A 115243-nucleotide genomic window follows, 5' to 3' on the forward strand; every position below is an offset into this window, starting at 1 on the left:
GATTCCACATATAAGTGAGATCATCTGGTATTTGTGTTTCTCTGTCAGACTAATTTCCCTTAGCATAATGTCCTCAAGGTCCGTCTATGTTACACAAATGGTAAGATTTCCTCCTTTTTTATGGCTGAACAATATTCCTGTGGGGTGTGGGTGTGTATATACATCAGTTTCTTCATCCATTCATCCATCAGTGAACACTTAGGCTGCTTCCTTGTCTTGGCAGTTATAAATAATGCTGCAATGAACATGGGGTACAGATATCTCTTCAAGATACTGATTTCATTTCCTTTGGATAGATACCCACAAGTAAGACTGATGGATCATATAGTAGTAGATCCTATAGTAGTTCTATCATATAGTAGTTCTTTTTTTAGGAACCCCCATACTATTCTCCATAATTGCTGTGCCAATTTACATTCCCACCAACAGTGCACAAGGGGCCCTTTTTTTCCCATGTGCTTGCCAACACTCACTTGTTATTTCTTGTCTTTTTGATTTCAGCCATCCTGACAGGGGTGAAGTGATATCTCATTGTAGTTTGGATTTGCATTTCCCTGATGATTAACGATGTTGAGCAACTTTTCACATATCTGTGGGCCATCTGTAGGTCTTCTTCATGTCTATGCAGATCCTCTGCCCATTTTTAAATTAGATTGATTTTTTTTTTTTTGCTTTTGAGTTGTATGGATATTAACACCTTATCAGATAGATGATTTACAAATATTTTCTCCCTTTCTTAGGTTGCCTTTTCCTTTTGTTGATGGTGTCCTTTGCTCTGCACAAGCTCTTTAGTCTGATGTAGTCCCACTTGTTTATTTTTGCTTTTTGTGTCAAATCCAAAAACTGATTACCAAGACCAATGTCAAAATACTTGCCACCTATGTTTTCTTCTAGGAGTTTTATAGTTTCAGACCTTATGTTCAAATCATTAATTCAGTTTCAATTAATTTTTGTGTGTGCTATAAGATAGTGGTCCAGCTTCATTCTTTTGCATGTGACTGTCCAGTTTTCCCAGCACCATTTATTGAAGAGGCTGTACTTTCCCTATTGTATATTCTTGTCTCCTCTGTCATAAACTAATTGACCATATGTGTATGGATTTCTGGTTTCTCTGTTCTGTTCCATTGATCTGTGTGTTTTTTTTTTATGTTCACACCATACTGTTTGATTGTTACAGCTTCATAATATAGTTGGAACATAGAGAGGATGATGTTTCCAGCTTTGTTTTTCTTTCTTGTTTCTTCTTTGTCTAAGCAGTCTTTTTTTTTTAATTTTTTTTTAACGTTTATTTATTTTTGAGACAGAGAGAGACAGAGCATGAACAGGGGAGGGGCAGAGAGAGAGGGAGACACAGAATCTGAAACAGGCTCCAGGCTCTGAGCTGTCAGCACAGAGCCCGATGCGGGGCTCGAACTCACGGACTGTGAGATCATGACCTGAGCCGAAGTCGGACGCTTAACCGACCAAGCCACCCAGGTGCCCCTAAGCAGTCTTAAGAAAGAAGAAAACAAAGCTACAAGCATCACAATCCCAGATTTCAAGATATGCTTCAAAGCCATAGTAATCAAGTAGACATTTGATTACACATTTTTCCAAAGAAGACCTAAAGAGGGCCAACAGACACATGAAAGGATGCTCAAAATCACTAATTATCAGGGAACTACAAATCAAAACCACAATGAGCTATCACCTCACACCTGTCAGAATAACTAGTATGAAAAAGAAAAGAAATAACAAGTTTTGGTAAAGTTGTGAGAAAAAGGAACACTTATGTAATGTTGGTGGGAACGTAAATTGTTACAGCCATCATGGAAATCAATATGAAGGTTCCTCAAAAAATTAAAAATAAAAATCTTACCCAGGGTTATGTGGCTGGCTCAGCTGATAGAGTAGCTCCTAAGATTGTGAGTTCAAGCCCCAAACTGGGTGTAAAAATCACTTAAAAATCTTTCAGAAATACCTTATCCAAGAATTCCACTATTGGGTACTTACCCAAAGAAATGGAAACACTAATTCAAAAAGATATATGCACTCCTATATTTGTTGCAGTATTATTTACAATATCCAAGATATAAAAGCAACCCAAGTGTCCATCAATATATGAATGGATAAAGAAGATGTGGTGCATACACACACACACACACACACACACACACACTGGAATATTATACAGCTATAAAAAAGAATGAAATTTCTGCCATTTGAAACATCGTGATTGGACCTAGAGTATATTATGTTAAGCAAAATAAGTCAGAGAAAGACAAATGCCATATGATTTCACTCATATGTGGAACCTAAAAAACAAAGAAAAAGCAGAAGCAGACCTATAAATACAGAGAACAAACTGATGTTCACCAGAGGGAAGCGGGGGGGAGGGATGAACAAAATGGGTGAAAGAGAGTGAGAGATAGAGTCTTCCAGTTATGGAATGAGTAAGTCACAGGAATAAAAGGCTCAGCATATGGCGTATATTCAATTATACTTTAATAGCATTGTATAATGACAGATGGTAGCTACTTGTGAGCATAGGGTAACATATAAAGAAGCTGAATCACTATGTTGTGTACCTGAAACTAATACAACATTGTGTGTCAACTATACACAAATAAAAGAAAAAAATTTTTAAAGATTGTTTTGGCTATTCAGGGTCTCTGTGGCTGCAAATTTTAGGATTGTTTGTTGGATTTCTGTGAAAAATGCCGGTGGGATTTGGTAAAGATTACATTGAATCTGTAGATCGCTTTGGGTTTTAACATTTAAGAATGTTAAATTTTTTTTAATGTCTACTTATTTTTGAGAAAGCGTGAGCATGTGCCCGACTGAGGGAGGTTCAAAGAGAGAGAGAGGATCTGAAGCAGACTCTGTGGTAACAGTGCAGAGGCAGGGCTCAAACCCATGAACCTTGAGATCATGACCTGAGCTGAAGTCAGAGGCTTAACCGACTGAGCCATCCAGGGCCCCTACCAATGTTAATTCTTGTCTTAACAATGCTAATTCTCCCAATCCGTGAGCGCAGAATATCTTTCCATATATTCCTGTCATCCTCAATTTCTTTTATCGTGTCTTCTAGTTTTCAATATACAGGACTTTGATCTCCTTGGTTAAGTTTATTCCTAGATATTTCATTCTTCTGATGCAATCGTAAATGGAATTGTTTCCTTAATTTCTCTTTCTGATAGTTCATTATTAGTGCATAAAAACACAACTGATCGGGCACCTGGGTAGCTCAGTCGGTTGAGCTTGAGCGTCTGACTCTTGACTTTAGCTCAAGTCATGATCTAACAGTTTGTGGAATCGAGCCCCATGTCGGGCTCTGGGCTGACAGCAGTGCAGAGCCAGCTTCATATTCCCTGTACCTCCTCTCTCTCTGCCCGTCTCCTGCTTGTGCTTCCTCTCAAAAATAAATAAAACTTGAAAAATAAAAATAAAATAAATAAAATAAAATAAAACACAATTGATCTTTGCCTATTGATTTTGTATCCTGCAACTTTACTGAATTCATTTATTAGTTCTAATAGTTTGTTGGTGGAGGCTTTAGAGTTTTTTATGTATGATATCAATGTCATCTGCAAATAGCAACAGTTTTACTTCTTTCTTACTGATTTGGATGTCTTTTATTTATTTTTCATGTATAATTGCTGTGGCCAGGACTTGTAGCACTCTGTTGAATGAGTGTTGAGAGAGGACATTTTTGTCTTGTTCCTGATGTTAGAGGAAAAGTTCTCTGCTTTTCACCATTGAGTATGGTGTAAACTGTGGGTTTGTAACATATGGCCTTTATTATGTTGAGGTATATTCCCTTAATACCTGCTTCGATGGGAGTTTTTACCATGGATGAATGTTGAATTTTGTCCAATGCTTTTTCTGCATTTATTGAGAAGATTATATGAATTTTATCATGCATTCTGTTAATGTGGATGTATCATGTTGATTGATTTATGGATATTGAGTCATCCTTGTATTTTGGGACTAAATCCTACTTGATTATGGTAAATGATCCTTCTGATGTATTGCTGAATTCAGTTTGCTAATGTGTTGTTGAGGATTTTTTTTTGTTTATATTCATCAGGGATATTGGTCTGTAATTTTATTGTAGTGTCTTTGGTTTTTAACACCTCATAGAATGAATTTGGAAGCATTTCTTCCACTGCTATTTTTTTGGAATAGTTTAAGAAGGATCAGTATTAACTCTTGCTTAAATATTTGGTAGAATTCAGCTGTGAAGCCAACTGGTCCTAGACTTTTGTTGATGAGATTTTTGAATTATTATTACTGAATTCAATTTCATTACTAGTAATCTGTTCAAATTGTCTGTTTTCTTCCTGATTCAGTCTTAGAAGATTGTATGTTTCTAGGAATTTATTTACTTCTAGGCTGTCCAATTGGTTGGCCTATAATTTTCATAGTATTCTCTTATAATTCTTTATATTACTATGGTGTTAGTCGTGTCTTTGTTTTTATTTTATTCTGGTTTTATTTGAGCCCTCTCTCTTTGGTACTTGATTCATCTGGCCAAGGTTTTATCAATTATGTTTATATTTTCAAAGAACCAGCTCATAATTTCATCTTTTTCACTGATTATTTTAGTCTTTATTTTAGTTATTTCTACTCTGATCTTTCTTTCTTTCTTTCTTTCTTTCTTTCTTTCTACTAACTTTGGGCTTTGTTGTTGTTCTAGTTCCTTTAAATGTAAAATTAGATTCTTTGAGATGTTTTATTTGTTGAGGTAGAACTGTATTGCTATAAAGTTCCCTTTTAGAACTACTTTCACAGTGTCCCAAAGATTTTTGAAGTGTTCTGTTTCCATTTTCATTTGCTTCAAGGTATTATTTTTTTTTCTTTCTTCATTGACCCTCTGGTGTTTTAGTAAAATGTTATTTAGCTTTCATGTGTGTGTTTGTGTTTTGTTTTTTTTCAGTTTTTAAAAAATGTTTTCTTTTGAGAGAAAGAGAGTGCACACACATGAGCGGGGGGGGGGGGCGGGGTTGGGCAGAGAGAGAGAGAGGGAGGGAGAATCCCAAGCAGGCTCTGTGCTGTTAGCACAGAGCCCAATGTGGGTCTCCATCTCATGAATTGCAAGATCATGACCTGGACCAAAATCAAGAGTCGGATGCTTAACCTACTGAACCTCCCAGGCACCCCTTTTCAGTTTTTTCTTGTAATTTGATTTCTAGTTTCATAGTCTTGTGGTTGGGAAAGATGCTTAATGTGATTTCAGTCTTCTTAAATGTATTGAGACTTGTTTTATTTCTTAACATATGATTTGTCCTGTAAAGTGTTGCATGTGCATTTGAAGAGAATGCGTATTCTTCTATTGTGGATGAAGTATTCTGTATGTATCTGTTAAGCCCCATCAGCTAATGCACTGTTGCAACACAGTTTCCTTATTGATTTTTCTATTTGGATGATCCACTGGTGTAAGTGGGATGTTAAATTCCACAACTGTTGTATTATTGTTAATTTCTGCCTTTATCTCTTAACGTTTGCTGCATAAAAATTGTTTTTTGCTTTATATATTTACATGGCTCCTATGTTGGGTGTGTACATATTTATAATTGTTATATCCTCTTGTTGGACTGATCCCTTTATCATTATGAAATGCCCTTCTTTGTCTCTTGTCACAGTCTTTGTTTTACTGTCTATTTTGAAAAAATACCTATTTTGTCTGATTTAAGTATTGCTATCTCAGTTTTTTTTTTCTTCCATTTGCATGGAATATTCTTTTCCATCCCTTCTCTTTCAGTCTGTGTGTGTCTTTAGGTCTGAAGTCTTTTGTAGGCAGTATATAGATAAGTCTTGAGTTGTTGTTGCTTTTATCCATTCAACCACCCCATTTAGTCATTTTACACAAGTAATTATTGACAGGTATGGACTTATTGCCATTTTGTTCATTGTTTTCTCATTGTCTTTGTATTTCCACTTTGTTCTTGTTGTTCTCTTCCTTTGTGAATTGAAGAGTTTCTTTAGTGCTATGTTTGGATTCTTTTTACTTTTTGTGTATCTATTATAGGTTTTTGATTTGTGGTTACTGTGAGGCTCATATCAAACATCCTATGTATAGAACAGTCTTTTTTAAGTTGATGGCCGTTTTAAGTTCAAACATTCTAAAAGCACTACATTTTTACTGCCCATCCTCAAATCAACATTTTATATACAAGACATTATATTTTACATCCTTTTATTTTGTGTATTCCTTAAATTATTGTATATATAATTGATTTTACTACTTTTGTCTTTTAACTTTCATACTAGCTTTTTAAGTGATTATTTTACCTTTAGTATCTGTTTTTACCAGTAAATTTTTTTTCCTCTCAAAACTTTCTTCTATTTATAGCCTTTTCTTTTCCACTTAAAAAAAGTCCTTTTAGTATTTCTTGTAAGGCTGTTTAGTTGTGATGAGCTTTAACTTTTGTGTCTGGGAAACTCTATTTTTCCTTCAATTCCAAATAATAACCTTGTTGGGTAAAGTATTCTTGATTGTAGGCTTTTTTTTTCCCTTTTAGCACATTGAATATATCCTGTCCCTCCTTTCTGGACTGCTAAGTTTCTGTTGAAAAATTAGCTGATAGCTTTGTGGGGGTTTTCTTGTATACAACTCATTGCTTTTATCTTGCTGCTTTTTTTTCTTTTAATTTTTTTTTCAACGTTTATTATTTTTTTTGGGACAGAGAGAGACAGAGCATGAACGGGGGAGGGGCAGAGAGAGAGAGGGAGACACAGAATCAGAAACAGGCTCCAGGCTCCGAGCCATCAGCCCAGAGCCTGACGCGGGGCTCGAACTCACGGACCGCGAGATCGTGACCTGAGCTGAAGTCGGACGCTTAACCGACTGCGCCACCCAGGCGCCCCTATCTTGCTGCTTTTAAGACTCCCTTTTTCTTTAATTTTTGAAGAAATTCTTTGATTTTTAATTTTTAATATTTTAATTACTATGTATCTTGTTTTGGACCTCCATAGGTTTATCTTGTTTGGAGCTTTCTAGGCCTCCTGGACCTGAATGTCCATTTCCTTTCCCAGGTTAGGCCATTTTCAGCTATTCTTTCTTTCTTTTTCTTTTTTTAAGTCATGTCATATATATTTATTTATTTTTTATTCTAGTGTTATATTTAAGATGTACAATATAGTGATTCAACCATTCCATACATCACCCTGTGCTTGTCATGACAAGTGCACTCCTGAATCCCCATCACCTATTTCACCCATCCTCCCACCCCTGCTCCCCTCAGGTGACCATCAGATTATTCTCTATAGTTAAGAGTCTGTTTCTTGGTTTGTCTCTTTCTCCCTCACTCTCCTTTGCCTGTTTGTTTTGTTTCTTAAATTCCACATATGAGTAAAACCATACAGTATCTGTATTTCTCTGACTTATTTAATTTACCATTTATACTTTCTAGCTCTATCCATGTTGTTGCAAATGGCAAGGTGTTATTTATTATGGCTGAATACTGTTCTGTTGTGTATATATACCATATTTTCTTTATCCATTCATCTACTGATGAACTGGTTCCATAATTTGGCGATGGTAAATAATGCTGCCATAAACGTAGGGGTGCGTGTATCCCTTTGAATTAGTGTTTTTTGTATTCTGGGGGTAAATACCCAGTAGTACAATTACTGGATTACAAGATTTTTTTCTTAATGTTCATTTATTTTTGAGAGAGACAGACAGAGCAAGCAGGGGAGGTACAGAAAGAGGGAAGACACAGAATCTGAAGCAGGCTCCAGGCTCAGAGCTTTCAGCACAGAGCCCAACGCGGGGCTCCAACTCATGAACTACAAGATCATCATCTGAGTCAGAGACAGATGACTCTGACTGAGCCACCCAGCCACCCCAAGGATAGTTCTATTCCAGCCTTGCTTTGCTTTTCAAAATTGCTTTGGCTCTTTGGGGTCTTTTGTGGTTCCATATAAATTCTAGGAATGCTTGTTCTAGTTCTGTAAAAAATGCTGTTGGTGTTTTGATAGGGATTGCATTAAATATATAGATTGCTTTGAGTAGCATAGACATTTTAACAATATTTGTTCTTCCAATCCGTGAACATGGAATGAATTTACATTTCCTTTTTTTTTAAAGTTTATTTTATTTATTTTGAGAGAGAGCAAGCAAGCGTGAGTGGGGAAAGAGCAGAGAGAGAAGGAGAGAGAGAATCCAAGCAAGCTCCATGCTGTTAGCACAGAGGTTGATGCAGGGCTTGATCTCACAAACCATGAGATCATGATCTGAGCTGAAATCAAGAGTCAGCTGCTTCACTGACTGAGCCACCCCTGTCTTTCCATTTCTCTGTGTTGTCTTCAGTTTCTTTCATCAATGTTTTATAGTTTTCAGAATACAGATCTTTCACCTCTTTGATTAGGTTTATCCTAGGTATCTTATTATTTTTGGTGTATTTGTAAATGGGATTGTTAATTTCTCTTTCTGGTGCGACATTGTTAGTGTATAGAAATGCAACAGATTTCTGCTCATTGATTTTGTATCCTGCAACTGTACTAAATTCATTCAGGAGTTTTAGTAGGTTTTTTATGAAGTCTTTAGGGTTTTCTAGATAAACTATCATGTCATCTGCAAATAGTGAAAGTTTCACTTCTTCCTTACCACTTTGGATGCTTTTTCTTTGTTTTTTGTTGTCTGATTACTGTGGGTAGGACTTTCAGTACTATGTTGAATAAAAGTGGTGAGAGTGGACATCCTAGTCTTGTTCCTGACCTTAGGGGAAAAGCTCTCAGTTTTTCCCCATTAAATGTAATGTTTGCTGTGGATTTTTCATATAAAGCCTTCATTATCTTGAAGATTTTTTATCATGAATGGATGATGTACTTTGTCAAATGGTTTTTTCTGTGTCTATTGAAATGATCATATGGTTTTCATCCTTTCTCCTATTAAGGTGTTGTATCATGTTGATTGATTTGCAAATATTGAACCACACTTGCATCCCAGGAATAAATCCCACTTGGATGATTTTTTAAACGTATTGTTGGATTTGGTTTGCTATTATTTTGTTGAAGATTTTTACATCTGTGTTCATCAGAGATATTGGCCTGTAGTTCTCTTTTTTAGTGGTGTCTTTTTCTGGTTTTGGTATCAGGGTAATGATGGCATCATATTATGAATTCAGATGGTTTCCTTCCTTTTTTTTTTTTTTTTTTTTTTTATTTATTTATTTTTTTATTTATTTTTTTTTTTATTTTTGGGACAGAGAGAGACAGAGCATGAACGGGGGAGGGGCAGAGAGAGAGGGAGACACAGAATCGGAAACAGGCTCCAGGCTCTGAGCCATCAGCCCAGAGCCTGATGCGGGGCTCGAACTCACGGACCGCGAGATCGTGACCTGGCTGAAGTCGGACGCTTAACCGACTGCGCCACCCAGGCGCCCCGGTTTCCTTCCTTTTTATTGTTTGGAATGGTTTGAGAAGAATAGGTATTATCTCTTTAAAATGTTTGGTAGAATTCACCTGTAAAGTCATCTGATCCTAGACTTTATTTGGGAATTTTTTGATTACTGATTGAATCCTCTTGCTGGTAATTGGTTTGTTCAAATTTTCTATTTCTTCCTGTTTCAGTTTTGGTAGGTTAAATTTTTTAGGAATTTATCTATTTCTTCTAGATTGTCAAATGTTTTGGCATATAGTTTTTCATAATCTCTTAAAATTGTACTTCTGTGGTATTGGTTGTTTCACCTCTTTCATTTGTGATTTTTTTTTTTTTTTTTAGTCCTTTGTCTCTGTCTGTCTGCCTGTCTCTCTTTTTTTCTTTGAGAGAGAGAGAGTGCAAGCTGAGGCAGGGGGCAGGGGGAGCAGAGAGAGAATGAATGAATCTTAAGCAGGTTCCATGCTCAGTGCAGAGCCCGATGTGGGGCTCAATCCCATGACCCAGGCATCATGGCCTGAGCTGAAATCAAGAGTCAGACGTTCAACTGACTAAGCCACCCAGGCACCCCTCTCTCTTTTTCACAGATCCGGTTAAAAAGGTTTATCAATTTTGTTGATCTTTTCAGAGAACCAGCTCCTGGCTTCATTGATCTGTTCTATTGTTTTCATAGTTTCTATATCCTTTCTTTCTGTTCTAATCTTTATTATTTCCTTCCTTCCACTGGTTTTGTTTGTTCTTTTTCTGGCTTTAGGTGTAATGTTAGGTGGTTTATTTGAGATTTTTCTTGTTTCTTGAGGTAAGTCTGTATTGCTATAAACTTCCCTCTTAGAACAGCTTTTGCTGCATCTCAAAGGTTTTGGACTGTTTTCATTTTCATTTGTTTCCATGTAGTTTTCTATTTTTTCTTTGATTTCTTGTTTGACTCATTCATTGCTTAGTAACATGTTTTTTAACCTCCATGTATTTGTGGTCTTTCCAGACTTTTTTCTTGTGGTTGATTTCTAGCTTCGTGGCATTGTGGTCACAAAAGATACATGGTACAACTTTGATTGTTTTGAATTTGTGGATGCTTGTTTTGTGGCCTGATATGTGATCTATTTTGGAGAATGTTCCATGTTCACTTGAAAAGAAGATGTATTCTACTGTTTTGGATGGAATGTTCTGAATATATCTGTTGAATCCATCTGGTCCAGTGTGTCATTCAAAGCCACTGTTTCCTTAGTGATACTCTGTTAGGATGATCTGTCCATTAATGTAAGTGGTGTGTTAAGGTCCCCTACTATTATTGTTTTACTATCAGTTTCTTTGTTTTACTATCAATTAGTTCCTTTATGTTTGTTATTAACTGTATTATGTATTTGGGCACTTCCATGTTGACATAAACATTTACAATGGCTATATCTTCTTGTTGGAGTATCCCCTTCATTATTACTTTATTTATATCTTTCTTTCTTCCCTTCCCTTCTCCCTTTCTTTCCTTTCTTTCCTTTCTTCCTTTTCTTTCCTTTCTTTTCTTTCCTTCCTCTCCTTCCTTCCTTTCTCTTTCTTTCTATTTTATTTTTAAGTAATCACTACATCCAACATAGGGTTTAAACACATAATAACCCTGAGACTGAAAGTTGCATGCTCCACTGACTGAGTCAGCCAGGTGCTCCACTACTTAGTTTTCTTTTGACGCCCATTTGCATGATAAATATTTCTGCATACCCTCACTTTCAATCCGCAGGTGCCTTTAGGTCTGAAATGAGTCTCTTCTAGGCAGCATATAGACGGATCTTGGTTTTTTCATCCACTCTGTCACTCTGTGTCTTTGGCTTGGAGCATTTGGTCCATTTACATTCAAACTAATAATTTTTTGTTTTTCGTTTTTTTTTTAATGTTTGTTCATTTTGAGAGAGGGCGTGTGTGCATGTGAGAAGGGGGAAGGACAGAGAGGGAGAGAGAGAATCCCAAGCAGGCTTTATGCTGCCAGTGCAGTGCCCGATGCAGGGATTGATCTCATGAACTGTGAGATCATGACCTGAGCTGAAATCAAAAGATGGACACTTAACCAAATGAGCCATCCAGGTGCCCCAAAACTAATTATTGGTAGATATGTATTTGTTCTCATTTTGTTACTTTTGTGGGTTTTGTAGCTTTTCTCTGATCCTTTCTTCTTTTTTTCTCTTTCATGATTTGCTGGTTTTCTTTAGTGATATACTTGGATTCTTTGTTCTTTATTTTTTGCATATCTATTACTGTTTTTTGATTTGTGGTTACCATTTGGTTTATATATAATATCTGCATATAGCAGTACATTACACTGATGGTCACTTCATTTTGAACTCATTCTATACTCTCCTCCATGTTTCAATATTTGGTATCATATTTTACATTGTGTTCCTCTCAACTGATTTTTATAGATATACTTAATTTTTTGCTTTTGTGCTTCCTATTCTTACTCTTATGATTTTTGCTTTCCACTCAGAGTTCCCCTTAACATTTCTTATAGGGTTCATTTAGTGATTATGAATTACTTCAGTTTTTGCTTATCTGGGAAACGATCCTTCCTTCTATTGAATGATAGCCATGAATGATGGCCTTAAATGATAGCCTTACTGGATAGAGTATTTTTGGCTGCAGATTTTTCTCCTTCAGCACTTAGAATACATCATGACACTCCCTTCTGTCCTGCAAAATTTCTGCTGAAGTATTAGCTGATATCTTTATAGGGTTTCCTTAGTACATAACTGTCTTCTTTTCTCTTGCAACCTTTAAAATTTTTTCATTGTCACCATTTTTTACCGTTTTAATTGCTATGTGTCTTGGTATGGACCTCCTTGGGTTGCATTTGTTGGGGGAAGCTCTAGGCTTCCTGAAAGGGGATCTGTGTTTCCCTCCCGAGATTTGGGAAGTTTTTATATGTTATTTCTTCAAATACATTTTCTTCCCCCCTTTCTCTTTTCTACTTCTGGGACCCCTGTAATAGAATGTTAGTATATTTTATGTTGTCACAGAGGTCCCTTAACCTATCTTCATTTATTTATTTTTTTCTTTAAAAAAATTATTAACATTGATTCATTTCTGAGAGACAGAGGGTGAGCAGGGGAGGGGAAGAGTGAGAGGGAGACACAATCCGAAGCAGACTCCAGGCTCTGAGCTGTCAGCACAAAGCTCGATGCAGGGCTCAAACTCACGGACAGCGAGATCATGACCTAAGCTGAAGTCAGAAGCTTAACCGACTGAGCCACCCAGGCACCCCATCCTCATTTTTTAAAAATCTTATTTGTATGCTTTTTAAGTAGACTCCATGCCCAGCATGGAGTACAACATAGGGCTTGAACTCATGATCCTGAGACTGAGACCTGAGCTGAGATCAAAAGTCAGACACAGAACCAAGTGGGCCACTCAAGTGCCCCATAACCTATACTTACTTTTATTGTTTTGTTTTAATGTGTATTTTTATTTTTGAGAAAGACAGAGACAGAGCGTGAGCAGGGGAGGGGAAGAGAGAGAGGGAGACACAGAATCTGAACTGGGTTCCAGGTTCTGAGCCGTCAGCACAGAAGAGCCTGACGCGGGGCTCGAACTCACAAACCGCGAGATCGTGACCTGAGCCGAAGTCAGACGCTTACCTATCCTCATTTTTAAAACATTTTTCTTTTTGCTGTTTAATTTGATTGCTTTCTACTACCCTGTCTTCCAGATCACTGATTCATGATGCTGCATCCTTTAATCTATTGTTGACTCCCTCTAGTGTATTTTTCATTTTACTTACTGTTTTCAGCTCTGATTGGTTCTTTTTACATTTTTTTATTTCTTTGTTGAAGTTCTGAGTTCATCTACTCTTACTCTTCTCGCAAGTCTGATAAGCAAGCATTTTATGACCATTACTTTTGAAAAATCTTTACCAGTGGATTGGTTATCGTGGTTTTGTTTTCTTCCCTTTTGAGGTTTTGTCTTTTAATTTGGAACATGGAACGTTCCTCTGTCTCTTCACTTTGATGCTTTGTGTTTGTTTCTGTGTATTAGGTAGGCCAGTTACAGTCCTGGGTTTGAAGGTAATGCCCTTACATAGAACCAGGCTAGAACCAGGCCCTCCAGGTCTTCCCACGTGTGGATTGTGTGTATCCTCCTGTTGTGACTTGACTGCAACTGGTGCAGACGTGCTGGTGGGTAGGGCTGGCCTCCAGCACAGTTGGCTGAGAGGCCCTGCTGCAGCTGCCGTCCTGTTGGGTGAGGTTAGTCCCCAGAACAGCTCACTGAGAGTCCTTGCCGCAATTCTTGCTGACGTGCCGGTGGGCAAGGCTGCCTCCCCATCCCTGCTGGTTCCGGCAAGGGCTGTCCAACATGTCAGGGCAGTAGTCACTTGGGGAGGATGCTGGTCCCATCCAAGGCTGTCAGTTGGGTGTGGCTGGGCAGGACCTCCTTTGGAGGAGCACCTGCTGGGGTGGGTGGTGTGGGTCTGAAGGGAAATGCTGGGGTGGGGTGAGTGATGCTAACCATTACGTGGAGAGTGTCCATACTGGCTCTCATCAGCATTGGGGCAGTTAGGTTGAAGGAGGGCAAGAAAAATGATGTGTGCCAGCACTTCTATCCTGGAGAAAGTTCTTACAGATTCTTGCCCCTCTGACACATGCCCTACAGACCATCAATTTCTTACACATGAAACCCAGGTGCTTTTGAGACTGCTGCCTCTGTGATGGGTCTTGGAGTGAGTGATAGTGTGTTTGCCCTTTAAGAGTGGAGTCTCTGTTTTCTGTATCCCTCTGGGTCTCCCAGAATTAATCCCTGCTGATTTTAAAAGCCAGAAATTATGGGGGCTTGTCTTCCCAGGGCAGGGTGTGTTGGATGTGGGGCTTGATCCCCTCATTCCTCAGGGAGGATCTTTGTACTGTGATAACCCTTGTGTGTGTGGTTCCCTACCTGTGGTTCACCACACTGGGAGTTTAGTTCCTAACCACATCTCTGGCCTTCTTCCTTCTCAATATGGCTTTCTCTTTATGACTTCAGCTGTGGAAGAGCTGTTCTGCCAATCTTCATGTCATTTACAGAGTGAGCTGCACTATATTTAGCTGCAGGCTTGATGTGTCTGTGGGAGGAAATGAGTTCAGGATCCTCTTACTCTGCCATCTTTTTAAGCTCCCCCTTGTTGTCTCTAACTTTTGACACTTTAATTATAACATGTCTTGGTGGGGGTCTCTTTGGATTCCTTTTTATTTGGAACTCTATGGGCTTCCTTGGTCTAGATGCCTATTTCCTCCCCCAGATTAGAGAAGTTTTTGGCCATTGTTTCTTCATACATTTTCTGCCCTCCTCTCCTCTCCTTCTGAGAGCCCTGTAATGCATATAGTGATTTTCTTGATGATGTCCTGTAAGTCCCTTAAGCTATATTCACTTGTTTTCATCTTTTTTCTTTTTGCTGTTCTGATTGATTTCCACAGCCCTGTCTTTGAGTTCACTGATCCTTTCTTTTGCTTCATCTAGCCTCCTTTTGTTTTCGTGTGTGTGTGTGTGTTTTTAATGCTTATTTTTGAGAGAGAGAAACAGAAAAAGAGAGCAAGAAAAAGAGAGAGAGAGAAAGCATGAGTGGGTGAGGGGCCAAGAGAAAGAGGAAGGCACAGAATCTGAAGCAGGCTCCAGGCTCTGAGCTGAGCTCGACGCAGGGCTCAAACTCACGAATGGTGAGATCATGACCTGAGCCGAAGTCAGACGCTTCAGTCCAACTGAACCACCCAGGTGCCCCTATCTAGCTTCCTTTAGTTCAGCTATTGTATTCTTCAGCTCTGTGACTTCTGTTTGGTACTTTGTTATATTTCCTCTCTGTTGAAATTTTCACTTTGTTCATTCATTATTTTGAGCTTGGTGAGCATCTTTCTGACCATTATCTTGAAGTCTTTATAAGGTAAATCACTTACCTCCATTTCACTATGGTCTTATTTTGAGGTGTTTATTTTTTTAAGTTTTTATTTTTTTATTTTGAGAGAGAGAGGGAAGTGGGAGGGGCAGTGAGAGAGAGTCCCAAGCAGGCTCCACACTCACTGCGGAGCTGGATGTAGGGCTCGAACTCCCGAACCGCGAGATCACAACCTGAGCCGAAGTCAAGAGTCATATGCTTAATGGACCGAGCCACCCAGGTGCCCCTTATTCTGAGGTTTTTATTCTTTCTTTTCCTCTATGTTGGTTTCTGTGTATTAGAGGACAGAGCCACCCCTTTCAATTTTGAAGGAGTGGGCTAGTGTAGGAGACCATCCTTACTGTTCAACCCTGCCCTAGCTCTTGAGTGTCTCATCAACCTTTGTGATTGTACAAGCAGCTTACTTTACTGTTACTGATTCCTGGTAGTTGAAAGTATGCCAAGACCTGCCCATGTCCCAAAGGGGAGGATCTCAGTCAGTACCCAGATTCAGGCTGGTTGGAAGCCAGACCCTCACACAGAAGCTTTTAAAGTATGCAAATACACCTTTTTCAGGGAAGAGTGGGAAATGAGCATTTCTGTCTGCCCCCTCTGCACTGAGCCCTGGGGTGATTGCCAGTTAAGAAATGTTTCTTTATTTGCTACTGTCCCATTGAACCTTGAACAGAAGCCCCACCAGCCACCAGAGCCAGGCTATCAAGGAACCTTTTGGGTGGTATAAATGCTGGGGTACCAGATGGTGTTGGGGCACCACATTCCTTTCCCAAAGGCACCAGTGACCTGGGTGGGACAGAGGGAGAATGAGAATATGGTGCCCACTGGACCCCCTTCCTGGCCTCCAGATGTGTATTCAATTAGAAGCCAGCCTCTCAGACCACAGCTATGAGGCTAATCAGCCTCTCACACACCTCCAGGCTCTCTGTTTCAGTCTGCTGGACCCTGGCGGTGGTAGCCACTTATGAACTGTTTCTTGGACTATCAAGGCCCCGTGGGACCCATGAACATAAGACCTGCTGGCCACCAGACCCAGGTGGTCAAGGGGTGTCTCCTAGGCAGTAGTTGCAAAAAGTGGGGCACCAAATGTGTGCACAAGCTCCTTTTTAGGAGATACTGGTGACCTGGAGCAAGGCAGAGGGAATTTGAAGATAGCATCGCTCGCAGGTCTCTGGAGAGGATTGTACTGGCCCTTAGATACATGTTTTAATTAGAAGCCAGCCCCTCAGGCCACAGCCATAAAGCTAAGCTGACAGAGCTCTCACAGAAAGACTGCCGGGTGTTTCAGTGGCTGTCCCCAGGCTGTGCCCCAGGAGGCAGCCAGTGAAGCACTCTTTCTGCATTTGTTAAAATACGGGACCTGTGAACTTAGGCCCTGCTGGCCACCAGAGCCAGGTGACCAGGGGTGTTCTCTAGACAGAAGCCACCCAAACCTGGGCACCAGATATGTGCACCAGCTCCTCCCTGGGAAATGCCAGTGACCCGGAGTGAGGCCAGAGGAGGGGGCAGAAACCGTGCCCTCAGGCCTCTAGATGTGTGACATCAGAAGCCTGCCCTTCAGGCTGAAGGTTAAGATAAGCAACATGGCCTCCTTCGCACAAAGTCTGGGGCTACGTTTAGGTGGCTGGCTCCGCACTGTGCCCTGGGAGGCGGTAGCCAGTTAAGAACTGTTGCTGCATTTGTTAATAGTCCCATGGAACCCCCAAATGGAAGCTGCTTGTGCCGGGTGATCAAGAGGTGTCCCCTGGGTGGCAGCTGCTGCAAAAAACTGGGGCACCAGACATAAAAGCAGAGCACCACATGGGTGCATGAGCTCCTTTCCCAGTGTGTGTGGGGGTGGGGGTTGGGGGGGAGGACAGTGGGGGGGGTGCAGAGGGAGAGGGCAAGATGGCGCCTGCCAGGTATCAGACTTTGGAGAGTATTTCAGTAGGGCCTATGCGTTTTAAATTGGGTGACTGTCCCTCAGGCTGGAGCTTTAAGATAAGCAACTAGGCCTCTTGTACAAAACGGGCACTTTCTGGTCAGCTGCCTCTGCTCTGGGCCCTGGAGTCTGCACCAGCCCTTTAAGAGCTGTTTCTCAGATTGCTGCAGCCTTGTGGGTCTCCTGGATACAAGTCCCTTTGGCTTTCAAAGCTAGTCGTTCTGGGGTCTCGTCTCTCAGATGTGGCTCTTAAAAGTTGGGAGTGCCAGATGTGGGATTCAAGCCCTTCAGTCGGGGAGTTTGCTAGGGGTCGTGAGGTCCCTCCTGACTGGGTTGCGAACCAGAAGCGAGGTTTATGCTGAGATTGCAGAAAAACAAAGAGCTGCGTGCTTTGCTTTGTTGACAGATCTAGATTAAAAGTATTTTTAGGATTATAGAGTGGGAGTCAGTGTTCTGTGGCCCACTGCCTATTTTTGTGTAGCTGTGATTTTTTATGGTTTTAAAAGGTTGGGGAGAAAATGTCACAAAGATCCAGCCCACAAAGCTTAAAATGTTTACTATCTGGACTTCTATAGAAAAGTTTGGCAACCCCTGATATAGAGCAATGTGTATTAAAGCACCTCTGGGTGAGAGGTGTACCTGTGAAACAGGTTTAGATTAATTACAACAGTGGTTTGTCTATTTGGAGTGGGAAATTATAGATATGAGTTCTAAAACTAGGAGCTCTGCCCTAAAAGTGTACATATACCAAATTGTTCCTGTGTCCATTCCAGCCATTATGGCCCCCAGGTTAAGAATCTTTGCACTCTAGGGGCGCCTGGGTGGCTCAGTCGGTTGAGTGACTTCGACTCAGGTCATGATCTCACAGTTCATCATGAGTTCGAGCCCCACGTTGGGCTTTGCATTGACAGTGCACAGCCCGCTTCAGATCCTCTGTCTCCCATCTCTCTGCCCCTCCCCTGCTCATGCTCTCTCAAAAATAAACATTAAGATCTTGTCTAACCTAATTACCTCCTTAAAAGCCCTATCTCCAAGCAGTCACTTTGGGGGGTTAGGCTTCAACTTCTGAATTTGAATTGTTTCACACAGTCTGTAATACAGATCCTGCCTCTTTAATCTCTGTGAGCAGGCATGCTTTCTAGGTGGTTTGCTCCTGAATCCCACGTACTACTTACAGTCTAAGGAATATTTGCTGGATTAATGAATGCTGGACACCAGGCAGATGTACAAGAGAATGCATGGAGGAATACGAAATGCTAATTTAAGTGTCACATTAAAATGCGATTGCAATTCTTTGGAGAAACTAAGAATAAGGAAAGCTTTTGTTTTTCTTCTTAAATGAGAGAGTTTCCTATTTGGCATTATTTGCATGTAAGAAGGCCTATGGAGCAAAGCCAAAGCCAAACTTGTTGATCTACAGATTCTGGAGAATCGGGAGGCGTTAACATCTGGACTCTTTATAAACTATGTGTTTTCAGAACTGACTGGAGAAACTGTTCATAATCTTGGCAGAAAAGAATATGGTACATTATATAATTTTATGTGGGATAGAGAGAAATAGGATCTTTTGCTGCCAGTGAAAACTCAGATCACACAAAATGGCTGATAAAAAACAGGCCAGTGTGGTTTCTATGTGGGGAGGGTGAAGTTTACATGCGAAGGCTATTTGTGTAGGAATTTTTGTCCTAAGCCGTGAATTAGCTCAAAGCTGAAAACTTTGAAGGGCCAATTGTGAGGGCTGCGATAACCCATTATTTCCCTCCATTCAGAGGAAGATCTGATAAAAACTTGAGAGGTTTTGTTCCAGGTTAAGAACTTGGACCCATCACCATTTGAGTTTGCCTTTCAGAAAATCATTAGGAATGGCACCATTTACATAAAAACCATGGTTCTAATTCTGGTTTGTCCCTTCAACAAAATGAGGTAGCTTTACCTGTAGAGGACTGTGGTAACACATGTAGTACTTGGGGTTCAGATTAGATTAATAAAGGCTAATGCAATTTTATAGTTCCAACAAAAGGGTTTTTTTTAACCCAGTTAATACAGTATTCTAAATAAATGAGAAATAGAGCAATTTGCTTAAGCTAATTTTTACACATCATTTATTGTTTCAACAAGAGAAATGCTTTGCATTTAAAAACTTAATTGAATGGGGGGCACCTGGCCAGCACAGTAGGTAGGTAGAGTGTGTGATGTGATCTTAGGGTCATGAGTCTGAGTCCCATGTTGGGTGTAGAGATTACTTAAACTCAAACTAGTTGCCCAGATAAGTTTTCTTTGGTTTTCTTTTTTATTCTTTATTTTCCAAGTTTTAGCACCCAAACTTGGCAAATATCATGGAGATTTGTACAAACATGCATGTACACATATATACACTCACACATTTTAGTTTAAAGCCTTGGTTCCTCATTAAACCTTGTGCTCAGGCTCCTGTTAAAAAGCAGGAAAGTAGTGAGGAGAATCAGGGGAAACGTGAATAAATCCCAATTGATAACTTCCTTGTTATGAATTAATGCAGGCATTTTAAGGTAAAATCCATCACCTTGCTAAAACTTCCACTAAACTACAGCCTCAGCTATTTACAAGAAAATAAATAAAAAGTCCCTTACACACTTCAATGTGGTTTAATGACAAGCTAGAGGAGGATTTGTATTTTGTTGTTATTTCAAGTAAGACAGTTAATGTTGCAGTGATTAAAATTTCAGGTGTTAAAAACTAATTTCAAGCAAGGTCATTATTATACGCTGAACCTGAATTCTTCAGACACTTGTCTTTAAATCACCATGCAAATCCATGACCGTAGCATTCAGGTTTTGTAATTTAAAAAGATCAGGTTTGGTCACTAAAGAGTAAACACGATTAGTTTACTCTAGGTCGTTTGAGTTTGTTTTTCTCTGTAGGAGCTTTCCTCTTCTGTGATGATCCAGGCCCAGGTTCCTTATTCTGAAGAAATGAAATAGTTTCTGATAGACAGTAGTTTTCTACTTGAGGAGGGGATTCCTATAAAAGCGGGGAAAAAAAACATTGTTCATTTTTTTTTCAGATTTCAAAGTGTTATTAGGTAATTCTTTAACCAAAATAATTTTGTCTTTTAAGGTGCTACCTGGCCCTTGTCACATTTAGGGAACAGACTGTGTGTGACAAAAATCTCACCTTTTATCAGAAAAATTCATAGTTTGGATCTTGATAACGGTTTCATTTGTAAAGTAGGGTTAAGAAGTGACACCTTATACTTAGTGTCAGTTTTTGAAAATCTTTTTTACTTATTTTACAGATAAGATAAAGGTTAAATAATATTATAGAACTAGCAGGTGGCAAAGCCAAAATTCATATACTCTACTCTACCTGCCTCAACAACCTTTGCAATTCTCTTATAACCATATCCTGACTGAAAAGGACCTTTCCTCCCCATTACAAGTGTGATAAAACTTGGTTTTCTAGCAAGATGGCAGACTGGATAACATGAAAATGAATCTTTTGATTGGACTCTTCCCCTGGATGACAACTTGTGACCCAAATATATTAAAAGCACCTAACACAAGACACAGGAGAGGAAACGAGATCAGGCAAATACTAGGGTGAGTTTCTCTTTTTGTCATTTGTTTGTTTTTGGTCTGAGGAGAAGCCCCAGTCTGTGTCATGTGGTCTGGCTAAACCTCAACAGAAAACATGCAGCATTAACGGTCTGAAACCACAGCCACTGGAAAATGAGGTGGGAAATCTCAGGAAGGAGCAGGGGAAGTCCCAAAGTCTGTTGTGAACTCTGCCCAAATCTTTCACTTCTCCCCATGGATGTACAGAGGTGGCTCAACGTAAGGCTAAAGATTTAAGCCCCCATGTATTGCAGAAGGTGCCTGCGAAGCAAACAGAATGGCATTCTCCTGAGGAACACAACAGAATCTAGAGTTTCTACAACTTATAATGTCCAGATATATCCAAAATTACTCCACATCTGAAGAACATGACCCATTCTCAAGAAAAAACTAGAATCCAAAAGCCCAAAAAAGAAATAGATATAAAACCTAAAACATATACTGAAACTTACAAAATGCTGATGAAAGAAATCAAAGACGACCTAAGTAGACATGCTGTGTTCATGGACCAAAAGGCTTAATATAGTAAAGATGTCAATTCACTCATAGTCTTAATGTGATTCCTATCAAAATGGTAGCAAAATGGGGCGCCTGGGTGGCGCAGTCAGTTGAGCGTCCGACTTCAGCCAGGAGTTCGAGCCCCGCATCGGGCTCTGGGCTGATGGCTCAGAGCCTGGAGCCTGTTTCCGATTCTGTGTCTCCCTCTCTCTCTGCCCCTCCCCCGTTCATGCTCTCTCTCTGTCCCAAAAATAAATAAACGTTGAAAAAAAAAAAATTAAAAAAAACAAACAAACAACAAAATGGTAGCAAAATGTTTTCGTAGGCATGTAAATAAGCTTATTTAAAAACTTACACAGAAAGGTGCAGGCCCTAGAACAGCTGAGACTGTCTTGAATAAGAAGAGTAAAGAGGACTGCTTCACATCAGAGCTTACTACATGTATAATAGGACGCTATTGCAGAGGTAAAGACACCTAGACGAGTAGGATGGAAAACCCAGAAATAGCCCCCACGACATGCCCAAGTGAATTCTGGCAAAGGTTCAAAGCAACTAAATGGAGGATGGTTTTGATGGTGGAGCAACTGGACATTCTAAGACCATTTTTTACCTAAATTTCATACCTACATGAACCTCACACCTCATAGGACCTTTATGAAGAGGACAAAAGCATATCACAGTCACTCAGATGAGCCATTATATAAATGCACATTAAAGCCACAGTGAGAGATTACCTACACATCAACTGAATGGCTAAAATAAGAGACAGATGCTGATAAGGATACAGAAAAACAACACTGGTAGGAATTTAAAATATGATCACTCTGAAAACACACTCTCAATAATTTATCCCAGTGTAATGAAATCTTTTCTCACAAATGTTCATGGCAGTTTTTTTTTTTTTTTTTAAATGTTTTGAGAGTACACGTGGGAGGTGGGGAGGGGTAGAGAGGGGGTGGAGAGAGAGAATCCCAAGCAAGCTCCACACTCAGTGCAGAGCCCAAAGCAGGGCTCAATCCCATGACTGGGAGATCATGACCTGAGCTGAAATCAAGAGTTGGTTGCTCAAGTGTCTGAGCCACCAGGTGCCCCAGAGCAGCTTTATTCATAACAGCCCCAAACTAGAAATAACCCAGATGTCCTTCAATAGGTTAATGGTTAAACCTGTAGTACATCTGAACTATTCAGCAATAAAGATAAAATTGATACAAGTAACAACCTGATTAAAAAAAAAGCCAAAGATTAGATACTATACTGATTCCATTTAAGATTTTAAATGACACAATTACAGAAACTGACAATGGATTAGTGGTTGCCAGAAGTAAGACAGCTCAGAGAAGAGAATGAAGGGAAGGAGGTGGGTGTGAGTAAGAAAAGCCAAAATGAAGGATGGCTCTAGTGACAGAGTGTTCTGTATCTTGACTGTGGTGGCAGACACATAAGGAGAAGTGGGGGGTATTGGAATACACATAGACTGCATCATGTCAATGCCCTAGCCGTAAAATTTTACTACATTTTTGCAAGACCTTATCTACTGGGGGACACTGCATTATTTCTTATAACTGCATTTTTAAATCTACAATTAACTCAAAATAAATTGAACATCTTGTCATGACCCAGATGTTGGATAAACAGTGATACCAAAGCAGCTATTATACTTGAGTGAAATGAAAAAGCAGAACTAGAAGCCACAGAGATTCCAGATACAAAAAAAATTAGTATCACGGTGCCTGAGTGGCCCAGTTGGTTATGTGTTCCATCTCTTGATCTCAGGGTTGTGAGTTCAAGCCCTGCCTTAGGCTCTGTGCTGGGGGTGAAGCCTATTTAAATAAAACAAAATTTAGTATTGAAAAAAAAAAATCTCCTGGAATAGGCTTAAGAGCAGAATGAAAATAACAGAAAAAAATCAGTAAAGTTGTAGGCAGATAAAGAGGTATTATTAGTCAATCAGAAAAACACAGAAAAATGACTGCAAATAAACTAAACACAGCTTTAGGGACCTGTGGAACTATATCAAAAGGTATGAGTGACTAAATTCCTAATGGAGCAGAAATAATGGCCAAAATTTCTCAAATCTGGTGAAAGTTCCAGACTGACACAGCTCCACAGAAACCAAGCACGATTAATATAAAGAAACACCATCTGGAAATATCATAGATGGTGAAAACCAAAGATGAAAATTGTGAACAGTCAGGAAAAAAAAAATGACATACTGCATTGCATACAGAAGAATTCAAATTACCACTGACTTCTTATCAGAAACCATGGAGGCCGCAAGAAAGTGGAATCTTTAAAGTAGCAGAAGAAGGGGCGCCTGGGTGGCGCAGTCGGTTAAGCGTCCGACATCAGCCAGGTCACGATCTCGCGGTCCGTGAGTTCGAGCGCCGCGTCAGGCTCTGGGCTGATGGCTCAGAGCCTGGAGCCTGTTTCTGATTCTGTGTCTCCCTCTCTCTCTGCCCCTCCCTCGTTCATGCTCTCTCTCTGTCCCAAAAATAAAATAAAAAAACGTTGAAAAAAAAATAAAGTAGCAGAAGAAGAAGAAAAAAAATATCAACCCCAAATCCTATATCCTACAAAAAGATCCTTCAAGAATAAAGGTAAAATAGACACTTTCAAAAACAGAAAAAAAAAAAAAAAAACCACTAGAATTGGTCCCATCAGACTTATACTACAAACCAAAATTTTTCAGGCTGAAGGAAAACTGATACCAGAAAGTTTGCTGGCCCCTGCTTTACATTAAAGAACTAGACATTAAATATTTTAGGCTGTGTAGGACAGATGGTCTGTTGCAACTACTCAAGCCGGCTGTTGGAGTGCAAAAGAAGAACAGAGAATATGCAAATGTGTGAATGCAGCTGTGTTCCAGTAGAACTTTATAAAAAAGGCAGGGGATAGGATCTGGCCTGTGAGCTACAGTTTACTGTACCCGAATTTAAAGGACAGGGGAAGCAAAGGAACCCGTATGATTCCAAGTTTTCTGCCTTCTGTGTGAAGTGGCACATGATTCTACCTAGACTATGAAAGGTTAAGGAAGTATATTGTAATCTGTCGAGCAGAACACACCCTGCCGCCAAGCAAAAAAAAAAAAGGCAAGAAAGGAAGAACACAAGAACAAAGGAGAGAAAATGAAAACAAATTGCAAAAAACCATAAACCCAGTCATATCAATAACTACACTAAAGAATTAACAAGCAAGACCCAAAGATACCCTGTTTAAAAGATGACAAATGAGGGGCGCCTGGGTGGCGCAGTCGGTTAAGCGTCCGACTTCAGCCAGGTCACGATCTCGCGGTCCGTGAGTTCGAGCCCCGCGTCGGGCTCTGGGCTGATGGCTCAGAGCCTGGAGCCTGTTTCCGATTCTGTGTCTCCCTCTCTCTCTGCCCCGTTCATGCTCTGTCTCTCTCTGTCCCAAAAATAAATAAACGTTGAAAAAAAAAAAAAAATTAAAAAAAAAAAAAAAAAGATGACAAATGAATAGATATCTGTGCTCAAGAACTGGAAGAATTAACATTGTTAAAATGTCCACACTACCCAAAGAAATCTACATATTCAATGCAATCCCTATCAAAATTCCAATGGCATATTTTTACCAGAGATCGGACAAACCTAAAATCTGTATGGCTCACAAAGACTCCAAATAGCCAAAACAATCTTGAGAAAGAACAAAGCTGGAGGCATCATGCTCCCTGATTTTAAACTATATTACAATGCTATGGCAATCAAAACAGTATGGTACTGGCATCCAAAGAGATCAATAGAACAGAATAGAAAACTCAGAATTAAACCCAGGGATTTGTGGTCAATTACAAAAGAGCCAAGAATATCTAATGGGAAGAGGATAGTTTCTTCAATAAATGGTGTTGGAAAAACTAGACAGCCACATGTAAAAGAATGAAATGGGACCGTGATCTTACATCATACTCAAAAATAAACTCAAGATGGATTAAAGATTTGGATGAAAGACCCAAAACATAAAACCATAAAACTAAAAGAAATCTGTAAGGAGCTCCTTAAAAAAAATTATTTTTTAATGTTTATTTTTGAGAGAGAAAGAGAGGTCATGAGCAGGAGAGGGGCAAAGACAGGGAGACAAAGAATCCAAAGCAGGCTTCAGGATCTGAGCTGTCAGCACAGAGCCAAACGTGGAGCTCAAACCCACGAACTACGAGATCATGACCTGAGAGGAAGCTGGACGCTTCACTGACTGAGCCACTCAGGTGCCCCTGTAATGAGTGAGTTCCTTTGACATTTCTCTTGGTAAAAATTTTTTGGACTTCACACCAAAAGCAAAAGCAACACAAGCAAAAATTAATAAGTGGGATGACATCAGACTAAAAAGCTTCTGCACAGCAAAGGAAACCATCAACAAAAAGAAAGGCAACTTAACAAAGGGAGAAAATTATTTGCAAATCATGTATCTGATAGGGGTTAATATCCAAAACAATCTGATTAAAAATGTGAAGATCTGAACATTTTCCCAAAGACATATAGAAGGTCAACAGGTACGTGAAAACGTGTTCAACGTCACTTATCATCAAAGAAATGCAAATCAAAACCATAACAAAATATTACCAAACACATTAGAATTAAAAAGTGTTGGTGAGGATATGGAGAAGAGAGAACTCTTTGTACTCTTAGTGGGGTATAAATTGGTGCAGCCATTATTTTTTTCCTCAAAAAATTAAAACTTGAACTACCTTAAGAGTATACTTCTCTTGATAAGCACTGAACCATGTACAGAATTATTGAATCATTATATTGTACACCTGAAACTAATACAACACTGTATATTTCAATTTAAAAAAATGAAAAATAGAACTACCTAGGACTCAGCAATTTGACTTGTACGTATTTATCCAAAATGAAAACAATTTGAAAAGATTTCTGCACCCCTATGTTCATTACAGTATTATTTTCTGTAAAAAAATTTTTTTAACGTTTATTTTTGAGAGAAAGAGACAGAGTGTGAGGGGGAGAGGAAAGGAGACACAGAATTGGAAGCAGGCTCCACGCTCTGAGCTGTCAGCACAGAGCCCGATGCGGGGCTCGAACTCACGAACCGTGAGATCATGACCTGAGCTGAAGTCGTACGCTCAACTGACTGAGCCACCCAGGCGCCCCTACAGCATTATTTTCAATAGCCAAGATATGAAAACAACCTGAGTACCTGCAGACAGATGAATAAAAACCTAATATACACACAATAATGGATTAATCAGCCATAAAAAATATTTCAGCCCAGGAACCCTGCCAACTGCAGCAAAATGGATGGACCTTGATGGCCTTAATGCTAAGTGAAATAAGTCAGATAAAAGAATACCAGATGATCTCACTTGTAAGTGGAATCTAAAACAAAAAACAAAACCCACAAATCCCCCAAATGTGATAGACACACAGAACCAAAGAGAGGCTGCCAGATGCAGGGCTGGAGGGCTTAGGGAAATGGGTAAGGGTGACCAAGACATACAAACTTCCAGTTATAAAATAAGTAAGTCCTGAGGATATAATGTACAATATGGTGACCACAGTTAATATTGTATGGTATATTTGAAAGTTGCTAAGAGACTCAATCTTGGGAGTTCTCACAAGAAAGAAAACTTGTCAATGTGTGGTGATGGATATTAACTAGACTTATGGTGATCATTTTGTATATATATATTAACACACGCAATTGTTACGTTGGACATCTGAAATTAATGTTATGTCAATTGCATCTCAGGTAAAACAAAAGGTGGCTAGACTCCTCCTTGAGGCAGATAGCAAGACTCCTCGTTGTTTTTCTTCATGTCAATTGTTTATTTAAATTCTACTTAACACGTACGGTAAACTGGTTTCATGTGTATAATTTACATATAACACCCAGTGCTCATCATAACAAGTGCCCTCCTTAGTATGCATCACCCATCTAGCCCATCCCCCCACCCCCTTCCCTCCATCAACCCTGTTTGTTTTCTGTATTTAAGAATCTTTTATGGTTTGTCTACCTGTTTTTATCTTATTTTTGCTTCCCTTCCCTTATGTTCATCTGGTTTGTATCTTAAATTCCACATATGAGTGAAATCACAGGCTATTTGACTGACTTATTTCACTTAGCATAATACACTCTATCCACAGGAAGACTCCTTTTTGAATCAACTGAAACAATTCAAGAAGTACATGAAAGTATGAACCTAGAAGAGAGTCCCCAATAACTAGACCACCCAGACTACTGCATTCAGATCAAAGCTGCCAAGACTTGTGCACTCGGTACTTCCAATCAGCTTTTAATCCTCTACTCTTAACCATGAACAGAAAGCCAAGAATTACCAAATGTCTGATAAATTCCTCTAACATGGAAGATAAAGACCCAAAGAGGTGAATGCAGCTTAGTGGATGCGGAGAATATGCAGAAATAAGAGAAGTTTGAAAAATAAACCAGTAAATCCTGACATCTAGTAGAAGGTATCACATCTATGAAGCAAAAAAAAGATGTTATTAAAATACTAAAATGTAAATTCAAAAAAACTAAAAAAAGGTCTTGCTTATTAAAAACATGATATCCAAGTGAAGAGCTAACAAAAGGAGAAGAATGAACTGAGGGAACCTCTCAAAAAGTGAAGATTAAAAATACTTGCGAAATAAGAAAATCCAATATGTAAGTAGCAGAAGTACCAGAAGGAATGAACAGAAAATGGAGAGGGAAAATGAAAATCATCACTGAAATAATTCAAGATTTCCCAGAACTGAAAGATACAAGTTACCAGACCAGAAGAGGCTTATCATGTATGGCATTATATAAACAGACCCATATGATAACCTATCATTTTGAAATTTTAGAAAACTAGGGATAAAAAGAGCTTCCTCCTAGATTAGTTACATAGATTATGAATCAGGAAGGCTTTAACTACCCAACAGCAATACTAGGAGCAAGGAGACAAGCAATCAAAAGTCCAAGGAGAAAACAGTTTGGATGGGCGTCAAAGGCTGGGTTGGAACTTATCTATCAGTCAAGTGGAGCACAGAAGAAAGAACTTTCACACATAGAAAATCTCTGTTTATCTCTCTTGTGCTTTCTCAAGTAATTACTATAAGATGACCCTCAACAAAAGGAGAGATCAGGATGACATGGGATTCAGAAACAGGAGATCTGACAAAGAGAAAGGATAGTGAATGGAGGTCCTGGGAGGACAGCAGCGCACAGAAGTAGAGGGTGACCGTCCAGATTGGAGCGACGTGGCTAAAGACAAGCTAAAAGCTATCATCACCAAGATCCCTGTGGCTACTGCACCCACCTTTATTTTTTTAATTCATTCATTCCCCCCAATGCACCTAGCTTTTAACCTGAGGTCAGAACACTGCGGTGAGCCTATCTGAGTTGTACTTGTACCTAGCTTATCTCGACCATGAGCTTGAACATGAAGTCAACACTCTCCCCTCCCTATTCTGCTGCTTTGCTCCACGCAAGTGTTCTGTTTTGAGCTACTTCTGAGAGCTAGGTAGGCAGTGGTGAGCTGAGACACAGAAATACAGAGCACCCTACTACTCCCCCACTGCATTCTTCCAGACATCTAGTACCCAACTCCCAACACAGCCCCAAGAGAGGCAGGGAAAGCAAAAGCTCGAGATTTTTAAAAAGTTATTTAGGTGTTTCTAGGAGTTAGTATTGCCTTACTAATTCCTCTTCAGTATACCTCACTGCTTTATGATAAAGGCTTTTTAAAAAAAAATGTAAGAAAAAAAACGTAAAAAAACATAAACGTGTTTTAGCCATTCTTTCTATAAATCCTGAGCCAACTCCCAAACACAAACAGCAAAACCTACACAGCAGGCTGAGTTTTGGCTTACCTTAATTGAAAAGCAGTTTTAAAGCTTTTAGAGGTACCTAGATTTTTATACCTGCCTCATTTAACTCCAAGTTCAGTGTTTACATATGTGTTATTATAAAAAACAGAATGAAACAGGAACTGCATAGAGGAGAACAACAGGAGATGAATATTCTATTAATACATAAGCTAACAAGGGTTTTGTTGTGCAGTCACCTCCCTATGCATATAAGCCTGTCTCTGGGTATGAGGAGGGCAAGGACAAACTCGTACAAACCTGCGTCAGATAATCAGCAATGTAATCTGTTTTCAGGCAGTACACATTCTGGGCAGCAGCCTCTGCTATGTTAACTCCTGAGTCATCTTGTTTCAGTTTACTGAAGTCAGAGAAGAGATGTGTGGCCTCTTTAAATAAAGGTACAGAATGACCAGGTAGCACCTAAAGAAGAAATAAGCATTATAATCTATCATTGTCCCAAAGTAGTTCAACTGTATAATTTGTGCTTGAGGATTACCATCTCATAAAGTACAGAAAATCACCTGATCACAGCAATCATGGTTAGAAAATAACTTGTGTAAAAAATTTAGTAAGTTGACTCAATACAAACCTTCGCTCCTCCTGACTGAAGAAGGCGTTTGAATCCTGCTTCTCGGGACTGGTCAAGATGTAAGATGACCTTCCACCCACTAAATGCCCCCTACAAATGAAAAAATACCAGTGTTGAAATTATTTGCGAAATAAAATACAAATACATTATTTTATCTGTAAATTTAGTTTTATGTCAACAAATAACCTTTACTTCTGCCACAAGTGGTAATTGTCTTTGGTCAGAACACTTTGAAACACACAGCCAGGGTGTTGGGCACACAGTAGGCCATCAATAAATACTTGAGGATGAAGGAAAATGCTTTACTGATTAGCTAACATGAAAACAAAGCAAACTGACTTTTGTTTAGTCTTTTTTCTTATAATTAATCCAGGGTAGAATTTCATGCACAGCTTCTTTAAAGAAGCTTCCATTATATTTCTCTTGAAAATGTTTGCAAATTGGAAATACAAAATATTTAGCTAGGGAATAACAATCAACAGAAGCCAAAGGAATTACCCTAAAGAAGGGAAATTACGGCTAACATAGGGCTTGGATAAAGGAGAGAACTCAGAATACAACACAAAAGATTATCTAACTTGGGTTCCTAACCTTTTTGTAAGCCAGGACCTCTTTGACAGTTGGGTAAAACCTATGGACCTGTTCTTTAAATGATTTTAAAGTAACATCTTTATTGAAATGTAACTTCCATGCCACATGAACAATGTTTCAAAATATTGTTTTGTTTTGTTTTGTTTTTTTAAAGATTTTTAAAAAATGTTTTGAGAGAGAGGGAGGGAATATATCCCAAGCAGGTTCTGTGCTGTAAGTGCAGAACCTGACATAGGACTCTATCTCAAAAACTGAGATCATGACCTGAACAGAAATCAAGAGTCGGATGATTCACCGAGTGAGACACACAGGCGCCCCTAAAATATTTTTAATATAAAGGATTACAAAAAAACCCCACATCTTTTAAAAAATTATCCAAATATTTACAAATTTATAACATAACAGATGTGCTTCTGCACAAAAGACCTAGTGATGGCTGAATAACTACTAAAATTTTAGAGCAGTAAAGACAGATGGTAGCTATACTTGGTGAGCATAGCATAATGTATAGTTGTCAAATCACTATGTTGCATACCTGAAACTAATGTAACACTGTGCATCAACTACATTTCAATTAAAAAAAATGATGATGGGGCACCTGGGTAGTTTAGTCAGTTAAGCATCCAACTTTGGCTCAGGTCACAATCTCACAGTTTGTGGGTTCGAGCCCCATGTCGGGCTCTGTGCTGACAGCTCAGAGCCTGGAGTCTGCTTTGGATTCTGTGTCTCCCTCTGCCCCTCCCCCACTTACATGCTGTCTCTCTCTCCCCCTGTCAAAAATAAACATTAACTTAAAAAACAATGATGAACACAAACAGTACTTTAAGATACTTGCAATATAATGCAAAGCAAAAATATCTTGATTTTTGTTGGGGTAAAATCACTGGTACTGTTAATAGCGTTGGGATTTGTTACCCAGACTTCTATAATGAAAGGAAATGCTTTCAATTAGATGTTAGTAGAAATAAAGATGTATTCTTCCGCCCCACCCAGAGTGTGTATACAGGCTTCCTGAATTCAATCTACAATTCCTGAATGCCATTCAAATAACCTACATAACTATATATATGTTAATACCTCAACAATGCCCGATTCTTGTCTTTGCTGGATTTTTTTTCTCCATCTCATTGCTGCAAGTGCTAGTCTTCGTTGCTGTACAGTGATTCCAGTCAAAACGTCAAGTATGGAACTACTTCCCCATTCGTAGTCTTCTTCCTAGACAATCAGTACAACACACTTTGGAGTTGTCCTATAGTATGTCCTTAAGGGGTCCATGATCTAGTAAGAGTTAAAAGCTATACACTCAATTGTTATAGAGCACAAAATAAGCATCAGTTTTTGAACAGAGAGAAGGAAATGTACATGAATTTCGATTCATATACCGGGATTTTAATTAGAAATCAGAAAAATACTGCATACGTTTCTAAGAAACACAGATAACTATACCTTAGTAATTGATAAACATAGATTATTTGGTTTCATCTAGTGTAAGATGAACCTCACAGAAGGACATGTTCTCAGTGGACACATGTATTAACAGCTTGATTACCTGTCTACAGAAATCAGATCCCTAAGGGAGGTTGATTGAAAACTTCAAAAAACTACATGGTAGGTATTACTGTGATGGTTAGTTAGGAACCAAAATATCTCACACAACTTAGTATTTAATGGACTGGCAGTAAAGATAAAAGCTTATAACGAGATAATCTTGAAATTTTCTAATGTTGTTCCAATAAGAAAAAAAAAAGGCCCACTTCCAAATTAAAATTGATATCACTAAGAGTCTGGGTTTGTGATCTCTATACATTTTTTTGTTTTGTTACTGTGGGCCTTATAAAATTGGTATAATCTAATTTGTCACATTTAGTTATTTCAATTATATGAATGGTCAGTGGAAGTACTGGAATCAATTGTTAAGAAATTTACTTTTAAAGAAAAATGATTCTTCATGTTAATTTGAATACACACCGGCACGAAGTGCCCAGCAGCCCGGGATGCTTCCAGGTAGGAGCGATGAAGCACCCACTTCCCAGCTGCCAATGAAGCTAAATACTTCTCGTTTCGAAGTGGATGTCCCACAACAATGTGTGTACAACTGGGATCAAAGCACTGCTTCTCTATTACTAGTCCACCTAAAGTAGAGAAAAATGGATACTTTATTGGAATTCTTAACTTTTCCTAGGAAAAAAACATGTCAACTCTGCACAGAATTTACAAAATACACCAAATAAAAAAAAACCTTGACTGAAAATTATTTCATTTCACATACATTTTTATAAAGTAATATTTTTTATGAAACTTTAAAATATGAAAGCCAAACAGTAAAATGAACACTCACACACTGGCCACCTGGCTTCTAAAATTATCAAAATCCTGCTATGCCACTTCAGTCTACCTCCTTTCCGGCTTAACTATTTTAAAGTAAATTCCAGACACTGTGTTACTCTATCCCTGTCCAGTCAGTATGCATTTCTAAAGTACATGGCAATTTTCAGGGGTGCCTGGGTGGCTCAGTAAGCGTCAGACCTTGGCTCAGGTCATCATCTCACGGTTCGTGGGTTCGAGCCCCACATTGGACTCTGTGCAGACAGCTTAGAGCCTGGAGTCTGCTTTGGATTCTGTGTCTCCCCCTCTGCCCCTCCCCTACACCCACTCACGTGCTCGCTTGCTCTCAAAAATAAACATTAAAAAAAATTTAAAGTACGTGGTAATTTTCTTATACAGCCACAATGCCATTATCAGATATAATATAATTAACAAAAGTTCTTTGCTATCTCAATACATTTCCTTGTTCAAACTTTCCAGTTTGTCCACACTTGGTTACAATTAAGATATAAAAAGAAACAATATAAACAGAGGCCATATACTACTGCTGGTATCTCAAGTCTCAACCACTTTTGCAGTTTTCAAGCACTGAATATGCATAACCAGGGAGACAGAAGTCAAAAAGGGGCTTCTACAGACTAAAAGCAGAAGAAAATTTTCTGTGAGTGGAAATAAGGTCAGTAGCCCAACAACATAGAAGCTTGGGAGGAAAACACACACAATAGGTAAACAGAGATGAAGCAGCAGGTGGGGGCTGACCCTCTTTCTCATACAAATGTATGAAGCCTGACTTAGAGGAAAGAAGGTGGCGTAAGCATATGTAAAGCATGGCTTTTGATTTATACTTCAGAAGTGAGATTACTGGTTAGGCAGAGTTGTTTTAAGGACTTCGTGAGAATTCAACAAAACATTCAAATTCTACTCATGCTTTACAGAGGAGTCTAATAATGGCAGCAATACTGTTTGAGCACTTATTATATGCCAGGGACTATTCAGAGTGCTCCAGATTATGAACTCCTTTAATTCCCACAACTCTATGAAGGTAGGTGACTATTGTTATCTGCAATCTACCCATGATGACACAGATACACAGTAACTCACCCACTATCAGAGTGACAAAAGAACAGTAAGGTGAAAATTCCACATTGTAACAGGATCTAATCCTATATAACAAATTCATGCTGTAACCCAGACAACACAATATACTGACTCATGTGTATCAGCTGGCCACGCTTCATTTATAATATGGTCTCTCTGCATTCTAGTATCAAAAACTTTCTATTCAGACTCAATTCCAGCACAGTCTGTCCTCATCTGCCTCTTTTCTCTGTCCTCTTCTAGAAAATGCTCTGCTAGTTGATACTACTCTTGTCCACAGTTTACAGAGATGGAACAAAATACAGGAGATGGACACCTGAAACAGTTTCTTTCATTTTGGGACCTCTACGTAAAGCTTAACAATTGTGACTTACAACTCTGATTTAGCAAGTAACCGAGAAACTGTTCCGCACGAGTCCAGTTTCCAAGAAATACAGCTTTGCAACTGTATGACTGTATTTGACAGAAATTTTTAAAAAAATTTTTAATGTTTATTTTTCAAAGTGGGGGGGAGGGGCAGAGAGATGGGGACAGACGATCCGAAGTGGGCTCTTAGCTGACAGCTGCAAGCCTGATGTGGAGCTTAAATTCACAAATGGTGAGATCCTGACCTGAGCCAAAGTCAGACACTCAACTGACTGAGCCACCCAAGTGCCCCAGTATTTGACAGAAACCTTAAAAAAATCATGGTTTTCCACATTCTCAAAAGGACAGCACTAAATAACATTTAATACTTTCTTGAGGGGCGCCTGGGTGGCGCAGTCGGTTAAGCGTCCGACTTCAGCCAGGTCACGATCTCGCGGTCCGTGAGTTCGAGCCCCGCGTCAGGCTCTGGGCTGATGGCTCAGAGCCTGGAGCCTGTTTCTGATTCTGTGTCTCCCTCTCTCTCTGCCCCTCCCCCGTTCATGCTCTGTCTCTCTCTGTCCCAAAAAATAAATAAAAAACGTTAATACTTTCTTGATAACTCAGGGCCATTACTAAAACAACCATTTCTTCTTTTAAAAGTTTTTTTTTAATGTTTATTTTTGAGAGAAGAGAGAAAGAGCAGGAGTGGGGGAGGGGTGGAGAGAGAGGGAGACACAGAATCTGAAGCAGGCTCCAGGCTCTGAGCTGTCAGCAGAGCCCGACACAGGGCTCAAACTCCCTAACCACGGTATCATGACCTGAGCTAAGGGTGGATGCCTAACCAACTGAGCCACCCAGGTGCCCCTAAAACAACCATTATATCTTAATGTTTTCTCAATACCAAGCTGTCAGATTAAGTTCTCTTCCTATACTTTCCCTAACCCTGTACAGCTGCTTTGTCCAACAGAGTAGGCACCAGCCACATGTGGTTATCAAACACTTGAAGCACAGCCGGTCCAAATTGAGAGGTGCTAGAAGTGTAAAATATACCTCAGATTTCAAGAACTTAGTAAGGAAAATATCATTGGTATTTTATATTGATTATGTGTTGAATATAGGATTTTGAGTTCACTAGGTTAAATAAAATATATGTTTAAAATTAATTTCACTTGTTTTTTACTTTTTAAAATGTGGCTACTGGAAAGTTTAAAATTACATATGTGGCTTATGTTCTCTTTAGGTTGGACAGTACTGCTAAAGAGCACCAGGTTACCTTCCTAGTATGCTGCTTCCAGAATGACATCAGGTGGACAGCCTGACATATATAGTGGAATGTTACAGAAGAGGTTGTTCCTCTCTGGGTATTACTCTACCTTCAACCTCAATTAAATGCAGTGTTATTTTAAACCTACAATTGCAATGATTTCACCAATAAACAAAAAGCTCAAAGCAGCACAAGACATTCTTAAATCATTTTGATGGTTGGTTTCAATCTAAATAAACTTTAAATATTTACATGCTATAACCCAGTGACTTCAGATTTATTTAGACCTTTATAAAATCAAAGTTCTATGCTGACTCAATACATACAGCCTTAGACAAGTTACCCATCTTTTTAAATTTTATTTTGCAAGTAGGATCCACACCCAATATGGGGCTTGAACTCACAACCCCGAGATCAAGACTTGCATGCTCTACTGACTGAGCCATCCAGGCACCCCCGCTCCAATGTTTTTAATCTCAATTTCTACACCTTACAAATGATATCAACTATACTAGTTTCCAAGTAAGGTTGCATTTTTGACTTAAGTAAAATACTTGTACCTAGTTTTTCAATCAGATGACAATAATCAATACGTTCTTGAGGATTCAGAGATGACAACTGAAATATGTACTGTTTTTTTAGGTCTTCATGAGTTTCCTCTATTGTTATAGTCTGAAATGGAAGAGTTTTATTTTAGAAAAAAATTAACACTAAAAAGGTTATCATCAGCTATATGATTCTTTTTCAGTGACACTTTACTTAGTCTTCCAGTTTATCAAATACAGAAATAATAATACAATGCAAAGAAATGCAGTTTTCAACATCTGTGAACTCCTGATACTGTTATCAATAAATTTTAAATGCAACACAATAGCAATATCAAAAGGGCATATCATCATACTTAGGATAAACTAACCTTTTCTCTAGGGTGTGGAGCCACCGGTGGGTTGGCTAGGGGGAAGGCAATACTGGGGGCTTGAGGTGTAGGGATCAGGTGGCTGTCTTTAATTGGTGTTTCCAGTTCTTCAGAGATTGGGTGTTTTGGGGCTTCAGTTACACACATGTTTCCGGAATCACAGACAGCTGAGGGCAATAAAATGCTGCAGTGTGATGTTACCCAAATATGACTAAGAACAAATTCAGGCAAATAGTCTCATCTGTCTTAACCAAGATGAAATTAAACACAAACTCTGGAATATACACGTAAAAGTAGCCTACCTTTAGAGCTTATAAATAAGTGCAATTAATTAGCTTTTTAAAAAGGCAAATAGGTTATCTGCGGGATTCTCCCAACCCTTTCTTTAAATACCAAGCTTTCATCAGTAAAATGGAACCCAAATTTGTAAAATGACAGCAAAAGCTACAATTGGAGAAAATCTATTTAGTGTAGAGATAGAATCATGCGGATATGAGAAAAAGGGGGAGAAAAAATGACCAAAAATGAAAGATAGGAATCATTTTGTTTTCAAGGTGGAGCCCAAGGGAAAAAATAGGAGAATTCAGAAAGAAACACATACAAATTCAAAGAACAGATATAGGTACCTGCTGGCTCAATTTAGAAGATTTAAATGAAAATAAAGTAACTGGGCAAAGTCCAAACTTTAATGACACAAATGTACAAAGGATGAGAAGGAGAGAAAGAACAATACTGAAAAACTATGTCTGGAAAACACTGCCCAATCTTCAATTTCCAAATTTAAGAACCAAAACATGTTATTCAATTTACTGATAAATTATCTCAATTTATAATTATTTTTTGTCTCTTACTAAAATCAAAAATATCTAGTAAGTTTTTTGTTTGCATGTGTCATTCAGAGAACCACAATGTGCTTATCTATTTTTAAGAAGTCAATGTGTACTTCATGCAAACAAATGAATAGATTTCCTCTCGTTACCCTGTTCAGCAGTTTCTGCGTCATGTGAAGGCTCCTGGAAAGGAGTATCCTCCAATTTTTTAATGTCAACCTGAAGCTCAGAATACTGTGTGGGACAACTAGGCCACTGCAGATTGCTGGCAAGCCGTGCTCTCTCCTCCCTGGCTGTTGGGTCATCCCAAATGATCTGTTCATTCTGGGAGGGCTCCGTGTTGACATCAGGTGCTGTTTGACGAGACTGCCTAAGGAGTAAAAGTGACAATTTTAATAAACAGATAGGCACAACAAATCTACACTCATAAATTCCATAAGACTGCAAATTTGAGGCTCACCTTTGTATGCCCACCATCTAGCACACAGTAAGCACCTGAAAATATGGAATAAATGAACTTTGGGAAATTTTTTCTTTTAAAAATATTTCTTTCTAAAACTTACTGTTTTAGTTAGAAAAGAAAATATCTATTTCGACTGAATGTCCATATATTTAAAACTTTAAAAGGGAAAGTTTACTGTCAAGAAATTGTTTTCAAAATTCTAAAATGATTGCTACATTTGAAAATGGAATTTTTCTTAATTATACAGGCTTAGGGAAACACGGTAATGTTTAGAAAACCAGTTACTTTGCTTACCAGCAGTTGTATTTTTATCACTTGAAATAATAAGAACTATAATTACACAGGAAAGACCCTATAAAAGCTGCCTTAAAAGAAGGTGCTTTTGGCTCTTGGTAACCGAACCTCCCAGAGTCTTAGATCAGTCATATACTGAACTAGAGGGAAGCATATTTTATGTCATAATTATAATAATTCCACTAGACGGTAAATATAATTCCAACTGTTTTCCTTCTAAATATTAAATCTTCCAATGTATGTAAATGGAATCTTAACAAAAATAATTTAGCCCAGAGAGTTCATTTGCCTCAAATACAAGGCAGATAGCCTTATTCTGAGTATACTTATTTACTCTGACTTGGCACAAGATTTAGGCTCTCTGTAATGACAAAACATCATCTGAAGTATATTAGACAAAAAGTCACGTTTACTCAGTATGCAGATATAGAATTGGCCTCATGAAATATACAGGTAGCTTAAGACAGATGCATAGTTCAATCAATCAATTCAAGATAGAAGTCCCCTAACAGTCATCATACAATTAGAGATCCTTCTATCAGGAAAAAGATGAAGTTATGCGACTGAACTTGTCATATCACACTGAGATCTGTAATCACCTTTTCTAGAAGGTAAATTTGTAAAGAGAATACAAAATGAATGTGGTTCTAAAAGAATTTAAATTTCTCTCTCTATATTACAATGTTTAGAACGATTATTATTTAATACCAACATGACAGAACTATCCACTGAATCCATTTCAAATGAGGCTTTTTGAGAGAGAGAGAAAGAGAGAGAGAGAGAGAGACAGAGAGAGCGAGCCACAGAGTGCAAGCAGGGGAGGGGCAGAGAGAGGGAGACACAGAATCCAAAGAAGGCTCCAGGCTCTGAGCTGTCAGCACAGAGCCTGATGCAGGGCTTGAACTCATGAGCCGTGAGATCATGACCTGAGCCAAAGTTGGATGCTTAACTGACTGAGCCACCAGGAGCCCTGGTAATAAAAAATATTAATCATGCCTCAATGTGAAGCAGTTGCTTGGTATGGAACAAACCTTTGTCTGCCTCTTACCCCAAAGTAAGAATTCTACAACTGCTTGGAACAAGAAAGGGAAGGAGGAAAAGCTAGGAAGTAATGGAAGAGAGAAAAGTCTACAACCAGTATAGTATCTGCATATAATATATGTATATAGATTGGACTAAGTAAGGCCCAGTACTATAACCCTTTTTCCTGTTCTGTTCTTGTTATTCTAAACTTCTGCTTTGCTGGAAAAAAAAAAAAAAATGCAGAATGAGGCTTAACTTATGGAACTGAGCGAGTAGAAACCCAAATAAGGAGCTACCTTTCTGTTGAGTCACCTAGTTGCTCCTGTCTGCCACCAGTGACAGGTACATACCTCAGTGCCTCCAGGACTCTACTTCGCCCACTGCGGGCAGAGCGACTGCTATCAGGGGTTGAAGAAGTGCTGTTACAACCACTTCTTGAAAGGGAAGCCCTCTGCCCTTGGGGTTTCACTATTGACGTCGCAGACATGATCTCCTGCAGCTGCTTCTGAAAGTTCTCTCTCATCTCCAATGTCTGTGTCAGAGCTTGAAACACATGCAAATATACCAATTAAGGTAAGTTTCTCTTTTTTATCACATCTCATTCACATTAACTATTTTGTCTGTATTTGAACACAGATTTATTAACTTGACATTTATTGCTTACTACAGGCGACAGTAATGAACAAGACTATGAATACTGCAGAACCTTAGGCCGTCCTTACCAGAAGGACCGTATATGAAAAAATCAAAAAAGCCCTTCCAAGACATCCTGCTAAGACCTGCAGTGATTCTCCCTTTTGTAGAACTCCCTGTCTGCTTCTGACCCTCTTGTGTTATGTACTATGCTCTGAGGTGCATCCATAATTAATGTATGTGATTTCTACCCCTTGGTCCTTAAAAACAGACCACAATATATATATATCTTTGGTTTCCTTGTAAACACAGAAATAGATCCTAAATAAACATTTTTGGAATGAACTGAGTGGGACTAACTAAATAACTAAATAGGTAAGTCATGAGGAAAGCTCCAGTAGGGTAAGATGAGTAAGGAAAATAGAAAATATTAATCCATTAAAAAGAGGACATCTACAGATAGTTATTTGCTGCTGTACTCTTTGTAATAGCAAGAAATTAGAAATAGCCTGCATGCCCATAAAAGGGACTGGCTAAATGGTCATTCATAGAAATGTGAAAGAAGATTCAAAATGGAAGCATTGCTAAGAGAGTCACTCAAAACAGAGTCAAAGGACAAAGGATGTAAGGCTATGCAAAGTCTCCTGTTTCAATTCTCAGGAACACTATGAGCTTTTAACTTCTGTCAATTGCAGCTTGTCAACCACAAACTCCACCACCTCTTAGAACATATCCTTCTATTTTGGACTCAAATAAAGGTTATCATCTGTTAGCTAAATAACAATCTTGTATTAGATAGTCAATTTAAACTCTGACAGCCCCAATCATATTTCTTCCAAAGCAAGTTATATAACCTTGCTGTTTCTGCCTTTATAAGCCTGTACTCCCTGCTTGCAATGACGAGTTTCAATGGACTCTATCTCCTGGACTGCAATCCTGAAAATCCCAAATAATTGCTTTTGGTTGCTTTGTAGCCTCTTCTTGGTCAACACAATCAATACTATACAGTTACAAAAAAAAGAAAAAGAGAGACCAAAGAAGCTCCTTATGTACTAATATGAAACACTCCAAAAGTTGAACTATTAAGCAAAAAGATAAAGATGAATGTACAAAATAGCATATATAGTTATGTCCACCATTTATACACTTTTTTAAAAAGTGCAGAAGGAGTGGGGCACCTGAGTGGCTTATAGTCAGTTGAGTGTCCGACTTTGGCTCAGGTCATGATCTTGCGGTTTGTGAGTTGGAGCCCCACATCGGGATTGCTGCTGTCAGCTTATTAGCACAGAGCCCACTTTGGATCCTCTGTCCCCCTCTCTCTGCCCCTCCTCCACTTACGCTCTCCCAAAAAATTAATATTAAGAAAAAAGTGCAGGAGAGAACATATGTATTTATGATTGTATATGCATAACACAGCTCTAGGATACATAAGAAACTAAAAACACTGGAAGGCAGGGAGAAACTTCATGCCTCCTTCCATACCTTTAAACCATGTGAATATATTAAAATATACCACATATACAATAAAGCTTTTTGGAAGTTACTGAAAACTGAAGAATAAATTTTTACAAAACCACCAATTCCACCTACCTTTAACAGAATAGGGCTGTATCACACTAACTCTAAAATAACTTGTTCCACAGATTTCACAAGTTTGGACACTTATAAATCACTTAAAGCTTTGCAAATTATTAATGATTGGCATATAACCTCAAATCAATCCTCAAATATATGCTTTACTTGTATTTAGCAACACAGAAAACAAAGGAAGCATTCTGTATGAAAGATAGAGATTTGTAAAAAAATGTTTTTTGTAACTTCAAATATTTTACCTCCTTTAGAGTCATTCCTTCCATCTCCATTTGATGTTACTAATTCTTTATTACTGGTGGTCATATCGTCTATGTCATTTTCTTCTACAGGCAAATGATCCGGCTATTCAAGGAGAAGAATTATAATTTCTCAAAACAAGTCATTACATTTGGTTTCACAGCACTGTAAGATTATGCATTCAGCTTAAGGAGGGGGTAAATGCGTCATCCATATCATCTACCTCATCATCCTTTGTTGCTGAATCAGCTGAGAGTAGTCGACTATTACAGAGTCTGCCATCTTGCACTGTACTGATATCCAAGCTCATTTTGGGATTATAAGTATGTGGATAAAGAGATTCAGGAAGATGCTTATACTCTTGGGCACACTGCAATACAATGGCAGGCTTTAAAACAGGGCTGAAAAACATCTTAATGAATAAATGATGTTAAGCAGAATAAGGACAACCAATCCATTATGTTCTAAGATGGCAAAAGTTTACAGAATTAAAGTTTTGAAAAGTAGGTGACACTGAAACATTCCACCATACAAACGAAAATTATTCTCACTGTTTAATGTCATATACACTAAAGAACAAAACATATTTCATTCCTGTGCTTTTGCCAAGGTATCAATCCTATTCCTGGGAATACCCAGAAACAGAGAAAAATTCTAGAAAACACAGTTCTAAACTGCACTGATGTGCCAAATTAATTCGCCTTAAATTTTTAGAACATTTTATTTCACATCATTTTTATTAGCGACAAGAATCAGAGAAGTCAGAAAGAGTATCCATTAAAGACTTGTTAAGTATGGGGTCGCCTTGTGGCTCAGTTGGTTAAGCATCTGACTTCACCTCAGTTCATGGGTTTGAGTCCTCCCACATCGGGCTCTGTGCTGACGGCTCAGAGTCTGGAGCCTGCTTCAGATTCTGTGTCTCCCTCTCTTTCTGCCCCTCCCCTGCTCATGCTCTCTCACTCTCTCTCTCAAAAATAAATAAATGCTAAAAAAAAAAAAAAAAAAAAAAAAAAAGAAAAGACTTGTTTAAGTATTTAGGGACTAAAGATCTTAAGTTTTTAATGCCAAAGAAATGAAATGTGCACTGTTAACTAAGGTTATCAAACTTGTTTACATATATGGAAACTAGCTTATGTCTGGAAATGTTTATATACATTCTCATTTAATAGAAAAGGAAAAAAAAGTATTGCTTACTTCTAAAAGCCAGTGCTCTGAAACAATGTGTACTCCTTTTTCTTTTACAGATTTATATTCTCGGTTAGTGTCATTTGGTCGGCCTTGATAAATGAAATGAGTCACCGTTTCATCAAAACTCCATCTGAAACAACCAAATTTTAACAAATAACTAAGAGAAATAGCTAAATAAATTTAAGACGATCATTACTCTCTATGAATATATTTACCTTCAAAAAACTTCTAAGATCTGGAGTAAACATGGACATTAAATGACAGGCTTTTTTGGGGGGTTGGGGGGGGTCAAATTTTACACACACTAGGTATGTAAATACAGAGAGATACCAGGAAAGATAGTCTTTAAAAGTATTACTTCCTTCTTTATACTTTTCCGAATTGTTTAAATTTTCTTTTTACAATGAGTATCACTTTATAGTAACAATAAAGGTATTTTCAAATCAATAAAATAGGCAAAACATCCAATCTGTCCTCTGGTTGTTGGAGGTCACTGGTCACTGTACATTTGCTCTATGCCCTGTAATAAACTATGTACTTGTAACAACATTATCTCAGCCATTCCTCGCAACAATCCTAACACACTGGTATCATTATATATTATTATATTAAAACTGTACAGATAAGAAAACTAAAGGACACAATTAAGTAACATGTTTTAGGATATCCAGTAAGTGGTAGTTTTGACTTCAAAACCCATATTAACTAATACATAATGCTACAATCTCCTGACTCTTCCCACGTAACAGTTTCCTGATCTAGGAAAGTAATCTAAAAATTGTAAAATATGTGCCATCCTTCAAAAGATCAAGTAAAAGCCAAAGAGAAAGTAAAATTATATTTCTGCATAAAATCACCAAAGTTAAATAGAGTTTTCTCTTTATGGACACTTAACATACTTTCCATTTCCTAACTAAGAAATATCCCTGGTTAAGCATCTGACTCTTGATTTTGGCCCAGGTCATGATCCCACAGTTGTGACAGCTCCATGAACATGCAGCCTGCTTGGGATTCTCGGTCTCTCCCTCCCCTGCTTGCGCCACACTCTCTCTCATGTGTGTGCCCTCTCCCAAAGTAAGCAAACATTTAAAAAAATATATCTTTAGGGTTTTTAAATAGTCAAATTAATTAAGGCATATTTCCTTCTAAATTATATTATAAACATCTCTATTTCTTACTCTATTGTGTTTCCTTAAAAATAACAGTAAAGAACACCTTGCCTAATTTAGTTGTTAGTCTTTCTTTTTTTAAGTAGGCTTTATGCCCAGTGAGAGGCAGAGAGAAAAGAGAGGGAGAGAGAATCCCAAGCAGGCTGTGTGCTGTCAGTGAGATAAAGACCTGAGCTGAGATCAAGAGTTGGACAATTAACTGACTGAGCCACCCAGGCACCGCGAGTTGTTAGTCTTTCTAATGGTTGTTCCTATTTCTGATGTTAGGGAAAATAATACAAATGTAAATAAATCATAAAAATAATTTTAAAAATAGAAGAATGTTTTTGCCTGAGTCATCTTGCTTCATTACTCACTGTGATAATATAGAAACTATGGGTTTTAGTCCTCAGAGATCCTTCAAGGACAGACTCTCAATGGTTATAAATGGTTTAGACCAGGGATCAGAAAACTTTATTTATTTATTTATTTTTTTTAAAGTAGGCTTAACACCCAGCATGGAGCCCAACACGGGGCTTCAACTCACAACCCTGAGATCAAGACCAGAGCTGAGATCAAGAGTCAGACACAACAGACTGAGCCACCCAGGTGCCCCAAAAAGTTTTTCTTAAAAGGCCAGATGATAATTATTTTAGGCTTTGCAGCGAAAATCTCTTTTTCCAACTACTCAACTCTTGCCTTGTATGAAAGCAGCCACAGATAATAGGTAAACTAATAGGCACGCTGTGTTCCACCCTCTGGTCTAGATCAGTGCTTTCAGCAAAATTGTTACTTTACAAGCTATTGTGTAGATTTGTAAGAGTGATTTTGGTTGTTACAATAATGCGTTTATATGATGGAGGGTGCTACTGGCATTCAGTAAAGTCGAGGGATGCTAGAAATCCTGAAGTATAGTTATATATCCAATTATCCCATGTCTTACATGATTTTCTAATGTCTTGACACAAATTCACAGATGTAAAAAAAAAAAAAAGTTTGTTTATAATTAGATGAGTCTAGAAGCCTGTTTTACTTACAAGCCCAAGTGTTTTGTTTTGTTTTTGCATTTTTAATATACACTAATATACCAAACATCCAACTAAGTAATTGATGGAGGACTGTACTTTGATTAATTTGTAACTTTGCCAAACTATGAACAACTCTTGGTAAAGTCCTGTTACCAACAGAAATGGTGCTCATGTTATCAGAGTCTCTACATTGGTTTCAGCCTTGTGGCTATAGCGTTTGAAGTGATTTTACATATGTATGCAAACATAAGAATACTCTGTTTTCTTCTAGTGTCATCAGGCACAGGCATTTACATATTAAATATATATCCTATGATTACGTGCCTTCTGATGACTTTTAGTTTTTAAAATTACAAAAGTAGTTGGGGCACCTGGCGCTCAGTTGGTTAAGTGTCTGACTTTGGCTCAGGTCATGATCTCACAGTTTGTGGGTTTGAGCCCCACGTTGGGCTCTGTGCTAACAGTTCAGAACCCGGAGCCTGCTTCGGATTCTGTCTCCCTCTCTCTGTGCTCCTCCCCTGTTCACGCTCTATCTCTCTCTCTCAAAAAATAAACCTAAAAAAATAAAATTACAAAAGCAGTTAAGTTATATTTGTGAAATCCATTTAGTAGAGGTAATGCTATGACATGCTGAGGAGATCTGGTCTAGATGTTTAAACTGTAGGAAGTGGTAGGCAGTGTCATGACCTTTTCAGGATGTTCTGTTCTAGCTTATGGATGGGAACTTCTAGGACAGTTTTATTTGAGAACGGATCAAGTATTGTAAACTCTACATGTTAAAGTGTTCTTCCCTCTCTTTTATCACCAAGTCTGAGAAATCTTTCAGGAATAGATTTAATGAAAACTTTAAATCAGTTATATCTTTTTTAGGAATTTCAGCAATAGATTCTATTTTTCACACTGAGAGGACTGGCATTTTAAGTCTTATTAAAACACAAGTCCTATAGGTTCCTTCTACATCTTATATCAAGTCCACATCCAAAGAGAATAAAGAAAGCATTCAATTTTGACAAATATATACACCCTCATAGGACTTTTGTGAGAATGAAATGAGACAAAGCTTGGCTCATGCTAAGAACTCAGCAATTGGTAAAAGGTAAGATGAATACTGTAACATGTAATTATACAGTCGTTAAGATTATATAGTAACATATGAAACAGGTAATACAAATAATAATTACAAGTAAACAGCTTTTCTTTTCTACAACAGATACATTAAATACATTAAGACGCTTATAACTATCCCAGACACTTTTTATTTTTATATTCTCCCAATCTAATCTATCAGAAAACTAACTAAAACAAGACTTACCAAAGGGAAGATGAAGCCAAACATATTTCTCCAACTGTCTATTACTTGAAGAGCCAATCATTATGCTGCCACAAACGGTTGGATACAAGTGATCAAGAAAGCTAGCACTGCAGACAGTGGAGTACGATCAACCCAGGACTGCCTGGCATAGGCCAGGGCCTCTCGATCCCTGGCACACGCACCATCTGTGCTAGAGACCTGTCTCTAGCCTGGCTGTCAGTAAGAGGGGCAGATCTGATAACCAGGTCTCCAAAGTAGTAACAATGAATAGAAATCAAAACATCCTTAAAAAAAGATCACTTTAGGGGCGCCTGGGTGGCGCAGTCGGTTGAGTGTCCGATTTCAGCCAGGTCACGATCTCGCGGTCCGTGAGTTCGAGCCCCGCGTCAGGCTCTGGGCTGATGGCTCAGAGCCTGGAGCCTGTTTCTGATTCTGTGTCTCCCTCTCACTCTGCCCCTCCCCCGTTCATGCTCTGTCTCTCTCTGTCCCAAAAATAAATAAACGTTGAAAAAAAAAAAAAAACCCAATGGTTAAAAAAAAAAAAAAAAAAGATCACTTTAATTCAGGAGTGTAGCAATACTTTAGCACTACTCACAGGGCTCTACTCTGAAAATCACTACTAAAAATATGCTTAATCTCAGACCTCATCTCATTAACTGTATTATTAGATTATAAACTCCTTAAAGACAAGGATTCTTCTAGACTGTATTCATAATTCATGGAACCCAAGTTTCCAGGATAGTGAGTGGCACAAAATAGGTTCTCAAATATTTGTGCATTACACCCTATGAAATACACGTATCAAAGTGAATTGATATGGAAGAGGGTATTTTTCAAGGATGTAGTAAATTAAAAATCAACTGGAGACTGTAGACAATACAATACAGGAAAAGGCAAAATAAATGTTCCTTTGTGGATGCTCACAATAACTTTAGGTTTTCCGATAAATTTAGACAATAGCAGTACCAAACAGAAAGATGTGTCAACTACCTGTAATCTGCTCCTAGAGAGGCTGCAATCCCATTCAGCTCACTCTGCTTCTTACTGAGTTTCTTACTAACACATACCACTACCTTGTGAAGTGGCTTTGGAGCTTCTTCCTGTTCCTGGAAAGAAAATAAAACTCATCAACTATTATTATTTGAAATATTTTACATACAACTTGCTTTTACTAAGAAATCTAATTCTACCTTCTTGGATTGGGCATCCTTCAGCTGAGGGCTGGCAGAAAGAGCAACAGCATCTCGGGAGCTGTTTGCCACAGCAAGTTTCAAGTTTCTGACAATGACTTCTGAAAGTGGTGTACTCAGTTTCCTTTTCTGTTGGCTGGGACCTCCTGGAGTTTCCAAGGCTGCAAGTGCATCCTAGATGTATGGTGAGGGAGAGGGAAAGAAAGGTTAAGAGGAAGAGGAGACAAGGAGACAAGGGAAGAGATAAAAGAAGAGGAACGTAAACAGTACAGGGAAAGGGAAACAGGAGAGGTAAAGAGAGGAGAGAGAGGAGAATCCTCAAAATTAACTGGATTACAGCTTTAGCCTCCTCCAGTTTTCCTCCAAACAACAAAAAGAATGAAATATTATCTGCATCTGAACCCAATAAAGAAAAATAATTTTGTACTGTCCAGTAAATGGGTTCAAAGAGACAAACACACTTACATTTTCAGCTGTGCTACCCATGTTCAGCCAAATCTTAGGCTAGGAGGTGCAGTTAAAATTAAGGACACCAAAAACCAAAATGAACAAACAAAAAACATGGAAGGAAACGGATAAACAAGGATGGATATAACCAAGATGTGAACTATAAGGTTAATAAGTCAGACTGAGCTGAGAATTGTGAAAAATCCTCAAAGGAACAAAATATATTCCTGTTCCCAAGCCACCCACAGTTCCCTCATGGGAAGGGGCCCATGCTGCTGCCCCTCTTTCCCATCTGTATAGTATTCCATGCAGACAGCTGACTGACTGTATTTAGCACTGCTCTCCTGATGAATATTTAGATTAACAATCTTCTGCCAGAATGATGCAATGAACAACCTTGCACACACACCATTTTTCCCATGTAAGAGTAAAGGGAAACATTTAAGCAAAATTTATATAACAATGTTGACATTCTCATGAGCCTTGAAGCATGTTTCCCAACATGCTTGACAGCACAGTGGGTAATCAGATTTTTCTTTTTTGCCCATCTGATAGGTTAAAAAAATTTAATTTCCCACCCTATTATACCAAATGATATTAAACATCTTTATGCATGTATAATATTTCTATTGAAGTTTTTGTGACAGCTATCTCTTCCTAGCTCTTGCCCATTTTTCCTATTGGTTTGTCTTTTTTTTTTATTCTCTTGCCTAAATATTTGCATAAATTTATATGTATACATACCCACTGAGATATACATATATTTGTTTCCAATTTGTTGTCAAATTTTTGCCATGGAGAATTTTGAAATACTTTTATTGCACATTTGTAAAATCTGCAGTTGAATGTGGAGAATTTCTTTTAATGCTGTCAGATTCATATGAATTCTTTAAAAAGAAATTTTTTTTTTTTTACATTTATGTATTTCTGAGAGACAGAGAGAGACAGAGCACAAGTGGAGGAGGGGCAGAGAGAGGAAACACAGAATCCAAAGCAGGCTCCAGTCTCTGAGCTGTCAGCACAGAGCCCCACGTGGGGCTTGAACTCACAAACCGTGAGATCATGACCTCAGCTGAAGTCGAACACTTAACCAAATGAGCCACCCCAGAATCCTTTACTTTCTTAAGGGTATATGTTATAGTTAGAAAAGACTTCCTAATGGTGGGATTACTGAAAAACAAACTGACTCTCTCGAGGTCTGTTCTATAATTTTTATGCCTTCATTTTGTGTATGTAAATAATATCTAATCCTCTGAAATTTATTCTGATGTAAGGGGTAAGGGTTAAGTTCTCATCCCAAATGTATTCTCAGATGTTAACCAGTTGCCTGATTTGAATGCCCCCTTTATCATATAATACATTCTCCTAACTATGGGTGTAATCCTGTGTATTGAGTACTCATGTGATAACACACTCCTTCAATTGCTGCAACTTCATACGATGTATGAATAACTATTAGGGCTAGTGCTTACCCTCAGTTATTCTTTAGATTCTTAATACTCTTTTTGCTTGCATTTTTAATAAGATTTATATTATCTTTATAGATCTTTACAATGTTTAATCTTTTCTGTGAGAACATGGTAAGGCTTTCTATTTGCTAAAAATTTTTAAAGGTTTCTATATAGCATTTAAAGGGTTTTTCATACAAAAAAAAAAAAAAATCAGAACCTCCCATACCACATATACCTTCTTTCTGCACCTGTGCCATTAACACTGCTTGCTTTCTGGTACTTCCTAGCACGTACCAGCTCAGAGATGTGGCTTTCGCAATTCTCCCGTTTTGTCTGCATCATCAACTGGATCTACTAGATTGGCCATATTGGCACACAGTTATTTTTTCGATCTTGCAAACAAAACAACCTTCTTTTAACTCTACTCTGCCCTACAGCAACCATCCCATTTCTTGGTTCCCCTTTACAGGGTGAGATTCCTCAAATGCATAGTTTATATCCAATGTCTCCAAACTTCTGCATTCCTGTATGAATCTACACTGGCTTGCACTTACACCACGTCATCAAAACTCTTCCTGTTAAGATCACCACTGACCTCCATAATGCTAAATCCAATGGCCAATTTTTGATTCTTACCTCTCTTGACTTTCAGCAGCATCTGAATAGTTAACCCCTACTTCCTCAAATACTTTCTTATGTGACCTCTAAGACAATCTCCAGGCTTTCTCTCCCCTCACTGGTGGCTCCTTCTCCAGTCACCCCTGCTGTTTCATCCTCTAAATGTGAACCCCTGAGAGTATTCCTGGACTTTTTTTCTTCTCCTGCTCTCTTGGCATCTAAATTTTATATGGCTTTAAATATTACCTACAAACCTCAACTCCCAAATTTCTTTCTCTAGTCCAGATCATTACCCAAACTTCAAGCTCTACATGTAACTGCCTATTTGACAACAGTACTTGGATATCTAACAGGCATCTCTAACATTATGTGTCCAAAATACAAACTCTTGATCTGAGGCCCTGATCCCAATCCATTCCATTCAACTCAGCTGACTGGCATCTCCATTCTTCTTATCTCTCAGACCAAACATTTGGAGAAGGATCCGAATTCCAAACATTTAAAAACCTGCTATGTTCTAGGGAAAACTGATGGAGAATGATCAGTATTCTAGATATATCCTTGTAAAAGAAAACTCCACATGGCCTTCAGGCACAAAAGATGGAATAACTTACAAAAAAAATGTAGACTGGCATCAGAATTTTCAAAAACAATATACACAAAGAAAAGCAGCAGAGCAGCATTTTCAGGAAACTCACGAAAACAAAAATGCAAACCAAGAACACTACAACCTGTCGAATAATCAAAGCCTTGGTAAAGGTTCTGAATGTGCACAACTCAGGAACTACTGCACACATGTGACCTTCCTGAGTATTCTATTAGAGGATGAATTTCATCCTACCAAAAGATGACAGAAAGCCTTTCACGTATTTGATTGTAGGGTTAAGATTAAAACAAGGGTGAGGGCCATGGGTTGAAAAACTATATAAACATTTTATTTCCTGACAAAGTAGAAAAACATAATTAAAAACAGTGGAAGAGAGAAAATGGAGAAACAGAATAAGATCATTGACTGCAACAGATGCAATAAGTAGGGGTCAAAACATAATTTAAAACTGACAAAAGGTTAAGTAAGAAGGGGGCTTAAGGGCCCCATAAGAATAAAACTAACAAATCCTTTCCTAAATATGAAAAGGAAAAAAAAAAAAATCCCAAAACAGAGGACACAATATGTGAAGAAACACACAGTATACACACATACGTGATATAAAATAATTACAACATATGACAGAATTGAGACCAAATATAAATCATATTAAATGTGAAAGGGCTTAGGTCCCTCAGTTGAAAGAGAATAATTTTCAAAATGGCTCATAAAGCAAAACTCAGTTCTATGCTTAATTCTACACTTAAAACACAGCAATCCAAAAAGGCCAAAATAAAGGAACGCACAGATTTATAAGGCAAAGAAAATAAAACAGCAGGGATTGAAATCCTGATACCAAAGTAGACTTCACAAGCCAAAAAGTGTTAAATGAGACAAAGGACACATTCCAAGTTACACCAACAGTTACAAATATCTATGTACTAATTAACATAGCAATCACCTATCTAAAACAAAATCACATGTGATGCAAGAAAAAAAAAGAAACACGCCATATTAGGAAACCTGAAAATACCACTTATGAGATGGGTTAAATGAACAAAATCTAGGAGAGACTATTATAAAGGATCTAACTAAACAACATAATCAGTAAAGTCTGATCTTCAGGGGTGTGTGTTTGTGTATATGTATGTGTGTGTATATATATGTATGTGTATACGTGTGTGTGTGTGTGTGTGTGTGTAGCAAAAACTATCCCTGATAGAGAATATATCTTCTCACAAAATGTTCTCAAAAATCAAGAAATGTTATTATATACTGATATGACAGGGAATACACATAAAAAATCAGTAAGTTCTATGAAACAGAAATAAACACTCTGATCACTATGTAATAAGAAATTAAAAACACAGTCTTTCCATCTGGAAAGTAATGAAAACTCCATTTCTGAACAATTGGTATATGAGTATTCCTTCTAGTATTTTCATTTTGCAACTTTTTGTAAGTTAGAAATTATTTCCAAGTGAAAAGTTAGAAAAACCTCAACTTATAATTCCTTGCTGGCAAGGATGCGGAATGCTGGGTGCTTCATATATTACTAGTAGGAGTATAAACTGGTATACCACTTTGACAGTTTGTCAGTCTCCCCTCAAGTTGAAATATGACCCAGCAATTTCACTTTTAGGCATATATCAAAAAGAAATGCATGCACACATATTCCAAGAGACATGCATAAGAATGTCCACATTATGTAACACCAAAAATCTAGCAGCCACCTAAATGCTCACCAACAGTGGAATGGATATGTAAATTGTGGCATGTCCATATAATGGAATGTTACACACCTATGAAATCAATGAACTGCAGTTACAGGGAAATGGACACAGCTTTCAAGTGAAGGCTCAAGGAAAAAAATTACTCAAAAGAATACATATTATATAATTCGACATATTTAAGAGTCAAAAACAAGCATAACAAAGCTACAGTGTTAGAAGTAAGGAGAAAACAGTAAGGAGGAGCAGCATGAGGAAGGTTCTATGGCATTGGCAGTGATCTCTTTCTGAACATATACAGTGGCCTCCCAGCTGTTAACTCTGACTTCATTTAGCAGCACATTTGTTGTACTTTTCTGATGTATATCAATTAAAAGTTAAGTTTATATAGGAGATTTTTAAAATGTGAGGCCTAACATATGTCCAATTTTGTAATTATTCCATGGGCTCTTCTGTTTTCAGAGCAAAAATTTCAACATACCATGTTACATCAATGTGAAGAACCACTGATTTTAAGATGAAGCACTATTTTATCACCAAAAACCATCAAACCTCCCCCCAGCCCCAAAAAAGAGAAAAACACTGCTAAGTAAACTATGACTCTAAACAATAAAACCTTTGAGTGTGTTTTGTACCTTTCTGAAAGGTATCTAAAGAAGAACCGTCTCAATGACTGGGAATATTTCTTCTATTGTCTTGCCTACTAATAACACTTCATTTACTATTCAAAGAATCTGTGAGCTATAAGACCTGAGAGACCATCTAAATATACCTCATGATTTTATAGATGGGGATGATGGAGACTAAAGAGGTTGAAAGTAGGAAACAAAGCAGAGGCCTGATTCTAGATCTCAGATATCAAACCAGTGGTTTTCCTCTATTTCTTAAGGCATTAACAAGCAGTGCTAATCACAGTACAAAATGTTACTTTAGAAGAGATCTCAGCAAAGGTTTTGCTTGGTGAAAATTGTCCAAATATCAATGCATATTTATTTTCTGAAGATGAACAACCTGTAAACTTTATAAGCCTACTCCAAAACGCACCAGTAAAAATTATTAGAATGTTGTTTCTTTTTAAAAAAAATTTTTTTTTTAACGTTTTTATTTATTTTTGGGACAGAGAGAGACAGAGCATGAACGGGGGAGGGGCAGAGAGAGAGAGGGAGACACAGAATCGGAACAGGCTCCAGGCTCTGAGCCATCAGCCCAGAGCCCGACGCGGGGCTCGAACTCACGGACCGCGAGATCGTGACCTGGCTGAAGTCGGACGCCTAACCGACTGCGCCACCCAGGCGCCCCTAGAATGTTGTTTCTTAATACCCTATCAGCAAACTCTAATATATGAGTAATAACTATACTTGTGCAAAGGTTCATAGATAAAAAGTAAAAAATCATAAACAACGATTGGAATAGCCACTTGAAAGGCCAACAGCTGTTAAAGGAATAACAAAGAAAATCATCTTTGGGGAATAAAAGGAAACCAATTATTGTCAAATGAGCTCTTGATTTGTGCATGAATTTTTTTTAGAAAGGGTGTCATACTCCAAGTGCTCAGGAGATCAAACAAAGAAGCAGATTTAACTCATCTTTTCAAGGGAAAGGACTGCAAAATAAGGTGATAATAGACACATTCTCAGAAAGCAAGCACCAAGTGCACTGCTAGAATTGAAACATCAGTAGCAATGTGTTTATAGGATTTATAAAATTATTTCATCACACCATTTCATTTGATCCTATGATAAATCTGTGAGCTTTCAGGGCAAGTGATATTCTCTTTGTACAAAAGAAAAAAACCTATGCTTGGATATGCCAAATGATCTGTCTAGAGTCACACTGTTCATGACAGATCTAGGACTTGAGTCACACTGTTCATGACAGATCTAGGACTTGAACCCAGTCCTGATTTCACACCATTTTATCTCCAGTTGTTATCTCAACCCTGAGTATACGGTGGGACTCAATAACATGAATCTACCTTCCAATATCTCTCTACAAAACTTACTACTACAAACTTTAGAGGTGATGCAGAATTTGGAGCTTTAACTTTATACACTACGAAATTGTTAACTCCAGGACCATTTTCTATGAACGTTACCTTCACATCAAAGGAAGGCTTGAAGAGTTTGTCTTTGGACAGAAATTTTGATGGTGTATCCAGATGCAAGGAGGGTTCCTTCTGAAGCGGCTGTCCTACTGGTGGGGACACAGACACTTGTTTGGTGTGTTGGGAGATCACGGCATGGAAAGCTTTACTCTGAAAGCTGTTCATATCTAAAGGTGTAACGGCTGTTTTCCTGTGAGTGTCCAGGTGTGTGACGGGATGCTCTGCAGTATCTGGGCTTACGTTCACCCTGTTTGTTATTTCAGTTTCCAAACCTTGTTCTAGAGATTTAAAATGAAAAGAAACAATGTGAGCCACTAATGTCATCACCTGTCTCTAAAGAGACACACCTGAAGTGATCTTTTATACCTTGTTAGTTTTCACATGAATTCTCAAGTATACTTTAAACCACAGTTATATATACCCACCTTTTAAACGTTTATTTTTAGAGAAAAATAAAGTGTGAGGGGGGGAAGGGGCAGAGAGACAGGGAGAGAGGGAGGGGCAGAGAGTGCTGAGCCCGACATGGGGCTTGAATGCGCAAACTGTGCGATCATGGCCTGAGCTGAAGCCGGACGCTTAACAGACTGAACCATCCAAGTGCCCCCATATGCCCACTTTTCAAAAACAAAACAAAACAAAACAAAATGATGTATTAAAATCTATGTTGAATTAGACAAAGCACATCAGCTGAAACAATTAATGAAATTTTCTATTTCATCTTGTTTAACTTGAAATATTCTCAATAAAGCTCACAATTTGCCAAAAATTATCTAAGTGTCATCTTAAGTCAATGGCAGAGTTAAAAAAAAAAAAAATCCCAATTATGTGTACTCTGAGTTAACAAATACAGTGGAGTTTTTGGAAAGTCCTTAGTGAAATCTTAATATGTCCTAAACATCACTTTGCCTCAGTTGTAAAATTTCCAGTCTGTCTGGGTAAGTAATGGCTCTGAGAGCTAATCCCAAGATACTGATTTGACCCTGAAGTTTGCACAGAGATGCCATCACCTTAGAAGAGAAGCTACCGTGTCTTTCCATCCGCTTATCTTTCTTCAATATTTAACAAAAACAATTAGATGGCTAGGCCATGCCAGCCCAGTGCTAGCCAAGGAAAAATATATAATGCACAAGACATGCATATTTTTTGCCCTTTCAGAGCTTATAATGAGTGGGAAGACACAAAAGCAAACTAGAATTAGGATATTGGGATCAGAAGTATAAAAGGCATAATGAAGGGAGTTTTGGCCAAAGGCTGTACTTGGTGGATTAAGGAAGGTTTCCCAGGGAAAGTGACATTCCAGCTGAGAACTGAAAGATAAGGATGAAGAGGTAAGCACGAAGTAGTCTAGAGAAAAGATGTAAAAGTTCGAAGAGGAGAGGAAGGGAGAGCACATGAATTATAGTCAGTGTGAGCCACAGAAGGAACAGTAAATGGGATCCGAGCCCACATCTTAAGGCTTCAAACGTTGAGACCCTAGATTGCTAGAAGGTTGTTTTGTATCTTCCAGCTTTCAGACAGTACCTACAGTGGAGAGCAGATACAAATTAAACATCTGTGCTATGAACATGTTTATTTTGCCACCCGATAAGGAATGTTCAACATCACATGCACTACACGCGATGTGAAAACCAAAACTCAATGAACTTTCCTAAAAACATGCTTTGGCACATTCATATTCCAGGAACCATCCAATTGTAAAAATACATACAAAAGAACAAAATAAAAGTACTAACCTTCTTTAGTTGACTTTTCAATCAGAAAATGGCTTTCACTTGCTCTCTTTCCCGTTCTAGCAGTCTCCAATAGCCATGATATGTTGACTGCCGGTAAATTCCACTTCTTGGCAGCTTCGTATTTAGAACCACTTGGTTCCTTCAATACAAGATGTGTACTGGCCAACATGCCTTTCTTTGCATTGGATTTGCGAACAAAGTATTCTTGAACGCTGAAAAGTATATTTAAATAAAAGCAAATGGTCATATATACAACTAGTGTGCAAACTAAGAAGAAAGTTTCTAATACAACTGTTGTTAGCGTTCTAAGATCATACTTACTGATAAAAATTTGATACACTTAAGAATCCTCTTACAAATGCTTACTCCAAGGTAAAAATGCATTGCTACAATAAAACTTTTTATAACAACATTAGCAAATTAGACTTTCAAGAACTAACCAGGAAAATTACCTCCTTAGTCTCACCTACCCACCTTGGCCTTTCTTCCCAAAAGGAGGCATGGAACTAGGGAGCATAGAAAGGTTATGAATAACAGTTGGATGCTTAACTGACTGCTCATCTTTCTAGCTCACTATGTCTTCCCAAAGCATCTTCACACATAATCTCATTTGATACCCTTTAAGAAAAAATGTTTATTTATTTTGGGGCGGGATAGGGCGCAGAGAGAGAGAGGTAAAGAGAGAATCCCAAGCAGGCTCCATGCCCAGCACAGAGACCAATGTGGGGCTCCATCTCACAACTTTCCTGCTTCTAACCTTTTCTAATGAAATAAGAATGTTTGCTTATTGCCCTCCCTAAAAACTTTGGATGGCACTTTTCCTGGGATGTTAAATTTATAGATCAATGTAGGGGAAATAGAAACTTTATAATCTTCTTTCCAAGAACATGTGTATCTTTTCTATTGTTCCCTTAATAGAGTTTTATAAGCTTCTATAAGTCTTCCAAGTTTCATGTTAAATCTGTTGGTATTTTATCTCTCATTGTAACCTTAGCTTTCATTAGCTTTTCTAACTGGTTGTATGAATGTCAATGGCTTCTGTATATTAGTTTCCTACATAGCCTTTTTACTGCATTTTTCTCTGAGCATTGCTTTGGTCTACCCCATGGAGTCTGATCTCATTCTTTTGCTATTGTTACTTTCTAGATTTTCTAGATTTTGCTATTGTTACTTTCTAGATACAACTTCAGGGTTTTGTTTTTAGTATTTATGCATTTTTGAGAGAGAGAGAGAGAGAGAGAGACAGAGCACAAGTGGAGGAGGGGCAGAGAAAGGAAGCAAAGAATCCAAAGCAGGCTCCAGGTTCATAGCTCTCAGCACAGAGCCCGACGTGGGGCTCGACCCCATGCACCGTGAGATCATGATCTGAGCCGAAGTTGGATGCTTAACTGACTGAGCCTCCTACGCACCCCATGCAACTTCAGGGTTTTTTTAAATGTTTTTTATTGTTTAGTATAATTCAAATACAGGACACAACAAAAAAGGAAATATATAATTTAGAGCATTATTATAAGGTGAAAACCCTTGTATCTACCACCTACATCAGATGACAGAATCTTGGCAGCCACTCCAGAACCTTTCCAACATGTCCCTTACTCAATTACAACCCCACCATCCCTCCCTTCTTAATAACAGTAGCCACTATTTGGGTATTTATGGTAATCACTCCTTACCTTCTAGGTTTATCACAGAGTGCATCCTTAAACACTAAATCTATATAAGTAAAGTTTATTTTTGAGAAAGAGAGAGGGAAAGAGAGCGAACGAGTGCGCAAGCAGAGGAGGGGCAGAGAGAGATAATGAGAATCCCAAGCAGGCTCCACACTGTCAGCACAGAGCCCAACATGGGGCTTGACCTCATGAACTGTGAGATCATGACCTGAACTGAAATCAAAGAGTCTTAACGCTAAATTGACTGAGCCATGCAGGCACCCTACATGTTTGCTTGTTTTGGTCTTTTAGCTTACAGGATTCGTCCTTTTCCCTAACCTCTTAATGTATATTTGTGAAGACACTGTATTATTTATAACATAAGGTTATCTCCAAGTCTGATTTTGCTGACTGCATTCTATGCTCTAGTTTAACATACTACTCTCCTACTTCCTATGAATCAGTAGTTGAATCTAAAGGCTTCATCAGACTGACGTCACATCACTGTGGTAAGGCCACTTCAAGGTGGCACTATGCTCTACATTAAGAGACATATAATGTCTGTTTTCCTCTTTATTATGTGATTACTGATTTTCAAGGCTCCATGCTATCATATATATCATATATGATATTATGAGTTATAACCCTATCCTTCATTTATTTGTTGGAATACCTCTGAAAGGGAAACTCTGTCTTATCCGTTATTATGGTACTCTGATACCGATTACATAGGAAAGACTGGATAAATACTTGATCCTTTCTCTTTATCTAACACTTTCAAAATAATGAGCTGGTCCTGCTTCAGGTGAGCCCAAGCCCCACATCGAGTGAGCCTCATTTCTCTCTCTCTCACAAAAGAAAAGGAAAGGAAAGGAAAGGAAAGGAAAGGAAAGGAAAGGAAAGGAAAGGAAAGGAAAGGAAAGAAGGAAGGAAGGAAGGAAGGAAGGAAGGAAGGAAGGAAGAAAGAAAGAAAGAAAGAAAGAAAGAAAGAAAGAAAAAAGAGCTGGTTTCCTAGCATCTTTCAACATGACCAATTAGCTTTCTTTGGTGTCATTATAAAGTCTTCATTTAATATTATTTGAAGTGTTTGCATCCACTGCCATTATGATCTCTGGTGACACATAAATTTTCCTGTCTTTGGCCAGTGGAGGTCCTTTGCACACAACTTCCTTAGTAGTCCTTGCTATCTGGTCTGACAATATTCCAGACTTACTGGCACCTTTTGTGAACTTAATCATTTCTTTACATTTTAATTTCTTTTAGTGGGAAATGGTATTTTTAACATCACAATCTAGGCACTGGAATTGCTTATTACCATTCGGTTGATAATGATTTCTAGGTATATAAATGGTTTTGAATTCCTCTTGGAACCAAGAGTTATGAAAAACAGTTCTAAAATGTCCAGTTAATAAGATCTTTTCATTTTCTATTTCTACTACTCATTTCTAATCTTTTTGCACTGTGATTAGAGAATATGGTCTGTGCTCTTTCTAGTTTAGGAAATTTACTGAGGTTTTCTTTGTGGCCAATTTCACAGGCAATGTTTATAAGTGTTCCACAGGCACTGGAAAAGGTATATTCACCTTTTCAGGATAGGAGAATATGCTACTGAAATCTAGATCTTTCCCTGTTTTCTATTTGACCTGTCATGAAGTAAAAGATGAGAGTTAAAGTCTCCTACAAGTCATGTATTCCTGTTGATTCCACCTCCTATCTCCTAAGTTTTGTCTTATGCATGACAGTCATGTTCTTTGTGGTGTGTGTGTGGGGGTGTGTGTGTGTGTGTGTGTAAATAAAACCTTCAGTGTAAATAGCTCTTTACTTACGGTGCTATTCTTTTTCTTATTTAACACCTTTTTAATTGAACCCAAACTTGTCTGACATTAGAACTGCAACTCCTTCTTTCTTTTTGTTTGCACTTCTTTGACATACCTTTGCCCATCTTTTTTTTTTTTTTCTGAGATGTTCTCAAATCAATTTGTTTTAGGTATGTCTCCTGTTTAAAATCATTTTAAGTGTTGCTTCAAGATCTAACCTAAAAGCATTTTTTAAAAAAATTTCTTTTTATTTTTGAGAGACAAAAGAACTTTTAATATAAAAGTTTAGTCCATTTACATTTACCATATATATAACAGTTTGGTACTTCCTTTTAAAACAGCCACCACTTAAAGTTCACTTAGGGGTTGGGCTCATATGGATTTTGGAAGTAACTTTTAAGTTTTTTTTTTCCCTTCCCAAGAATTACTGAAAAAGAATCAATCATCCATATGGTACATGGAAGAGAATAACGCTTAGATGTGTAATATTCAATAATGGCCCTTGTATCAGCTTTAGATTTTCCCTTTCCTGGTAGGTAAGCATTAATGCCCGTGATCTTAACATCTGCCAGGAATCCATCTAGTAACCCTGAACCATCACGCAGGTACACTACATAATTCCTACAAATATTATAAAGACACTCAGCCTAATTCCAATTTGAATATTCATCAATTAAGTCAAAAGCATAAAAGGTACACCATGATACTAGGTGTGTGAAAAATACCTCATACCTTGCTCCAAGGCGTTTTGCTAAGAATATCAACGAATCTTTTTCGGCTCCTGCACACTGGCTGAATGAAATAACACAATCCTCTAAAGGAGTCATTCCTGCCATTACTGAGACTGGCATGAAGAGAGGATTTGACTTCGGATCAACTAAAGTCTGATAGTCTATGCAAGTTACCTTTTAAAAACAAGAGAAACAATAACAGCAACCTGAAATGAGCAACCAGTGGTTAATACTGGGTTAGTTACAGCAGTAATTTTAGTTTAGATGAAAAGCAATTTTACTTTAATATAACCTTGTGTATGCTCATTCTCAATATATTCCAAATTATAATTAAAAAAAATCAAATTGTATAGGATATTAAGATCAGTCAGGTTTATCACCAAAATTAGGAAATATTGCTTTAAATTTAATGTCTTCCAAAGTATTAGTTTATAAATTTTTTTAATTCTTGTAAACTTAAAAAAAAATGGTGAAGTTACCAGTGTTCAGCCAGTAACAAGCAACAATACAAAAGTGCCTGTCATGCTTTGGTTGTGAGAAAACAGGGAAGACTGAACCAGTACAAGATGACCTGGAATAACTTTCTTAGAAGGAAAGCTGCTCTTGTGGCCCCAAGGAAACAATAAGCTCTACTCTACCAGGACCAGGACCAAGAAGCTTGCACATTTTCAGATCTTAGAATTTCTTTTGCTAAAAGCAAAATCTAAACTGCTCAAACATAAATACCAATATACCTAAACTGCACTGCACTGCCTAGGAAATACACATGAACACTTCCGGCATCTGACATCCTTCGCATCTGACATCCTTCCACACTACATTTCAACTACTCCAGGGTTTTCTTACCAGCCACGTATTTGTAACGACTTCTCCTACAGTTGCTTCTACTTCACACCCCAGCAGAGGAACCACAGCATAATCAGCAACAATTCTGCTCTGAAGGGAGACAATTTTTCCAGCATTTTCTCTTATGACGTTTGCAATATTAGATTCATTTTCACTAATAAAACCCACAACAAGGAAACTCTTTTGGCTAAATAAACCTTCTTCAGTAATTGTAGAAGCGTCAGGATGGCAATGAGTGACAGAAGACTGGTTTTCTTCTTGCAGGGAAATATGAGTAGAGTCATTAAAGGGCTCAACTTCAGACTTGGCAGCTTCAACTGAAAGAGACAAAGAAATGTATTCTACCAGATATAAAGGTAACAGGGAGCCTGAGAATTGTGACCACACTTAAAAAAAAATTAAGGCTCGGTAAGTACACAATGAAGAAAAGATATGAACCCATCCTCTTGGTTACCAAGAGTATTGTCACTATTTCCACCTTCGGAATGATAACAGCAATCATGTTACTGTTCTAAATGTTCTTACTATACTAGAAACTCCGAATTAGTTGAAAATTTTGAAGCTCCAGTAACTGGGTCTATCTCAGTTCCAAAACTGGTTTTAATAATTCACAACAGAATTGAGAAAATATCATTAAGGAAAAAACAGAAGTAAACTCCTAAAATTTCCATATTAAAATTGCAGCTACTTAGCTACTATATGGATTTAAGAGAACTGATTAAGAACCCAAGCAAATGGTCTCAACTATTTCATTTTAGAATCAAGTTTACTTATAGATGGGTAGGAAAAAAAATAAAACAGGTGTATAAAAACATAAATGTCAGAAACTAAAATATATAATACCTAATATACAATAAACATTGTCAAATCAAGGCTAAAAGTTTAAAAGGGCAAAACTCGGTAAGGTTTTTAGAAACCCTAGTGGTGCTATGTACAGGGATTGGCAAACTACAGGTTAGGGGTCAAACTGGGCTCACAGCCTGTGAGTTAAAAATGGTTTTTAGGGGCACCTGGGTGGCTCAGGTGGTTAAGCATCTGGCTTCGGCTCAGGTAATGATCTCATGGTTCGCAGGTTCAAGCCCCATGTCAGGCTCTGTGCCGACAGCTCAGAGCCTGGAAACTGCTTCAAATTCTGTGTCTCCCTCTCTCTCTGCCCTTTCCCTGCTCATGCTCTGTCTCTCTCTCTCTCTCAAAAATAAACATTAAAAAAAAAAAAGAATGGTTTTTGCATTTTTAAATGGTTGTAAAAGCATAATCAAAACAAAATAAAATACATACAGAGACAGAATGTGACTGACAAAGCCTATAGTATTTACCATCCTGTCCTTTACAAGACAAGTTTGCCACTGCTTTATGGGATCTCAACAAGCCTGGAAGCTATTCACGGATTCTTCATTTATTCATGTACATGTAAAGCACATACATGTAATTAGTGCTCGTGACACTATGAGGTTGATAATACTAGTATATCTATAGCCTTTCTTCAAGAGGAATCTCAGGATTAAAGAAGTTAAGTAATTTGCCTAAAGTCATACAGTTAACTGCAGAAATGATATATAAATCAAAGGCTGTCTGACTTCAGAACCCATAACACTGTTACAGTGCCACCTTCTCATTTCTATCCTCATCTCCAACAGATATTAACACTGTAATTTTTAAACTATTGCCATATAAAATAAAACTTAATAAATAAAATTTTCCTACTTCATACAAGTATTTAGATTACTCTTATTCATACTCTGAAGAAGCACAGTTTTATCTAGAACATTTACAGATCAATACATCAGGAGACTCTTTGAACTTCAGATTCATTATATAAAGAAAAAGGGTTAATAGTGTATTTATAATTTTAGAGATAGGTGAGGATGAATAAGCTTAGAAGGAAACAAAGGTGATATGATACACAAAGGCAATATGAAAATAGAAAATATCCTAGAAAGTAATGTTTAAAATAGCTATTCTTTTTACTTTTTTAATTTAAATTCAAGTTAGTTAATATATAGCATAGTATTCGTTTCAGGAATAGAATTTAGTGCTTCATCACTTACATACGACACCTAGTGCTCATCTGAACAAGTGTCCTCCTTAATGCCTGTCAACCATTTCACCCATCCCTCCACACACCTCCCTCCATCAACTCTCAGTTTGTTCTATTTAGAGTCTCTTACGGTTTGCCTCCCTGTTTTAAAATAGCTATTCTTAATATAAAAGACTTTTTTGCATTTATAATTATTTTATAATCACATCTAGAAGGGAAAAGAAACAACTTTGTTTGATATCTATATCCTGCTGGTGAAATGGAAGATGGAAACCATGTGGAATTTTATTTTATTATTTTTAATTTACATCCAAGTTAGTTAGCATATAGTGCAACAATGATTTCAGGAGTACATTCCTTAAAACCCCTCAGCCATTTAGGCCATCCCCCCTCCCACAACCCCTCCAGTAACCCTCTGTTTGTTCTCCATATTTAAGAGTTTCTTATGTTTTGTCCCCCTCCCTGTGTTTATGTTATTTTGCTTTCCTTCCCTTGTGTTCATCTGTTCTGTGTCTTAAAGTCCTCACAGGAGTGAAGTCATATGATATTTGTCTTTCTCTGACTTATTTCACTTAGCATAATACCCTCTAGTTCCATCCACGTAGTTGCACCATGTGGAATTTTAAACTAATACATAAAAACAAACTGGCAATACTAAGTTCTTATAAGCTGCAAGTAAAACCCTAAAGTTATGAAGAGACTCAGAATAAATTAGCATGTTCTACAGTGGTCCTTTCCATTTATTTGAACAAAATCCTTCTTTCCATCAGATCTCGTTTAGGAGCCCAATAAACACATCTTGATAAACCTAATACTAAGTAAGCACTCTCAAAAATAATTTTGCTTTAACTATAAAGAACTTGATTACATTCTAAGGAGCGTGGGGATTCTGTCAGGTTCACTATCATTAAACCCTTCCAAAGTAGGTAGACCACTAACTGCCAGAGAAAGGAAGATTTGAGAAACTAATCACTTGATTCCACCACGTACCCTTGGCTGAAGGATAATGCATAAAACTGCTGAGTCAGTCTGCGGCTTTTTTATGCCAAAACATCCTAGAAAATTGAGGATCTCCTGACATAATGTACTACTAAAGCATAAGCAAATAGTCTGACAAAAACCAATTTTTCAATATACCATTAACAGAAATAGTGTGGGGGGGAAAAAAACTGGACTGGTAACGAGGAAAGAAATTAAATAAGTAATTAAAAAACTCCCAACAAACAAAAGCCCAAAATGAGATAGCTTCACAGGTGAGTTCTACTAAATATTTAAAGAAGAGAGAATACCTATTCTTCTTAAACTATGCCAAAAAATAGAAAAGGAAGGACAACTTCGGAATTCATTCTATGAGCCAGCATTATCCTGATACCAAAACCAGATAAAGACACCACTAAAAAAAAAAAACCATAAGCCAAATAACCCTGATAAGTATGGATGCAAAATCTTCAATAAAATATCAGCAAACCAAATTCAACAATACATTCAAAAAATCTTTCACCATAATCAAGTGGGATTTATTCCTGGCATGCAAGGATGGTTCAATATTCGCAAATCAATCAACATATCACATCAACAAGAGAAAGGATGAAAACCATACAATCATTTCAATAGACACAGAAACATTCGACAAAGTACAACCACCACTGATGGAAAAAACTCTCAACAAAGTACGTCTAGAGGGAACATACCTCAACATAATAAAGGCCATATATGAACAACACTCAGCTAACGTCATCCTTAATGGGGAAAAACTAAGAACTTTCCCCCAAAGGTCAGGAACAAGACAAGGGTGTCAACTCTCATCACTTTCATTCAACACAGTACTGGAAGTCCTAGTCACAGCAATCAGATGATAAAAAGGAATAAAAGGCATCCAAATCAGTAAAGAAGTAGTAAAACTTTTACTGTCTGCCAATGACATGATACTGTATATAGAAAACCTGAAAGAATCCACCAAAAAATACTAGAACTGAGAAACAGATTCAGTAAAGTTGCAGGACACAAAATCAGCATACAGAAATCTGTTGCATTTCTATACACCAGTAACAAAGCAGCACAAAGAGAAATTAAGAAAACAGTACTATTTAATAAGATATCTAGGAATAAGTAATAATAATAGAGGAATAAATCTAACCAAAAAGGTACAAGAACTGTACTCCAAAAACTATAAAACACTCATTAAAGAAACTGAAGACAACACAAAGAAATGGAAAGACATTCCACCCTGATGGACTAGAAGAACAAACACTGTTAAAATGTCTATACTACCCAAAGCAATCTACACATTTAATGCAATTCCCATCAAAATACCAACAGCATTTTTCACACAACTAGAACAAACAACTCTAAAATGTATATGGAACCACAAAAGACCCCAAAAAGCCAACACAATCCTGAAAAAGAAAAGCAAAAGCTGGAGGTATCACAATTCTAGTCTTCAAGTTATATTACAAAGCTATAGTCATCAAGACAGTATGGCACTGGCACAAAAACAGACACACAGGTCAGTGGAACAGAATAGAAAATCCATAAATAAACCCACGATTACATGGTTAATTAATATTTGACAAAGCAGGAAGTAATATCCAATGGGAAAAAGACAGTCTCTTCAACAAATGGTGTGGGAAAACTTGACGGCAATGTGCAAAAGAATGAAATTGGACCACTTTCTTACATCATACACAAAAATGGATTAAAGACCTATATGTGAGACCTGAAACGATAAAATTCCTAGAAAAGAACACAGACGGTAATCTCTTTTGACACTGGCCATAGCAACTTCTTTCTAGATAGGTCTCCTGAGGCAAGAGAAACAAAAGCAAAAATAAACTATTGGAATATTACATCAAAATAAAAGCTTCTGCAGAGAAGAAAACAATCAACAAAACTAAAAGGCAGCCTACAAAATGGGAGGATATTTGCAAATACCTTTCCAGTAAAGGGTTAGTATCCAAAATATATAAAGAACTTCTACAACTCAACACCCAAAAGGCAAGAAATCCAATTAAAAAATGGGCAGACGATATGAACAGTCATTTCTTTAAAGAAAGCATCCAGATGGCCAAAAGACACATGAAGAGATGCTCACTATCACTCATCATCAGGGAAATGCAAATCAAAACTGCAATGTGCTATCACCTCACATGTCAGAAAGGCTAAAATCAAAAACACTAGAAACAAATGTAAGTGAGGATGTGGAGAAAAGGGAACCCTCATGCACTGTTGGTGAGAATGCAAACTGGTGGAGCCATTGTAGAAAACAGTAGGGAGTTTCCTCAAAAAGTTAAAAATAGAACTACCCTATGATCAGCAATCACACTACTAGGTATTTGCCCAAAGGATATAAGAGCACTAATTCAAAGGGATACCAGAGCCCCTATGTTGATAGCAGCATTATTTACAACAGACAAGATATGGAAGCAGCCCAAGTGTCCAGTGAATGATGAATGGATAAAGAAGATGTAGCGTGTTCATGTGTGTGCATGTGTGTGCACACACACACACACACGCACACAATGGAGTATTATCCAGCTATCAAAAAGAAGGAAATCTTGCCATTTGCAATGACATGGATGAAGCTACAGAATATAATGCTAAGCAAAATAAGTCACTGAGAGAAAGGCAAATACCATGTAATTTCACTCATATGTGGAATTTAAGAAAGAAAACAAACAGACAAAAAGAAAAAAAAATAAGAGACGGGTGCCTGGGTGGCTCAGTCGGTTACAGCTCCAACTCTTGATTTGGTTCAGGTCATGATCTGTGAGTTTGAGCCCTGGGTCAGGCTCTGCTTGGGATTCTCTCCCTCTTCCTCTCTCTGCCCCTCCCCTCCCTGCTCGTGCTCTCTCTCTCAAAATAAATAAACTTAAAAAAAAATAAGACAAATCAAGAAACAGATTCTTAATTATAGAGAACTGGTGTTTACAAGAGGGGTGGTGAATCAGCAGGATGGGTTAAACAGGTCACTGGGATTAAGGAGTGCACCAGGTGATATACGGACTTGTCCAATCACTATACTGCATACATGAAACTAGTATAACACAGTATGTTAACTCACTGGAATTAAAGCTAAAAAAGAAAAAGATAAAATGCTGCAAATTCCCTTCTAGAAATATGATAGGCTAGACATGCAAAACCCTCTCATTAAAAGCACTTGAAAATATAGAATAAAATATTAAAGGCATCAGTACAAATGCAGAGCTGAATTTGCAAGAAAGCAAGAAATCAAGGACTGAAAATGAAGTAGTATCATGAATCCAGAGCACTGAGTGGTTACTAAAACTAATGGTTACCCTGAATCTATTTTTCCAGAAACTTAGATTCTCAGAATTCAGGAACATCACGTGGAGGGAAACAACTTAAGCCTTTGGTCTCACACAAACTAGAGGTGGGGCGGAGTACACAATGAGTAAACAAACCCAGAAACCCTAAAGGGAAATGTCTAGTTACAATGCAGACCAAAATCAATCAAACAACAACAAAAAATCTACCCTGCAAAGGAGATGACAAATACACTTGATTTTGGCTTTGGGTCAAGGGGGAAAAAACATCTCTCCTGAGAATTTGTTATCATAGGCTGGGTCCTCAAAGTAGGTGAAGAGTACAAATTCACACTAGCCTGGTGGTCCAAAAAACATCCAGCCAATAAACTGAGACATGTCCTGAGTTGGAAAACCCTTAGACTTCTGGCAGATTTAAATATGAACCCTTTCTAGAGGAACAAACCCTCACCTTCAAGCTTCTTAGAATTTCCAGAGGCCTGGGGCGCCTGGGTGGCGCAGTCGGTTAAGCGTCCGACTTCAGCCAGGTCACGATCTCACGGTCCGTGAGTTCGAGCCCCGCGTCAGGCTCTGGGCTGATGGCTCAGAGCCTGGAGCCTGTTTCCGATTCTGTGTCTCCCTCTCTCTCTGCCCCTCCCCCGTTCATGCTCTGTCTCTCTCTGTCCCAAAAATAAATAAACGTTGAAAAAAAAAAATTAAAAAAAAAAAAAAAGAATTTCCAGAGGCCTAATGAGTTTATAATATCACAAAGACATGAAGAAACTAGGCAGCATTAACAATACAGAGAACTACTTCTCCCCTCCATTCATAATACTGCAGTATGTTTAATGTGTTTCAAGAAATAATTAATAAGACATAAATAAAGAATAAGATTATTAACAGAACTTCTAGGAACTGAAAAAAATAATTATTGAAATAAAAAATTTAATGGATGGGTTAAACACATTAGACAATAGCTAAACAGAGAAACAGTGATGTGAAAGGAAATCCTGAATAAATTACACATAATAAATCACAGAAAGACAAAAAGATGAAATCAGAAGGGCAGGTTAAGTGATCCATACACAGAGTAATGGCAGTTAGAAAATACAGTGTGGTGAAGAAGCAATATTCAAAGTGATAATAGATGAAAAATGTTTTACAATGAAGTAAAAAGACAAACAAAAACCCCCCACTAATCCTTAATTTAGAAAGCACAATGAGGGGCGCCTGGGTGGCGCAGTCGGTTAAGCGTCCGACTTCAGCCAGGTCACGATCTCGCGGTCCGTGAGTTCGAGCCCCGCGTCGGGCTCTGGGCTGATGGCTCAGAGCCTGGAGCCTGTTTCCGATTCTGTGTCTCCCTCTCTCTCTGCCCCTCCCCCGTTCATGCTCTGTCTCTCTGTCCCAAAAATAAATAAACGTTGAAAAAAAAAAAAAATTTAAAAAAAAAAAAAAAAAAGAAAGCACAATGAATTGCAAGTAGGACAAGTACATGGTAAAACTCTAGGATGCAAGAAATAAAAGGAGATATTAAAAAAGGCCAGAAAAAAAGAAAAAGACTTCCTACAAAAGAATAACAATTAGACTGAATGACTTCTTGTCCACCAGCCACAGAAAGAGGACAATGAAATAACATCTCCCAAGAGCTCATCTCCCATGAGCTCTGTCTAGGACTGTATTCAGAGCAGAACTATTTTTTAAGGCAAAGGCAAAATAAAGACATTAACAGAAACTGAAGGAATTTCTAAAGGATATATTTTATAGGAGGAAAGAAAATGATTCCAGAGGAGAGGTCTCAGATGCCAACAAGGAATGGGAAGCAAAGAAATCGCTAAATATGTTGATAAATCAAAACAAATATGGGTCACATGAAACAATAAGTATCTAATTGTGAGATTAAAAAAGACAATGAAAATACTAGCCCAAATCACATAAATTGAGTGTACTAGTGAGTGTGTGTAGAGGGGTGTGATTAGCAAGATGTTGAAGATAGTGTTATAAAGTTTTTGTACTTAAGATGAAGATCAGGGGCGCCTGGGTGGCTCAGTCGGTTAAGCGTCCAACTTCAGCTCAGGTCATGATCACACGGTTCGTGAGCTGGAGCCCCGCGTTGGGCTGTGTTCTGACAGCTTGGAGCTTGGAGCCTGGAGCCTAATTCTGACTCTGTGTCTCCCTCTCTCCGCCCCTCCCCTGCTCATGCTCTGTCTCTCTCTCTCTCTCTCTCCCAAAAATAAATAAAAACATTAAAAAAAAAAAAGATGAAGATCAAAATACTGATTAACTTTAGATTTCAAGTTATGATGCACCTTTAAGTTCCAAGGGTAATCACTGAAAATAAAAACAGATCTAACTCCTACATTAGAAGAAGGAAGACAGAGAGTTGGGAGACTGAGGTAAGAGGGGGCAAGCTCAAGCTACCCAAAAGGCAAAAATTTTAAACAAAGAAGCATAGAAAAATGAGACAAACAAAAAGCACAAAATAAGATGGCATAAAATAATAAAAATAGATCACAAGTAACAATAAAAGAAAACTGACCAAATTTGCAGTTAAGAAAACAAGTCAGTCACACTAAATGAATACTCACACGAGGCACAGATAGTTGTATTAATATCAGATAAAACAGATTTTAAGGAAAAAAATTAGGAAAATGAGGATCATCATGTAATAAAACATCAAGATATATTAAAAAATTATATCTGACAGAACTACATGGAGAAACTGTCAAAGCCACCATTATGGTGGTGGAGTTTAACATCTCTATTTCATTAATTCAGATACAGCAGACAAAACATGGTATCATATGCATGTATAGAAACCTCCACGCAATCACAGAGGCATGGTTGAGAACAATCTCAGCCGTACTGTTTGTACCGGCAAAAAAAAGACACAATATAAATGTCTATAGGTGGGAAAATGGATACAATGTGGTGTATTCACAACCAGTTACTTGGATTAGATAAATATCTCTCATGGTTGGAGGAGAATAGCAAAAAAGTACTTACCATATGTCATTTATATAAGTTAAAATACACACAAATTAAAGAGTATATACACTGCAAACATATACACATGTAAACTATAAGGAAAATGGGGAGACTTACAGCAGGCTTTTGGTATAGTGGAATATTCTATTTTTTTTTATACCTAGGTAGTAGCATATGGTTATGCATCACATTATTCTTCATATCTTTCCCAATGTACTAAATATTTCACAGTAACTTTTTAAATTTTTTTTTTGCATTTATTTATTTTTGAGAGACAAAGAGTACAGTGGGGGAGGGGCAGAGAGAGAGGGAGACACAGAATCCGAAGCAGGCTCCAGGCTCTGAGCTGTCAGCACAGAGCCCGACATGGGGCTCAAACTCACAAACTGTGAGATCATGACCTGAGCTGAAGTCGGACACTCAACCGACTGAGCCACCCAGGCGCCCCTCACAGTAACTTTTTCTTAAAAAAGAAGAAATGCTGCTCACAACTCTTCACTGGCAGTTTTCCTTCCCATTCTGAGAAGATTACATACAGAGGTCACAGTTCACAGTGCAGCACTGTATGCATTAAAGATCACAATAACCAAGTAAGAGCTAATTAATTACAAGGTTAAAATAAAAATTCATGCTGTTACAAACTCACACAAAGTGATGATGGTATATAAAACAGATCAAAGTGGAGATAGTTGAAGAGAGGAGGAGGTCAGAGGGTTCAGCACCTCTTGGCCTTGCCTGCTTACAAAAAGTAACAAACGTAAAACATTAAGAAAAAGGTTCAACTTGAAATCTAGAAAACCTGGTAGAAATCACATATGATGCATTCCCCTTCTAAATTTATGACTGTAAATACTAATCAACTATTTCTTACCCGCTGTTGTGTTATTATTTACATACTGAGAGAGGAGATCTTCATCAGCTTGCTCATGTTTTCCATCAGGAGTAGAGTCCTTCTTGGAGGAGCTGTTGTTCTTTTTTAAAGGGGCTGTTTGACTTTCAGGTTTATCCGAAACTGGAATTTCCACTGGTTGGTAGTTAGCATGGATATATGGCTCTTCAGGAAGTATATAACCTTTACTAAAACACTCTAGCAACCATTTTGCTCCCACTACATGAGGCCTACAAAAATAGTACATAATTATATATTAGTTCAAACTATAAAGACCATCATCCCCCTTGCCATGCTGTTTCCAAAACCGCATGGATATGCAATTTTAAGAAAAATCATTACAGAGTAGAAAATGCATTGATATAAAAACTGACAAAACCTGTGAGCCGATTTATCCCAAAACTGCTTCAATTCATCATCATAATCTCCCACAATAACATGAGTTACATCTTCATTGAGCTGATTAAAACGAACTCCACCTCCACTGTTAATAAGCCTTCTCAGTTTATCTAGCTTTCTGCCACTAAAACCGCAAAGATATATCTGCAAAGAAAGAAAATATCTACTTTAGATTAATGCATTGAAGATGGCTTATTTCTCTCAACAGAAAAAGAATGTATTCTGAAACTTGGATTTTTTTTTTTTTAACAATTCTGAAATTTTTACTATTACTTCTTCACAGTTCTATAGCATCATCATCCTTCACAGTAGACACCTGATATGTATTTTAAGGCTTTAATAAAATAGAAGCTAGAATTCAATTATCTTCTGAATATTAGTGCACAGCAATGTCTAAAATGCCGGTAGCTTCTTAAATATTGAATATCTTACTATTTGTAAATTTTAGATTATAGAAATAAACTGGAGTTTATATGTCTGAGTTCAGGAAACCTGGGTTTAAATTTTGGCTCAGCTGTCAATAATTAATTACATGACCACGGTAAGTTACTCAGGCTCTTTAAATCAATTTTCTTACCCGTAAATTAAGATACCTTTCACACAGAGTTGATTACACAAGATAATTTAAGTCAAGCTGAGGATCGTGCTTTGACAATAATACACATGCAAAAATTTATTTTTAACTATCAGTATGTATGTATTGAAACCAATTTAATAAATATAAAAATCGTTTTCATCTCTATTTTACATGTGTCTTTAAAAAAATTTCTTAAATGACAAATCTATTCCTAACTGCATTTATATCCCAAATTAAGTAACCTCCATTAGAATATATTTGAACAAAAATGAGGAATCATGATTTCTGTCACATAAATTTCCTATAAGAATAATTAAAAGTCATATCCAGAATTGGCAGGGTCTAGGATAAAAAAGATTATACAAGATACTCTCTGTTCTGCTAATACGTTGGTAAGTTTTTATTAGTTTTTTAATGTTTATTCATTTTTGAGAGACAGAGACAGACCATGAAAGGGGGAGGGCAGAAGGGGAGAGGGAGACAGAGAATCCAAAGCAGACTCTAGGCTCTGAGCTGTCAGCACAGAGCCCGACATGGGGCTCGAACTCACAAGCTGTGCGATCATGACCTGAGCCGAAGTTGGACACTTAACCAACTGAGCCACCCAGGAGCCCCATAAATTGGTAAGTTTTATAAGTTTAGAAGGATAAGGTAATTTGCCCAATTTCCTCTCTTAACAATAAAACAGGGTTACATCTTTGCTATTGAGAATTAATGTATAGCCTATTCACTCTACAAGTAGAAAAATTATATATATTTTTTAAAGTTTATTTATTTTTAGAGTGCACATGCGAGTGGGGAAGGGGCAGAAAGAGAGAAGGAGAAAGACAAAACCATGCTGACAGCATGGAGCCTGAGGCAGGGCTGGATCCCATAAGTGTCAAGAGGTTGACACTTAACCGACTGAGCCACCCAGGCACCTCTACAAGTAGAAATATATTAAATAAGTATTCAGCTCTAGGAGATAAACAGCATAGGATGTTTTCATCAAGGCACTTATAAAACAGTTATTCATACATTAAAAAATTAAGTAGCCCAAAGGACACTAAACAAAGCAGCGGGTCTAATGGAATATAGGACCCTGGAATAAAGCCTAGGAATATAGGCTTTGGAGTAGATGGCTGTCTACTTAATGTCTGTGTGATTCTGAACAAGAATTTTAATCTGCTAAGCCTCAGTCTCAGGGTAATACTCATTTTAGATTTGTGGGAATTAAATGAGATTATATACAACATATTAACAACATGCACAGTCTAACATGTTAGAAACACTTATTAAGTGACAGTTATAAATAAAAATCCATTAAGTGGTTCAGAAACTAAGTGGTCTCAAAACAGAGTAGAAAGATCACTGGTTAGGATGGTTCAGAATTGAATAAAAACTTTGAAAGCTACAAATGAAGGCACATCCCAGGCAGAGGGACCCTGATAGCTAAAGGACAGATATAGCCTAATGTTTGCCTCTGCTTAGCTAGGGTAAAGGTTTACGTAGACAAGGAGCAAGCCCAACTCTGAGGTGTCTTCAAAGTTAGGCTAGGTAGCACTGATGTATATTACCACTGCAAGTATTACATGATAAAGACATACCCGACAACCATCTAGTAAATCTTCAGGTGCTTGAAATGCACTGACATCCAGATTTTCTAGATTTTCAAGTGTAGGCTCCACTTTGCTATTAAGAACTGAATTACATATCGATTCATTTATGCAACTTGCACTGATGTTGGAAATATGGCTGACATCCGAAAGAGTACGACCTACATATCAAACAAAGATGTAGAAATTTATGGAGATAAAAATGTGATTACCTACTTCCCTATAGATTAACTTTTCTTATACACAAAGGGCTGTGAACAATTTTCAAAGTAAGAATCAAATGTTTTTACTGAAGTCTTGGTGGCCAAGTGAGAAGGGAAAATGAAACTAACTTTCACATCTTTTTCAAATAAAAATAAATTTAATATATTTTAATAGTGGCTTGCTTCCATTAAAAATCTGAAGTTGCTGGCTGTAGGGTCCAGGAAAGAAAAAAGCATAATATCTGATAAATTGCCAACATGGCACCTATAAGATAGAAATGATTTTAAATTTTACATGAATACAGATGGTCTATAACAACTGCAGCACACTAATAAAAATGTATTACTATCTGAACATCAGTCAAGTTCTGAAAAATTCTTTTAAGTCTTTATTAGTATTCTTGATTTCTTTAATCATCTTTTGCGTTCAATCAGAAAAAGAAAAAAATACATTCATTATAAAAAGAAATACCAGGAGTTCTGGACTAATTTTCATACAATTTAGTTATTATACAATTATGCCTGGGAGCATATCAAGAAAGAATGACATTCCTTACTATATCTAACTGATTCTATTTACAAATCAATTCTTACATAGAAAACTATTAAAAATGACTGTTTACTTTAATCCCACTGAGACTTACTATCAACTGTGTTGATCTGGCCAGTAGGAGTTGAAGTATCAGGTACAGTCTTTGTTTCCGGTCGAGGCTCTGTCTTGTATATGGATTCATCCTGACAAAAACCTTTGTCAACACTGTCAAAAAACCACTGTGTGGTCACACAGTGTACATTCCATTTCTTGGCACATTCATATTTTTGACCTATTATGTTTATTAAGAAACAGAAAGAGAAATGTAACCATTAAAATCTATCTCTGTAGAAATATTCATAGTATTATAGGTTATGGGGAAAAACTCACCTGAAACAAAATTAAAGTTACCACTTCTTATTTTCAAACAGTATGCTATACAGTATATTAAAAAATAATATTTTAAGTTATTACCCAACTATATTTTCCATGTGTTGTGTAAATACACATGCCATATAAGGGGGTTTAATCTCTTAAAATTGAGTAATTTATGGGGTGCCTGGGTGGCTCAGTCAGTTGAGAGTCTGACTCCAGATTTAGGCTCAGGTCATAATCTCAGTTTGTGGGTTCGAGCCCCATGCTGGGTTCTGTGCTAACAGCACAGAGCCTGCTTGGGATTCTCTCCCTCTCCCACTCCACAGCTCATGCTCTCTCTTGCTCTCTCTCTCAAAATAAATAACATTTTAAAAAAATAAAATAAAACTGAGGAATAAATGTGGGGTAACTGAAATGGTAATGCATTTTCTTCTTTTAACTGCCTCATGTGCTGCAAGGTATATCTGCAGGTTACAACTTGTAGTTCATCTAATAAAGCTGATTTGTTCAATTAAAAACTAAGCCAAGCCTTTTGTCATTAGAAAGAAATGTAATTTAGCTACATTAGCCTTTTTTTTATTCATCCAAATTTCTTGTCCTGTAAGTTTTTTTAATGATCTGAATAAACCTGGATAGTCATGTAATTTTTATACAGATTGTGAACCAAACTCTCTTTGTAAGATTTCAGGGGAAAAAAATATACCAGATTTGTAACATATCAGAAGGAAAAGCTATTCTGTAAACATCTTCCAATGTTAAATACTAGAGAAAATTCTGTACTTTTTTGCATATAGTTTTACCTTTCGGTTCTTGCACAATGAGGTGTGTACATTCGTTCATTTTCAGTTGTCCCATGTATTGACCTCCATGCTTAACTGTGAGTCGCTGAATTGCCTTTCTTTCTGAGCCACACAAGCCAGTCACACAGATTGTGCAACCAAGAAAAATAGGACACTTGAAGTCTTCCATGTTTATATCAGTATATCTGGCTATTTTTCTGGGGAAAGTAAGTAACAAGGAAAAAATAAACATTTTAATATACTAGTTTAAAACTTACCAGAATAATAATGACAACAGAAATCATTAAGGCTTTCCTCATTTTTTTAGGATTTTAATCATTTTTAAGGGAAACTGACAAACATGCAAAATTACACTAATTGCTCATCTAGCTCAACACTATGTCACTAATGAAAAGTAATACTTCAGATAGAGTTTCTCAAATAAAACTGTTTTGAGGGAAAATATATTTCATTAACTCTTTAAATCCATGCCAAAGTGGTGTGTTTTCCAAAATTTTAGGTCTGAAATACCTACAAACTCAAAACGATCTTGGTTGCCTACCAGAAAAGGAGACTTTTTTCCTTCCCTTATACCATATGGATTAATATGCAAGGATTTTTAGTTGAATACCAACAAAAATATCATTACCATTTTGTTTCCATGCAAGACAGACATGCTGGGAACGCAGGTTCCGATGCGGAGACATGTTTAGGATGTGTTGGACAGTGCTGAGAGGAAGACTGGAAAAATGCCTATTCCTAAGGTCTATGAAGGCAAGCATGTATCCTGCTTTGCTCACTATGTATATCTAACGCCTAAGCTCAGGCCAGGTACGTAAAGTGAGCTTGATTAACATTTGCTGAAGGACCACAACTTAGTCAATGGCTTACATATGTTTACATTCAACTTTACACAGGCCGACATCTTTGGGAGGGAATACAATTGCCAAAATGGTAATTCACTCTCCATCTTAATATATGGGCAGAGTAGTGGAAGGGTAATGCAACTTAAGAGTGACAATTGCTACAGTGATCATCTCAACTATTTTACAAGCATTTACTGCTGCTAACAATTTTATCATCAAAGCATTTCTTACCTTGAAGCTAGTATTAAATCAATAGCCTATTCTACCTATTAACTAATACCTTGATAATAAGAGCCTGCAGATTCTGCTCTCTTGTTTTCACTGAAGGGTAAGAACCCCACTTTTTGTCCCTGAATAACAAATCCCGAAAGAACAACATAAAACCTCCCCTATAAAAACCCACAATAGGCCAAAATGATCACATGTATCATTTTTTTTAATCTAGAACACATCTAAATGTCTTTCTTACTTCTCTTGTGACTTCTCCCAAAGTGTTTCAATCCAAGAAGGAAGCAAAATAGGTTTCTTTAGGTTTGCAGCAACTAAATATTTTTTGCTGCCAACTTCTCCTGCAATAAGGTGAGTTACTGATATATTAAGATCTCTGTATACGCGTCCACCCATCATTTGTACATATTTATGAACTTCTTCCTATAAACCCAAAAAAAAATATGTTAATACTAAAGCAAACATTATCTCTGCCATTTTTAATACAAAGACTCATAAATATCTTTTGTTGTTGTTAGCTTTAAGGCACAAATGTTTCTTACCACTATAAAGTTAAATAATCAAATTACTTTTTGTATAAAGATAAATATGAAATATAAATTCAAAAATAATTACCTTCACACATTATTTTCCTATATTTGTTTCTTTCAACTCCATGAGTTTATTTCTTTTAAATACAAATTTTATACATTACATATAAAAATACATATTTTTATCTCTTAGAAAGCATTATCAAAGCATTTCTTACCTTGGACCTAATGCTAAACCCATAGCCCGTTCTACCTGTCAACATTTTTTTATAAGATCGACCATCTACAGTGGAAAAAATATGACTCAAACTCTAACTCATCAACTGCAGAAAGGAAATAGGGAGTTTTCTTTCAAGTAGTCAGTTTTCAATTAAACAGATGCTACTGTATTCGTTAAAATAGAAAAGACTGTACACTGTTGTATACTGACTTTGTGTAAGCCATGAACACCAACTACAAAGTCTTTCAAAGTGTCTCCTACACAGTGGAAGATTAAGTGTGGAGATATATATATATTGGTCATGATTTTCCTCAACACTTACCCTTTTGTCTTTTTCCAGGCTTGTACAAGATACAGTTACATCAGACATAACCATATTAAAAACTGGATGTTCGGCTCTTGGGACACATCGCTGGTGGTGCATACAAAATATGACTACTTGAGGGCCAACAATTCTGCAGCCAAGCTATAAAAAGAGGGAGAAAGTTTAGTATGTAGGAAAAGACGTCCTGTATTATGAAATTACATTTTGTAATATTTACCAATTATTTACAGAAGGTGATGACCACTGCAGAAAAATCACCAAATTGTTATAAGAAAAATTATTTAATTTCTTAGGGACACAATACACTAAATAAACACACATGCAAATCAAACAATGCAGTCTATCAAAAGAAATAAGCTTCAAGAGCCACATCAGTCAAAGTTGTCACCAAATTTTAATCTCTAAAACAAACATAGCCTTAATGATAGGGTGTATGAGTAACAGTCTTATGCTATAATAATTAGGAAATATCCATTATATACTTTTTAAATGAAGTACCCAGCCAACCAAGCAGTTTAAAATAATAAGAGCCTCACTGATCCCCTTCTAAAATACCTACACTGTCACACACACAAAAAATAATCCTAGGCAGTTTCTACATCTGCGTTTAAACACTTTGTCTTCAACTCAATGTCTTTCCAAGATGCACAAAGACTTCTCTATGGTATCACAGATTGCTAAAAAAGTGACCTTTCATTTCATTGATAAATGAGTTAACAAAAGTGACAGTCTTGCTCAACATCAGCACATTCAAGCCAGAACTAAAAAGTCTGTGGGTGATTTAAATCATGACTGATTTAAAGATCTAAAAGGCATATGATTACTGCTATCTTTTTGTTCAGCCATAGGAAAAGTGAATTTTTAATGCTATTGATTCTATCTGACAAGGAATGTTATTTCCAAAAGGAGGGTAAGACCAACAATGCTTTTGGCAAAGGTGGGCACAGACCTTCCATAAATTGTGCAGATACTGCATCTACCTACTCTTCTATGTTTTCTTCTCCTTCAAACAAGAATCACTTCTTTGTTATCTGCATGGAATTACAGCCAGTTTACTTTTATTTCAATGCTTCTCTCTTGTCCAGACACCAAAAAAGTAATGAGTCAGTAGACTCTGGAAATCAACAAAAAGAAATAAGATGGCTCATTGGTATATTGCAATACTCATCTCCAAAATGCTTCTTTCTTAGCATATAATGTTTCAGACCCTGAACAAGGTACAGGTACTAAAATTCAGTGTGTAAGAGCACAAAGGAAAGACAGTAAGTAACCAAGAGTTACGTTGAGATCTCTTCCTATCTTTACTGAAAATTTTGCAATCAAACTGAGTTTAAGTACAGAACTCCATCACTAAAATGTTTCATTACTATAGAGTTCACTTAAACTAAATGAAGTTAAATCTTCTAAAATACAAAAGCCTATTGTAACATTATTAGCCTTTAAAAGTATTATTCTAGTCTCCTAAAACCAAAGGATTCCTCTATATTCATAATCTGCATAATATTTCATGGTCGATAAAGAATTTATATCCACTGAAGCAAAAACAAAATGAAAATCAGACTACGGAAGGAACACACTAAAAGTTGGCAAACCTTTTTGAGGTGGTCAAAGACATTGCCACTAAATGGGTCACAGATATAAAGTGACCTATCATTCTCCTTCATGTTTAATGCCTCTTCTTCTGTAATAATCTGAAGATATTCTTCTGATTGGAACTCTTTTATTGACTGAAAGAAAAAATGAAAGAATGCACCTGAAATTTTTCTCCTGTATTTAAGTCCTATAAATTTGACCTTCAAAATCCATCTACAATCCAATCTTTTTCCCTTTGAAAGCTACCATCATCTCTCCCCTCGACCTCTGCAGAAGTTTCCAAAGTGGTTCCTTCTCCCTTCCTTGCCCTAAATCTATTCACCAGATAGCAGCTAGTAATCTTTCACAATACAAATCAGGTGATGAGTCTGGGCCCCTGCCTATCTCCCCATTATTACCTTCTACCTCTCATCTCTCTTGCTTACTCTTCTCTAGCCTCCTGCTTTCTTGCTGAGCCTGGAACAAGCTAAGCATGACCTCATTAGAGGTTTTGCTCTTGTTCCCACTACCTGGAATATTCTTCTTCCAGGTCTTTACCTGACTTGATCCGTCACTTCAATCAGATATGCTCAAATGAAAAAGCAAAAGTCTTTACAATGGCCCTCAAGGCCTTTTACATGACCTCTTTACTCTTATTCTCTAAAGCACCCCTTAATATTCTTCCCCCATCCCTTGTTCACTACACTATAGCCACATTAATGTTGGACAGACACTCCCAAGTACTTTCTCAGGGGCCTGTGTATAGTTGTTCTCCCTGCCTGAAAGCTTCACCCCAGACATACACATGGTTAACTATCTCAACTCCTTCAACTGCACTCAATTATCATCTTCTCCATAAAGCCTTCACTGATTATACTCCACTTAAAATTGTAACTTCCCTCCTCCCCCAGCAAACATCCTCTAGAACCCCTTAACCTGTTTTACTCTTTTCTCTTCCCATAGCACTTAGCACCTTGTAACATATAGAGTTTACTCATTTATCCTGCCTGATTTATGTCTAGTTCCTCCTGCTAAAATAGAATGTAAGCTCTGAGAGAGCATGGACCTTTGCCTGTTGTGATTACTGATGTATCCCAAGTACTAGAACAGTCCTTAACAGGTCATGACACTCAATAATTATTTGCTGAATGAACTTGAGAGAAAAACCTGCTACAATAATGCTTCTTAGACTTTAATATACACAGTAATCACACTGAAGATCTTGTTAAAATGCAGGTGCTAACTGGGAAGTCTCAGTTGGGCCCAATGTTCTGCATTTCCAACTCTACTAATGCTACTGGGGTCTGTGAGTAGCAAGGCTCTACAAAACCCCCTACATCTTCCCATATTACACTGTACACAATGAAACATAGTTTTAACGCCAAAAAATTAAGTGTAACCAGTACACAACAGATTCATATTTCTTCAACACACAAAGGTCTACTCTGATTAGTACACACAGAAAGAAATGTAATTTCCAAGAATAGCAGGTGTGTTACTTTCAATAAAAATGTCCTAATAGACTTATGCTCTCCAAAATACACAATGTTTACATCAACCCCAAAATATGTATCACATCTATATTAATATAGACTACAGTAAAACCTCAAAAATAACTAAGACATAAGAAGCCCAATAAATCAAAAACACTAAAAAGGAGAAAATGAATTCAGAGCATCAAACAAGGCGTTTTCAAGCACCCTTACCTCAAGAGCTTTAAAAAAACATTCGGTATTGTCTGAAGACTTTAAAAACTTCACAAGAAACGGTTCTTTGTCATTTCTGGACATTTTTGAACTGTCAAAATAAGGGAGCCATTAACAAGGACAAAAACACATCCCGTATGAAGTTAAACGTTAAGAGCAGCTATTTTTCTGTGCTGACAACAACTCCCAAGGATAGAGATGCTGGCTTTGCCCAGGAATTCGTTTACTAGTTTCTAAGAAACGCTAGAATGTGGGTAAAGTCGAGAAAAAAGAGTGACAACAATCCATGCAAATCAGAAAACGACATTAATGTCCCTAAATTGACTACACTCAGGGCTTTTGTTATGGGGCTCTAAGACCCCTAAGCCCATGGGGCATTCAGTTGCGCTTAGCTTAAAGATACACAGAACGAAACTGTCCACGACCCTCGAGGTTTGTTCACTCCTCAGTAAACGGACTTCAATATATAAACGGAAAGCCGGTTAGCAAGGTCATGCCCCTAGAAGGCCGAATGCTCTTGCTCGCCAGCTCCCAGAGAAAGGCCCGACTCTAGGTTCAACCGCAGTCACGTCCTCTCCGGCGTCAAAGCCTCACCCGCCGGTCCGAGGGCCATTTACACGGACGGGGGAAACGAGGGCCCTAAGGCCAGGGGAAGTGTAGCGACCCCCCAATCAGGGTGAGGAAGGAGCTGGGTCCTCTCTCCGTGCCTCCCTCACCTCGGTGGAGCCTGGGGGTCTTCGGGCGGCGAGTTAGGGTGCACGTGGCCCGCAAGACGGTGGCTGGGGTCGGGCGCCACCCCGGCGCACACCCGCCGCAGCCGGCGGCGCCCCCGACCCGAAGCAAACGTAAAACCCGGAAATTGCTGAGGCCGCGAACCGACTTTCGCGCCAACCGCGCGGAGGCGCCCGCCTCTTCCGGCGGAAGTGAGCTCGTCCGCAGTTGCAGGAGGAGGGCGGAGATGTCAAAAGTCGCGGTGGCGGGGGGTTTAGTGCTATTGCAAGCTGGCTTAGGGGTTACAAGGGCTTAGGGCTTTGGGTGGGGTGGGTGCGTGGGCGGGGGGAAGGGGCGCTAAGCTCCCCTGGGAGTTGGCAAGCTGCTCACGGGAAGACCTGGCACATCGAAAAATAAAACCCTGGGGAAAAAAGAGTTTCCTTAATCAGTATTTTACACCTGCCGTATGCCAGGCAGTGCGCGTAAAACCATATAGTATGGTTCAAAACAACTCTATGAGGCAAATAGTGGTATCTCCGTTTTACAGATGTGAAAACTGAAGCTTAGCTAAGTTAAATGATGTAAGGTCACACAGTAAGTGGTAGAATTAAAACTGCAGCCAAGTCTTTTTTATTCCATAGATAAGGTCCTTTTCTCTCCAATGTTGGTGGAATATAAGCACCACCTACCACAGCCAAATGACCTGAAGGGAAGAAAGATGTCAGGATGACTTAAACTACACACCTAGTGCGAAGGGATATGCACCCCTCCCCTCTGCCCCCCTTCAATTAATGTCTCACTTTTTCTGTAACTCCCTGAGTGTTGGGGATATTCTGGGGTGGGCTCTAATGTTCAAATGGCAAAGGTCAGGGGGAGAGTAGAAAAATGGGACTGCAGAATCTTGGCTTGTTGATAACAACAAACAAACAAAAAAAACCTGCTAAATTTTCTTCTTTGCTTTTGAGATTGAGAAGCTTATAACTTTGAATTGAGTAATATGAGAGTTTAACACCATGTATCTGATTTTCTTTCTTTTTTTTATTTGAAAAAAAAGAGTGAGCAGACTCGGGGGAGGGAGAGAGAGAGATAGAGAGAGAATCTTAAGCATGTGCCATGCCCAGCACAGAATCTGATGTGAGTCTAAATCTCACCAACCATAAGATCATGACCTGAGTGAGTGGAATACAAGAGTAAGCACCTAACGGACTGAGCCACCCAGTCGCCCCTTTCTTTTTCTTTTTAGTGCCTAATGTTGGCACTAAGCATCTTGGGTCTAGTTGTGTGAATAAACCTGTGGAAGGTGAGTCAGAATCAGTAACACTGGGGCTCAAAGATAAAGGCCATTGTTGGGGGAGAGGGTGGGGAAAGTCTTAAAAATAAACCAAAGTTATTAGAGTTGTAAGAAAATAAGGATGATAAGGAGGAGAAGCTGCCAGTACCACAGCTTATTGTTAAGGAGCAAATCTGTCACGAAGCTGTAGCAATAATTCCCGTTTGTAGGGTATGTTACAGTCGACAAAGGACTCCTGCCTGCACTGTTCTCGTTTAGCCTTCTCAGCGGTCCTCTAGGATGTGGGCATCATTATCCCGTGTTGTGTAGATGGGGAAAGTGAGGCTCAGGGCTGCACAGCCAGGGAGTGCCTGCACCTGGGCTTGAGAAGAGGTAGTGTGACTGGAATCCCCTTGCCCTTCCCGACACACCACCCCGCTCCTTGTCACATGCTGCCTGCCCATCTCTGCGCCAGGAGGCAGGAGCCTGTTCCAGGCACTTCCGGGCCAAGTGGAGGCCTCACGAGAGGAGGAGAGTCATACCTGCTCTAATGAAGAGGAGGAGGAAGATGAGCTCAACCCTTTAGCTTTTGGCCAGCTGATTTTAATAGCAGAGGAGCTGACCTCATCTTTAGAGTAGACCAGGTGACAAGTTCTCCCATCTGTGTCTCCACATGGGCGGAGAGGGTCTGTATCTGTCCCTGAAGTACTTACTCTCAGAAAATGGAGCAGTGTTTCTTAATCTAGTATAGCACCTGGACCAGCTGTATCAGTATCAACCAGGAATTTGTTGGAAATGAAAATTCTTAGGCCTGACCTCAGACCTGCTGAGTCAGGAACTCTGCCTGTGGGTTCTAGCATTCCATTTTAACAAGTCCTCCTGCTGATTCTGATGCACCCTAAAGTCGGCCTGAACAGCATCTCTGAGGCAAGGATGAAAGTGGTGATATGAATTGTGGTTCATGAAGGTTTTGGTGAAAACGGTGAACAGAAGAGATGTGCCCGCAGGCAGCTGCCTCAGAAGATGGGGCTCAGAATTACCTTTCCCCTCACCTCTCTGGCATTCAGTGTCACCTTCCTGTTTCTTTGGCACCTCTGTCACCTAGAGTCAGACACTCTAAGCCCTGCTTGGAATAAGATTAAAGGGAACTTGATATTTAACTGTTTGTAGAATGAAAAAAAACTACAGGAAACAAATATGACAAAATAGTGACTTTGAAAATATGGATGGAGGTAATATGAGTATTTCTTGTTACATTTTGCTACATGGATAAGACTTCTGAAGATTAAAAACTAAACTAAAAATACGTATTTTTTGAGTGATAGGGTTTCATATTTAAGTTTCTAATGCTGTAAATGGATAAATTTAGGTATTATAACTTAAAAATGAGATTAATAAATGATTTTTATTGCTGCAGAAATCACCTTTGCAGTGGCAGAACATTTGTTTATACTGTTGTATTCAATAACCTAGAAAGTAGAGCATAAGCATACTGAGTCTGCTGAGGTACAGGGACGAAAAGGTAAAATAGAATGTTAGTAGCATATGTTGCTACTGGCTGCATTTAATTAGGTACTATAAGAAAGAGACAAACTCAGAGAATTGGCTTGTTTGCATGCAAAACATAAAAAGGAATTTAAAAATCCCCAAATGCGGGGTTGTGCAAGGTTGGAAAAGCTGACAACATCCAGGCCCTAAAAACAAGAGATGAACTTGAGAGGTTTTGCACAACAAATGTCCCTTTCAGCTTGTCCATATGGGAAAGGTCTAGTTGAGAGGATGGTCATCCCACTGAACCTGGGTAGGTACCATCAGCTGAGAGAGAAAGAGGTGTGGGCCAAGATAGCTATCAGGCTGGAAAATTAGTCTAGGACAGAACTGTGTGTGTGGCTGCTACTGTAGGCTGACAGCTCTGCCATGACTTCCTGGAAACCTTGCATGTACCCACATAGGGAAGAGGTTGGAATTGCCGCATATCTGAGGCTCATCCAAACACCTCATGATCCTGCTGGAACATGAGAAGACAGCTAAGGAGCTGCTAGCTCAGAGGCCACCTTCCACCTGTCTTCCTGCCTCTCCTAGCAGGCCGTAATCAGGTAGTTTCTCACGGCCTCCCAGATTTCTGATGATGTATGGGGCTTTCTGGGCACCCCACCCCCCACGAACAGAACCACTTGGCTGCTGTCTAGATTTGGCTCCTCAGTGGTGGGGTTCCCACCATGCAGGTTGCAGTCCTCAGCCCTTTTGTTTCAGAGTCATCCCTTTTGGTGTGTAGGACAAGGACCTGGAGAGCTGACACCTTGCCTTCTTCTCCTCTTTTGCTATCTGTGGAAGTAATCAATGAGCTAAAAGTATCTCATGGATCTTTACCAGGCTAATCAGTCAGACCTTCCCCTTGCCCTGTATGCGTGAGGTTGATGACTAACACATGAAACTGATTGGAAGCAAATATGAAGGATACTAAGGTTTTGAGATAATTGCTCTGTGAAGGCAGCCAGAAATCTGGAGGACTCAAACTTTGACACGATCTTCAAGCATGCACAATAGGAAATGGATGAAAAGTCATATAGCCCTTGAGAAGCACAAACTCCCTAATACCCCATCCAGATGTGGCTAGAGAGGATAATGGAGAAGGAAGACCCTCTCAGAGGGAGATGCCATGGAGGCATCCATGGAAGGCAATGAACAACAAAAAAAATACTTTCAAGGAGCAAAATCTGAATCTAATCAGTCAGAGGAACCACCCAATACCTGCCCAGTAAGACTTCAAAGTTGACACTGACCAGCAACAGCTATGGGGCTCTACTCCTCTCCTTTCTGAAAGGGAGTTTTATTGTAGTTACTCTGTTCCTGCTCCACCATCCTATATCAGGTATGTGATTGGGCAGGGGTGCAGAGGGGAAACAATGTGTCTTTTCAGTCCATATGTCATTGGACCATAAGGTAGATTCTTGCAGAGACTGTAGCAGACCTTTAGTGTTCCAGACACATCCCTTCAATGCCTAAGCACACTGGCAAACTTCCAGCTGCCGGCATCTGTGTTTCTTTGCATGAATGCATTCTCCTGATGCCAGGAGTCTGCTTTGCCACCTACACAGGCCACAGGACAAGATTATGACCCATGGGAAGAATCCTCAAACAATGACTCAAACTTTTCCCTGTCCCACTTTCTCATCCTCTCACCTGTGTTTCTTTACTTACCAAATCTAACTTTTGAAAAGTCTTATTTAAGAGTCTGTTTTCTGGAGGAAGTCAAACTAAGACAAAAGACCCAAGACTCCAGTTTCCCTTTCAAAGTATGTGTAGTTGCGGGGAAGAAGTTGCCCTGCCAGGGATTGCAGTTCCCATCCTCTTTGCATGGGGTGGGGGGGGAGGGCATGTGACTGAGTTATGGCCAACAGAATATCGGTAGAAGTCCACGAAAACCTCTTGTACTGTCTTCCACACTCCTAAGTCTGGAAGTCAACACACAGGGCAGTCTTGGAAGTTACATGTTGAAAATGGCGGAGCCTCTCTCAGCCTCCACCTTTGAATGACCCACTAGAGCTGTGCAGGTAAACTCCCTACCCCCACCTCTCTAACAAATCACCACCACGGCTGCCAATTGGGCTTTATTCTGTGAGGGTAAACCATTGATATTTGGAACTTCATCTTTTATGGCAACTAGCACCAACCCGACCTAATCAATTCTAAACCTGGCAAAGTTTAAATAAATTGTCTTTATTACCACAAAGGTCCTTGGGAAGAGGAAAGAGGAAAATCAGTCCAAAGACAAATGCCAGAGGCCACGTGGGGAAGAGCAATGACTATGGAAGCAGGCTGTGGAATGCTGGCTCTGACATGTACTCTTGTCTGACCTTGGGCAAGTTACTTAACCTCTCTCTGCTTTCACTTTCTTCCTGTATGAAATAGGGATAGTAATAGCAGCTGCCTCATAGGGTTACTATAAATTAATATTTGAAAAGCACTTATCTCAGTGCCTGGTATACAGTTAATGATAAATTTACAAATTCCTAGTTTTCCAAAGACTGTCACGAAGTCTTTAAATTGTTTCCCACAATATAATTTTCTAACCTTCTGCTCTGCTGCTGTGACAGGTTGTGCCAAAGCAAGGGAGACAACTTTTAGCACTCTGGATGTTCTTCCTTGGCAGTATGACTTTGCCCCTGTACATAGGAACTTTTCAGAGTTTGCTCCACTCAGAGGTCAGAGGGTACCTCGGCCCTACTGGATCTGGGCTGTGTTAGCTTTGGGTAGATCATTAACCTCAGGAGAAATATTCATGCCTTGACCCTATTTGGTTTTTGTCCACAGGTCTGCAGAGATTGCTCAACCCGCTTTTGAGACAAACATTTATGTGCATTTATTCATCTATTTGGTAATTTTTTGAGCCCTATATAATACCAGGCATTATTTTCCAACCTTAGGATTTGTATGTTGAACAAGAAAAATGTGATGTCTACCCTTATAGGTCTTATTTCCTTTCAAAGGTATGAATAAATGAAGGAAGAGCTAGAACATTTATAAATGAATACAATAACCCATAAAACTCATTAATCCAGTAGTAATATACTAGAGCCTTAAAAAATAAAGATTAAAAATTAGTAGCTAACATAGTCCTCAATTTTGCCTCTTTCATGATGAAGTAGCTTATGTAGGAATTGTGCTCTTGTTGAATACATCTAAAAGATGTGGATAAAGCACCATAAAACATCTATTTAAGAGCATTAGAGACTTAGAGGTGAAAAATTTCCAGAAAAGGGAGAGGATAACAAAGAGGTGAGATGACATTCTACAACCACATTTCCTTGGGGGAATTTGCCACTTCTCGGCACAAGACAAGAGGTATCTGGGTTTGCCTGAGCAAAGGGCCACTGCCAGCAGAACTTACAGCAGTCTCAGGGCTGGAGAAACAGAAATGGAGGCAAGATCCCAATGAGAAGGGAGGTACAGAGGCTAGGTCTGACAAGTCACCAGTTTCTCCCTTAAGATGTTTGGCATATTTTGAAGCTCCATGGAACGGGAGGTAAAGAAGACAGCCCCATGCCTTAGAGTAGGTGTGTTAAATTTCCTATTGCTGCTGTAACCATTCCTACAAATTTAGTGGCTTAAAACAACACACATTTATTATCTCACGGTTCTGTAGTCAGAAGCCTGAAGTGGGTCTCACTGAGCTAAACCCAAGGTGTCAGCAGGGCTAGGCTCCTTTCTGAAGGCTTGACAGGAGAATCCATTTTCTTGCCTTTTCCAGCTGTAGAACTGCTTACATTCTTTGGCTCATGACCCAATGCCCTTCCATTTTCAAAGCCAGCACAATGGCAGTCTTTCTTACATCACATCACTCAGACACTAACTCTTCTCCTTCCCACTTCCACATTTAAAGGACCTTGTGATTACAATTGGCCCACCCAGGTAGATAATCCAAGATAATTACTTTATCCTGAGGTTGCCTGATTAGCAATTTTAATTCTATCTGCAACTTTAATCTTCCCTTGCTGTGTAACATAACATAGTTACAGTTTATGGGGTTAGGACATGGATATATTTGGGGGGCCATTTTTCTCCTTACCACACCAGGCTTTCAATTGGAAGCTATGGGAGCCTGCCAAAACTACAATCCAGTCTTGATTCAGCCCAACCTTGACTGGTTGAAAGAGATCAGTTCCCACTCCATCTTCTTAGCAGAATAAAGCAACAAACCCACTTTGGAAATGATGGTGTATCATCTGGAGCCTCCAAAAAAATTTGTAAGCATGTCCATTTGCTCAAGCGAAAATTAGGGGTGCCTGGGTGGCTCAGTTGGTTAAGTGTCTGACTTCAGCTCATGTCATGAACTCCCAGCTCATGGATTCAAGCCCTACCTAGGGCTCTGTGCTGACAGCTCAGAGCCTGGAGCCTGTTTCAGATTCTGTGTCTCCCTCTCTCTGTGTCCCTCCCCCATTCATGCTCTGTGTCTCAACAAATGAATAAGTGTTAAAAATTTTTTTTTTAAATTTAAAGGCATGCCAAGAGAACTAGATGTCCAGAAACTAACAGAAAAACACACAAAATAAATACATCTACAAATAGCCCAGATATTATAGTTAGCAGACAGACCCAGACCTTTAAAAACTATGTTCAATAGGGCCAAGAAAATAGAGAAAAATGTGATGACAGCAGAGGAAAAGATGGTGAAAATAGCGGAAAAGATGGGGAATTTCATTGGAGAACTGAAATCTAGGAAGAAAAAGTCAAGTGAAAATTCTAGAAGCAAGACAGGCAGTAGTAATCCCACTATGATTGCAATAAAAAGTGTCCTTGTACTTTTGGTTTGTGATTGTGGCAGCAGCCAAGATTGCATGGCAGAACACAAGAATCACTAAAATAAGGAAAGAAAAATTTTGCAATTCAGAAATAATCTTGTGAATGGCAAAAAGACTCTTTTACTCCAAAAAGCAATCTATGTGATTTTACACGTGAGGTTACATGAAAAGGTAATAATTGATGGTAATTTCTCACTATATGGATTTAACAGTACAATAGATACACAGAAGAGAGGATTAGTAAACTGGAAGGCAGGTCAATAGAAAATATCCAGCTGAAGCACAGTGAGAAAAAAAAAGAATGTAGATTCAGAAAAAAAGCATGATACAAGTGTGCAGTTTTAAAACATTACTACATGTACAATTATGTAAGTATAAAAGTAGAGTCAACAGAGAATAGGCAGGAGGAATATTTAAACAAATAATGATAATTTCCAAAAATGATGAAAAACAGCCCACAGATAGGGTAAAATCACAATTAAGCACACCATGGTTAAGTCAAAGAACATAAAGAAGATGGACTATTTTTAAAAGCAGCCAGAGAAAAAGACACATAACCTTCAGAGGAACAACAGTTAACTTCAGTTGACTTCTCAATAGAAATTATGGGTAAAAGAAAACAGTAGAGTGACATTATTAAATTTGTGGAAGAAATGGCTAACAGTGAAATATACTCAGTGGGGAAAAATCCTACAAAGCTGTTAGTTACCAACACTTTCAACCCTGAGAAAATTCTTTGCCAGATTTGTACTAAGGGAAAGAAATTCTTTAGACAGAATAAAAATGATCTCAGATGGAAACACAGAAATTGAGGCTGTAGTGAAGAGCAATGAAGAGAGGAAATATGCAGTTAAATATAAGTAAGTACTGGCTTAATATTTATAAATATTGACTTAATGATTTTACGACATTCTAAACTATAAATGTAATTAAAAGTACACAACAATAGCATAACAGACAAAAGGGACTAAATGAACTTAAAATGTTATAAAGCCCCTAGCATTAGCAAGGAAGTTGTAGAAGGAGCATTAGTTCCTTTCAGTATAGTAAATTAAGGGTGTGTGTTGTAATCTATTGGGGACCCACAAAAGAATAGGAAAAGAGTACGTAACTAATAGGTGAATAGAAAGGAAACGATGGAGTAATTAAAAGATCGATTTCTCTAAAATAAGGCAAGAAAAAAGAGAAAAGGGAACATAAAACAAGTTAGCCAAATAGAAAACAAATAGTAAGGTCGTAGATAACACCCAAATATATTAGTAATTACATTAAATATCAACAAATTATATATGCCAATTAGAATCTAAGATTGTCAGACAGAATTTTCAAAATATATGCTGCTTATGAAAGACATACTTTTTTGTTTCAAATTTTTATTTAAATTTGAATTAGTTAACATATAGCATAATATTGATTTCAGGAGTAGAATTTAGTGATTTGTCAGTTACATACAACACCCAGTGCTCATAACAAGTGCCGTCCTAATACCCATCACCCATCTAGCCCATCCCCCATCCACTTCCCTCCATCAACCCTCAGTTTGTTCTCTGTCTTTAAGAGTCTCTTATGGTTAGTTTCCCTCTCTCCTTCCACCCCGCCATATGTTCATCTGTTTTGTTTCTTAAATTATACATTTGAGTGAAATCATATGGTACTTGTCTTTCTCTGACTTTTTTTGCTTAGTGTAATACACTCTAGCCTCATTCACATCATTGCAAATGGCAAGATTGCATTTTTTCTGATGGCTGAGTAATATTCCACTGTGTGTGTGTGTGTGTGTGTGTGAACATGTGCACGTGCGCACACACACACACACACATCTTCTTTATCCATTGATCAGTCATTGGACATTTGAACTCTTTTGATACTTCGGCTATTGTTGATTATGCTGCTATGAACATCAGGATGCATGTACCCCTTTGAGTCTGTATTTTTGGTCCTTTGAGTAAATACATAGTAGTGATTGCTGGATTTTAGGGTAGTTCTATTTTTAACTTTTTGAGGATGCTCTATACTGTTTTCCAGAGTGGCTGCACTAGTCTGCATTCCCACCAATAGTGCAAGAGAGTTCCTCTTTCTCCACATCCTTGCCAACACCTCTTGTCTGTTGTGTTGTTAATTTTAGCCATTCTGACAAGTGTGAGGTAGTATTTTATCATGGTTTTGATTTGTATTTCCCTGGTGATGAGTGATGTTGAGATTGTTTCATAAAGACACACTTTAAATATAAGGACACACACACTGAACACAAAAGGATTAAAACATATATCATGCATACAATAACCAAAAGAAAGCTAGTATAACTATACCAATATTAGACAAGACTTTAAAGCAAGATACATTACTGGAGACAAAAAGGCTTTTCATAATGATCATAATTACAAAGGGACTAACCCACCAGTAAGATATCACAGTCCCAAATAGGTACGCACTCAAAAATACAGTTTAAAATATATAAAGCAAAAGTTGATAGAACTAAAAAATTAAATAGACAAATCCACAATCATAGTAGGGAACTTTAACACACCTCTCTCGACTACTAATGGAAAAATCAGATTAAAAAAATCAAAGATAAAACAACAACACAATTTTCATACATATACATATATACACACATAGATATATATTTATATATTTTATTTACCGGTAATACATATTGTATATAAATAAATGTTTGTGTATATAATATATATACAAATAAAATGCTTTGTCCAACAACTGTAGAATGCTCATTATTTTAAAATGCACACTAAACAACAAAAAGTGATCTTATGCTGAGCCACCAAACAATCTTCAACACATTTAAACTCATTCAGAGCATCTTATTCTCCCATAATGGAATTACACTAGACATAAACAGCACAAGACAGCTTGGAGATTACAAACACTATAAATCAACCAATACCCTTCTCAATAAACTATGAGTCCAATAAGAGACATAATGAAAATTAGAATATATTTTGAATTAGAATATATATTTAAAATACTTTGGATAATCATACAGATATATCAAGAGAAAGAGTGCTTATAGGGAAATTTATAGCCTTCAATACATATATTAGAGTGGAAGAGAGCCTGAAAATCTACGATTTCAACTTCCTTTTACAAAGACTAGAAAAAGAACAAAACCGAAAAAAAGTCAAGAGAACAGAAATCAATGCAATAATAAATGAGTTTCCAGTGGAGAAAATCAACAAAGGCAAAAGTTGTCTGTTTATGATTAATAAAATAGATAGAACCCTGTCACTTCTAATCAACAAAAAGGAGAAAACATGAATTACCAATATCGTCAATGAAAAAAGAGGATCATGGCAAAAATTCCCACGTATTAAAAATGTTTAAAAGCCTTCAGATTGGTGAATGCATCCACATGCTGGGAAGGTGGTGCATTCCAGCTCTTCAAGGACAGAAGTTTCTGTGCTTGAGACCCTTCCAGACCTCACCTATGAGCCTCTTCATCTGGCTGTTTATCCATACCCTTTATAATATCCTTTGTAGGGGCACCTGGGTGGCTCCGTAAATTAAGTGTCTCACTTGGGCTCAGGTCATAATCTCATGGATTATGAGTTTGAGCCCCATGTAGGGCTCTGTGCTGACAGCTCAGAGCCTGGAGTCTGCTTCAGATTCTGTATCTCCCTCTCTGTCTGCCCCTTCCCCACTCCCACTCTGTCTTTCTCTCTCTCTCAAAAATAAATAAACATAAAAAAAGTTTTACAAAATATAGTATCCTTTGTAATAAACTGTTAAACATAAAAAAACACATAAAGATAACACTGACAAAAACTTTACATCAGTTAAGTTTGAAATTTAGATGAAATGGACAAATTTCTTGAAAAACAAAACTTACCAATATGTGAAGAAACTTGAAGAATCAGAAAATCTGAACATTTTTCTAGGCATTAAAGAAATTTTATCTGGGGCACCTGGGTGGCTCAGTTGGTTAGGCATCCAACCTCGGCTCAGGGCATGATCTCACCGTTTTTGAGTTCAAGCCCTGTGTCAGGCTCCGTGCTGACAGTTCAGAGTCTGGAGCCTGCTTCGGATTCTGTGTCTCCCTCTCTCTCTGCCCCTCCCCTGGTCTCTCTCTCTCTCTCTCTCTCTCTCTCTCAAAAATAAATAAACATTAAAAAAAGAAATTTTATCTGGAATTGAAAATTTTCCACTAATAAAACTCTAGATATGAGTGGCTTTCACTGGTGAAATGTTCCAGAGTTAAGAAAAAAAATAACACACTACTTTTATACAACATATACCAAAGAATAAGAAAAGAGACATTTCAGAATTTATTTTATGAGCTAACATTAACTTTAAAACCAAACTTATGGGGACGTTAAAATAAAGGAAAAACTGAGGAATAATTTCTCTCCTGAAAAAAGATGAGATAGATGCAAAATATCCTAAACAAAATGTTGGAAATTCAAGTTCCACTGTATATTAAAAGCATTATACCTAACCAAGTGGGGTTTATTCCAGGAATATAATAGTGGCTTAACATTTAAAAGTCAATTAGAAGAGTTCACCACATCAACAGAAAAAGCAGAAGAAATCATATGATTATCTCAATAGGTACAGAAAAACACCTGATAAAAATTCAGCATTCATTCATTATTTAAAGAAAAAATTAGTCAAGCCAGGAAGGAAGGGAGCTTCTTTAATCTAGTAAATAATATCTAAGACAAAACAAAGTACCAGCAAACATTCTACCCAATGGTGAATTATTGAAAACGTTCCTCCTCTATCAGTACTTCTATGTAGTGATGTGCTGGAAGTTCTACTCAGTGCAATAGATCAAGAAAAAGAAATAAAATTACAAGAATTGAAAAAGAAGAAACAAAACAAACACTATTTACAAAGACACAAAGATATACATAGAAAATCCAAAAGAAACTATTATAATTAATAAAATAACTTAGTAAGGTCATTGGATTCAAGGTCAATATACAAAAACCAACTGTTTTGTTTTTTTTTTTTCAAATAGCAGCAACAAACAAACGGGAAAGGAATTAAAATCATGATCCCATTTATAATAGCACCAAAAACCAGTTGATATCTAGGAACAAATCTAGGAAGGATATTCAAGACCTATAAAGTGAACACTACAAAATATTATCAAGAGAAGAGCCAGTAAGGAAGGCCTTCATGAGTGCAGGGATATACCATATTTATGAATTGCAAGGGTTAATATTGTGGAGATGTCAAATCCCTCCAAATTGATCTATATTTCTGTATAGTTCCAATCAAATCTCTGCAGGTATTTTTTCTGGAAATCGACATGTCAATTACAGAATGTACGTGGAACTGCAAAAACCAAAACAATAACAACAAACATACCCAAGTCCATCTTGAAGAAGAACAAACCAAGAACTCACAAGTCCATCTTGAAGAAGAACAAACCAAGAACTCACATTATGAGATATCAAGAGTTACAATAAAGCTGTAGGAATTGAGACAGTGAGATATACAGATCAGTAGAACAGAATGGAGAGTCCTGTAGCACATATTCGATTGCCTGATTTTTAACAAAGGTTGCACTAAAGTGCAGTGAGGAAAGAAAAATCTTTCCAGTAATGGTGCTGAGTCCATTGGACATATACACAGAAGAAAACATGAACACAGGCTCCTGTCTCACCATTCACAAACATCAATTCCAAAAATCTAGGCCACATGGTTTAGCTTTGTCTTCCATGACATTATACTAGCTCACCAAGTTATTCAGTTTATTATTATACTTATATAGCATGAATTAAAGGGCTTATAAATCCTTTGTTAAATTTGAGAAGACCTAATGAGTGAATATTTGGGACAAAAAAAATGTCACAATAAGAGAAGTCATCTGCTTCTTTTAACTTAATTTCACTTCAAAATGAATGGAAAATAAATCTATGTATTAAAAAAATCAGTTCCAGGGGTATCTGAGTGGCTCAGTCTGTTAAGCGTCTGATTTTGGCTCAGGTCATGATCTCACAGCTTGTGAGTTCAAGCCCCGTGTCAGCTTTGTGCTGACAGCTCAGAGACTAGAGCCTGCTTTGAATTCTGTGTCTCCCTCTCTCTCTGCCCCTCCCCTGCTCATGCTCTCAAAAATAAATAAACATAAAAAAATTTTTTTTAAATCAGTTCCAGATGGATTCTAGATCTAAATGTAAGAGGAAAAACTATGAAGCTTTCAGAAGGAAACAATATTTTCACGAACTTGGTACAGGCAAAGACTTTTTAAGCATACAAAAAGTGCTACCCATAAATAAATATGTTGAAATTGACTCAGAAATATTTTAAATTTCTGTATATGAAAAGACACCATTTAGAGAGAGAAATGCAAATCACAAAATGTAAGAAAATATTTGAAATACATACATCCAACAAAGTTCTCATAGCTACAATATGTAAAGAACTCCTACAACTCAATAAAAAAATAAGCAAATAATCCAATAGAAAATTGGGCACATCACAAAAGAAGATACGTAATTTTCCAATAAACATGAGAAAGTATTCAACTTTATTACTTATCAGGGAAATTAATATTAAAACTATAATGAACTGCATCAAGTGCTCCAGAATAACTAAAATTAAAAGAAAACTTAAATTTATATTTCATCCCAAACCAAGTATTTTTAAGAATTTATTTGAGAGAGAGAGAGAGTGCAAATAGGAAAGGGGCAGAGAGAGAGGGGGACAGAAAATCCGAAGCAGGCTCTGCACTGACAGCAGTGAGCCCATGTGGGGCTTGAATTCACCAACCACCAGATCATGACCTGAGCTGAAGTCGGACACTCAACCAACAGAGCCACCCACGCACCCACCCAAACCAAGTATTAGTACTTGGTATGGGGCAACCCACATACTGTTGGAAGTGAAATGAGATTGGAAACAGTACAACCATGTTAAAAAATTGTTTGGCAGTTATTAAAGCAGAATATAGGTGCACCCTGTGATCCAGCAATTGCCTCCTGTTTATAGACCAACAGAAATGCATACACATGTTCACCAACAGACATGTGTGAGAACTTTCACAGCAGTATTACTTCATGATGGCCTTAAATTAAAAAAAAAAAAAAGACAACCAAGTTTCCATTAATATTCATTGATATATTCACCATTGGAATGCCACAGAGCAATAAGAATGAACAAATTACAATAAAGACACACCTCATTTGATTGCACTTTGCTTTACTGTGTTTCGCAGATACTGTGTATTATATTTCACAGATTGAAGGTATGTGGAAACCCTGTGTCGAGTAAGTCTAGGGGCGCCATTTTTTCCAACAGCATTTGCTTGCAGGGTGTCTCTGTGTCTCATTTTGGTAATTCCGACAATATTTCAAACTTTTTCATTATTATCATATTTGTTATGGTCATCTGGGATCAGTGATTATGACTTCCTGAAAGCTCAGACTGGTTAGCATTTTTTAGCAATATTTTTAATTAAGGTATATACATGTTTATAGACATAATGCCATTGCACACTTAATAGACTACAGAATGATGTAAGCCTAAGTTTTATATGCTCTGGGAAACCAAAAATTCATTTGAATCCCTTCACTGGGATATTTGCTTTGTTTTGGGGATATGGAACCAAACCTGCACTATCTCTGAGGTATGCCTCAGAATACATATGAAACAGCAGAGTTGACTCTCTCAAATATCAGGTTTAGGCAAAGAAGCTAGACAGAGAACAGTGCTTACTTTCTGATTTCATGTATATGAAATAAAAAGCAGGTGAAACTCAACTATGGTGTTCAAAATCAGAATAATGATTACCTTTGATCATTGGTGACTATAAGGCAGATGAGGGGGCTTCCAGGGTACTGGTAACATACTCTTTCTCTATCTTCTGAATACTGGCTACTCGGGGTGTGCTCATGTTGTGCCAATCTGGGCTGCACACTTACGATGTGTACATCTTCTATGTGTATGTTTAAATTCAACGAAAGGTTTGCATTAAAACTATATACGTTCCTTTTCCTCTTGAGTAGACAAAGGAAGGCACTCCTATTCTCACTTTCAGAAATTCTAAGGTCAAAGGATTCCTTGACTCCAAGCAGCCGTAGAAGCAGATAATCCCCTTCTTGGAATCTCTGCCCTCGAGTGTCTTTGGCATGGGGTGGATGTAGCAGGTGCCTTTCAGGACTGTGTGTTCTCTTCATAGCAGGTTTAGAATAAGGGTTTACCTCTTAGCAATCCTTGGGGCAAATCCCAGACCAGGGACATCCTGATAAGTGTCTCAACAAAGAGAGGACTTGTTCATTGTTTTCTCTGGGATGCTCTTTAGCAGGGATCACTCTTTAATCTCTGATGAGAAAGATGTAACTATTTCCAGCTTAAGTGTGGATGGGCTGTGGTCAGCCTGACAGCCTCTTTGCAAAGCACAGACCCTGTGTGTGCTTTGTATGGAGGCTCGTATGCTTTTCTCAGTGGACTCTAGCTGGTCTTCACTCCAAAGCCCAAAGAGTCACCAAATGTGAGAGGTCCTCCCCTCACTCCGCCCTGTCCCTAGTCATGTGGCACATAGAGACAGTGTACATTTATTTAAATTTATTTATTTTTGAGAGAGAAAGAGAGACAGAGAGAGAGCGTGTGCACAAGCAAGGGAGGGCAGAGAAAGAGGGGGACACAGAATCTGAAGCAGGCTCCAGGCTCTGAGCTGTCAGCGCAGAAATGGATGCAAGGCTTGAACCCCCAAACTGTGAGATCATGACCTGAACCAAAGTCGGACACTTAACCAACTGAGCCACCCAGGTGCCCCTACGTTTCTTAAATTGAAAGCTTAGTTGGCCAGAGGTGGTGTGAAAGGGGAGATGAATTGGGACAATCTCCCATTGGGTTGTCTAAGGATGCTGATGTCTGTAAGGTGCAGAAGGAAGAGGACAAGCTGTTTACTTTGAGGTGTGTGTGTGCATGTGTGTATATTACAGAGAAAGAGAGGAGAGCCCAGGTTTGTATATCAAGGTATCTTGCCCTTGACCTGGTGAATTCTGTGATTTACAATCTCTTATAACTACTTCAGCACTGTCTCTGGCTCAGTGGATGGCAGGGTTAATCTCTGCCAGAGAGAAGAATTTTTCACAATCTTAACTGGGGCTGAAAAAAAAAATAGTTACTTAGCAAAGATTCATCCTTTGCACATGAGAAGAGGATGCAGAATAAAGAGTTATGATGGGCTAAAATAATATAACACGGTGTTACATTCTTAAGGCCCAAATCTGAGGATACTTTACTAGATAAGCCTCGGTTTTGTAGTTTGAATAAGTGTATTGCCAGTACCAAAACTTAATTCAACAGAAAGGCTATTTAAAATGTATTCAATGTTGGAGTACTACGTGGTAATAAGAATGAAATATGGCCCTTTGTAGCAACATGGATGGAACTGGAGAGTGTTATGCTAAGTGAAATAAGCCATACAGAGTAAGACAGATACCATATGGTTTCACTCTTATGTGGATCCTGAGAAACTTAACAGAAACCCATGGAGGAGGGGAAGGAAAAAAAAAAGAGGTTAAAGTGGGAGAGAGCCAAAGCATAAGAGACTCTTAAAAACTGAGAACAAACTGAGGGTTGATGGAAGGTGGGAGGGAGGGGAGGCTGGGTGATGGGTATTGAAGAGGGCATTTTTGGGGATGAGCACTGGGTGTTGTATGGAAACCAATTTGACAATAAATTTCATTAAAAAAATAAATAAAATGTATTCAGTGCAAAAGACTTGAAACAATGCTTTATATGAGATGGCACCCAAATAGCCAATATGCACATAAAATGATGCTCAACTTCATTAGTCATCAGAGAAACTCAAAATTACAGTGCACAACTAGTTATACTCCCACCAAAATAGTAAAAGATGTGGAGCAACCAAACTCTCATACCCTTAAGTTGGGAGTATAAATGGTTCAGCCACTTTGGAAAACTGTTCGGCAGTATGTATTAAAGTTAGACATACCTTCTACTTTATGACCAAGAAATTACACTTCCTGGGAAATATCCTGCAGAAATGCATACCTACATGTACTAGAAGATGTGCTAGAATGTTCATAGCAGGGCTCACTGGCTCTTTGTAAGAGCCCAAACTAGAAACTACTATCATCAACAGGAAACATAAGTGAAATATAGGATAATATGCAGCACTGAGAACATGTGAAAGACAGCTATACACAACACCATAGATGATTCTTACAAATATAACAAGTGAAAGAAGCCAGACACAGCATTGTACATATTGTATGATTCCATCTCTACCAGCAAAATTCGTCCATGCTGTCAGAAGCCAAGAAAATGTGTATCTTTGTGGCGGACACGGAAAGCAACTGGAAGAAGCACCAGGGGGCCATCTCTGCTCTGTGAACGTTCTGTTTCCTGATGTGGGTGCTGGTTATACGGATGTGTTCACCTGGTCATATTTCATCAAGCTGTACATTTAGGATGTGTGAAGTTTTACGTATATTTCTTGTACTTCAACAAAAGTTGTTAAAACTGCATCTAAACTTTCCCTAAGTGAAGCTCACCGACTTCAGGACTGGGAGGCAGGCTGCAGAACCAAGTAGAAGCAGCCCTCTCGGGGTTCAGCGCTTTACCTGACCTCAGCCTTCAGCAGAGGGTTGCAGGGAACCGTGTCTTTTTTGGGGGGGAGGGGTTCCGGGAGGCGTCCGCAGTGGGCGACTGAAGAGGAAGAGTCTGAAGATGCCTGAAAATGGTGTTCAGAACATTGTGTGTCTGTGTGCGCATGCTTTTCTGGGGGAAGAGTCCCCAGGTTGCATTCTGTGGATTGCCCCCCATTCCTCTGGAGCCTGTGTATCTTGTGCACTGCCCCCAATTCCTCTGGGGTCTGTGTTTTCCAAACATTTAAGAGCTTCATGGCTAGATGAAGGCCGAGGGTCAGGGAACTTAGGTCCTAGTAACTCACCTGGGACCCAGCCGATCACTTGCCTTCTCCCTCTGTGAAGGCGGCCAGTCCAGCGGGCTCCGAGGTTGCTTCCGCTTGCACCTCCGGCGTGCGGACCCCTAACCCGCGAGAGAGATGCGGTCTAGCAGCTCCCGGAGGTGGGCGGAAGGAGTGGCCGCGGGTCGGCAGGAGCGTGGCTCGAGTTTGCTGCCCTCTAGCCCTGCGGAGGGCTGGGGCTGGCCGGGGGTGTGGCGAGAACGATCTGCCCAAAAGGTGAACCCTTCGGGGAAGGCGGATCCGCTCCCCCTGGGGAGGGTCAGGTAAAGCCTGCCTCGGCTCCCGGAGCCCGCGTCAGTGTCGTATTCCTGCAGCGGACGATGAAGTTCGCCATCTGCTCCCTGCTGTGCGCAGGGACCCTGGGTGAGTGCGCACTGGGAGCTGAGTGGGGGCTGGCCCTCCAGGGCGCGGACTGGGTGCCAGCCGAGGGTCAGCCATAGTGGGACTGCACAGCCTGGGTGTTAGGGGCCCGGAAGCAGCCCAGCGCCTGGCTCGTTCCAAAGTGCCTCTGCTTGGGGGGGGGGGGGAGGGGCGGAAGGAGGGTCGGGGGGCTGGGGGTGGGAGTGAACCCAGGCACCTGACAAACTTTTGTAGCCTAGGGCAGGGGGCCAAATCCCGCTTGCCGCCTGATGTTGTACAGCTGGATGAGCTAATGATGGCTTTTACATCTTTAAATGATTGAAAGAAAGTGAAAAGAACAGTAGTTTTGATACATGAAAATTATATGAAATTTAAATTTCAGTGTCCATAAGTAAAATTTTATTGGAACACAATCATGTTCATTCAGGTAAGTATGGTCTGTGGCTGCACTCAGGCTTCAAGGACAGAACTGAGTAGTTGCTACAGAGACCTTATAGCCCACAAAACCTAAACTATTTACTCATTAGTCCATCGCGGAAAGGACTTATGACACTTAGCCTGGAAGCTGTTGATCCCGTTCACAGTGAAGGAAATATGATCAAAGGAGAGAAGGGATTTTCCCCAGGGCTCCTGGCTCCTAAGCGGGGGAGGGGCTTAATGTCAGGTATGCTTGACCTATCAGGTATCTAACCAGAAGGGATTTTCCTGCTTTGAACTGTACATCTCCCATCCCTATCACACAACAGGGAGGTAGAGGAATGTACGAGAAAGGCAGTCACCCTAGAGTAGGAGCCACTGCCACTCAGTTCTGTGTGACTCAGTTCCGGGCCATCCCTTGACCTCTCTGAACTGGTTTCCTCATTAGTTCAGTAGGCATTGCTTTTTCACAACCAACACTGCGAAATTGGAATGAGATAAAGTACCTAATGACAGAACTCTAGACACAGGTGAGTTACCACTGGTAAAAATCCTGAACATCAATGTAGCAGGCCCCTTCCTGTGTTGGGCAGGGGGAGCCCAGGGCTCTTGGCTGGGTAACTGTAGGAAGGTAGGCGATGGTACAAAGTCAATGAGCTCGTGCGTGTGAAAAACAGTTGCATGGCTCAACAACTGTTGGTTCTTTCTAGCCCTGGTTCTGTCTGTTCTCAGGCTTTCTTAAATAACTTCTGGAGTGGTAAGGTAGTTTACCTGAGGAGAGGGGTAACTTGGGGACGGCAGGAGGAAAAGGCAGGTAGGGCAAGGAGTGCCACATAGGGCCACACAGGGAGCTCTGCAGGGGCTGGGAAAGGCTGGAAAGGGAGTGTACAGCTGTGTTCCAACTACAGCCAGCAGGGAATCCAGAGTGAAGCTCCCTGGTTGCTCCTTAATTGCTCCTGATCAGGGCTTGTATTGTTTTTTCTTCCTTTATCGCCTTTCCTGGAAATGCCAGGCACTGACCAAAAGGTCATTTTCCCAATCAGGACTGTATTTACAAACCAGAGGCAAGAGCTGCCTACCTCCCCCATGCCCACCCCCATAGTCCTTCCCAGTGGGCCACTAGATATGAACCAGCCTGGAGTCTAGGATGTGCTCTCTTCACAGCTCAGTGTTCTTTTCCGACAAAAAACTGATGGGCAATGACAGAAATGCAACCAAAATAGTTTAAAATTTAACAGATCAAAGGAAAGGGGTTTGTTATTAGTAGACCTTGCAAGAGCCAAGAACCAGAGGGTCAGAACAGCCTGCACCTCCGCTTTGGCCTCTACCTTCTACTTCAGCCTCTCTGGGGCTTAAGAGATTTCTCCACACAATGAGCATGTGGCCACCAGAAGCTTTTCCCTCCCAGGATCAGTCTCAAATATCCACAGTGGGCTCAGATTGTCCTTTCTTGAAATTGTCACATGGCTGTCACAGAGTGTTACTGAATTGGTATAGTCTAGCTTGCTTGCACTGTCTTTCTTTTCTTTCTTTCCTTCCTTCCTTCCTTCCTTCCTTCCTTCCTTCCTTCCTTCCTTTTTTGTTTATTTATTTTGAGAGAGAGAGAGAGAGAGAGAGAGAGAGAGAATCCCCAAGCAGGCTCCGTGCCACCAGCGCACAGCCTGATGCAGGGCTCAAACTCATGAACCACAAGATCATGACCTGAGCTGAAACCAGGAGTGGGAAGCTTAATCCACTGAGCCACCCAGGAACCCCTCTCTCTTTCTTTCTTAGAATAATTTTTACTGGGGCAGCTGGGTGGCTCAGTTGTTTAAGCATCCAACTTTGGCTCAGGTCATGATCTTGTGGTTTGTGAGTTTAAGCCCTGCATCAGGCTCTGTGCTGAGAGCTCAGAGCCTGGAGCTTGCTTGCTTCAGATTGTGTCTCCCTCTCTCTCTGCCCCTCCTCCGCTCACACTCTGTCTCTGTCTTTCTCTCAAAAATGAATAAACATTTAAAAACATAAAATAATTTTTACTGAAGTATAATTTACATATAATAAAATGCACTCATTAAAAAATTTTTTTAAATGTTAAAATTTTTTTAAAATGTCTCTCAAAAGACAGAGAGATGGAGCATGAGCAGGGAAGGGGCAGAGAAACAGGGAGACACAGAATCTGAAGCAGGCTCCAGACTCTGAGCTGTCATCACAGAGCCTGATACAGGGCTCGAATTCATGAACCGTGAGATCATGACCTGAGCCACAGTTGGATGCTTAACTGACTGAGCCACCCAGGCACCCCAGCACTCATTTTAAGTATACATGTAGTTCAATGAATTTTGACAACTACACGTACCCATGTAACTACCATCATGATCAAGATATAGAACATTTCCATCACTCTCAAACTATCCTTTTCCTAGTCATTCCCACTCTCTATCACTCTATGTAAGTTTTGCCATTTCACATAAATGCAGTTGTACAGTACATAGACGTAGTCTTTTGAGTCTGGCTTCACTCAGTATAATTGTTTAGAGATTCCTCCACATTTTTGCATGTATTAAAGTTCATTCCTTTTTATTGATTAGTCGTATTCCATTGTATGGCTTTACCACAGTTTGTTTACCTATTCATTCGTTGGTGGACATTTAGCTTCCCCACTTTGGGGATATTATGAATAAAGCTGCTATGAACATTAGTGTACAAGTCTTTGAGTGGACTTATGTTTTCATTCCTTTTAGGCAAATTTCTAGGAATAAAATTGCTGGGTCATAATGTAAATATATATTTAATTAGTTAAGAAAATGCCACGCTTTTTGAGTAGTTGTACCATTTACATTGCTGCCAGCAATGTAGGAGAATTTCAGTTGCTCCACGTCCCATCAGCACTCAGTGTTGTCAGTCTTTTCCCGTTTAGTGATTTTAATAGGTGTGCTGTGGTATATCACTAGAGTTTTATTTTGTATTTCTTTGATGAGCAATGATGTTGAACATCTCTCTATATTCTTATTGGCCACTCGTATATCTTCTTTTATGAAGTATATGTTAAAATCTTTTCCCATTTTTTTAAGTTGGGTTATTTGACTTACTATTGAGTTAAAAAGCCCTTTATATATGCTGGATACAAGTCCTTGGTCAGACTGATGTATTGCAATTATTTTTTCCAAGTTTGTGGCTTAGCTTGTCATTTTCTGAATGCTATCTTCTGAAGAGCAGATGTTCTCCATTTTGATCAAGTTCACCTACCAAATTTTAATTTTTGGATTTTATACTCTATGTCCTCTCTAAAAATATAATTGGCTACCCCTAAAGCTGCAATAATTTCTTTTGGTTTATTTTAGAGGGTTTTTTTTTTAAAGCTTATTTATTATTTTGGGAGAGGTAGAGAAAGAACCAGTATGGGAGAGGCAGAGAGAGGGGAGGACAGAGGATCTGAAGCAGGCTCTATGCTGACAGTCGAGAGCCCAACATGGGGCTCAAACTCACGAACTGTGAGATCATGACCTGAGCCAAAGTTGGACGCTTAACTGAGCCACCCAGGAACCCTATTTTAGAAGTTTTATAGCTTCAGCTTTTGTGTTTTGGTTTATGATACACTTTTAGGTTTTGTGTATGGTTAAAGTAAAAGCTGAGATTCATTTTTCTCACATGAATATCCAGTTATTCCAGAACTTGTTTTTGAAAAGGATATTCTTTCTCCACTGAATTACCTTAGCAGCTTTGTTGAAAATCCACTGACCCTATAAATGTGGGTCAATTTCTAGTCTCTCTATTCTGTTCTGTTAAGCTATATGTCTCTTCTTGTGCCAATATCACACTGTCTTGATTACAGTAGCTTTACAGAAAGTCTAGAAATCAGGCAGAATAAGCCCTCCAACTCTATGGTATTACATCAGTATTGGTTTGCCATTTAGATCCTTTACATATGCGTATACATTTTTAATTGGCTTATCAACTACTATAAAAATCAAGTTTAGTATTGAAATATTGTTGAGATTGCATTTAATTTATGGATAATTTTGAGAAGCATTAGCCTTAAAAATAAAACTGTCAAGAGAACAAACTGAAGGTTGCTGGTGGGGTGTTGTGTGGGGGGATGGGCTAAATGGGCAGTGGGCGTTAAGGAGGGCACTTGTTGGGATGAGCACTGTGTGTTGTATGTAACTGATGAATCACTAAATTCTATACCTGAACACACACACACACACACACACACACACACACACCAAATAATAAAATAAAACTGTCAAGTCTGGGGGTGCCTGGGTGGCTCAGTCGGTTAAGCGTCCGACTTCAGCTTGGTTCATGGGTTTGGGCCCTGCATTGGGCTCTGTGCTGACAGCTTAGAGCTTGGAGCCTGTTTTGGATTCTGTGTCTCTCCCTCTCTATGTCCCTCACACCCCCCTCAAAAAATGAATAAACATTAAAATTTTTTTTTTAAACTGTCAAGTCCAAAACCCTTGGGATGCAACAGAAGCAGCCATAAGAGGGAGGTATATTGCAATACAGGTCTACCTCAGGGAGGAAGAAAAGTCTCAAATACACAACCTCAACTTACACCTAAAGGAGCTAGAAAAGGAATAGCAAATAAAGCCTAAAGCCAGAAGAAGAAGGGAAATTATAAAGATTAAAGCAGAAATAAATGATATAGAAACAACAACAACAAAAACCCCCAGTAGAACAGATCAACAAAACTAAGAGCTGGTTCTTTGAAAGAATTAATAAAATTGACAGCCCCTAGCCAGACTTATCAAAAAGAAAAGAGAAAGGACCCCCCAAAATAAAGTCACAAATAAAAGAGGAGAGATCATGATCAACACCACAGAAATACAAATAATAATAAGAGAATATTATGAAAAATTATGTGCAAAAAACTTGATAATCTGGAAGAAATGGACAAATTCCTAGAAACATAAAAACTACCAAAACTGAAACAGAAATAGAAATTTGAACAGAGCCATAGCCAGCAAATAAATTGAATCAATAATAAAAAATATTCCAACAAACAAAAGTCCAGGGCTAGATGGCTTCCCAGAGGAATTCTACCAAACATTTAATGAAGAGTTAATGCCTATTCTTCCCAAATTGTTTCAAAAAATAGAAATGGAAGAAAAACTTCCATTTCCTTCTATAAGGCTAGCATTACCTTGATTCCAAAACCAGACAAAGACCCCACTCAAAGGAGAATTACAGGCCAATATCCTTGATGAACATGCATGCAAAAATTATCAACAAGATATTAACAAATTGAATCTAACAGTACATTAAAAGAATTATTCACCATGATCAAGTGGGACTTATTTCTGGGCTGCAGGGGTGGTTCAATATTTGCAGATCAATCAACATGACACAACACAGTAATAAAAGAAAGGATAAGAACCATATGATCCTGTCAATAGATGCAGAAAAATCATTTGACAAAATACAGCATCCATTCTTGATAAAAACTCTCAACAAAGTAGGGATAGATAGAATATTCCTCAACATCATAAAGGCCATATACACAGCTAATATCATCTTCAATGGGGAAAAACAGAGCTTTCCTTCACTGTAAGGAACAAGACAGGGGTGTCTACTCTCACCACTACTATTTAACATAGTACTGGAAGTTTTAGCCTCAGCAATCAGACAACACAAAGAAATAAAAGGCATCCAAATTGGCAAGGAAGAAGTCAAACTTTCACTATTTGTGGATGACATGATCCTCTATGTCGAAAACCCAAAGAATCCACCAAGAAATTGCTAGAACTAACACATGAATCCAGCAAAGTCACAGGATATAAAATCAATGCACAGAAATTGGTTGCATTTCTATACACCAATAATGAAGCAGCAGAAAAAGAAATCAAGGAATTGATCCCATTTACAATTGCACCAAAACCCATAAGATATCTAGAAATAAACCTAACCAAAGAGGTAGATGGTCTGTACTCTGAAAACTGTAGAACACTTACGAAGGAAATTGAAGAAGACACAAAGAAATGGAAATGAATTCCATGCTCATGGATAGGAAGAACAAACATTGTTAAAATATCTATACTACCCAAAGCAATCTACACATTTAATGCAATGCCAAACAGCAAAATACCAAACAGCATTTTTCACAGAGCTAGAACAAACAACGTTAACATTTGTATGGAACCACAAAAGACCCTGAATAGCCAAAGCAATTCTGAGAAAGAAAAGCAAAGCTGGAGGCATCACGATTCAGGACTTCAAGCTATATTACAAAGCTGCAGTCATCAAGACAGTATGGTATTAGCAAAAAAACCAAAAAACAAAACCCAGACACATAGATCTATGGAACAGAATAAAAAACCCAGAAATGGACACACAACTATATGGCCAACTAATCTTCGACAGAGCTGGAAAGAATATCCAAAAGACACTCTCTTTAACAAATTGTGTTGGGAAAACTGGACAGAAACATGTAGAAGAATGAAACTTGACTACTTTCTTACACCATACACAAAAATAAATTCAAAATGGATGAAAGACCTAAATATAAGACAGGAAACTATCATAATGCTAAAGGAGAAAACAGGCAGGAATCTCTTTGACCTCAGCTGCAGCAGCTTCTTACTAGACATCTTGCCAAAGGCAAGGGAAACAAAAGCAAACAGAAACTGTTGGGACCTCATCAAGATAAAAAGTGTCTGCACAGCAAAGGAAATAATCAACAAAACTAAAAGGCAGCCTACGTAATGGGAGAAGATATTTGCAAACTACATATCTGATGAAGGGTTAGTATCCAAAATCTTGAAAGAACTTACCAAACTCAACACCCAAAAAACAAATAATCCAGTGAAGAAATGGGCAGAAGACATGAATAGACACTTTTCCAAAGAAGACATCCAGATGGCTAACAGGCACATGAAAGGATGCTTAATATCACTCATCACCAGGGAAATACAAATTGAAACCATGATGAGATACCACCTCACACCTGTCAGAGTGGCTAAAATTAATACAAGAAACAACAGGTGTTGGTGAGGATGTGGAGAAAGGAGTATCCTCTTACACTGTTGGTGGGAATACAAACTGGCATAGCCACTCTGGAAAACAGTATGGAGGGTCTTCAAAAAGTGAAAAATAGAATAACCCTATGACCCAGCAATTACACTACTAGGTATTTACCCAACAGATACAAAACACAGATTCAAAAGGGTACATGAACCCCTATGTTTATAGCAGCATTATTAACAATAGCCAAAATATGGAAAGGGCCCAAGTGTCCATCGACTGATGAATGGATAAAGAAGATGTGGTGTATATACACACAATGGAACATTACTCAGCCATCAAGAAGGATGAAATCTTGCCATTTGCAATGATGTAGATGGAGCTAGAGTGTATTATGCTGAGCAAAATAAGTCAGAGAAAGACAAATACCATATGATTTCACTCATATGTGGACTTTAAGAAACAAAACAGATGAACATATGGGAGGGGGGAAAAGAAAAAAAAAGGGTAACTAACCATGAGAGACTCTTAAAAATAGAGAACAAAATGTGGGTTGATGGAGGGAGGTGGGGGGGATGGGCTAGATGTGTGATGGGTATTAGGAGGGCACTTGTGATAAACACTGGGTGTTGTGTGCAAGTGATGAATGACTGAAGTCTACTCCTGAAACCAATATTGCACTGTATATTAACTAAGTAGAATTTAAATAAAAATTTGAAAAAAATTGTCAGTTATTTTACCAGCAAAAATGGGTTTCTTTGGGAATAGCAGAAAATCACATTTCAGGACATGCAAGCTATGGCAAAACCATAGGCAAGACTAGAGGACAAAAGACAGGAGTTTTTGTTTTTGTTTTTGTTTTTCCCCATAGAGAAAGGGGGAAGTTGGGAGGGGCTATGTGTAGTGGCTTTTCATTGGCTAAGTTGTGATAGTCTCTCATTAGCTAGGCTGTTTCCTGGCAAGGAGAAAATATTTCTTCCTCCTGCTAGGGCAGTAAAGTATAGGCTTCTTCCTGTTAGGAATGCAGGGTACCTCTCTTCCTTTTTGGGTCTGCAATCCACAAGGAGTGGTAAGGTGTGAGAGCTCCCACTTCTGGCCTTCTGGCTTTATTTTATTTTTATTTATTTATTTTATATGTATGCTTTTTTTAAACTTTATTTATTTTGAGATAGAGACAGCATGAATGGGGAAGGGGCAGAGAGAGAGGGAGAGAGAGAGAATCCCAAGCAGGCTACACACTGTTAGTGCAAAGCCCAACTGGGGGCTTGATCTGACCAACCATGAGAATATGACCTGAGCCAGAAAGTACGAGTCAGACACTCAAGTGACTGAGCCACCAGGCACCCCCTGGCTTTATTTTAAAAATGAAGTTTTCTTTACTTGGTTTCACTGAAGAATTTCATCTTAATAATATTGAGTTTTGTAGTTCATGAGCATTCTGTATCTGTTTAGTCTTCTTTCATTTATCTTAGGAATATTTTGTAGTTTTTATTGAATAAGTGTTATTGATAATTTGTTAAATTTATCCCTAGGTGTTTCATATTTTTGGATGCCATTGTAAGTGGTATATAAAATTTTTTCATTTTACAGTTTTTTTCTTTTTACTATCATCAAATTTTTATTGATTCTAGTATATCAAATCAAATCCTGTGACCTCTCTAAAATCATTTATTAGTTCCAGTAGCTTTTTTGCAGGGTCTTTAAATTTTTCTGTATAGACAAACATTATCTGTGGATAAAGACAATTTTATACCTTCTTTTCCAACTGGTATCCCTTTTTTCCCATTTTATACCTTATTAAAATGTCTAAGACCTCTTATACAATGTTAAATAGAAATGATGAAAGTATATGTCTTTGCCTTGTTTCTCAACTGGAGAAGCATTAAATCTTTCCCCATTAGGCATGATGTTAGTTGTATGTTTTTGAAGATGCTTTTATCAGGTTGAGGACACTCCCCTTCTATACCTAGTTTGCTTGGAGTGTTGAATTGACAACTACGTCTTCTGTATCTTATCAAGATAATCATGGATTTTTAAATTTTGCAGTATGGTGAATTTTACTGATTGGTTTTGCATAGTAAAGAATTTTGTAAAGAATTTTTGTGTCTACGATATTTGCCTATAGTTTTCTTTTCTTGTAACATCTTTGTTTGGATTTGATATCAAGTTAATACAGCCTTAGAAAATTAGTAAGGAAATCATGCCATTTGCCGCAATGTGGATGGAACTGGAAGGTATTATGCTAAGTGAAATAAGTCAGTCAGAGAAAGACAAATATCATATGTTTACACTCAGATGTGGATCTTGAGAAACTTAACAGAAGACTATGGGGGAATGGAAGGGGGAAAAATAGTTAAAAACAGAGAGGGTGGGAGGCAAACCATAAGAGACTCTTAAATATAGAGAACAAACTGAGGGTTGATGAGGGGTTAAGGGGAGAGGAGAAAATGGGTGATGGGCATTGAGGAGGGCACATGTTGGATGAGCACTGGGTGTTTTATGTAAGCAATGAACCACGGGAACCTTCCCCCAAAACCAAGAGCACACTTTACACACTGTATGTAAGCCAATTTGACAATAAATTATGTTAAAAAAAAAGGAGTTTTCCTCCCTTCTTTATTTTATAAAATAGTTTGTGCAGCATTCGTATCTTTCTTTTTTAAGTGTTTGATAGAATTCACCAGTATGTCACTTGGGTCTGGCACTTTCTTTAACATGTATTTGTAGTGCAAATTTGCTGTTACCAAATTCCCTCAACATTTTTTGCCTGAAAACTTTCATTTTTGCCTCCAGTTCTGAAAGTTAATTTCATTGGATATAGATTTCTAGGTTAACAGGTTATTTTTATTTTAGCATTTTGTCTATGACTTAATCTTGATTCTGACAAAAAAGTCCGTGGTATTCATTATCTTTGTTCCTCTAAATTTGTCTCTTTTCTCTGGTTGCTCTAGAACGGAGTTTATAGTTTTCATAACATTTGGGAAAATTCTGGCCAAATATTTCTTCACATATTTTTTCAGCCCCCCTCCCCACGTTTTCCCATAGGACTGACTGCAGTTACATATATATTAGATCACTTGACATTGGGTGACAAATCACTGAGGCTCTGTTTATTGGTTTTTCATCCTTTTTTCCCTCTCCCTGAGCTTCATTTCAGAGAGTTTCAAGTAATGTCTTCCAGATTATCTTTTTTCTATTGCAGTATGTAATCTGCTGTTATTCTCATTCAGTTAAATGTTCATTTCAGATGTTCTTTTTTTTTTTAAGTTTATTTGTTTATTTTGAGAGAGAGCAAGCAAGTGTGAGCAGCAGGTGGGGCAGAGAGAGAGAGGAGAGAGAATCCCAAGCAGTCTCTGCACTGTGTGGAGAGCCCCCTGTCATGGGGCTCCGTCCCACAAACCTTGAGATCATGACATGAGCTGAAATCAAGAGTCAGATGCTCAACTGACTGAGCCACCCAGGTGCCCCTCAGATGTTCTGGTTTTTTTGTCTCTAGAAATTCCTTTTAGCTCTTTTTATAGCTTACATTGGTTTCCTCATTATGTTCATGCTTTCCTTTGAATCTCTGAGCATACTTATAATACTTAAAATAGCTGTTTTAAAGTTATTTTCTGTTACTTTCATCATCCCTTTTACTTCTAGTTCTGATTCTGTTGACTGTTTTCCTCTTGATTATGGGTTACATTTTCCTGCTTCTTCACCTGCATAGTAATTTTGTGGGTTGCCAGACATTGTGAATTTTACCTTGCTGAGTATTGAAATTTGGTGTGTACAGTGTGTGTGTGTGTGTGTGTGTGTGTGTGTAATGAATTTTGTTGTTTTTATTTAAAGAGTGTTAAACTTTGTTCTGGCAGGCAGTCATATTATCTACAGATCAGCTTAATTCTTTCAAAACTAGTTTCTAAGATTTTTAGTCTGTGTCTAGAATATTCTTTATTTTAGGGTAGTTTAACCTACTTCTGGAACTTTAATAACTGTATTATTTATTCAATGAGATTTTTATCCACTCTGAATCATGGGAATTTGAAATGATTCCTAACCTCATTCAAGTTCTGGAAAATGTTTGGCTTAAGCTCCCCATTGAATTTTCTTTCTCTAGCAGTTGTTATTGCCTGGCTTCTACAATGCTCAAGTTGGAATTTAGCCAGAATCTCAAATGTATGTAGACTCTAGATTTCAATCTCCTCTCTCTCTCTTCTCTCCTTTTTGGCATTCACTACTGTTTGGTTATCTGTGCTACAAATTCTAATTGCCTTAGCCTTACCTAAATATGATCTCTATCTCCTCAACTTGGTAAGGCAGTCAGGCTACTTGGTTTTCTTCTCTCTGCTCTGCCATCTGGAAATCTGGTCCAGAAAGAAAGTTAGGATGATTATAGGACTCACTTTATTTGTTTTCCTTCTCTCAGAGGTCACAGTCCTGCACTTCCCATTGTCCAATATGTTATGTTATGTTATGTTATGTTATGTTATGTTATGTTATGTTATGTTATGTTATGTTACGTTTTTATTTTAATTCCAGTTAGTTAACATACAGTATTAGTTTCAGGTCTACGGTATAGTGATCAAACAATTCCATACATCACCTGGTGCTCATCATGACAAGTGCACTCCTTAATCCACATCAGGATTTTAACCCATTCCCTCCCACCCCCACCCCCTCTGGTAACCATCAGATTATTCTCTATAATTAAGAGTCTGTGTTTTCCTTTGTGTCTCTTATTTTTTCCCTTTGCCTGTTTTCTTCCCTAAATTCCAGATTTGAGTGAAATCATATAATATTATTTTTCTCTGACTGATTTATTTTACTTAGCATTATACTCTAGCTCTGTGCATGTCATTGCAAATGGCAAGATTTCACTCTTTTTTTTTTAAATTTCATCCTTTTCTATAGCTGAATAATATTCCATTGCTGTCTATTGTTGATGGACACTTGGGCTGCTTTCATATCTTAGGTATTGTAAATAATTCTGCTATAAATATAGGGGTGCATGTATCCCTTTGAATTAGTGTTCTTGTATCGTTTGTGTAGATACCAAGTATTGTGATTTCCGGAATCTAGGGTAAGTCCTATTTTTAACTTTTTGAGGAACCTCTATACTGTTTTCCACAGTGGCTGTACCAGTTTGCACTCCCACCAGTAGTGCATGAGTGTTCCTTTTACTCCATATCCTTGCCAACACCTGTTTCTTGTGTTGTTAATTTTAGCCATTCTGATAGGTGTGAGGTGATATCTCATTGTAGATATTTGATTTGCATTTCCCTCATGGTGAGTGATATTGGGCATCTTTTCATGTGTCTGTTGGCCATCTGGACGTCTTCTTTGGAAAAATTTCTGTTCATGTCTTCTGCCCATTTTTAATTAGATTATTTGTTTTTTGAGTGTTGAGTTTTTGTAACTTCTTTATATATTTTGGATACTAAATCTTTATTGGAGATGGTTTGGTTGTTATTTATCATCTCTCATTTGTGATTTTATTTATTTGAGTCCTTCCTTCCTCTTTATTTCATGGTAAGTCTGGCTAGAGGTTTTTGATTTTTTTTTTAATTTTTTTCAAAGAACCAGCTCCTGGTTTCATTGATCTGTTCTATTGTTTTTTTTAGTTTCTATAACATTTATGTCTGCTCTAATATTTATTATTTCCTTCCTTCTGCTGGTTTTTGGTTTGGTTTTGTTGTTCCTTTTTTTTAGCTCCTTTAGGTACAAGGTTAGATTGTTTATTTGGGATTTTTCTTGTTTCTTGAGGTAGGCCTGTATTGCTATAAATTTCCCTCTTAGAAACACTTTTGCTTCATCCCAGAAGTTTCCATGGACTTTTTAATTTCTCTTTTGATTTTCTGGCTGACCTATTCATTGTTTAGTAGCATGTTATTTAACCTCCATGTATTTGTGGTCTTTCCAGATTTTTTCTTGTGGTTGATTTCTAGTTTCATAACGTTGTGGTCAGAAGAGATGCATGGTATGATTTTGACCTTCTTGGATTTGTTGAGATTTGTTTTGTGGGCTAATATGTGATCTATTCAGGAGAATGTTCCATGTGCACTTGAAAAGAATATGTATTCTGCTGTTTTAGGATGGAATGTTCTGAATATATCTGTTAAGTCCATCTGGTCCAGTATATCCTTCAAAGCCATTGTTTCCTTGTTGATGTTCTGTTTAGATGATCCATCCATTTATGTAAGTGGGGTGTTAAAGTCACTATTATTATTGTATTATCGATTAGTTCCTTTACATTTGTTATTAACTGATTTACGGTTTTGGGTGCTTCTATGTTGGGTGTATAAATATTTATAATTGTTATATCTTCTTGTTGGATTATTCCCTTTATTATTGTATAGTGCTCTTTTTTTGTCTCTTGTTATGGTTTTTGTTTTAAAGTCTATTTTGTCCCATATAAGTATTGCTACTCCGGTTTTCTTTTGCCCATAATCTAATAACTTAAAACTTTTCTTCACATGTTTTTTTCCACACTGTGTGTGTGTGTGTGTGTGTGTGTTTTAGTTGTTTAAAGTACTAGAACAAGTCCCATATCAGTTACTCCTTTATAGGTAGAAGCAAAAGTCCATCTTCCCTTTTTTTTGTTTTGTTTTGCTTCTGTCAAGACTTTCACTTTTCCCCTAATAATACAAACTTCATTTGCCCTGTTTTGCAATCACAGTTAAAAAAAATTAGAAGTGCAGAAACTAGTTTTAATCATTTGAACATAAGCACAGTGGTGACTGAAAATATAAACTTTCAAAAAGGCTTTCCCAAAAAGTGCACACCTTTGAAAAAGAAAAAGAAACCCTACAGTTGGATATAGTAGCTCTTTGTATAACTTAACCCGCTTACAAAGCATTTTCATTTATAGAGTTGTATTGTCTCTCCTGTTGCCAGTTATTTCTAAGCACAAAATGTTTTAGCAATGTATATTAGGAAGCAGATTAAACATGCTTTGAAAGTTTCAAAATGAAAATGAAAGCTAATACTCCAAATGTTTCTATTCAGCACATGGGCACATGGCCTCTATAGTTCCATTTCCTAGCTTGCTCTCCTTCCTTGGGCTGCTACTCTCAAAGGCTTTTTCAGATAGGGTTGAGGGGCTCCATATGTCATTCTGTGTTTCATATGGGATTCTGTCTAAGGTAATTTGGCATCTCCTGTCCTGTTTCTTTTGATGTTTCTTACTCACAGACACTTAAAAGGCAGTGCAGATTTTGGAGTCAAACAGATTTGGGTAGTTCAAATATTAGCTTCGTCTCAAGTTATTTTATGTCCCTGATAGTTTTTTTTTCCTTAAATTTCATCCACAAACAGAAACACTAATGTTTAAATGGCAGGAGATTTGTGGACCTTAGAGCAGAGTAATGTGCTTGGCACACTGCCTGA

The 115243-nt window shown here is 38.2% G+C and overlaps 1 protein-coding gene across 2 annotated transcripts; it reads right to left on the bottom strand.

The window, feature by feature from the left end:
* Positions 1-19449: 19449 nt before the first annotated feature.
* On the bottom strand, positions 19450-81778 carry TOPBP1 (DNA topoisomerase II binding protein 1). Of its 2 annotated transcripts, XM_047099663.1 has the most exons (28): positions 81666-81778; positions 80950-81040; positions 79264-79398; positions 77669-77812; positions 76838-77019; positions 75524-75720; positions 74461-74640; positions 73605-73774; positions 71422-71585; positions 71025-71272; positions 60869-61185; positions 60024-60196; positions 55826-56037; positions 54084-54370; positions 47157-47330; positions 46957-47072; positions 42485-42608; positions 41514-41660; positions 41293-41395; positions 39178-39370; positions 37197-37417; positions 36218-36384; positions 35862-35973; positions 32238-32401; positions 31347-31484; positions 29679-29768; positions 29348-29509; positions 19450-20178 (listed from the first exon to the last, which is right to left on the bottom strand). In XM_047099663.1, the coding sequence occupies exons 2-28, from the start codon at positions 81031-81033 to the stop codon at positions 20038-20040; spliced, it is 4545 nt and encodes a 1514-aa protein (XP_046955619.1). In that variant the 5' UTR covers positions 81034-81040; positions 81666-81778; the 3' UTR covers positions 19450-20037. The 2 variants fall into 2 exon arrangements, with proteins under 2 accessions (XP_046955619.1, XP_046955620.1); XM_047099664.1 differs by lacking the exons at positions 80950-81040; positions 81666-81778 and adding an exon at positions 78621-78785 and having other exon boundaries at positions 79264-79340.
* Positions 81779-115243: the final 33465 nt, after the last annotated feature.

This window comes from Lynx rufus, unplaced genomic scaffold, assembly GCF_022079265.1.
Source record: "Lynx rufus isolate CCGP_SWC_20201006 ecotype Redwood Valley unplaced genomic scaffold, mLynRuf1.p SCAF_5, whole genome shotgun sequence".
In the NCBI taxonomy this organism is placed as follows: domain Eukaryota; kingdom Metazoa; phylum Chordata; class Mammalia; order Carnivora; family Felidae; genus Lynx; species Lynx rufus.

Bases quoted from the DNA above. Each gene is read 5' to 3' on its own strand.
- TOPBP1 (XM_047099663.1), bottom strand. From the start codon at position 81,033: ATGTCCAGAAATGACAAAGAACCGTTTCTTGTGAAGTTTTTAAAGTCT. The intron at 73,775-74,460 runs GTAAGTCTCAGT...TTTGATATGTAG, and splicing joins CCAGATCAACACAGTTGATA to GTCGTACTCTTTCGGATGTC. The intron at 29,510-29,678 runs GTTTGTATTGAG...TTTCTTCTTTAG, and splicing joins TTCAGTCAGGAGGAGCGAAG to GTGCTACCTGGTCATTCTGT.